Below are 144179 nucleotides of genomic sequence, written 5' to 3' on the forward strand. Positions count from 1 at the left end.
TAACAGGTATCTTTTCAGAGTCCTAAAAGGTGATTTCCATTAATGTCTCTTTAGCCAGAAATGTGTTACATGGCAATGCTTCCATAGAAGGGAAGCTGGGGAAATAATTGTAGCTTTTCTAGGTACTATTTTGTACCTAGAAAAGTGAACCATGAACATCGGGAATAAATGTGGGACATACTATTGATTTTTTAATACAATAATGAAAGAATCCTAAATTTTATAAATGAATGAAAATTCTAACTTATAAGAAATAGAAACCTGTAACTCAAATATTTACTCCACTCCCTTGTTGGATAATCTTTATCCTTTTTGAGTTTCTATACTTTCTTGGGCAGACAGAAATAATAGGCACAGGAAACAGCTTGCTGAGAGAGCCACAAAGAAGGAGAAAATATTGTTTATTATTATGTTGGAATAATGACAAGCTGGAAATATGGATATGAATGGACATAGGCAAAAATTTGATTTTACTTCAAATTTCTGTGTGTTGGATTATTTGAAGATGAAAAAGTGGCATTAGTGGCCAGTTGGTCTATTCAACCCAATTTAATGAAAGCAACTATAACTAATATATTTCCTTTAACCAATTTTTGGTTAAAGGAAATATATTAGTTATATTTTTTCAACTACCATATCCAGTACCAATGAAAACCATAATAAAAAAAATCTTTAAAACAACCCTTTCTATAGAAAATAAAAGCATTTATACATATTTATCCATAAAAAATAGTAAAACCTAGTATTAGTCTTCAAAGTTTTGAAAACTTACTCAATAAAGAGAATTCAAGAGTTTGAATTTTTCTATATGATCCTAAGTATTTAATGAAGTAATAGAGAAATGAGTTTAATCTCAAATGCAAAAGAAAAAATTATAACAGTCAATGTAGCTGGTGAAATTTTCCAAAGATAACAGCTAAGATTTCTCCTATATAACATGCAATTTTGCAATGTAATCTTGCCATTCCTGAACTCAAGAGATAGTCTTTTTATCTAGTTTATAATTGTGGGCAGACCCTGTGACTGCTTGGATCCACAGGATATGGCAGAAAGTATGTAACTTCTAGGGTAAAACCATAGTAAGTCCTGTGACTTCCAGCCAGCTTTCCTATAATGTATGCTCTTGAAAAACTCCCTCTCAAAACCCTTATATAAAACTCAAGTCACATGGAGAAGTTAAATGTGGACCTGGTTGAACATTCTGATGTCGATTGTTAGCTATGGGTGTATGAACTCCTAGACATCCAACTTAGGCAAGTGTTCAGATGCTTCCAGGTCCCCTGGTGTCTCACAGCAAATACATATGCAAAACCCAAGTAAGAACTACACAGCTGAGCTCAGTCAGAAAATGTACAGAAAAATGAGAGACAATGGAGCAAGAGATAACCAGAATAGATAACAGCAAGAGATAACGAGAACAGTTTAAAATGAGTAAATATAGAACAGGTTGGTTCATATGGTATCAACTTCTAATGTTTGTTGAGGACTTTCTATATGGCAGATACTGTCTGAAGTTCTCTGTACACATTATGATATTGAATCTTCACATAATCAAATCAGATAGGTATAATCACTATACTCATCTTACAGATGGAAAAAACTGAAGCAGAACTTAAGTAAAATGGTTACTTGGGTAGTGAGTGACCCTTAACTTATATTCCACTAGGACTTCTTAAACAGGTTTGTGAAAAGAATAAAAGTAGTTACTTTCCATAAACAAAGAGCTAAAATGTTAGGTTCATATTTCCTTCATGAGTGATCTCTATGCCAGCCACAGGATAAAAGGAGAAAATTAAAGATGAAGAGAGAACAGACAGAAAGAAGGTACATCATCTACTTTCTTTGCAACATTGCTAAGCAATTATGGTAAGAGTACTTCAGAGCAATCATTCATTTGTTCAAAAAATGTTGAGTAAGCATTTAATATGGACTTTGAGCATTATTTAGATTCAGGAGGTAACAGTGGAAAACATAAAGTAACAGCACTCACAACCTTCAAAGAGTTACTAGTCTCATGGGTAATAGGTTTCTTGTTAAAAAATATATTCAAAGAAAAAAAAGAACTAAAAAAAATGCCTAGAGATGCTATTGAAGACAAATTTAAGAATTAGGAGAAAAGTTGCAAAGAAAAGCTCTTATACACTTCATTTTAGCCTTAAGACTTTATGATATTACTTTGCAAGGGACTCATATTCACTTTTCACGGTCTGATAATCTAGGTCAGATAGATACAGTCCTGGTTAGTAGGGGAAAAAAAAATGTTGGTGGTATCTTTTAATTCCAGGGAGCTTTCTGTGAGTTGAATCAGAGATATTATTTTGTAGGGTGTTTCGCCACCAGATTGCTCTTTCCTTCCTAGACTAAGCTGACCTCAGAACCGAATGACATATTTCTTCTTAGTATCTGCAGTGCCACATGAGTCCCTAATGACACCACAGCTATAGAACAAGGAGACTCAAATAATGTCTATTTTTGGAGGAAACTCAGGCTTTATCGTTTTTTTTGAAGGTGACATAGAAAAGTAGGGCAGGACTAATCACAGGTAAGATTAGATTTAAAAAAGAAGGGGAAAAAAACCTTTTCATAAAACAGAGAATGTTATAACAGAAATGAATCATAGAATTTGTAGGTGAGGGTAAGAAATCATTACTAACAGCCAAATCTTCAGTAAGAGACTTGAGAGCTCTTTCTACAATGAAATAAGATTTTTTTAAAAAAGCTTCCAACTATTTTAGTTCTTTATAAAACAATTTCTAAGCCCTCCCCACCCAATCAATGAAGAAAATATTATATTTGAGCTCATCAGAAGTATATGAATTGTTTCATAGGCAAAGCATTGTTTTCCACCATCTAAAGTTAATTTCATTTGCAGGGACTTCCCTAATAACTCAGAAATTTTTTTTTAAATGCCAACTTCTGTTTTCACTCAAGCCTTTGATTCAAGTTATGGAAGCTTTAGAAAAGCCGAGTTGCAGAAAGGAAATTCTAACATGAATACTGAGCTCCCCGAGGAGCTGAGACAATTCTTGTCAATGCTCTGAGGTAAAATTTCTTTTATTAATCTGTGTGGCTTCTATCATTTTTGGGTGAACCGGATTCTCATTCTATTCTATATCCTCTGAGGTGTTTTTATGCAGATAGCTCACATTGACTTCATTACAAGGAACTGTGAAGTGAAGTTCCATGTGGCCCTGAAAGCTTCTATGCCTTAAGAAGCACAGGAGCACCCTTTAGGCGAATAATGTAGCATTCATATGCTTAATGCCTTGACAGTCACTTATAGACAGGGAAATATTTTTATCTTCCCTCATTTGATAAATGTCTTCCAATTAAAAAAAAAACGACTTTATTACTCAGTCACATTTTGAAATTTTCCCCTCGCAATCAGTATTTCTGTATCATATTACTAGTTAGGCATTTTTTTTCTTTTTCTTTTTTATGGATTATCTCTACAAGTTCGACAGCTGATATTTCATAGATGAAAGAAAAACAGAAGGGAAATCCAAGCTCAGAGCCTGGTCTTTACCCTTCATTAATAAAGATAAGGCAATTGTTTAAAGCAATTCCCAATACACATCTCAATGTCAATTCTGAGCTAATAGAAATGAAAGAGAACCTACTTCTACCTAGAAAAGTTTAGAGAATTCCTGGTCCTCTTGTTCTAGAGAATTCCAAGCCCCTAACACAATTTCCAATATCTATAGACCACAAAGAAGACAACCCAAACACAATCCACTGTGGTCAGATGTTGTACATGTCAGGCTGTGGTGAATGAGAACGTAATCAGGTTGGTTAAAATGTAGCCTCAGAGTTTGATCTCCCTGAGCACATTAGAGATAGCACTTTGTTTCTAGGCCTGCCTAAAATGTCCTCAAGGAACATTTTAGAAATAAATTGTAAGGGTATTTCTTTTGTCCATTCTTCAGCTAGCTAACACCTAGACTGTTCCTTGACATCCACAATATGACAGTAATTGGTTTGTTCTCATGGAAATATAATATAGTGAGAGAAAGAAAACTTTAGGCTCAGAAATTATTGGGTGATACAAGAAGAAAAATCTATTTGTTAACATTTGCAATTTTGCTACATGTTATAAATATTAGCTGATTTATTCTTACAACCTGTGATTTAGGCATTCTTAGCCCCAGGATTCACCCAAAGGTGTGCCTATATACATAAATGTGCACAAACAGAATAATGTTAGGATAAATACTCGCCCAAGTATCAGACATATTAATTATGCAGTGAGCTCTGATATTTGAGTCTATCAGACTTATATCCTGAAATTCTGTCCCATCTTTACCATTTACTAAGTCTGTTATCTGAAGGTAACTTAGTTTCTTTTCAAACCTAGTTTACTTATCTGCAATATAAAGGTAAAATTCCTTTACTTTTTAGAATTGCTGCAGAGATGAAATCAAATGACATATGCATAAACCAGTTTTTATCACTCTGGACATTTCCCTTAATAAGTATTAGTTTATTTCTCTTTAGCCTTTTTTATTGGGTGGGGACAGATTTTCCCATTACACTTTACTGAAAGGCTCTTCCAACCATTTTAAGGTGATCGAAAATGTGTCATTCCTATAAAATACATGTCAGACATATATTTATGAATTTGTATTTTCATTATTTAAGAATTCCACTATTTTCATTTGTTTTGTTTTTATTTTGACATGCATTTGTTGGCTACATTCTCTTTTCCAGACCCTGTAGGTGGCACTGGAGCAAGAAAGATAAAAACACTGACTCTCATTCAAGATGTAGCTTCTTTTTATGGGGGGGGAAAAAAAGACATTTGCAATACGATGTGAAAACCACTGCAAGAGAGGCAGGAACTTTCACAAGAAAAACCTCAATCAACTGTAGTATCCAGAAAGGTTTGGGATACATTAGCTGGGAGTAGAATCAGTGGAAGTTAGCTAGGGACCAGAGATGCTTAAGGCAACCTGAGCAAGACACAGCAGAATCCAGCTACGTATGATAAGTGATCTGACTTTCCTTGGAGCTTCAGAGTGACCCTTGAGAAATGAGCATTAGTTTAAATGCAATATTCAAAAGTCCACGAGGCCCCCGTTGATCTGGGCTGGCATCTTATCTAACCAAGTCTACAGAAGGAGTTCAGAGAATGGGAAATGCCTCAAAATTAGTGACACTTGTGAATCAGCCCACTGGATGGAATGTGGTTACTACAATAACCTGTGTATTTAACTCCATTAATACTGGGAAGAGATTCCAATCTTCGTGTTGGCTGGCAAAAAGAGGTAAAATATAAAGGAGTTGAGGGCAAAAAAAAATTGACAGCAAAATTACTCTCTCCATAGGAAACCAAAATGCCAGAGAAAAAAAATATTTGAAAGCCTAATTTCAAGACTCAAAAGGGTGACACAGGCAATGGGTTCACTAGATGACTGTGTCAGACTCCCCTAGCATCCATCGTACAGGTCTGTGGCTGGATACTGAATTCCTGAATCTGTGAGCTACCTGTCCTGAGTTAGCTGCTATGCTCTCTGGAAAAATAAGAGATGCCATATTTAAAGTAGAAACAGAGAAAACACAAAGTTGTAGCTTTAGAGTCAAACTCTGGCTCAAATCTCACTTTAGCCAGCTTCTCTGTGTGTCCATGAGCAAATTACTACTATCTTCTTCCAGCCTCAGTTTTTTCATCTGCATCCCATGGATGTCATGAATAACGAACATAAATGGAAAAGAATTTTGCAAAATGAAAATCCTTGCACATTAATAGGAGAAGAGAATATTACTTAAATCTAAACATACTCAACTTTCAGATATTACAGTTTATATTGTCTTAACAAAAACAGTATATCTATCAAATTTTTTTGATAATTTTGAGACAACAAAATTGACTGTGGTACAGAATGTTTAAACAACATTTATGGCTTACTCGGGTTCTAAATATGGACTTCTAATTTGATACTTAGAATCAATCTCATTTTCATTGTAATACTTCACTACAAAGTTGACTTTTCTAGATCCTAACAAAGTTATATGTACTGATTCTGTTTTCAGCAATGGTAGTGTTTTTTATTTGCTAACTTCACTTTTTTAATATAACTGTTATGTCTAAGATCAAATCAATATATTCATAACAATGTTTCCCTGCTCTTTTATAATACCATAAATGACAAAATAAACCTACAGATGTAAAATATATTGATTTTTAGAGTTATATTTAGACCTTCAAATTTTCTCACTATTATTTTGATGCTTCTGAATGGGAACTAGCAATGATAATATTTAAAAATCTTTCAAACTTTGCCTTTTATTTATCAAACAGGCCAACCATAGCAAATCAGACCTTGTCACATTCCCACTTAAATAGCTTCTCATTGCCTTCACTATCAAATCCAAGCTCCTTATCTTGGAAATAAAAGCCCTTTCCATGATCAGCATCTTACCAACTTTTCCCGTCATATCCACTACTAACTGGTAAATATCCTGAAACAGCAGCCATTCTAAATTCCTCCAAGTCTCAGAGATGTCATTCTCTATTTGTCCATCCTGAATTTTTCTGCCTTCTCTTTCTCACTTAAAGATATCTTTTCCACCATTTATTTCATATTTATCTATAAAGTACTGTCCTTCTGCACACTTCCAGAAATGCAGTCAAGAGCATCAACTCTTGAAAATCTTTTCTCTTGCTCTTGTACAATTAAAGCCGCCTCTACTTAGCTTTGCTCTCAGACAATCCTTCTTCTTAGGGCAGCAAGGTAACCACTGTCAATCTCAATCTTCCATCCTTTATTACTAGGTCTCTCCAGTGAAACTCCCAAGGAAAACTCTAATCAGTACATTTAGATCAGTGCACATTACAGAATCAATCCCTGTGGTCATAGAAGGAGAAAAGATTCATTCTTGGCAGTTAGAATCATATGTCTCCACCCATTCTGATAGGGTGGGAAATACCAACATCATCCCATGTTACAAAGTACTATAGAAAATAGAAAGAGTCATCTATAGACTGGCATGACAAACCACCATATATGATAATATAAAATAACATTATATAACCACTTGTTTTGTAAGTTCCATCATGCTTCTTAAAAGCCAGGAATTAAGTAGCTCTTATTTACTGTTACCAGTACTTCTCATATTCTAGTTGTTTTTGATTCTTTCTGCTACATTTTCTTACTGGCCAAAAGGCCCAATATTTTAGTTTAATACATAAAAAGTAGACATTTAATTATTATGGTAACCATTAGTTAGAATTTATAACTTTAGAATAAAGCATTTGTATTAGTAATGATTACACAAAGTGAAAATGAGTGATTCTAGCATAAAAGCTAACAAAATTAGAGTCACAACACACAGCAAGCATAGGTCATAAATAGTTCTAAGACAGCTACAATGCAAGAGAGGGAAAAACAGAAGAAAGAGGGGAAGGGGTAAAAGAAGAAAAAGAGAAAGGAGAGGGAAAGTACAAAAGAAAGGTAGAAGAAGGAGGAGTTGAAAACAGGGCTATGTTAGGTGAAGAAAGAGGAATATTTTAGGGGTTATTTTTTCTCTGTTTTTATGCCACATACCAAACCTGAAATGTCATGGTGCAATATTCATGGATGTTTTAAATTTCTAAGATGCTAAGGTTGTCTGAATTTGCTTCCTGAGGAATGGAAATAAGAAAAACAAACCCTTCCCTACGTACAAAGATTAATTACATAGTTGAGCACAGTTTTCTAAGGCAGCAAGTTTTCATTGACATGCAAATTGAAATCTTTCTTTTGCATGAATCACCCTGAAAGTACTAATTAGAACTTAAAATTCTTGTTTGTAAATCATATAAATCTAATGAAATATGTTTCTGCCTTAGAGAACTATTTCCTAAGGGCCACCATATGACCAGCGCATGGAGCAGATGTTCCTTAACAGATGAAGACAACCTTTTAAAGCTCAGAGCAGCCTGTGATAGCTGAGGTAGTGAAGCCCTATTGGATTTCTATCAGTAAGCATCAGGATAGGAAAACGTTTCCCACTAAGTGGTCCACTAGGCTTTGAGTTAGGTAAGCATCTGTACTCTTAGGTCACGGTCTTTGAAAGCAAAGAAGTTAAAATCTCTAATTCAGTTAAGAAGATGCAAACGTAGTCCATTTATATTTTAGAGGAAACAATTAGAACCTAGGACTTGGATTCTATTGGAACTCAATCTTCCTTGATTTGTATGTAGACCAAATGTTGAGCACTATTAGCTAGAGTGTGTAAGCATGTCATGCTTGATTCTGGGACGGCAGGTGGCAGGCCCTTAACTGGGTGATCACCCGTGAATAGCTCTGACTACTGATCATGTTAAAGACCCTGCCTGAAAAACTCCCTGACAGACCACACAGAAACTTCCAAGCCACTGCTGCTGTCCATTGTGCTGATTTGGAGGTATCATCTCACTCTTTTTCATTTGCAGAGGAAAAAATTCAAACATTATCAAACACAACAGTAATGATCTGGGCCAGAGAATATTTTCAGATTTCAGCAGATTCTTCTACCTGGTTTGTGTAGCAAAATATTCAATTTGAAATCAAATCAAAAGAAAAAGTATGTATGTCATGGATATATTCTCCACCTTCCATTTATTTTTCCCTTGACCCTAATGACTCCTTTATGTTTCCTGACAGCTACCTCTTCTTTTGTTTTTTTCTTGATTCATAACACTAAAATGACTCTACTGTTGAATTCTGCTCCATGTTCTCCTTGGTTATACTAAAATCATGTAACATCAATTCTGCCATCAACCAGAAGTACTTCTGAATTCAATACATACTTTATAGCAAAGGCCAGAGAACAAACCATGAAGTCATATTGTTTGCATTAACTCTGCAATAGAGAGCCCACAACACATCAAGAACCAAGGCTTACTAAGGTTACTCTGAATTTCTATTTCTCATTTCTTTCCGCACTCTTTCTGACATTCATTATTATTGTTGTTGTTGTCATTGTTGTTTTTCCCTGAGGACTTCAACTAAATATTTTTTTTTTGTTCTCAAAAGATCATGCTTTGGTTCAAAGGGATTAAAAAGAAGGTTTATAAATAAACTAAAAAATTAGATAGGCTTTCTCAGATGTTTTACAAACCATACAATTTCTCCTGTAGTTAGAAATTCTGAAAAATTCAGAAAAAAAAAAGAAAAAGAAATCTGAAGAAAACTGAATCCTAGCATATCTTCCATTTTCCTACTCAATGCTCATACTTTTGTGAAATTGTCCTTAACCCATTAGCTAAGAACAGTGTACATGCTCAGGGTTTCAAATGGTATTTTCAGCATACTAGGAAGCAATTCACTGGTAGTATCAAGGTGGCACAGCTGCCAAGTTCATAATTATCTTATTACATAATCTGAATTTGTCTTCTCTCTTTCAAGGTTACAGGAAAAAGAAAAAGGAAATTCCAAGTTATCTTGTTAATAAGTGTACTGTCCATCACAACGCATTGAAAAAATGCTGTTGTTCTAAGAAAAGTCTCATTTACTCTTTGGAGCAAAGTTCAGATCTTTCTTTGGTAAGAACTTTGATTAGGCACTAGGTGTAGAAGGTAAGACCCCAAGAATAAGTGTGTCAGTAGAAGAAGTTCAGCAAAATTTGAGCAAATCTGCTTGACTGCATGGGGAAGGTCACTAGAAGCTTCCTGAAAACAGATGTACCAAAAATTATTTTAAGGTGTTAGGGTTCAGTCTAAAGTTATTTCCATGTCTTTAAATTCTACAGTCATTGCAGATATTTCAAGGGGTGGTATATTTGGGGTAAGTTGGGCAAGAAAGGGTCAATTTCATGTCAGCAGCATTGCCATTGGAATGACTGCATGTAAGAAAAGAGGAAATGAGAGGAAGTTGGGTATAGAAAACCTGATACCACATCCTCCTCAACTTGAAGAGGCCTTGAGGATTCCCTAGGCCTCCATCAGGTATGAACAAATTTCCAAGCAAGTCTCAGGGGTCAGGAAGTCCCAGTTGACACCTAGGTTACAAATTATTATCTAATTTTCTATCTGGAAGCATTGGTCCATCCATCAGATTTTCAAGGACACAAAACTCTATAGAGTCTTGTGAGAGAGTGTTTTCCTGGCCTGGCTAGGAACAGCATGTTCTGTAACCTCTTGCTTCCACTGCCAATCTTACTGGAAAGTCTAACAGAGCTATTGCAGACCAATGTAACAGCTTAAAAAAAAGAAAAAAAAAAACTCACTATGGCTGGGATATAGCTCAGTTGGTAGAGTGCTTGCCTAGCATGCACAGGGCCCTGGATTCAATCTCCAGCACCACCAAAAAAAAAAACAAAGAAAGAAAAGAAAGAAAGAAATTTACTATGGCTTTATGAACTTGTCATAATCAATTCCAGCACATATGATTATGCATAGAAGCACCCAGGCCTTTTTTTAGACAACTGAAAGTAGAATAAAAAAAGCACTCAATTATTAAATGGGTCACTTTTGTCGCCATAGTCCACTTCAGACTCCATATAAATCTGTCATAGAACAGTTCATCACAAATCAAACTTAAGATCAAAGAAAAACTAAGGGGAAAAATATTTTTGGTCAAAAACTCACAGAGTTTAATTGATATACTTTGAATTAATTTAAAAATTAACTACTGGAAAATTATGATGTTAACAATCATGGTATAGTGCAAGCATGGAAAGCTACCCCTTCCTTACCACGTGAAATAGGAAGGAGCGTTTTCCACTAGAGACAGAGCAGCAAAGCATTGAATTACTATTAAAGCATCCAAGGTACAGAAGAGGGAGAAAAAAATACCCACTCCACTGACACACTTATTCCATTCTTCCTAACACAGAGGAGTTATAATGCTTCTTAGACAAGGGCTATAAAATACTGAGAGCTCCCCAGAGGAGGGAGTAGCCTAGGAACAAGGCTTTATTAATTGCAAGGTTTATTAAGCATGAATCAATTCCCCGTGCCTCCTCATATAACTTAGGCTTACTATTCATTTAAGGGGATTTTTTTAGTCCAGAATAATTTTTACAAGCCTTTATCTGTTGGACCAGATGGAAGCTAGGATGGGGATAGTTGTTACTTTATTTTTTCTATGATTAAATATTTTATAGTGTGCAATGCCTTTTCCCTTATGGTAAATTTTTTCTTTTCTGTTTTCATTTTCTTTGGTCCATTTTTAATCTTTAAATCTTAAGATAAGAGAAGGAAAACCCAGATTATTTCTCTACTTCTGAGAATTATGTTCTGTTCATCTTTGTATCCGCAGCACCTAGCAGAGTACATAGCTTATGATAGATGTGCAATAGATGTTTTCTGAGTGATTGCCTAAATTACCCATGATGGTGCACACGTTATGTGTGCTCTGTTTTGCTCCAGATTTTATTTCAACCTTTCTCTATTAAGCTCCATCCTAGAAGACAGGCTGACCAGCATGAGGTGTATCAATAGCATCCCTTGCCCTCTGGCTTACCCTTGCCCTTGGCTAATGGGAGTCACCACAAGAGACCAGAGGTGGTGAAAGAGTAAAGTCTGGATATTTATTTTCCATGTCTGTTCTTGACTTCTACTGGCCAAGGACCACAGTTCCTGTCAGATGATCCTCTCCATAAAGCTATTTTCTGAGTTCCATGAAGTATTCCTTCTCCAAATCCTTCTAAACATCAGGTGAGATATTACTTTAAACTGTTACTAATCCCAAAGGACTTCGGTGTCTCTTTTTGATATCCCTAAATACTGTCCATGTTTGCAAGTACTCCTTTTATTAAACTCCTCTCAACTACCCAATCACCTGTCATCTTTTTTTCTGCTGGGATCCTAACTAATATAACCTTACAATTTATAGAATACTATCAAAGTTCAGATGATAATTATGTGAAAATTTCAACTTGTGAACATCAAAAAAAATGACAGTGGAGAAAGTTGACAATCTATATACCTTAGAATTTTTTTTGGGGGGGGGAGGCAGAATTCATTTTCTTTTCTTTTTTTTTTTTTTTGCTAAATAAATGTTTAAGAAGTTTTATTTTTGTGGGAACTTTTTTTTTTTAATAAAGGTTCTCAAAAGTGTTTTGTATCTAGTAGCTACAATAGCTATGAAAATATCTGTTTGAAGTGTGTGTTACACTCTACTTTAAAATAAGGAGAATGAGAAATAAAAGAAGCTATATGAAATATATCATTAAGCAAAGTTATTTAGATCATTTTGCATTGCAGTAATTTTTTTCTTAGACATTTATCTATAACTATAAATAAGGAAATTAAAGCCCAAACCTTCAAATTTCCTTCAATCACTATGAACTATATTTTATTACACATAACTGAATCAAAGTTATGTTTGCATTTTAAATATCTATGAAATAAAATCCATATGAAAAAAATAAAAGGAAATTATTATCAACATATCTAGCATATTGAATTTTCTCTTAAATTGTTGTTTGAATGGAATGTTTTTGAATATCTTCAATATATGTTAATCAACTAAATTAAAATCCGTATAATTCCAAAGTACAGAAAAATTAGTCATTTTTAAACTTTTCTAAGATCTTTAAATTTTTAAAAATAGAATAGGGAAAAAATCATAGAATTTTCCTTTTCATCCAATTTTCTCAATCAAATAAGAATATAAAGAGTGAGTTACAGGGGAACATGTATATAAAATAAAAAACGTAAAAGGGAACCTCCAAATTAGTAATTCCCTTTTTATTCAATTTCATTGAATGCCAAATACATTCTAAAATGCAGGATTGCAGTTGGATTGGATTAAATTTAGCATCACACTCTGTTTTTTTCTATGTAAGAGAGGGAACAGGTTTCTTTCTTGCATTAATATTTTTCCCCATATACCAGTATGTTCACAAGGTGGGAGAGTGGAGGAGCTAGAAATGCTGGATCTCCTATCAATCTTAATAAATTATAAAATAGCTCATTGTCCATTTTTGTTACAGATCTCTCGTTTTAACTTTTCAGACAGCTCTGTGAACTTCTTGCTCCTGCAAAATCAGCCTGAATCTAAATTTTTTAGGGATGACTTGAGAACACCACTTTGGAAGCAATAACCAGAACCTGGGGATATCTAGACTGATGCACACTGTCACTCAGGTGCTCCTGCCTGACTGGCATTTTTAATGGTATGCACTTATTATACTACAAATGTCCTTCCTAGTGTTCTGTTTCTCTTCTTTGAAGAGTCTCATATACAGTCTCATATACAGTTTCCTTAGAGTCCAGTTTTATAATTTCAGAAACTGAAGTGGTTCTTCAGTGTTCGTTGATTGCTGCTGATCTTACCTTCCTGCGTAGGCTTTCCCAAAGCTGCTTAATTTGATTGCTTTCATTATACTCAACCAAATGTCCTGCTACTTCCTAGCCAACACCCCTGATCTAGCCTGCCAGAACCCAAAACACTACCTATCTTTCTCTCTCAACCAAAGCTATATTCATCATTGCTTGTACTGGTCTACTGTCTTTTATGTTGGTGTGTATCTGAGTTTGGTTTATTCGTTTGCATATTTTAAAAATCTTTTAGACAGTGATTATTTGGGTGGCTTACAAAGGATAACAAAACAAGTGGATAATTTGTTATCATGTACTGAATACTTATGCCATTGGCTTTTGATTTTAACAGAAGCAGTACAGAGCCACAAAAGCCAGGCATCTCTTGGGTTTGGAGACAGCTGCAAAGCTTCCAAAATGACTTATTTTCAATTGAAATTAATTTTGGCCATCAAAGGTTACCCACATATTATAGTAGCTTGGTAATTTTGTGGATTGAGAAAAAGTCAAATTCTATAAAAGTTCCACATATCTCTAACAACTCTGAGGTTTTGTTATTTTTTTTATTTGGGCTACTAACATGTATATCCATGCACACACATGTCCACATGTGTGAGCATCTTGCACACCCACTTAAATGTGATAAAGATAGTTCTTTGTGTTATTTAAATCCTCCATATCTTCCTTATAGTTTTGTCTGCTTGATCTGTAACTGTCCATTAGAATTTATTAAAATTTTCAAAAAGTACAGAATTTTAAATTTCTCTTTTTATATCTACCAGATTTTTATTTAAGTATTTTGTTGTTGTTTTTAAATTTACTTATTTTCCTAATAAATCCCATCTGTTTTGTCCATGAATCCCATATTGACAAATGAGGAGCTTGGTTTTAGCAGCACAACACAACTCCATCATGAAACCCAGCTATGTTGTATCAAAACATGTCTGAGAACCATTGCTGTTTAGGGCCTGGCAAACGCCTGGAGATGAATATCTGTTGTTTGGTGGTGTGGACGATGTCTGATTCATTTCTTTGTCTCTGTTTCTCAGCTTACTCTCTGAAACATAGACTTGACAATCAATGATTTCTGGGGGCAGCAGAGGTCCCCCCCCCATCAGAGAACAATGACAATAAAACAAAACCAGGACAGTTGTTATAAATCTGTTCAACCCATTGTCAAAATTCTAATCCCCAGCAAAAGGTGTGAAAGGAATGTTTTTTATTATTGAGAAAGTCAGAATAATAAGGGAAAAGAAAAGAGAAAACAATATATCATGGTATATGTTTGAATATTTTGGTGTAACATTTGAACACTTTCTGTGTTATGGCACCTTTAGGGCATTTTATATTACTTTTCTTCATTAATATTCTTAACATTCTCTCAACAGATATTCATATCTCCATTTTTTGAGAAAATACAAAGACCAGAATACCTAAATACTTTGTTTAATCACAAATAATTAATAAGACACTGAAACAAAGATCACAAGTCTCTAAATGTCTTACAGCCAAAGGCCACTGGCAATACACCTCTAGTTGAAGAAGGTTTGGTTTATGATATGTTGCATTAAGAATCGTGGGGTATCTCTGTATGTCGTCCTCACTTAGCAGGGTGGCTTGGAGAAAGCCTGAGAAAGCAAGGTTCAGTTAAGAGTGTGTGCTGTCAGAGGGCACAGGAACATCTATCACTGAGTACTCAATAAACCTCATTGATGAGGGGACAGTAGACCAAAGATAAAACTGTATTTGATAAAGAAATAACTACCATGAATTTTGGAGATATAAAGGGGATGTTTAGTGTTTTGTGGGTGGCATAGTAAGTGACTTTATTTTCATCTGTGCTTAGATAGAATTAGGAAATGTCCTTGCTGTATCTCCTTTTATCATGATCTTGGAGTACCCTTGGAGTTTAGTAGTTGGTGAGATTTTTTAGTTAGAGAATAATAGCAGGAAATAACTGTGAAAGCCAGGTCACCTGCTGGAAGTGAATGTCAAGGACTGTCCTTTTTTTTTTCTTGGTGCATTATAATTATTCATATAGTGGAATTCACTATGCCATAATCTTATATGCACATCACAAAATTTGATCAATCTCATTTATCAGTATCCTCCCTTCCTTCCTTCCCCAATCAACTAATTCTACTCTACTGATCTCCCTTCTATTATTATTTTACTTTATTTATTGTAATTATACATAAAAACAAGATTCATTGTGGTGTATTCTCCTTTTGCTTTCTCAATCAGAACTCAAGAGAATCATGATTTTTTTTCCAACTCTACCATGTGATAAAATGGAAAGAAACTTTAAGAATGGGTTTGTCATGTCTGTCTTCCACTATTGCAATAACAAGTTGTAGTGATACCTTGAGTAATATCAGAGAAAACAAATATTCTCCACCTATTTCCTGAGAGGGGAAAATAAGACTCTGGACTAAATTTAAGAATTCTATTAGAAACAGAATTCTTAAGTCAAAAGAGACATATTTATAAGTTATTATTTTTATTGAAAGATGCTGCATTTTTTTTTACCCCACAGAACAAAAGGAACCTTGTTAAACAATGTAGGAGTAACATTTGACATGAGCTCTCTACTTAGGTGCTGAACCCCTCTGCCTTTTCTCCTCTTAAAATTCTAGAGCTCATGGTGAAAGAATAAAGGTTGACTCAGATGGCTGTAAAATTAAATAGTTGGTAGGATAAGGGGGAAAAGCAATGATCTGTTCTTCTTCTGATAGAAAACAATCTTTGTGCTTCATTAATGCATGGACAGCTGTCACTTATCCCCAATGGAAGCCAGAGGACACCATCTTTGAAATAATACATCCAGTTAAATAAGAGGAAGATCTTGAGAGCACTGTTTAGTCAGAAACAATTTACTACACAAATTATCCATCAATTGTCTACCCGGTCACTAGGAGAAATTTGAAGAAATTTTAAGGAATGTATTATTTTGTCAATCTGCTAAGAGTATTTATAAATAACACTGCGGGACTTTGGGGAAAATGGATGTAATGTTATTTATAAAGTGATTCTGTGCTCAAATTCTGGTTCGGCCACGCATTAGCTACCTGAAGAGATCAAATACCCTTCTGAGCCTTGATTTGTTTTCAGATAATAAAAATACTTGCCTGGACATCCCCACAGGGCTTTCTTGAGATCAAATAGGAACATGTATATGGAAGTACTTTGCAAACTGTTAAAAACCACACGTGTATATTATGACCTAAGATATATTATAGCCAATGTCCACAAAAATTAAGCTCTGCTAATTTATTCATAAACACAAACTTTTATTATACTTTTACTTCAATTCCTTCAATATGACCTAGTTATACCTTAAACTATGTTCAAGTTTGGATTGACCTGAGTATGAGTTCACATGATCAGTATATGAACTTTACACAGTACTGCGAAAACTTAACCATATTTTCTTTCTTGTGGAAATGAGCATAATAAAGATGGGCACTTCCAATTTAAAAAGAAATGTGATGAACAAAAGATACATTTTATTTCATTTTCACAATATTGCTCAACATTGGAAGATTGAAGTAAGTCCCCAAGGGCTCTATTTATTCCTCCATTAATTATTTATTTTAAATAATAAAATCATGGTACAGCTAACTTGTTAGGTAATTGTTACTTTTACAGAAATTTCTCTAGACCCTGAGGAGCAGCAGCAAGTCATTTTCACTGTATTTAAATGCTAAGAAAGAAATATAATAATATCATAAAAACTTGACTTTTCACATTCAAAAATTTCTTATGATAATTACAAGATTATTGCATTTGCTATAACTTTTAGAATTTCTTAAGACAAAAGAAAGAAAATAATTAGATTATGAGATATCTAGTAATAAAAGTACATACCCTTGGGAATAGTGAGGAGCTTTGTCCACAGTGTCTCTCTGGTTTCTGCACACTACCTTTGTATCAATCATAATATCCACATGGATGTTATTTGTGTGCATGCTGCCTTGGAGTACACTTGTGTGGTACAAAGGTAGTATCCACACAAATGACAAATTTCTCTGTTATTGGTGAAATTTTAATAATAAACATTAATACCATTTAAGCACAGACTTTCATGTATTCCTTTACCAAGCATCCATCCAAAACTAAGTTTAGATTGGAACAGGTAGTTAGAAATCAATTCTTCACAGAAAAATCTCTGCAAACTTGTTTATGACATGTTCTCTGTTTCTACTTAATAAACTTGATATTGGATTCCTGGCTTTAAATTTATAATACCTGGTCCTTCTGATAACTTCTTTGCCATTAAACTTTTAAGTCTTTAAGTAAAAGATTTCCCATGAGTTACTTCCTGATAGAGTCCCTGTAAGACAACTTCTCTATTTCTGAAATTAACACTTTAATTTTGGAGATAATTCCCTACTCTCTTGCGTTATCTAAATACTTGAAGTCAAGATTTATTAATTAATCTGAGTATTATATTTGCTATCATTATATTACTCTACTATCTGAGCTGAGAAAATATAGCTGTTGAGCCAACCTACAGGTGTTACCTTGTCCTTTTCTCTCTGATTTATATAACAACTGAGCCCTCTAGTTCCACTCTACAAGTTCAAAGGCAGGTCTTCTATAAAGTCCGCTCCTGCTGGAGGCCATTATCTAATTGGCTACCCTCTTGTCCAGATCCATCAAACCTCAGACAGGTCCTTCACAGGTGAAGCAAAATGGAGGCATGTCACTGTTAACAGAGAGACTCGGGCAAATATCATTGAAGTTATGATCAAAAGATAAAGAAATGCGCACACTGTTTTCTGTAATGTTATTCTCTGGCACGCAAAAGGAGGCGGGCAGTACAAATGATATCAAAGGATCTCTGATGCTGCATGTTTGCTGCTGCTGTTACTGCTACTGGTGGTAGAAGGATGACAGTTGTGGTACCAGTAGCATCTTGAAGTCACGTGCTAGTGCATGGAATTTCTGGAGTCTATTTATTCTACAACACTTAATAGAATACCTTTTGTGGGCCAGACTCTGTGATGATATGACTACTTGCTATCTAACACAGGAATGACACTTATACCTCCAAACTCAAACCACCCAAAAACCGGATGACTGTCAGAGACTGAGTGTAAAACAAAGGTCATTGCACTGCTAAATCCCAGCTATGGGTAAAGAGGTGATTAATGAGCTGAAGTAATATCTGGGGGCTGTTTAAAGATATTATTCCCTAATACTTTTATCCTGAGTCATATCCTCATCCTGATTATGTGAATTTACATGTGGGTGAAATTATTTATCACTGATTTAACTTGATAATTGTGATCCCACATGCATTTTTAAATAGTATAAATAAAGTGATGGATGATGCAATTATCTGACTATTAGACAGTAATTATTGGTTGCCAAAGTAATTGTAGGATTGCAAGATAAGTGTACTGTACTTTTGGAATCAATGCATTAGAGTATCAAAATATGAGCAATAATTAAAAACAGAACATAAGCCCACAGTAACATTACAGAGAATAAAAGCTGTCAGAGCTGAAAGGAGGAAAAATGAGTATAGACAAACATGTACAAAATGTCTTCAAAGGTAGAAGCAGAAAAAGTTGAGGGAAAAGGAGGGAATTTTATCTATAATCTTTGCTTTTAAGTTTTACTTTTAAAGGTCCAAGTCAATACTAGATACAGTCTAGATAGTAAATCTGAAATTTAGAAAAAATTATACTAATTAAAATGAGGTACTCTACATTAAACTTGTTGAGCCAAGTAACAGTCAGATGACGAGTATACTTAACCCTTAGTATACAACTAACTAGTCATGTCTGTTCTATGGAAACACATGTGTTCATTCTATGTTTCAAAAATATTTGTAATTAGCAAATCTAATTCAGTACTACACATCATTTTGAAAACATATGATACCTTCCTTCATGGATATTTTTCAATACAATGAGAAAACCTCATAGGAAAATAATCAAAAACATAGTTATTTTAAAATTATGTGTGCTACAAAAAATGAGAAGTTTTCTGTGATCAAAAGAAAATGCTGGGTAAAAATAGGGAATTGTAATTATTAAGTAAGATGGGAATATTTGTCTTGAGGAGATATTTACTCAAAAGCAGACAAATGAGAATCAGACAATTTTGAAAAGTGCATGCAGAAGGCACTAAGTCAGGGGTGAGGTGCAGAGTTAAGGCACTACAGAGGAAATACTTGTATAGAATTCCTCAAGTCATATAGACCTGGAGTGTTAACCAAATAGACACAATGCAAGTACAGTTGGACTGGGAAAACAGTAGAAGGTGAGGGTGTTGAGATTGGCAGAGGCTCATTAGAGTTGATAATTATACAGGCTGAGTGCTTTGAATAAGTAAGTATCAAAATCAGATGTATGATATAAAAAGGTGGGAGGGGAGCAGAATTCGATTCAGAGACTATCACAGTCATTTAAGCAGGAGAGGATAAGGGCTGAGAACAAGGGGCAGCATGGAAACCAGTGGTTTCAAAGTTTGTATTAGACATGAAATCAGCAGGCCAGGCAGATGGATGGATGTGAAGGGTATCAGAGAAGAGTCAAGGACTGAACAGACCGTGACACCATAAGCTAAGATGAGGAATATTTATGAAGTATTAAATTTTGGAGGAAAAAAATGAGGCAACTCTTCACCATTGCCATAGTCTGAAAGTTGGTGAGCCCCTGCAATTCCTAACCTGAAATCTAACCCCCAAGGGGATGACAAGAGGATTCTTGGAGTAGATGGCTCACAATGAATAGGATAGGATAAAAGGATAAGAGTGATCTGATAGAGCTTGCTAGCCTATTCTTTCCCCCTTTTAAGTCATGTAAGGGCACATAGAATGAGGTCTCAGTATACACCACATCTGTTGGTGCTCTCATCTTAGACTTCCCATCCTTCAGAACCAAGTGCAATATATTTCTGTAGTTTATAAATTACCCAACTAAAGGTATTTTCTTATAACTGCCCAAATGAACAAATACATCAATGTTAACATGTAAAGATGTCACTAAGATATGTCTTAAGCTCAGAAGAAAAAAAATTGAAGCAGAGACATATAATTGGGATTTTTTAGCATGTAGATAGCACTGACATTTGGAAAACTAAATGACGTCATCTAGGTGTAAACGTCAAGGTGTCAAAAGATCTAGAACAAAGCATAGAAAAATGCTGATTAATATTAGATGTACTATGAACAAAGGAGGTAGCCAGCAATCATGACCACAATGAAGTGGCCAGATTTATAAAATGAAGCCAGTATGGTACCATAAAATCAAGAAGAGCATGGGAAGGTGAGGTCAACCAAGTCAAACCTTGCTAAAAGATCAACATGATGAGGACAGAGATCAGATCACAGTATTGGACAATACGGAGTTTCATGATTAGTGTGACATCAGCAGTTTCACTGATTAATTATGAAATTAGAAGCCAAATTTAAGTAGCATGATAAATGAAGGGAATAAGTAGATATGCTCTAGCTAAATAACCTTGCATGTTTTTTATAACTTTATTTTATTTATCTATTTCTATATGATGCCAAAGATCTAACCCAGCACCTCGCACAGGCTAGGCGAGGGCTCTACCACTGAGCCACAACCTCAGCCCTAAACTTGTGTTTTGAGAACTTGTGATTACAATGATGAATTTTTAAACAGAATCTAAACTGAAGGAGAAGGGAGAACAAAATGTGACTACAAAATAATGAGAAATCTGTCGGATTACTGGTTTAAAGGTCATAATGTTATTGGCAGATTATTGTAGTATGATTATTGATCAAGGAAGATGGTGGGGAGATCATGGTCAAAGAATGTGATGTTGGATGGCATTTGAGGTTTTGAAGGTTAAGGCTGAGAATATAGAGATAGCAACTGAAATGAAATTAAGTAAATGGCCATGGGCGAGGAAGAAGTCCTGAATTTGAAGCTAAGATTTGGAGTAGTGATACACTGGGATTTCAAGGCCAAGGAAATAGATGGCAGTGGTTGGGTTGGTAAAGAAAACTGTGAATCAGCCTCAGCTCCTCACAGAATAATGGGGAAAGTCTAGAAAGTTTGAGAGTGACAGCAAGGAATGAGGGATAGGATGGTGTATATTCAAAAGGCAGAGGTCTTAATGGTGCAGAGGTCTTTTGCAAGAAAGAAGAAAAAGAATAGCAACGGGGAGCTAAGACACATCCTTTGTCTCCATTGTGAGCGAGATGCATAAGACAGTAAAACCTCCACTTGATGTGGAAGGTCCTTTGAGAAAGCCATTTCCTCAGAGGACGTCCTAGTTTCTTTTAAGGCCAGGATTAAAGAGACTCTTCCAAGACAAGCTTAAGGTTGTAGGAGGCTCTGTTAATTATACAAGTACTATAAATGACTGAAATAACCAATATGTGTCACAAACGAATTTAAGAAAAAATGAGAGAGACCCATTTAAAGAACTATCAGCATTAAAATGAAAATGACATTTATATTTAATAAGTGAGTTATTTAATCCTACATATAAAAGATAGTTTTCCTTGTTGCTCTTAAGTAAACTTTTCTATCTCTCATCTGTCTCACTTCTAAGTTTTGAGAACCTGAATAAATATTGAAAAACTTAGTATATTTGAAATACCTTTTGTTTTTGTTTTTGTTTGTGGGGATTTTTTTGTTGTTTGTTTGTTTGTTTTAGTACTAGAGATTTAACCCAGGGATACTTTATGACTGAACTGCATTACCACTCCCTTGGATTCATTCCTTTGTTCAAAGAACAAGATAGATCAGCAATTTATTACATTTTAGGCACTTTCTCAGATACTTGTAAGACATAGATGAATTTTTAAAATATCCCTATATTTATGGTGAGAAGAAACAGATACAAAACCCATAAATGTTGTGGTTTAGGTATAAAGTGTCCCTCAAAATCTCCTGTAAATGAAGGAACATTCAGAGATGAAATGATTGAATAGAAAGAGCTGTAACCTTTTCAGTCCATCTAGTGTGAATGGAGTGACTGTGTGGTAACTTCAGGCAGGTGGAATATGGCTGGAGGAGGTAGGGCACTGAAGGAAAGCCCTGGAAGGGTAGGTACTTTGTCCCTGTGACCCCTCCTTCTCTCTCTCTCTCTCTCTCTCTCTCTCTCTCTCTCTCTCTCTCCTTTTAGATTCCACCTTGACCTGAGCAGTTTTCCTCCATTGGCCACTCCCCACATGTGCTACCTGACTTTGGCCCATACTGAAGAAACCATGATTCCCAAATAAACTTTCCCTCCTTTAAGTTTTTCTTGTCAGGTACTTTTGTCACAGAAGGTCAGATTTGAACTATAGGCTGAGCCCTGCTTTAATGCAAATATAGAGAAAAATATTGAATCCCAAACTACATTCCATAACCTACCTTTTTCCAGACCATATGCTTAGCACTAATTGTACTCCAAATTCAAAATGTCTTAAATAACAAAGTGGTATATTTTTGCCAGTATTATTTATTTGTTATTCTTTATGAATTGGTTGGCTACATTTTCAAACAAGCTCAGTTTGGTATAGGTATGACATTACCCACAGCTTGATACTTATTAATATCCCCTTAAAACATACACATGAAAGTCTTGAATCTCAAAGATTTCTGTCAGCTACCAATATAACCAAGTTTAATAGTGTTTTTATCCAAACGACTTGGGTTTTCAGTATTAACAATTATTGTCAGAATCAATAGTAATGTGATACATCCACTTTAAATAGACCTAAGTAAAAACTGTGAATGCTTTTATGAAAATGTAAAGTGGATCATGAGTGATGTTCAAACGTGGGTAGTGCGGCTCTGCTCTAAGACAACCCCTTCCAACGAGAAGTGGGGAGAGTGGCAGATTGGTTGGTTGGCTTATCTTTTGTTACCACAGCTAACAAATGACAGAACTAAAATTAGAAACCTTGAATCTCACCCAAGTGCTTTATCTACATCACCAAAGTGGCCTGGTTTTCTCATGCTGGGATAGAATTGTACAATTATTAATTAGGTGCTTGTCGAGAAAAACGACTAGGTTAACCTCAAACTGCCATTTCCTTATTAGGTCATAAATAGAAGAGACAATAGAAAGGCTAATGATTTCTTTTCCTCTCAAATGTATAGTGAGTCCAGAGATAGATGTGCCCTGCAAGAAATGAAGCTGAAGTTTTCACATTTCTCCTTCTTCAAGGACTTCGCTATATGCTCATTGATCAAGTGTTTTGGGAAAAATATTGTTAAAATTTGTAAAAATAAAATACTTATTTAAGTTTTCTTATACCAGGACTCCAAGACTGTATATCTTTGTAAACTGTGGGTTTTTGAGCCCCACGATATTGAGAACTACCTCCATTTTTGTGCAATTATGTGACAATTTCATTCCAATTTCCAAGAAAAACAATGATCAAACAACAAATCTAATTCAGTTCCATCATTGTTCACTCTTGGTCTGAAATTTCTTCCCCTAGATGACCAGGGAGCTATTCTGTCTTGTTGAGTAGCTTCATGCCAACTCTCCGCTCAAATACTTTACCATGAAGAGTCCTTCCTAAATATTGTATCTACAATCACATTCCTCATCTTTCTTCTCTTACCCAACATTATTTTGGGTATTGAATTTATGGCCTCTGAAACATTCTTACTACTTGTTTATGTGTATATCATCTGTCTCCTTCCTCTTCCTACCTACACCTGCCAATGGAAACTGCAGGAGAGAAGAGTCTCCTTCTGCTTTACTTTGTATCTGTAATGTCAGTGCCTAGAATAAAAAAAACTTTCACACTGTAAAATATCAATAGAAAATTGTGCACTCGATGAATATTTAAAGAACGCCTACTTTGAGCTGGGGCTGCACTAAGCACTGGGGATTTGGCAATGATAACCTCAATATAGATGTTGATAACTAGCTGCTGCTGCAGAGAGTAGTTACAAGTTACAAGTGCTAATGGGGTGCATAGCAAGAGTCCTGGCTTAATTCATGGGGGTCAGGAAGACCCTTCAGAGCTAGGGTTGGGTTTTTTATGACACCAGAAGCCTACAACTAAAGTATGGCCATTACATGCATGAGAAAGAAGACAATGACAAATAACTCTTCTTATAATCCATTATAAGCCAAAACTTTCTTAGTATTAGAATAAAATGTGCTGCCTCCATGTGCACTGAATTTTCCTATGACAAGAGCTATTCCAAAAAAGCTGTCAGGTCAGTTGATACAACCTGTGAAGGGTTAGATTCATTAGATTAGTCTAACTTAAATTTATATACTAATTCAAGAAGTCTCTATTTAATTACTTTATTATTTCATTACATAAATATTTATTAAGCGTCTACTAACTGTCAGACACCCAAAAGCTCAAGCACAGACTGTTGTCTCTATGAATAAAGGGCATCCTAATTGGCCTCATCTCTTTCTCTTTTGCTGAATTTCAGCTTAGAGACAACTGCCAGCTAATCTTCTCACACATCAGTGCTCAATGTATTCAGCCATTCCCCTGTCCAAAAAGCAATTCAAATCCCTTTCCTAGCACGAAAGGCCTGCTATTCCTGGCCCTAACCTTGTCTCCCAGTCCTAGTCAACTTTGCCTGTGCTGCAACTCTCTATATTTCAGAAGCACATGGAAAATAGATATGCCTCCTCACTTTTGTTTATAAACCTTCCTTAGCTTCTGCTGCCCCCCCCCCAGATCCTTCAGTTTGTATAGGAAATTGCCTCTATCTGGGAGCATCATTCTTCGGTAGTGCCAGAACTAATTATAAACAATCCCTTATATGATGTGGATATTGGAAGATGTTTGGGAATAAAATTCCTTCTCCTGTAAAATGAGCATCTATTGCAAGATCCTAAATTGCAACCTTCTTTTGCCATGATGACCAAATAACAGGCTTCCTCCTTAATTTTTGGTTTAAATTCTACTTTCTTGTTAGTACTACAGTTCAGCTCCGAGCTTTGGCTTTCTTGGCGGGAGCTCTAATCCACTGTCTAGCTCTTATCAGTTTCCGTCCAGATCGGCTGAGCTCCTGGGCCCCAATTCCCTTACCCACAGCTGCTGGGTTTGGACTCCATCTAAAGGGGATAAGACAAGCCAATGTGGTGGGAATGTACAGTTGAAAGCTCCACTAGGAAGAGCTCTTACCTTGAATGAATTTATGTAAGTTCTGCCAGAGAGATCACTAAGAATGAGGGGGAAGGGGTGATAAACAGGGCCAAAAACTGCAAACAAACTGGAGGCACCCGGAGATAATTAGGTACCAAGAAATGAGCTGGGAGATAAAGTCATGCAGGGGAAACAGAGTGAGAGAGTATGAAACCCTTGCCATAATGGAGGCTGTTGTGCCCAGTTTGTCTGTTGGTGGGTGCCAGCTTCATGGCTCATTGGTAACTTAGCCGAGGATGTGAGGCAAACAGCTAGTCTCGCTCCAAAGTAGATTGATCATCCTGAAACAAAAAGCTGAACATCACAACTGCCTGGAAGACCCAGCTACCTTCCCCTCAGATATCAAAATCCAACTCTAAATATGTCCACTTTCATCCTGACCTGCCCCTTAGTCATTTCAGTTTGATTGGTGATTCTTCTACCCAGATGTAAATCCTGCTGCTGGGATGATTTGTGCAGCCTCTCCTTCCTTACGTATTTGCTGCTGAAAATCCATGTACCTTAGACCAAGCCTGCACAGGTAGAGAGACATACTCTCTTTTGTCCACCTGAAAAGTCTTCCTCTACATTTCTGCTTTTCTTTTGCCTTCAAGATCTAACTCACTCTTTGTCCTCTTTCTTTTTCATATGACACTGGAGCCATCTCCATGTGATCTCTCCAACTACTGAAAAACATAATCTTGTTTTAAAATATCCATTGAGCATCTTCCATTTACTTATTTAGCATTCATATAATCCTTACTATGCACCAGGTGCAAAGTATGTTATAAATATTAACTCACGTAGTGTTTCTAATAGACTCATAAGGTAAGCATGATGACAAGGTCCATTCTGTGGATAAAGAATTTGAGTTACAAAAATCTTAAATCATGTGTCCAAAGACCCTCAGTTAGAAAAACCCAGAGCTGGAACTGAGAGAATCTGGCTCCAGAATTCAGTTACTGAACCTATCATTGTAGACTGCTTCAAGATTATGTTGATTTGTAGATTATGCTGTTTATAAATACACAGAAGAGAAACCTTAGTTCTGCTTCTACAAGGTAGAGATTGTTCCTGCACCAGGGCTATATAGACATTATTCACGTATTCATCTCCTTGGATACTATTTTCTGAACACATACAGACATGCTTTGTATTTATAAGGAACCAAGAAATAGCTATCCATTATGGAAATATTGGAAATAATGAAGTAAAGATAGCTTAAATACTATCAATATATTAATTAACTCTTATGGATGCAAACATTTTATATATTACTTTACTTACACTTTGTGATGATTTATCCATTAAAAGTGGTATAGAAAATAAAATTTGCAATTTTTTTCCTCTTGACAGATAAATTTATAAATAAACCACATTTCCTTCCAAAGAACAAAAATCATCTCTTTGGTCAACCCATGTATTATGGGATATCTATTTTTACCACCATTGTCAGTTGCCACTCGTGATTTCAAGGTGGTCCTCCATCCCTCTTGATGACATTGTGTCTCTAGAGCAAATAGTAAAGAGGGCAAACATGAAATTACTTGACACTGAAGGATAAAATCTCTTCTAGCAAATTGTCAAAGAATAGATTAGAAGCTTTCCTTCATGAAAATTGTAAAATGAAACCATAAGCAATAAGCAATTTTCAGGTTGTCAAATACCCATAACCACTATGATTTCTGAATTTAATATGACGCAGCTGTGATTATTGTTGCTTTTCTGCCTGCAAACATTATACACTTTTGCTTAAACATACATTTTGCATTTATGAAAAACACACTAAAAATGATGTAGTCAAATTTCAAAATTAGTTTTTGTTTTAACTTCTAATATGTACTTTCCATTCCCTTCAACAAGGCTATTATAAAGCTATTAGAAGGATTTTTTTTCCCTATTACCAATGCTAAAATATTTAAACATCTGAAAGAAATACGCAACTGTTTCTATTTAGAAAGAAACAGCATTCTTTGGAAAACATGAATTATATAAACTATAATTAGAGCCTCAAAATTGAAAGTGTTTAAACTAAGATTACAAATTGCTGTGTTAAAAGGATACTGAGACATTCAAGGGGGAAAAATTAAATGCTAACTAACTAAATCAGTTCTCCTGCATCCCAAGCTCTTCTGTCTCCTTCATGCCTGTCCCTTGGCATCACTGATGATCACATAGAAATTAGAACCAATTTTTACAAGACATTCCTACTACAGTGATTTCAGGTTTGATTTGCCTGCTTCTCTTTACCATTATAGTCAGAAGATTCTACTTTTGTATAAAGTTCTATTAATAATCTTCAACTAAACATGGTCTATTGGAAAAAGGAGACTGGTAGAGGTAAAAATACAAATTGAATTCCATGTTTTCAAACTAAATTGGAAATTATTGTTCTTTTTTAACATAAAATGAATTTTGTGCATTTTCAGGAACACACAGGAGAGATCTAGAAGTTAATTGAAATCCATTAATCTAGGTTCACTCTGTTAAAATCTATAGGGAGGTATGGTAAGGGCAATGGATATAATGGGCATTGAGTCTTCTAAAAGGGAAACTAAATCTGAATAATGTGCACATAAGCATATTACTACCAAATTACTATTTATTTAGAATCTGACTGACCTATTTTTCCATATAATATTTTAATTCTATTTTATAGTAACATTTCAAGTTAATTTTTAGAAACCCATAAATTACTGAAAGTATATCCACATTAATTAGCCATATGACTATGCAGTTCAATATTTTGGCATGGGGCTGTAGAAATGGTGACATCTATATTGATATCTAAAAAGCTATTATACTTTATGGTTGAGAGAGTGCAGGAGTTCATTTAATTATATTACACTGCCAAGATACACTTTAAAGAAAAAAAAATCATGGCCAAATAGTAGGAATGAAGCTCTGTGAACAGTTTTTGTCCAATTTAGAATTGACACATCCTTACACATCTGATTTTGTGAAATCAGGGGTCATGAGAGCCTACTTTGAACACACTATAAATTCTATAAATTCTGTGCCAATAGTATATCACAGGTGGCTTTAGATGTAGATTCTTTATCCATACTGTGTCCAAAAACAATGTGTTCTGATTAATTACTATAGCCATAGTATAGTACCTGATTTTGAGAGGTTTTTTTTTGTTTTGTTTTGTTTTCTTTTCTTTTGTTTTTGTTTACAGTGGGATCCACACTTCAGTAGGCTGAATGGATTCAGATAATAGTTGAAGCAAATCAAGGAATCAAAGAAAGCAAGAAAGGGGGCAAAAAAATAAAAACAATTGTGCTACACATTCTTGTTTTAGGACAACCAGATATTATTCATGAGAATGTTTAAATACTTTGAAAAGTTTGATTTATATTGTGAAGTAAGAAAAGTATACACATCAAGACTTTTAGATCCTTAGTTACTGAGTGAAGGTGACCAAAATATCATGGAGGTTGACTGAGGTCTGCATGAGATTAAGCTTCCCCTTAACGCATCAAAGCCCTTCAAAGCAAAATGTGGGGACCAATGAATAGCCCCCCATGAGAATATAGAAACACTGAGATAAGATGAGTTGTACTTGTTTAATAAGATGTTTTATGAAATTTACAAGGATGGCCCACAAATCATAGACAAACAGTACAAAAAACACCATTATTCTTGTTATCAGGGTTAGCTCTGTTTCCATGGCTATGCTAAGACCATAAAGGAGAGAATTACACCTTCTTTGCTTTCTCCTCAGGATTCAATATAGGAGGCTCAGCCTTCCCAGACACCCATTGGGAAGGCCCACATCCATCACAGGTCAAAGGGCAATGGTGGGGTTCTTCCTCTCCTAAGTCATTTTTCATGTTTTCTATTAACACAATAGTGCAGAGTATTGTAAAATACGAGGAAGAAGATAGGAAGAAGAGGTTAGATTGGTGCCAATGAGTTAACTAAATTTGGGTTATGCCTTATAAGATGAAATAGTAAAATATTATTAATCAAAAAATTCTTCTAAATATTACCTATGTTAAAACAAGGCAGATACACCAGAGCACACTAAATACCCTTCTGGTTTGTAGAACTAGCAATTGTTTACAGAGTCGTCTTCCTCCAGCATCACAGCACAATTTCACAAGATTTCCTGAAAAGTACGACACTCTTGAACTAAAGTTAAGTAGCATCCGTGAAGAAATAATTTTCTTGGCTTAACAAATATCCAAAATGGTTACCCTCACTCTGAGTTTATATTCATTATTTGGAAAGTTTTACAGTGGAATCTGGCATGCTGAGCACTACAAAAAAAAAAATGTAAGTTATAAGATGAGAATTTTATGAAAATACAGTTATTAAATTTACAAAAAAATACATGTACAGAAAAGAATTATAATGATCATAGAAAATTTTAATTCATTTGTGTAAATAATTTTACTTAAGTAGCATTTTATCAATCTGATGAGGTAATACTATGTTAATAAAAATTATTTCTAAAGTCAACATTGGCAAATACTAGAGCCTCTCATAAGTTAAAAATAATAGAGTATTTCTATGTGAAATATAATTTAATCTCTGAACCAAAAGGAGAAAGTATATGGAGAGATGAGCCCTTCTTCATTTCATCATCGTTTGGTCTTTTATATTTGTTTTGTTTTCACTTAAATCTCTATAGAATAAAAGATAATCTGAGTTTTTGCTTGAAGGTGTGCAGAATTCATAGCCTTGATAGTACCTCATTGAATTATTTTCTCCCCTCAGCTAAACAGTCATTAGGTCAATTCTTGTGAACACAGAATCACTGAAACCTAGTGTGTGCATGATCTGATTAGCTGGCTCATCGCAATCCCCTAACCTACCGAATAACTCTCAAATAAGCAAGTACTTTTTTTTTTTCTCAAAAGAGCAGCGTTTTTATGTTTTGGGGCTACAACATTTTAAGTCTATTTCTAAGCTTTCTCCCAACTCTTAATCTTATCATAACAAAGAAAAGAATTGAGACTGTCTTTTTCACTGGAAACTTTCTCAATAAGGTTCTTGGAAATTTACAATCCTGTAATCAGTCAATTGGACTCGACTACAAAACACCAAAAATAATAATACTCAAACTGATGAGGTATTAGATAATTTATAAAACAACTTCACAAATGTTATTTTATTACCATAAAAATCTTTGAGGTGCTCGGCACTGTGGTACATGCCTGTAATCCCAGCGACTCAGGAGGCTGAGGTAAGAGAATCACAACTTCAAAGCCAACCTCAATAAAAGCAAGGCACTAAGCAACTCAGTGAGACCCTAGCTCTAAATAAAATATAAAATACGGTGGGGATGTGGTTCAGTGGTCAAGTGCCTCTGAGTTCAATCCCCAGTACCCAATACCTGCAATTCCACTTCAAAAAGGAATTTGAAGTGGGCTGGGCAAATATAATCACTATTTCATAAGTGAGTAGAATAAAGTCACTATATTTACACCTTGTTGCAATGGCTGACTTGAAATGAGAAGCCAGCTCTCAAATCCATGTCTCCAGACTTCTTCTCCCTAACACACATACCTCCTGTTTTATGTGGGGAACTATGTAAATAGATCTGTAGACCTATTTTTATATGTTTTTGCATTCTAGTACTGAGACAGGATTCTCGGTGATACTTAAATAAATTGGTAAATAAAGATTTTATGTCTCCCAAAGTTGGTGATATATAAGGAATGAAAACTAATTCATCTTTCCCCAATATAATTAATGTTTCAAAGAGCAAAACTAATGAGAAGATTTATTTTCAAACCATAAATATTTAGTATAAGGTCTTGTTCTCTAAGTTCCAGTTTTGCATTTACTTTCGATACAATAAATCAATGTTATAAAAGCTTCACATTACTGAGAAAATATATCCACTGAGTAATTTCAATGGAAGAATAGTTCCATATTACTTTGTAGTTTGGGATACTTTAAATATTTAAACATTATACACACATATGTTACATATCTTATTCATCTCTGATACCTTATAAAGTTGGGTGTTAGTATGGGAAAAAAATGATACTTGAGTGTGTAAATGTTATCAGGGATATGAAGACTAAGCACAAATGGAGATTCTATAGTAGAGCATCATTTAGTTGTTTTTGTTTTTTTTGTTTTTTTTTTAACAAAGAGCAGTCGGAGATCATGCATACATACGACCTGAGTGCACCAGAAAACAGCAGACCCATGGAGATCATCTCAGCCAGGGATGGACAAGATTCAGAAAACCCACCTGGTGATGAACACCAATAGTTTCCAGTCAGCTTTCAGGTCCAGATAAACTTCAGTTAAAGCCAAGGCTTCCTATTTAAATCTGAGGCTAAGGCACAAAAGGCCACAAAAAAATAAAAATAAAAATAAATAGTTCGATTTGGCACCCATTCCCATAACTCAATGAGAGTTTCATCAGGCCAAAGGGATGGAGAAGTACACAATTATGCAGTGAATTGGTATTGAGCAAGAGAGCCAATCTGGGTAATTGAGGCCTTGTGATCTGCTTCCAGTTGAATTGTCCTGAACACATTCAACATAATATGTAATTATGCAATGCTCTGCTTCAACTTTTAGTCACAGATTCATGCTAAATGTGCATTAAAGTTGTGAGATTATATTAATATAAAATCATTACAGAGGTCCTCAAAGTTAACTTCTTTTGTGCATTTTTTTCTATCCGAACTCAAGGTTTCCTATGAGTCTCATCTGTCTCTATATTAAGGGAAACACTCAAATGTTAATCAAAGACTTAAAACTGAATTAAACTAGTCATCTCCCTACCAAATATATCCAGATTGATTCTACACTACTTTGATGCATCTAATTAGTTATGTTACAAATATAGAATAAAAAGATATTTTAGTTCAATCGACATCACAGACCCCTTAAATATTGAGTTCAGAAATGATTTATTGACTTTGTATATATCTGGCCTTTATCACATTTACTTGGCATGCTCTTAAAAAAATTTTTCCCAAAAATAGCTTAGCATTTTTCCTCAGGAAAAGAAGAAGCAGAGCAAAGGAGGAATAAAAGTCTAGTCTATTCATGTTAGATGAGTCAGAAGTCAACACTCTACAATAAAGAGGACTTTATGCTATTTCCCAGTAGAAAGAAGTGCTTAGAAGATATCCCAATGAGAATCTGTCTCTGTAAGTTTCATGACAATGCTGCCAATGTTATTATTTCTTCAGGCTTTCTCCTGGATATAAGCATTAAATATATCAAAACTTGGACTTGAATCATTTAATTATGAAGGTCAGAAAATATTAGATTTTATTATCACCATTATTGGAATAGATTCTCTCAGGCTGTTTTAAAAGTTTTTGAGAAAAAAACTTTAATTAACTTCATTGAATCAATGACTTGCTGATAATTCATTTTCTTGTTATAGTTCAACAAACATTGAGCACATGACATGTACTAGGTCCAGAAATATGTGTTTGATTTGTAGAAATTATTATCATCTGGTCCCTAACCTCAAGGAACCAAAACACAACACAGAACATACGTATACAGAACAACAATGATTTATACAAGATAGCATCACAGAATACAGGAAGCATCCAGCTTTGAGGTGGGGAGAGTGAAAGAAGGCTACTTAGAATAGATAAAGCCTGAGACTTGTTTTGAAGAACAAGTCAATGTTCCACCAAAGGATAAGTACAAGGTTGGCACTTGTAGGAGCCTGAGATTGAGGGTGCCTTAAATTTTGTGCCCCACCCTTCTGCACTCAGCTGCAGAGGCTTAGCAAGAACAAAAGGCTTTGCATCACCATCTTGAGTCACCAGCTTGAAATAGACTTCATAGGAATATTATTCTGACTAATTGCCGAATGACTTGTTTATATGTGATATGGTAGTTACATTCACTGGTAAATATGGGTACATAATGCTGGAGCTTCTTTGAGCTCCATTCATGGTCCTGCCATAAATAAATTCTCATGCCGGTAGCCTTCTTCCCAGTCAGATCCACAGGGACTCAATCACTCATCTGGCTGTTAGGGAAAAAAACAAAATGGTGGTGGGGTGGAGGGGAACATGGTTTACAGACACATAGTGTATATTATTTTCACAAATCTTATTTCTAAAAATCTCAAAATTGGTCATTATTAGGAGGCCTAAATGATTTAGTTTCTAAACCAGAACACTTTCAAGAATGAAGAGTTCTATTTATTATTTTCCTGCCACAAGAGATGTAAACCAGGTCCATTCCAGGCAAACAGGGTACAAGACCAACCTAATTATTCCCATAATTTTCATCAACCAGAGAACTATAAGAAATTCAGCAGCATCTCTTAAAACAAAAGAAGGTTCCTCCTCAAAATTACCACCCTCGGAGGCTTAGAACCAAACAGAGACTTTCTTTTGCTTTGACCTCAAACAGCATGGATTCTCTGCAGTGGCTGTCTATGTTCTCAGACAAGGAGGTCATGACACAAACTTGGCTGTATTTGATTGTCCCTCCTCGACCATTCATGTGAATCAACAAAGCACAGTTTGGGGGAATCAACCTCACACAAACAGACACATCTGAGTAGGTCACGGAGGCCCATGCTGTGGAGGGCAGCTCTCCCTCTGTCTGTTGGAAAATATCGACTCGAAGATACCCACTCCTTTCCGTCAGTAAAAATTTTTCTTTCATTTGTCACTCTGACCCATCTCAGCTGGGTGATTTAAAAAAAAAAAAAAAAAAGATGTTCAAGTTAAAAAGAAATCCGTATTGCTTATGTAAGAAAGAAAACAAAGGGGGGGGCATAGATCTAAAAATGGATTATCTAAAGCATCTCATCTTGTGATATTTAAAGAGCAGAGTGGGTTCAAAGAATGGTACAATGCAGAGAAAAGAAGCCACTTACATTGCACTTTTAGCATACTTATTGCTAGTCCTCTCCTCTTTTGCCCATTGACTACCTCTTTGACATTAGTCTTTGCTCATCCATCATTCACTCCCTCTTAATAATAAGGCAACTCCAGATAATGCACAGAGCCAATAGTATGAGACATTTTACTTTCAGAGGAACATTGAAGTTATGTACCCACAGGCCATCAGAAGTCATTAGGGTGTCTCTACTGCCTCCCAAGGGCTCACTGAGTTGGTTTTACTCTGGTTGAATTAATGCCTGCAGGATATCATAGTGCTTGTGTCACTTTAATTATTTAGCATTAATTCAGAAACTCAGAATTTTTTTTCACAATCTGGGGAAATAAGAATGAATTGGGCATATTTTATGCCATCAAAGAAGTTTCTTATAATCACTTTAGGGAATAAAATTTTAAGACTGGGATCCCTATTTTCTGGACTTCACTGCAACAAAGCAGGAAAATTGTATCACACAAGGTGTCGGATGGATATGAAATTGAGAGTCTTATAATTTTCAAGGTTGCCTCGGGAGACAACCCATGAAAAGCCAGAATATGGGAGCATCTTCTCCACCTGCTGCACCAAGATCACCAGGTGCCATTGCCGCAGAGTGAGATTCCCTCTGCTCAAAGAGCTCTTATGCTACCTCACAGTGGTAATATCTATGTCATTAATCATGAGAGAGCATCATTAGGTCAATGACTAAAGGCCCTTAGCAAAGATATTTTTTCTCCTCTTCAAAATATATTATGGAAAGTAACCCTGGGACTCAAGTTTACTAAGTGTATTTTGTTTAAATAATTCCTATGACTTTCTTTTATTTTTATCATATTGTATCATTTAACATTTACTAAATAATGTTGATTATTTTATTATTTTATTAACATTTACAAGGTTCAAAAATCAAAAGAATACAAAAATATATACAATAAAATTCTTCTACCTAGTCCTCTCATCTAATTTCCATTTCTTCCAACACAACTAGTAACCACTGTTACTAGTTTTGTATCTATCCTCCCAGAATTGTTTTGTGCTTAAACAAGGCATGAAAATAAATTTCTTAATTGTTCACTTTTTTTTTTTAACTTGAAAGGTAGCAGAACATGCAATTTTCCTTGATTCGGAACTTTATTAATTAATTCAATGTTTTTTTTTCTTTTTTCAAATGTATTAACTGCTAGTTTTTAATCTTTCTCTGGTGTTTTTTTGTTTAGCTCAAATTATGTTGCTATCTCCCCTCTTCCTTTTGGAGTTGAAGTCTGTGCTAGACTCTGAGCTGTTCTTTGTTTCCTGAGAGCCTTGCCTCGCTGGACTCCATTCTTCCCAGCTGCCCTTTCAGAGAGGACACCCATGGGAATCAAAGAACAATGGATGGTGAAGGAAAGCGAAGTGATCTTTTTCAGGGCCAGGATTTTAAGTAGAATTGGCATCTCCTCTTTGGTCCTTCCTTCCCTATTTGTAAGCTACTGGCAGATAATACTGAAGCCCTAGAACATAATGGAACCAGGGGACTCAAGAAGCCTAGAGGCTTGAATTGCTGCATTCAGAAGCACCCTTGCTATCCAGTGCACCCACCATGGTCTATTACATGAGTGAAAAATAAACTTTGGCAGGGTGTGGTGGTACATGCCTGTAATCCCAGAGACTCAGGAGGCTGAGGCAAGAGGATCTCAAATTCAAAGCCAGCCTCAGCAAAAGTGAGGCACTAAGCAACTCAGGGAGACTCTGTTTCTAAATAAAATACAAAAAAAGTGTGTGGGGGGGCTGGGGATGTGGCTAAGTGGTAAAGTGCCCCTGGGTTCAATTCCCAGTACCAAAATGAATAAATAAACTTTGCTATTAGATTCATTTTATATTTCCTGTAAACATAACTGTAAGGTATATGTTTAACTTTTCTGATATTTAGAAAGTATAATATTTTTGCTACTTTGATTACCATTATAATTAGTTTATAATTTTCACATACCTGAAATGCTATGTTTCTTTAGGCAATATCTGTATACTCTCTTTTATGAAAGATGATAAAACAAACATTTTTCTTATTCTTTTCTCTTTTTTCCTTCTCTTACATCACATAATACTTTCCAATACTATGATTTGTGTTTTCCTTTGGGTATCTTATGTTTTATTCTTCTCTTACCACAATTCACTGAATAAAGAAAGCCTATTTTTTCACACATGGATATCTCTAAACTTGGGATGTGCCTTCCAATCAAGGCTATATTATGACTACGATTGCAGGTGTGGTTTTGTACTGGATGGCAGACCTTAAAACAAACCATTCTACAACTGGGAGTGCCTTGGATACCATGAAGGACATTTAAACTATATCAGACTTCTGATTATTAATCGGTTGGGGCTTACCAAATGACGATTCTATATAATTTGACCTACTTAATACATTTTTCAACTCTAAATAAAAGTTTGACTGTCAGTTATTACAAATGAAGACATTATCAAACACAGGTCCTCCCATCTTCTTTCATCCTTTCTACCTAATTATTTTCAGGGGACTCATCTCTCCTCCTATAACAACTGAGGTTTACATTTCATACTACATTACTCTAATCTGTACATTGACTTGAATCTTTACTCTAGAATAGTCACATTCAAGCCTTTTTTATGAAGTGCCCACTGCCCCTGGTGACTCCCGTGACCTACCAGACAGCTGCAGAGCTGTTGAGTGCTCTATCTCCACAGAAAAACACTGCTGCCTACAAGCTCTGCGTCTTTCTATGCAAGTCCACCTCCTTTCCTTCTCAGACAAAAGGGAAGGCTTCTACCTAGAGCCCTATTCACTCTCTTATGGGCAACAATGTTAAAACAAGGGACAGGACTTTTTACTATTTCCGGAAGTATATATTTGCTTCTGTTTTCTGCAATCTGCTTTCCCTCTATCCTGGGGCCCTTCCCTATGCTACTTCTCTTACCTGGTCCTTCAGGGTTTCCACCAGTTCTCAGAGGGTTCTGGAAGTTCCCACCTGTATTTTAGAGTGCCGTATTATAGCTGCCTCCTGGCGCAACTGAAAAGGAAGTTTGTAGGGTGTTTGTTTCTTAGTTTCCTGTATTCTTTATTGCTCTTTTTGTGATTTGCAGGAGAAGGGTGAAAATGCTGACTTCTGCAGCCATGTTCACACTGGAAGTCAACTTTATTTATTACAGAACAGTTCTCCATGTACAGACGTGATGATCCAAATTTACAAGAAAGCAGAGTGCTAAGATTTAGGAGTAACTGAATTTACTTGAATACAATAGATGTAGTTTGGGACAGCAATTTCTACTTAATAAATCTCAAATATTCTTGTGTTAAAAGAGAATTGTGTGGGATCTGAGTATGTGTAAGTGATGCAATATTTCGAAATAAGAACAGTTTGTTATTTCCCTTGGAATTATTTAGTGCTTGAGTAAGCAAATCCAAGGTAGTGTTACTTTAAAAAAAAAGTATCAAAGAAGGTACATGTATTTTCTCAAATATTCACATCCTAAATTAAAATATCATTATAGCTGTGGAAAAAGAGGGTGCATAACTATTTTTACTGATTTCTTTCTTTAGTCCAACAGTTAATAATTGAAACAATGCATTTGTAAATGATGTAGAGAAAGATTACCTATACATTTGCTTTTTAAAATTGCTAATACTCAACCTGAGATATTCTGAGAAAGAATCTACCCACTTCTCTATTAAATATGGATCAATATCATTCAAGATTAAGTGCATATCAGTCAATGCAGAAATAAAATCCTTAAAAACTCCTCATACCATTAATCTTTCTATCATTTAATTTTCCTTGGAAATGATCCACGAACAGTGAAACTAAAATAAAACACAAATTTGAGGGAATTTGATTGCAAAACTGAGTTTTATACAATTCTATATTCAAAGGGATTATGTCGCCTAATATAGAAATATTGACTCATTCTTCAAATCCAAGGTCTAAATATTAAAATGTTCCTTGTTGTTATGTTTTTATAATTTACTGCCACTCCTTAAATATGCGATATTTATATTAGTAATGCACTGTAGATTCTAAGAGAAATTCCCAATATTCTCAAAAACATTAAAATAAAAATAATGCTGTGTGGGTGTTTCTTCTCAGAAACTAGTTTTTATTGCTTTTGGCAGAATAATGAAGCTACTTGACCAAAGAATAGTTCTTATTTCAAGAAAACACACATCTTCAGGAGGAGTGAATAAAGATTAGTGGGGAAAGAAGCCCACCTAAGCAGCCAGGAGGATTTGTAAAATTAATTCGTGGATGATAAATGCCACATTCAAACTGACTGAAAATTCTATTACTGCTTCTAGCCCAAGGATGACAAATAAATGGCTTGAATGATACCAATCCCCCTTCCCATGGCCATGCCGGACATTGCTAACTAATGACAGCAATCTTTCTGTGTTTGAATGCAGCCTCAGAACCTTTTCAACATAGCATGGTATATTAGTCAGGGTTCTACAGAAAGACAAGACCAATAGGAAGTAATATGGTGTGCGTGTGTGTGTGTGTGTGTGTGTGTGTGTGTGTGTGTGTGTGTATGAGAGGACATTTATTAGAGGAACTGGCACTGGCTCACCTATTCATAGAGGCCAACTCACCCATGACAGATCACCTGCAAGCTTGAGACTCTGGGGCACTGGTAGTGTGGTTCGTCCCAATACTAAAGGTTTTAGAGCAAGGAAATCTGATGGTATAACTTTCAATCCAAGGCCAAAGGCCTGAAACCTGGGGTAGCTGCTGGTGCAAGTCCCAGGGTCCAAACGTAGGGGTGTCTGTAGTTTTAATGCCCAACGAACAGACAAGAAAGAATGTTTCTCAACTCCTAGAGAGAGACACACTCACCCTTGCTATATTTCTCTTCTCTCCAGTCCCAACTCTGCCACTCCTTAAATGTGTGGTATTTATATTAGTAATGCACTGTAGATTCTAAGAGAAATTCCCTAAGCAGCCAGGAACAGTGCCTGCCCACACTGAGAGTGGATATCCCCAACTCAGAGTCCCAAACTAAACTCCTCTGGAAACAATGTTTGAGTAGGTTTTCAGATATTCCTTAATCCAGACCAGTAAACAACCAACTTGACCATCACATATAGAAAGGAACCACCTCTAAGCAATCAGACCAGAGCTCACTTACAACTCATTTTCCAAGCCCATCGATTGTACCACCCTTTGCATATTCCTTAAACTAACCAAGTCATGCCCTGTTATCTTTTCCAAGATATATTTTACAACCTCATAAGACTTTTCAAACTCTCACAACTTTGAAATAGATAATGAGCTTCTGAATAAACCATTGCCTGAGTTCTAAAGTCTAGATTGACTTCAGTTCATCAAACAGCTGTCAGGTATACCATAAGATATCATTGCCTTGGACTTAACTAGGAGCATAGATAGGGTCTGGCAGCCTGCAAGGAAGTAGGTAGGAGGGGAAGCAGCTCTGCTTAAGTCACATCTATCAATTTCCTCACCAAGAGGCAATGGATTACTACGGCCTAGAGGTAACCCTGCTGGAGCAGCTTTGTGACTGGAAGACTGTTTCTGGAGAGGGGGGCATTCCAAGATGACAGGCACATTGCAGAGCCATGAAGCATAGAAAGTGTGCACTGGTAATGGGGTGGGAAAAAACCTTTGTTCAGCATATTTGTATTCAAACTCTTCTGCTGCCATGAGTATATTTTAATAACTTATCTTTCCTCCTTTGGTTCTTCTCATCTAGACATGATGATAAAATCTTCATCAGGGCCTTTATGTGCGGATTCATTGGAATGGTACATGTCAAAATGTCTGGCAAGTAGAAACCTCAACACATCTTATTTTTTTTTCTCTTATTTTTAGTATATTTTTTTTTGGTTCAAAAGAAAAGAGGAAACACAACATCTCACTATGTTTCCATCCAGGAATTTCTAATCCAGGACTCTCCAATATGTCTAAACATGTGATCCAGTGACATAACATATATTAAAGGCAAATAATAATGACTGGCAACTGATAAGCACATACCAGAGGAAAAATGTATTTAATCCTCACAGCAACCCATAGAATTGGATGGAATCATGACCATCATTGTACCAACAACAACACCAACAGGGGGACAGAAAGGAGAAGCACATTTCCCATGACATTAGGGTTTGTGAGCAGCAAATCATGGTCTGAATCCAGAAAATCTCTCTTCAACCTTAATTATTGTAATTCTTAATCACTACACATAGCCAGTCTTGCTCTTTACTTTCCAAACTAAAAACCTTTCATTTCATTGTTTCTATAAATGTATTGACTTTTCTTTGGAGAAATAATTGATGAGATGAAAAATTTATAGTCTCCATAAAGGAAAGGAGTCTCCCACGGTCTATGGCTGTGACTAGTGCTATTATTATTGTTGTCAGTGTTACTGATATTCAGACATTGGAATATGACCAAGGCAAATTGAAAGGTTTGGACCAGAAAGTATCTGTCACTAGAGACCAGGGTCATTTCTGCCTGCAGAAGCAAGGCAGGTGTTGTGTGGCCAAGAAGTTTGAGTTGAACTTCCAAATTGTTTACTGAGCTTTAATCTCTAGTGACTAAAAGTATCATTTGTAAATTTTTTAAAAGGTGGAAATAGTTGACTATAAAAATCTTCTCTTCTATTTTTGGATCAAAAATTGATAAGTGCCATGCTCACAAATGAGCGCTTTGTCATAGTTTAGTGGCTTATAGGTGACTAGATTCTGCTTTCTCTCTAATTATAGCTAAAGTCAAAGACAGCTGCTTTTCCTATCTCAGAGTCCTGGTAAAAAACACCATAATAATCATATGAATATATTTTCTATCCTTCTTTCTCTGCACATGAGACCTAATAAGAGTACAGTTCCCACAATACCCAAAGAATTGGTTTCTCCCTGTGTTGTATTCTTAGTGAAAATAACAGAAAGGTAAAAACTAAGAGTCCTGTGAATATTTTAAGACTTCTTTTGTGAATATGGAAAACGATTTCCATGGAATTCTAGTCTACCCTTCTCTACCCTCCATGCTTTATACTGTGATGAGAATCTTTTATAATCCTATTTTTTCATTTTCTAAAATAAGGGGCTTGAACTTTGTTTGCTTACAGAATTTGTTTTAAAGCTAGAGTTACAGTTTGCTTATAGAACAGCACTGGAAAAAAATAAAAAACATGTTTCCCTGCTACTATACAAATAATCTGACACAGCTGGGCTCACCTGGAAAACGTTCTGCTACATTTCATATTCTTAATGTGAATGTGAACTTTGCAATAGCTGCATATTGTCATTCCTATTTCATGCTGTATTTTTACCCTGCCAGACTCTGTAGCATGAAAGATATCACAGTCTACTATACATGAACCTATTGTTTAGTTGTTTTTAGTTTTTTTCAAAAGGCAAAAAATGTCTAACATCACAATGCATTCAGATGTTGAGACACCTGTTCTATACTGATGTTTTGACATGAACAATCTGCAGATACTTTTTTTATTGCACAGGGAATAAATCAGCCTTGTCAGAAAATTATAGTTCTAGTTGTTCCAGTCCCTTCATATCAGACATCTATTCACTTTCTACAGTTGTTAATTCTCCTTAATAATTCTACTCAGGCTTTAATGACTCCGTTGATATTGTAACTGTTCCTGCTTCAGCCCTGTAAGTATAATCAATAGCTGGATGAACCAAAAATTAAATCATTTAATGAATTTCTGGTTGAATTCATCTAGGTCACTAGACTTCCACTCCTGCTGGCAGCCAGCATGATTTAATATCCCAGTATTGTCATAACAATACATGTTTCCACTTGGCTGCCATCCTATGGCATGTCATATCAGCACACAGCCTGACTGTGTTTTCTAGATCTATGCAAAGATGCTTATTTAAGCTACGGTCACAAACACCTGAAGAAATGCTGGCGAGGAACATATTGTTTTCTTCCTCCCAGGAGAGCTATTATAAGAAACCACCCTTAACCTACAGGCATGTACAGTAGCTGCTTCAATATAAGCTCTACAGGATGGATGAGAGTACAAAGCAGGGGTGCTGAAGATCCACAGCCTCTACTGAGTACTGTGTAATGCTTAATGTTATGCAGCAGATGTCTGCTGATATATTCAGCATATAGAACTTGCCAGAATAGAAATATGTCACATAGCATTACTAGTCACATACTTAAGCAAATTCTAACTGAAGAATCATAACTACTTTCTTATTTGGTCATTAAATTTTATGTTTTCAAAGGAAATGTCATGCTCATGAAATGGCAGATTCACTCCCTGATTTTTCAGACTGTCCTTTGTAAGTGATTTGATCTAAAGAGAAAGGAGTCAATTAAATGGTAACTCTTAACCTCTGGGTTGATCTCTGACCTATTTGCTAAGAGATCTCACAAGGGTTCCACTGTCGTCCCATGAAAACCTTCTTTCACTAAGCCTAGAAGACATAAAATAGACATGCATGTGTTCCCTGATGAGCCCCGGCTGGCTGACAGGCAATCCACTGCCTCCATCCCTGTCTCATTGCTCCTCACTAAATGTGCCCATCAGCACCTGACTTGACCTGTGACCTCTGCCTCTTGCCACAGGGTGACCAAGAGGTTCCTCCTCGATAGCGTTCCTGGATTAAGACACTTCCATCCTCCCTGATATAGTTAGGAAAGACAAGAAAGACTTAGAATAACGAATATTTGTCAGAAAGGAAATGTTTGTTTGTTCTCTAAGTGAGTGGTTCTCAACTAGGGACATTTATTTCCCCATCCAGTCCCTCAATGTCTGCAATATTTTGGGTCATCATAAGAAGGCTAGGAGTGCCTTCAATCAGCAACATAACACAATGCATGAGACAGTACACAAGAAAAAAATCATCAAAACCAAAATGTCCACGGTGCCAAGGTCAAGAGATACTGCAATAACACTTACCCAAGGAGTGAGATGCCCCATGCCAGGCCCTGGAAGGTGCAGGACCAGCCTCAGGCAGAACAGTGAGGCAGTCTCCAGTCTCGTGTTTAATTCTTAGCATCTTCAGAGTTATTTGGAAATCTCATCTCATAGATATCCGGGTATTCTTGCCCTGAACCTCTGCTTCAATGACCACTCAAATAAAAGCATATTTTTGTCCAAAGATCACTTTCTCAGAACTCATTTCCCTCATTCAGAAGGTCTTATATTATGCTTCTGTATTAAATATTAAGTCATATTTATTAATTCATGATAATTGACATAGAAAAGCTAAAGGCGACGTAACTATACATTCAGATGTTTAACACACAATTTAATTCTCTCTCCCCCACACACACAACACACACACACACACACAAACACACGCACACACACACACTCCTTCCTATCGAAATAATCTATAGTTTCTATGCTCTCTTAAAATTAGTAAATTTTGGTTTCAGAAAAGGAAGAAGATTTTTGCTTCATAGTGGTTTGGATAAAATATACTTCAAAAATTATCATTTCTTTACTCTGAATTAAGCTTTTTAGCCTACTAAACAATCTTGATAAATTATCAATGATCAAGAGGGTCATTATATATTTGCTCTCAAGCAAAAGTATATTTAATCAGCTGATTTCAAACAGAGTCAGCTTGGACCAGAAAAGATAAAGATCATTTTCTTAATGCATGTCCTTCAGGGTCTCCCTTGGCAATCTGTCCCAAACTGGGCCTCAAATGCCATCTAAATTTCACTAACTTCCAAATATATACCTTCTGGCCAGACCATTTCTCTGATCTCTGCAACAAACTACATATTGTCAGCTAAACCTCACCATGTACATAATTTAAAATCAGTTCAAATGCAACAAATATCAAGTTGAAATTGTGCTTTTTGTCTGCACCCTACTCCTGTCCACCACAGGGGAAAAAAAAAGATCTTGTTCATTTTTTTTTCTTATCTTACAATCTTCTCTATCTCAGTGAATTCTGTCCATTTGTTCAATTGCATAAACCAGAAACAGTTGTTAGGAACACCCTCCTCCTCTCCCAATCTGTCAAATCCATCACCAAATCCTATAAAATCTCTCTTGTCCATATTGTTCATGTCCCTCTGTTTCTCGTGGTCTCTCCTACAAGACACAAAGTCATGCACCATTGTCTCCTTACACTGGTGGCCTGACATTCTGACAGAGAGGGGCCATCCTGCTCCTCTCCACCTTTCTGTGTACTTCCTTTGCTTTTAATATCCCACCATCTCCAGCTGGTGTTTTCTCAAACTGACCATGTTGTTCCCTGCTTTGTGACATTGTGCTTGATGCTGCCTCTGCTTGAAATGTTTTTAACCCACACCTTTGATCAGTAATTCAGGATTCAGATTTCAACTAAATTTAGTTTCCATAAGTAAATTTCCCTGACTCTGGCTCACCACCCATTCTTAGTATTCAAAAATCAGTTTAGGTTATTCATATGTGCTCTTGGAAAAACTTTTACTTTTCTTATGTGATTTCATTACAAAAGATATGTTACACTTTGACGTATGGTTTCTCTTAATAGACACTGAACTCAACATTCATTCTTTTGTTCCCATTGCATAGAACATAATTCAATACCCATTTGTTGAGAAAAATGAATGCACATAATTTAGGTATAACATGCTCATACTACAAAGCCAAGTATTTTGTTCCCAACTACAAATGTAAGCTTAAAAAAAGCATTCCTTCAATCCATTCATTCTTTTCTCTATGAAGGTTTCATTGCAATTTTCATGTTATGTAGTCAAATGACATCACTTATTCATAGGTATTACAACTCAGGAGTTCATAAATCAGAATGCATAGGCTATAACCTGTTTATAAAGCTGTGTTTAGAAATGTTTGTGTAATGAGCATTTTTCTGTGAACAGGATTCAAAGCTTTCATCAGATTGTCACTTTGATACAAGAAAGGTTTAATGTTTAACATTTTAATATTTACTGGTAAAATATCACTGTTACTGCAGCTGCTAAATGTGACTGTCAATGTTAATGATTGATATTGTCTCTTTAAAATATATTCCTGGAATTACTTGAACTATATAAACCCTGGATTGGTTAAAATGAGGTTAGAGATCAGTGGAATTAGAATGATCTTCTAAATAAATGCTTTCAAGTAAACTGGCTATGGATGATAGAAAGAGAGAATATGTTTATGAGAGAGAAAGAGGTAAATATATCCACTACATATAGGTGTATATCGATATACAGATATGTATACTATAAATCATCAAAAGTAAACCTCAAGCCATATTCAAAAATAATTAAAGATGGATTAAAGGGTCAATCAAAAAGATATCAAAATTGTGAGTGATAACATAAAAGAACATTTTCATGACTCTGAGGTAGCCAAAACACCTTAAATAAGACATGAAAAGTATTAATCAAAAACCAAAAGATAAATAAGCAAAAATACATTAAAAGTAATAATTTATTCTCATCAAGAAACCATTGAAAAGCAAAAACTAAGCTATGATTAGGAAATAAATTTATAATAAATTTTTCTCACAAAATAATTCACATACAGTATATGTGGAGAACTTCTAAAAAATCAACCAAAAAATAAGGATTTCATTAGACAAAGGATCAAAATTTTAAGCAAACACTTCACAAACAAGTATAACAAACGCTCAATGGATACATGAAAAGACATGATCTCTTTAGTTATCATGGAAGTGTTCATTAAAGTAACAATAGATTCTAAAATATCCCTTGCCTGAATACGTAAAATTAAGAGTACTGTAATACTGAGTATTGGTAAAAAACTCTTACACAACAACAGACACTTTGACATTGCTGATTGAGGGGCAAATGGGTATAATGCTTTTGGAACTATTTAAAATATTTTTGACAATGTTTTAGAAAGCTGTACATACAGATATTCTATATTTTACCCCTAGTATATACTCAGAAATGAGAACCTACCTACCTTGAAAGAGATGAACATGGATATTCATAATAACACTATTCACAAACACTGAAAACTAAAAGAAACATTCAACAATAGAATCAATAATGATAGTATATCTATAGATGCTCTAAAATATTCCCTCATAGAATATCTATAAAAGCAAACATGCAAGTCAATTTCAAAGAAATAACTACTACTTTCAATGGCATGGATTATTCTCATAAAAACTTTTGAGCTAGGAAGACAGACATAAAAAAGCATATACTGTACAATTTTAGTTTTATAAAATTCAAAAGTGAGAAAAACTTTTCTGTGATATCAGAATTTAGAAGACTGCTTACTTGCAGGGAGAGGATGCTATCTAACTGGGAGGGAAGAGAGTAGCAAAGCATAGTAACTGTGAGATTGTACCAAAGAGTCTGGATGACAGATATATTCACTATATAAATTTACCACAATGCATAATATGTAATATCTCTATAAGTGTTATTCTTATAGAAATAAATTTATTTTTAAAAAGAAAACACGCTGTGTCTGCGGGTTCAGCAAGGCCCTAGGTTTTAACCCTAGTATTAAAATTAAAAAAAAAAAGAGTAAATGGGAACACAATTAACCTAGTAAAAATATCTCCATTTGCAGAATAAATATGTGATGTGATCTTATATAGAGTTGGCTACTTTTTCATTTAAATCATAAAAATTATGATCAAATTACCAGTCACTTCATAAAGTGAGTAAATTGGAAGACCCTTCCCTTCTCCTATTCATTTAGACTTAAAATTTGAGAATCTATAAAAAGCAAACAGAAAAGGAAATGATAGGAAACATAAGATGATGGCCTTTCTTCATGTAATTTATTTTAATCTCTCCATATATAATTCTCCTCATTGGATAATCAAGTAAGTACAAAAAAATTGCTTAATTATATTTTTAAATTTGAGAAAAAGTTTTCTCAAATGGAGTTGAGAACTAATTATCTAATAAAAAAATATGGACTCATTCAGAAGAATTATAAAACTAGATAAACATCATATACACTTATGTGGAAGTATGTAGAGGAAGTTCCTCATTCTGTTGATATGGGCACCCAAGGGGATTCATCCATTGTAACCAGGCAGAAATCAAGCAGGTTCTACAGTCTTAGGTTCTCTCAATCTGGGATATAGGGAGAACTTTCCTCTCCTGACATATTGCTACTCTGGTGTTACAAATGCCACCAAGAGAAGGTGACAACCATGTATAATGACAATAACTACCATTATGGCTAGGTGAATATGTGCTCTTAATAAGTAGAATTTCATTCATTAATTAAGAAGTATCTATTAAGCACCTGTGTGCGAAGTTAGGTGTATGATTCTTGTCTTCTGGGAACTTATATTCTAGCAATCAACAGAATAGGAGAGAAAGAGAGAGGGAGAAACAGAGAGAGAGAAGGACGAAGAAGAGGAGAAAGTAAGTAAAAGTAAATAAGTAAATGCACATTGTGGTAAGTCCTATAAGGGACATGAATTAGGGATGAAATACAGAAAATGACACGGAGGAAGAGTTTGCAGTCAAGATGTTCGAGAGAGGCTTTTATGAAGCATGGTGATGTTTAAGGTGAGATCAGGAGGATGAAAGGGCAATTAGGCAAAGAGAGGGTGTGCGTGCTCTACAAGAGCTGGATCCAACAGCTCGTTCTTAGCACTTTGGTTGGCTGGACACTCTTCTAGACCTTCACAGTTAACTGTGTGTTGCTGAAACTTTTATTCCTTTCATTTTCCGTAGTACAAGGCAGTGAATTTAGGCATTAAGAACCAGAACCACCCAGAGGGTAAGTGGTATGGTCACAGAAAGCAGGCACTTAAGCACTACGCTGTACTCTCTCTCTGTGGCAAGACGACCATCCTACAGGACATAAACTGAGTTCTAAGAAATTCTGAAGATGTCCATGGATGTAACAGTCAAAATCTAAGATTAGAGACACAAATGAAGCCAGATTTTTGTATGGCTTTACAGACCACATAACAAGTTTGGACTTTTCTGAGCACATGGGGAAATCATGGAGGGACCTTAAATGGTGTGATAAGGTTTTGCCAACCTTAAGGAGCTTCAACGTCTCTCCAGAGACAGAGGAGACCTCTTCTTAGATATCCCAGACTGTTAATGTGTCACAGAAAAGAATTTAAAGATGAATCGGGTTTAACAAAGAGAGGAAGAGTTGTATTAGAACAGATGAAGATCTGTATTCCCGGAGTAGACGGAAGGCTATCTCAAGGGTGAGAAATGCTTTAGATCTCCAGACTCTTAAAGAAACTTTGTGAGGGGTGGGCATGGGAAGGACATCAGCCTGGTGAGCTCAGTTCTTTGTTCATGGATAACAAGACATTTATGGATCTTCAGGCTGATGTGGTCTCTTCTGTCTAGATAATGTTTGGAATGTGCTCATGTTATAAGTTTCTTGGAACACATCTCCTTTTGTTTTATCTAATCTGACAAATCATTGTGCAAACTAACAATGCACTTAAGTTTTAATCAAAATGAGGCAATTTTTATAGACGGGTGAGTTTACAGTAACTGTAAGATTTGTAGATTTCTCAGAAATTTGGGAGTGATGGGCCTAGAGGAAAGGCAGGTCTGGGGAGTAAGTCTGATCATGGTGATTTTAGATTTACAGCTATAGTCTCTTTTCCCTCCCCCTTTGTCTCCTTTCTATCTATCTTTATTCTTCCTATCCTACCTCAGTTTTATAAAATGTACTTTAACGACTTCACTCTACCTGACACTCTGCAGAGAATGAATTTAAGAAAAGGAAGGAACGGGGGCCAGTTTGGAGCAATTGCTATATTCAGGAGAAAAATAGAGGAACCCCCCCACACACACACAGCAAGGTGGCAACAGCTGCATTGTGGAAAGAAGAAGATAAATGCAAGGTACATTTTGAAAGCAGAACCCACAATATTTGCTGATGCATTGAAGGAGCAGGATGAAATTAGCGTCCACACTGAAACTACAGTTTGAACAAGTAGACAGATGAAGTTCCATTTCCCGCAGAAGACGGGTAACACACACTAGCTGACAAAGTCTTCAAGACCTCTTCTGAAATCTCTCTCTCTGTTTTGGTTCTCTAATGTCAAGTATGCAATTGTATATACAAGAACAGAGTCAAGAGACAGCTTAGGGCTGGAATTGGGAAATTGGGAATCTGTCTACCTAAGGAATGGAAAGCCATGGAGATTGGAGCAGTCATCCAGGAAGAAGGTAGAGAAGGAAGAAAAGGCACAGGTGGACCATCAGGTGGACCATCGTAAGATTTTGATGGATGTTAGGAAAGAGGAACCAAAATCAAGACTGAGAAAGGGTAGCACAAGTAGGAGGTAAACCAGGAGAGTGCCAGGTAGGGAGGGGAAAAGTGACCAACTGTGTCATCATTACACGTCCCAGTAAGATAAGGAGAAAGAAAGATCTACTGGATTTGGTCATGCTTGGTGAAGTGTTGTGATCTGAAGCAGATTGAAGTGGGTTGGAAAATGGCTGAAAGCCAAGGAAGTAGAGACAAGAGTTACAGAATTATTACAGTTCAGAACAATTTTAAGTGTCATTGGTATAGATTGTTTCATGAGCAAAAAGCTGTGGAAACCATTTTCTTCGAGGAACAAATGCTAAAAGTTGTTTCAGAGTCGTAAAACTGCAAACACAGGCCACATAAGCAAGCAGCAAAAATCTGACTTTCCATGTACCAAGAACTGAATAACAAAGATTATTTTAAATAAATTACCAAAAATCAAGAAAATATTTGTTGTTCCTTTCATTGTCTTGATTAGTCTGCAAAAAAGGATGAATATGAAGTCTGGCCATGGCAAACATAGATATTCAATCAACCTACGATGTTTATTTTTTACTGTGTTCTGACCATTGGGCTGGATTATTAGGAATCAAAGACACAGGTGAATGGAAAAAAAAATGTTGTTCACGAAGAGCTAATAGTTTAGAAGGGCAAAGAAAAGAACTCATCATTAATGGGACATTAGATTTCATATCAGAATCATGAAGTAAAATTAGATGCAGCAAAATGACAAGCTAAAAAATATGTTAAGGCATTTCTTAATTTGATATTTGGGCCCATCTCTTGAGACTTTCAAAGCAGTTGTCGATCATCTAACGTAGGGCTATTTCTATGGCTATTTTGAACAATAAGGTAAATTATGCTAACAGTATGCCCACTATGTTCTAAGTAATTATAGTCCTTTGGACAGAGGTTATTGCTCTATACATAATTATGGCATTTCAGAACATGATTTTTCTGCTAAAAATATATTCACACAGATCTGTATCTTTGAATACTCTGGCTTCCTTAAATTTCTAGAACAAGAAAAAAATTAAAATACACTAATAAGTAGGAAATTTTTAATTCTAAGTAAACTAGAGACATTTTATTGCATGGAATAAATATTTTGTGTCATACAAATGCCTATTGTTTTGGGACTGGAGATGTGGCTCAAGCGGTAGTGTGCTCACCTGGCATGCGTGCGGCCCAGGTTCAATCCTCAGCACCACATACAAACAAAGATGTTGTGTCTGCTGAATACTAAAAAATAAATATTTAAAAAATTCTCTTTCTCTCTCTCTCTCTCTCTCTCTCTCTCAAAAGAAAAACAAATGCCTATTGTTTTGATAAACTATAGCAACTTACATACCATCTTTTTTCAAGTATGTTTGTATTTTAGTTCAATAAACATTTTAATGAATTGTGTTTCCTTTTAGAAAAGCATAACTGTTCTCAGTTGTTAGGAGCAATAGCTGAATTCTTCATCAATAGCAAACATGTTTTGCTTTCATTTTTGTTTTTGTTTTTCCCCCATCACTCATTTTAAATCATACAATCTCTTCAAAACAACCAAAAAACAGCTTCAGTTGCCCAAGTGGAAGAACAGCAGAATAAGAGGTGCATTTCTATGAGATGAAATTTAATAGTACAGTTTCCCGAAATGTGAGACAAAAATTGGAAACAACCCAAACGTCCATCCACAGGAAAACTGAAAAGCAAATTGTGTTGTATCCACACACTGGAATACTGATCAGTAATAGAAAGGAGCAAAAGCATCGATATGGACCAAGCACAATGGGTGGAATCCACATTGTCTCATCCCATTACTGTGAAGTTCTAGATCAGGTCAAGCTCCTCTGTGGTGGTAGAAATAAAACAGGGTTGTAGCTGGCAGTAAGGAGATTACTGTAAAAGACATGGGGAAACCTTCTGGAATGGTGAAACATTCTGTCTTCTTAAAATTTTTATTTCTAACAGACACATCAGATATACATAATGATAGTGTCATATTCAAGTCAAGGTACACATATACCTCCCCTCAAAAATTCATCACTTCTTGGGCTGGAGGTGTAGCTCAGTGGTAGATCACTTGCCTAGCACATGAGAGGAACTGGGTTCAATCCTCAGCATTACATAAAAGTCAAGTAATTAGTCAATCAATAAAATAAAGGTTTGGGGTCCATCAACAACTGAAAAGCATTTTTAAATATATCACTCCTTTATTCTAGACCCAAACATTCAAAAATCTTTTTTTGTAGTTTATTCAAGTGTCTACAGTTTATTGTAGTCATCTATAGTCATTGTACCATGCAGTGTAATGCCAGAACATTTTTCTCCAATCTAACCATAAGTACCCACTAAATACCTTTCCTCCTCCCTCCTCCTCCTGCTTTCCCCAGCCTCTGGAAATCACTGTTCTAGTCTCATCTTCTATGAGAAGAATTTTTTCAACATACAGGGAAGATCACACAGTACTTTCTGAGCCAGATATATTTCAGTTAATATAGTGACATTCTTTTTTATAGAAGAATATACAATAGTCAAAACTGATCAAATTGGAACACTTAAAGATCTATAGATTTTATTGTTTGCAAATGTGTTAATTATTTTAAGCACTAAAAAGTCATTTTTCTGATAACCTACAAAAAAAAAAAGTTTGGGAACAGATTACTAAAAAGCAGAATAGCCTGTACTTTAAAAAAGGAAATATCTCCCTTTAGAATTTATTATAAGTGATTATACCTTCTGAAATTCTCTTGTTGAATTTATTATTATTATCCTTTTTAAAATTAAAAAGAGGAAGCATACTGAAGATCCTATAAATATCACATCAAGTTTTAGTCTTTCTATTGATGGAGGTGTTTAATATTCTTTTTCAGAGAGATCACTCACTTTGATGTTTTTTTTAGAGATGCAAAATTCCCTCACTTGAAAAAAAAAAAAATTCCTGCATCAACAATCTTGGAAATAATGAAGGACCCTGTTTCTCATTTTGACTTCTTTCATTCTTTTCATGGAACACTTAACTCAATTAAAGTTGTTGACATGCCACAGTCCAATTTTTAATGTCATGATGCAGCAGTTGACCTCCGTGGCTCCAGGGTGTTGTTTTATTAATCATGTTTACATGGCACACGTTTGCTCAAGACTCAGAATGACAGGACCCTCGTGATTGACTGTTAATTAATTGATTTTTACTAGAAACATCTCCTTAATACATCAGGACATGGAATGTGGAAACAAATACTGGGATCTAACGTTTTGAAACTCAGATGTGCTGTGTTCATTAAAAATTAAATAATAATAGGCAACTCTTATTAAATTACCATCGGCTGAATATGGAATTAATAAATAAAAGGAATGAAGGTTACCGGATGCCTCTGCCTAGCCAGGGCCCTGACTGAATTGAAAGTTCCAGGTCAATGTTCTTTCCCGTGGAAGTATCTCTCAAATTGGTCCTTCAGGTCACTAAGGCAGAGACCAAAAGATGTGGAAGGCCACCAGTAAGTAGTATCATGACAAAATTGCCAGTTTGATTTCTTTTTAAATATCTTCAAAGATTTTGCACATGTGTTTTATTTAAAAAAAAAAAGATATGCATACAGTTCGGTACATCCAGGAGGGTTATTATAATTTTTTCATCTACAAAGACATTAGCACACCATGAATGCAGATTGACCTTTTGCCCCATACCAATTTGCTCATCTTCTCACCAGGACAGCAAGTCAATTGCACAAGTCCCCTGATGGGAAGAGCAGACTTTAACGTGTCTGATATATGCTGTTTAAGTTATAGGTTGTGGAGCTCTGAGAAAAAGATGGAAAATGGAGTTTGAGCTATAGAAAAGATAAAAAGAAGGATCACTGTCACAGCCCAATTGACTTTGTAAATAATGCTGGACTCCCTGGGGGGATTTATTGTAACCACCGAATTTACATTTTAAAAATCTCCAGCATGTGATTGCTTGTGAAGCTTTAACCTGAAACATAAATCCTACCCAATTATAACACGTGAAGAAGTGGTTGTTAGCTAAACAGTAGACCTCATTAAACAGAGCAGGGTACTTTATTTTTGTGTAACTATCATTGTTTATCCCAGCTTTGTCCAATTTTTTTTTTAAAAAAATGCTTTACTTTCTTTTGGGTAAAGACCTAGTCTCCATGACATAGGCACTCATTATTTCTCCATAATAATGCTTATGTATGTGAAAATAAAATGAAATCCATGGTACACAGTCAAAGGAAAGTGAAATTGTAAACTAACATCCTTTTACCAGATAGTGTGTTGGTTTTTGGGTTTTTTTTTTTTTTTTTTGTGTGTGTGTGTGTGTGTGTGTGTGTGTTTTCACCTTATTCTAGCTGGGTTTAAAAAAAAAAATACTTCAACCTCTCCTTTAATTAGGATCTACCTAATGTGATTGTTGTCATACTCATAGAAAATAGAACAGATGATATTAGAGAGTGTTTGTGAGTGGAAGATCAGTATCACAAATTTTACAGCAAAATCGCAATTTTCACAGCTTGATAAAGATCAATGTCAACTTTTTCCTCACTGTGACCAAAAGACCTGACAAGAACAATTTTAGAGGAGGAAAAAAATTTTTGGCTCACTGTTTTAGAGGTCTCAGTCTAGAGATGATCATCTCTATTACTCTGGGCGCAAGGTGAAGCAGAACCTCATGGTGGAAGAGTGAGATGAAACAAAGTCGCTAGGGACATGGCACCAGGAGGGGGGGGGGACAAATCTTCTCTCATTAGGGACAACACATATACCCCAAAGGCACACTCCTCCAGTCACACCCTACCAGCCTACAGTTATTGCCAAGTTAATCCACTCAAATGGATCTATGCACTGATTGGGTTAAGGCTCTCATAACCCAATCATTTATCTCTAAACTTTCTTGCATTGTCTCACACATGAGCTTTTGGGGGATACTGCACATCTAAACCATAAGACTATAACACTGATTTTTCTGAACATTCGAAAAGCTTTCCAAAAATAGTGCAAGAACTAAAAATAAACTTAGCATACATCAACAATCTTCCAGCAATCAAATTAAATATGAGGAAAAAATGTATTTATTTCACAAGAGAGGAAAATTTTAATAAATACCACCTGCTGACAGAATCTATTATATTCACCAAAAATGCTGTATGACAACATAGACACATTTTAGTCTCTACCTTTGAGCAACTGTAAAGCTAGTTGGAAGATAAAATGTACAGCTTTAAATATTAAAAAGCAATGAGAAGGGATAAATTTTTGGAGTGGGAGACATAGTATAGTAAAATGCATAACCATGTATGAATTGAAGAAAAGATTGCTGTGGATTGATTTTTCTGGTAGAAAGTGTCACAGAAGTGAAAATGGTGATTTGAACGTCAAGAAAACAGGATTTCCATTTGGACACTCAAGAAGGGCCAAAATTAGTTGATGAGAAAAATAAGCATGGATTGAGAAAGTTTTTCTTGTAAGTTCTACAAGCTTATATATGAGATGATTGAATTATGAATGGTGATGGCAAAAAGGAGCAGTGTGCATTGAGAATAAGGACAGAACCAAAGAGCAGCAACAGATGTATTTGACTATGTAAAGTGGGCCACTCACACAACAGAGGGCAGAGAAATTTGATCTTAAATCTTTATAAAGCATTAGGAAGCTTTTGCAGATCCTTAAGTGGGGACAAAATCATAAGAGTGTTGCTTTATTTATATTCTTTCAGCTATGTCCCAAATAGATTGTAATTGACTGCCTTAGAGGCAGAAATCAGTTATGGATCTATTGCAATAATCTTTGAACCTAGAATATTCTGGATCAGTTCAATTTTTACTAAGCACCAAGTGTGGTGCTATGATTGGGGACTCCCAGAATGTTGAATCTCAATCTCCTGAGCTCAGCAGTCAGACCATTGTTAGGGAGGTAAGAGAGAGGCACTTAGATCAGGCTGAGTGGGAAGAGGAAGGCCATCTGAGTTACACTTTGAACTTACTCTTGAGGGTTGAGTGAAAGTTACTAAGGCAGGAGGACAAGATCAGTCTGGAGATGGAAGACAGTGCAAGATAATTCAGAAATCAAAGGTGGCCCTTTGGGTCATATTACAGGGCTTCATTTTGAACTTATATATGAAAAAAAATGTTATTCTCATCAGTACCATCAGATTTGTATAGAAGTAGTTTTATGCATAAGTTAGTATAAGGTGAGACTGGAAAGATGGAACCCTCCTAGAACATAGTTAAAATAACCCAGTTAAGACAAGAGCGTTAGATTTATACAGCAATGGAATTGACTTAAAAAAGTAAGGAAATATTTGAAAGACAAAAAGGAAAAGATTGATTGGTTTGTAGGATTTATTGAACAGGTAAAGTAAAAAAGGAAATATGTATGATGATGGCTGAGTTCAGTTGGCTCAGTGGGTGGTATGTTATTAAATGTCAATCAGAATACAAGAGGATGGTTCAAGGGAGGAAATGACAACAAATTCAGCTTTGAACCTGGTTAATTTGAAAGGTCCATAAAATTCAAATGACTAGGAAGAGCCGGCTGTGTAAACCTACACATCAATGGAGCCATCTAGATAAATATAAGTTTGGAATCATTATCATTTGGGCAATTATAAAATGATGAGTGGAGTGAAATCTCTAAGGAAAAGAATTTAGGGAGTAGGCAGGAAGCAAAATCCTGGGAACAACAGCTGAGGGATGAGAGGAAAAGAAGGTAGTGAGGAAGGAGAGAGAAGAAATTGAAAAAATCTATAGAAAGGAAAACTGGTAGGAAGTGATAAAATGGAAGCCAAAGATGTAGGACACCTCCCGACATGTGCCTGCATTACTCGTGAACAGCAGAAAATGCTGACTGATGTGAGTCCGTGGTGGCATTGGAATACTGAGCCATAATTCTTCAGAAGGACTTGAATCCAGGGAACTGGGACAAATATGCTAAGATGGATAGAAACAGCACTTGAGAGCGATGAGCCTAAGAGACACCTTATGGGTGTGAGTTTGTTGCCAGGACTCATTTGCTCGCCTGTCAATCGATGTGGATCTAGGAAATACTACACAGCTTGCAACTCGATCGCCTTAAACCTCAACTCCATCCCTGTATTCAAGGACTGTTAGGCTCAATCAAGGAGCTCTTAACAGTTGGTAGACTTCACAAATCAGAAGGAACAAGACAATTTCCACGGAGGACTGTGATTCTTGGAGTTGTTTCCTTTCCACACTTTATAATGGTATCATTAGTTAGACTTCCAGACACTACATAAAGTGAAACCATTCACTCAGGCTGACATTTATACAGGCTAATCAAATGCCTGGGAGGTATGTAGCAAATAACTAACCATAGTACCTGAAAGAAGTTGAATAAGAAATCATAAAGCACACTCGTCGTGCATCCTAAAACACCAACAAGTAAGATTTCTCCCAGCAATAAGAGGAATTTGGAGAAAAGAAATTATGCAGGCAATTCAGTACCACTGAACTGTGTGTACTGAAACTCCCCCCCGTCATCACCACCAGCATACAAGATGTGATCAAGCAGAAGCAAACCTAAGTCAGTGACAGTTCCAACATGTGTGGCTCTCTTCTGGCACTGCCCCCATAAAGCCACTAAGACACAATTTCCCACATTTGGTAGAGTTGTCCAGATGACGCTATGGCTGAAATAGTCATATTGAAGGGGAACTTGGGAAGCAGAAGTGTGTGACCCTCCCCAGAGCTTCTGAAGGGCAGCCTCACCTTTCCTAATCTCAGGAGGCTTCAAGTGTGGGGGAATGACTCCCCATGTGCAGGATTAATGTGGGAACCTCCTGGAGTTCTTACCTGTTTCCTAAGTTACCCTGACATTCCTAAGGAATTCACCTTTGTTTTTAAATCACAGCTATTTCCTCAGAGTCTTAGTTTTGTGGATTTGACAGTTTTATGGATATATTTAGATTCATGGAAAGTGAACAAACACTAAAAAAGAGATACCCTCAATTTCAGTGTGAAATGTGCTATGTGGCTTCATGTTCTTAAAGCAGAAAGAGAGAACAACTTTCTTTGGTCTTCGCTGTTTTTTTTTTTTTTTTTCATATCTTGTAGTCAGTAAAACCAAACACCAGAAGCGTTGAGTAAACGACGCAAAGCACTTTAGTCTGTAGAGTTCATGGGTGCAAGATGTTCAGTCGCTTGAAAATAATACTGTGCACCTCAATCACATCTTTAGGTCAAGGGTCTGGGAGTATTTACAAATGTGAATTACCCCTACGAAAAGCTACGAATCTGCCCACGTTTTGGACTGGCAATCTCCAGAGAGGTTGAGCCGCTGCATGCCCCACTGCATTGCAAGTCACTTGCGAAGTCAGAAATAAATCCCAAGACGTTTGCACTTCTCACAGCATGAGGTGACATTTCTGCCCTCGTTTTGAATCACCAGCTCTTCAAATATTAGGAGAAGATGTGACATCAAAAACCAGGAAATTTGTGAAAGTAAAATGTTGAGCTTGAAGACCAAAAAAAAAAAAAAAAGTACTAGGACTACTGAAGTACTAGAACTCCTAACTCCTAAACTCTATTCATTCAAAATACTGCTTTCAGGGCTACTGTGTTTTCAAATTCAAAGTGTGAGAACTTTTTCTCTCATTTATGCAAGAAGCTAACTTTTTATTTCTTTATTTTTCTCAATCTCTCTCTCTCTTACATTTCAAATTTTAAAAATAATAAAAAAACAACAATAATCACCACTTTGGATATTTCTCCAGAAACATAGTGAGGAAATTTACAGAAGATATAAAGACAACTAATTGTCAGAATTAATATCAAGAGGTTCCTGTCCTGAATCACGTGCCCCTCCCTTCCCAGGGAGTTTCTTAGTACATTGGTTATTGAATGAAAATTGTCCTTGGTTTCTTGCCATATGGACCTCTCTGTAATAGTTAGGGCCCTCCAGATAAACAGAAACAACAGGATGGATGGATGGATGAATGGATGGGTGGATGGATGGATGGATGGATAGATAGATAGATAGATAGATAGACAGACAGACAGACAGACAGACAGACAGACAGACAGACAGATAGATAGATAGATAGATAGATAGATAGATAGATAGATAGATAGATAGGAGATTTTAAGGAATTGTTTCACAATTGTGGGAGTTGGCAAGTCTGAAATTTTCAGTGTAGTCTTACCTGCTAGAGAACCAAGAAAGGCTTGATATTGTGGCTCCAGTTCAAGGGCAATATATTGATAAGATTCCTGATTCCTCAGGGACTGCTGAAATTTTTTTTTTTTTTTTTTTTTGGCCTTTGACTGATAAGATGAGGCCCAAGCACATTATGGAGGTTGATCTGCTTTATTCTAAGTCTGCTGATTTAAGTCTTAATCAGATCTGAAAAATACCCCACAGCAACATTTAGAAAGTTTGACCCAAAACTGGGTACTATGGCTGCAACAGGCTGAATGTTTATGTACAACCCCCAGGTTTATTTGAGGAAATCCTAACACCCAAGGTAAATGTATCCACAGATAGGGTCTTTGGAAGGTGGTAAAAAGATGGCCATATAGGAACCAGGAAGTGTACTTTCAACAGGCACTTGACTCTTCCAGAAACTTGAGCTTGGGCTTTCCAACCTCCAGAACGGTGAGAAATAAAATTTTCATTGTTTATAAGCTACCCAGTCTTTAGTAGTTTGTTATAGCAGCACAAAGGACTAAGACAATCTCACCAACTTGACACATAAAATAGACCATCAGCCTCTCCAGCTTGACAGCTGTTCCATTAAATCCTGGAAGCCAAGAAGTCGATTGTCAATCTGTTGGCAAATTGAGAGCAACAGTTTTTATAATGTAAGCGTGGAAATCATTCCATATTCTACTGGTTAGAACAATTTACTAAGTCCAACCCATAGTCAAGAGGAGGAATTCCACAAAGACATGAATACAGGAGACAAGGAGAAGTAAGGCCATTTTATAGTCTGCCTATGACATTAACTGAATTTTAAAACTTAGTTATAAATGTTGTGTTAATAACTTGTATTTAAAAATTAATGTTCATCAAAAATTTAGAAAACACAGAATTCCACAAAGATTCCACAATTTACAGAAAACACTTGATATTTTTCTTTCTTGTTTTTTCAGGAATATAAGAAATAAACTTTATAATCACTGAGCAGTAGTCCTGGATCTTTAAATGTAATCTACTACCAGCGGAACTCTTGGCATATTATTAAACAGAAACAGGTTAATAATGATATATTAGAGGACATAAAAAAATGAAAGATAATGTAGCTTAGTGGTCTTCAGACATTTTTTAATTATGGCAGATATAAACAGCATTATATTTGTCATTTTAACTATTCTTAAGTGTAAATTTCAGTTGCATTGTTAACATTCCTAATGTTGTCCATCACTACTATCTATACTCACAACTTTTCTATCATTCTCAGTGAAACCTCTGTATTCATCAAATAACAACTTCCCCCTTTCTTCCTCCCCTAGCCTCTGGTAGCATCTATTCTACTCTGTCTTTGTGAATTTGACTACTCTAAGTACTTAGTAAAAGCAGAAACATACATTGTTTGCCCTTCTGAATCTGACATTTTGCTAAGTATGTCTTAATGTCCATCTTTATGGTAGTGTTTACCAAAATTTCATTACTTCCTTCTTATGTCGGAATAATTTTTCATTGTTAGTGTATACTATATTTTGCCTGTCCATTCAGCGATATTACTTGGGTCTTTTGAGTATTATGAATACTGCTACTATGAAATGTATATACAGATATCCGAGCCTCTGTTTATAACTCTTTGGAATTGTTGAGCCAAATGGCAGTGATGTTTCATCTTTTGGGGAAATGCCAAACTGATTCCCCAAATGTTCCTAGACTTTTAGAATGCAGGAAATAAACAGACACATGCAAGGTCACACATAAGTGCACATAGACACAAATTAGAATCGGTATGAGATAGTTCCTAATTTTGCCAAGCAGAGAAGCAAACACCTTAAAATATTTTTAAGGGTCTTCTCACCTATTACCACATTAAAAAAAAAAAAGTTACACCACCAAAACAGTAGGTTAAGCATAATCTCATAATAAATGAGACTTTTTAAAAATTTCACTTTAGGTCTTAATATAAATTAATTTTTTTTAATTTTCCATTTTATTTTTAATTATTAAAACTTTTGTTAGGACCAGGCTAAATCAATAATGAGAACTACACAAATGAACTCATGAATTAGGTTAAGAAACAAAATGAGAATAAATGAATAGATTTAGCAGAGGTTATAAGGATGGTTAGAGATGAAGAACTAGGAATGGAATGTGCTACACCTTAGCTAAGTATGTTTTTCACCCCATTTCAAAGAAACAGCCAGAGGCAGAGAGGAGAAATAAACAATAATAGTAACAATAACAATAACAGCAACATATGCATGTTCAGGAGCTGCTAGTGTTTGAATTAAGTGAGAATTGGAAACTAGAGATTTCCTGGATTAAATCTTCTAAACCTGACATTTTCTTCAAAACCTTCTCCAAATACTGAATTTCTGTCAAATCCCTTGCTTTGTTGCAGACTCTGTCACTTCTCTCAAGTCCCCCAGGGCTGCCCAGTACCCATCCGGGGAGGGGCTGCATCAGTGCTCTGCATTGCTGTGCCTGTCACAGTCCTCCCCAGTCACACAGTCCCCTTCTGATATAAAACAGTTTCCTCTTAGTGTTAACATTTTTCCTTAATTGTTAATAACTGTGACATTATAGTTAAAATCCACAACAACCCCACCAGGCTGCCCCTCAACTTCACTTAATGCTGGAACTTTCCAAATTCCATACCCCAAGTCTTTCTTGGTAAGAACCTCTGAAGAAGTGGTCAGAGACCTTGGACAGGAGAAAAAGTCACCAAGGGATTTTGATATACAAGAAGACTTGAAAATCAATTGTCTAATGAAAGTGATCCAAAGCCAATAAATACAAAATCTGAATGAAATGACAGATGCAATTTATTATTAACTTGCTTTTCTTGGTTGAAAATACAATAAAATATCCCCCACAATTCCTAGGGTACACATAAATGGATTAAATTGGTTAATGAATTTATCTGGATGCCACCTTTGCAGAGTTCCCCATTGAGTGATTGATAGCTGAGCAGAACAGAAATCCTGAGGGGAAAATAGTGACTTGCAGGCTAAAGAAAGTGAGACCTTGGATTAACTGTTTAAAGTCATTTATAAAAGACTTTCATTCATGCAGGGCACTTCACTAGAACATTTGCATATGTGAAAGCACAGCCAATGGAGAGCTGTCACTTCCAAGAAAGAGCAGAATATTGGCAACTGAGGATGGTGGAGAGCCAGACCAATAGCCTCAGGAGACTCTTGGGCAACACTCCTCCCTGAGTCTGTCTCATTTCTGCACAGGGGCACTGATAGCTTTTGATCTAGATTATCTTTTCAAGGACATCTGTATAGCAGCCTTGGAAGATAGAGAAAGGATCTCCACCCAGGACAGAGGGCAGATTTGTTTCTGGACAGGATAATAAAGATAGTATCTTACTTTATGACAAAAGTTAGGTATCTTTCCTTCCTCCTTCAGCTATGACACACTCACTGCATACAGAGCATCCACCTGGATTCCTATCATCCCCACTCTGGGATTGCTGGAAAAAGAGAATTGATGGAAATATGAAACTCATGCCATCTCCTGTGCCGTGCAGTGAATAATAAAGTCCTTTGTCTCCAACTTAAAGAGTCTGTGTCTTCTGCCAGCATCTATGAAACTGTGGCAGGCTAACTTTTTAACTTGCAATTTATGTAAGATCTCTAACTCTTCACCATTTTTGACGGATTCTTGAATTTCCAAGTTCTGCATTATAACTGATATCATATCTCTATGCCCCTCATGCCATATCTTGTTTCTGTTACAGCTTTCCAATAAGGAATTCTTATTCTACTTTGCCTGTAACACTAGCACTTTTCCATACAATGTGAGACCAGAAACTTCAAATGAAATAACTTTTCTACTGAGCTAGCTTTTTACTGAACATAGGCATGTCCTATGGCAGTAGATCCTACATCAGTAACAGGAATAAAGACCTTTGCACTATCCTTTTCTGCATAAAAATGAAATGGCTATGGGCTGGGGATGTGGCTCAAGCATAGTGCGCTTGCCTGGCATGTGCAGGGCGCTGGGTTCAATCCTCAGCACCACATAAAAATAAAATAAAGATGTTGTGTCCACTGAAAACTAAAAAAATAAATATTAAAACTCTCTCTCTCTCTCTCTCTCTCAAAAAAAAAATGAAATGGCTGTAATTCTGGCTCCTTTGTATGATATATATGATCCTCTGCGAAGATAGAGAGTCAAAGTTGCTTCACACAGGTTAGAAATTCCTTGTCCGTAGATACTGGTTGTTTTAAATGTGAGAGCTTTGGCAGGATCTTCACATTGGCAGAAGAAGCAGGGTGGCTTTTTAAAGCATAAAGGGCATTGGGTAGCTAAGGACTGGGCTGAAGTATTTCAAGTTTAAAATAGCTCCATGTGGGAGCTATACTGTCATGGCAGCTTTGATTCATAGAGCTCAAATCCACAAACAATATTTCCCCTTTAATCTCCACATCATTGCTATGAAAAGCAAAAGAGAAAATATCAAATGTTTTGGGGCTATGGAAATTGATTGGCAAAGTAGTAAAGTAATATACCTGCTGTTATATTAATCATGGACTAAGCTGAAATTTCCTTCAATTACCTTCTCTTTCCAAAAGTTTGAAAGCTACTAATTTTAATGCTGAAGAAAAAAAAAAAAAAAGAACACACACACACACACACACACACACACACTTTTAAAAATCTTTAACCTAGGGACCAGTCTTGCAAAATCTGACAGGTGGTGGATCTATTCACTATAGAAGAATAAAAATTATTTTCTCTTCACAATTGTACAAGGAAAATTTCTTTCAGAGTTGGAAATAAGAACTCCATAAAGAAGAGAGTGGACCAAAGTTAAATTTGTCTCTTTGGGGAGTCATTTAATTTACAGAACAATTCACCATTTCATAATAAGGATTAGCAAAATGGCCACAATAAACCCAAGACTGTTGGGTTCTGAGGACTTGTTGCTAAAGAAGTCACTCAGAGATCAGAATCTAAGGCATAGATTAGATGTTAAAGATTTACTGCAGAATAGAGTCAGGTATACAATGGATATAGGAGAAAAATCAGTTTTAAAAGTTACAAGCCTAAGAATCCAAAGAAATGATGGTGTTTGTTTTGGTAGTGATACAGAAATTTGATTCCAATAAATATTCAGCTGATGGTGAAGTCTTGGATGTGTATAATGAGTAGATAAAAATTGATTTTTGATGTAGTTGCAATACCAATGATAGGAGTATTTATAAACATGCTTCAAAATAAACAAGGCAGAATTTCTTGCGCTGATTATGAGTAAAAGATAAAGATTCTTGGTAAATCTTACACTAGATAAATCTTATTAGGCCTAGTGTGGGTTAAAAATACCTTGTAGCATGTTTTTTTTTTAATATATAATACACACAAAACTGTTGATAGACTTACCTCAATCAACATAGACCCAAGAAGATACCTAACAAATATGCCTATTATTACTAAACATATGCATTAAAATTTGAGTTGGATATGATTATTTATATAGATTGTTTTGATCCTAAAGTGATTTTCTTCCAATCTAAAATATTTCATTTAAACTAGAGAACAAAACCCAAACAAAAGGACTTAGTCCATTTGTGTTGCTATAGCAAAATACCTCAACCTGGGTAATTCATAAATAACAGAAGTTTGTTTCTCAGAGTTCTGGAGTCTGGGAAGTGCAAGGTCAAGCTACCAGCAGGTTCAATATCTGGTGAAGGCTCTCTTGCTTGGACCTCACATGGCAAAATGCAGAGGGGGGGAAACTGCCTAAGCTAGTTCCTTCCAGCCCTTTTATAAGGTAACCTCTTGTTTTAATCATTTCCCAAAAGGTCCCTCCTCTTAATACCACAAGAATGCAGATTTATTCCAACATTAATTTTGGAGGGGACACTTTCCAACAATTGCACTGTCATCTGCTCAAGATTCTTTCTGTAGGTCAATAATTACAATGCAGAAATATATGAAGCCTTGGTCTCAGGGAGAATCTCTAACTACATCCCATCTCTGGAGACTTTTGTGAGGACTTCCGCCTTCTTTTGCCTATCTCCTTCCTTGTGCCTTTGCTACCCCTGTAACCAAGTATCCAAACACATGATCCCTCCATCCTACCACCACTGCACACTGCCAGGGCACCTGGGCCTGTCGCCCTCATTCGCCTGCATTCCATTCCCATCCTCAACCTCATTAACACACATTTGTTATTCCTATGAAGTGTATAAAACAGGCCTTGTTCCTTTGTCCTGAAGAGAAAGAAGACTGTGACCATATTAGCACATGAACTGGCATTTTTCTGCTTCCAAAACTTAGAAAATAAATTTCTGATGTTGAAGCTGCCCAGTCTGTGATATTTTGTTAGGGCAGCCTGAGCTGACCAAGAGAGAGCTGCACTGTAGGTCTAGTACTCAAGGGCAGTCATCCAAATGGAGTTGCAGATGCAGAAGATAAGACACAGAAGCCAAAAGATTTGAAGGAAGGAGAAGAGACCCCAGGGAATCTGGGCACAGCAACAACATAGTCTTGTTAGTAGAGTTAAGGAGTAGTAGCAAGAGGAAATGGTAGGAAATAAATGACCCTGGGTGATTACCCAGGACACCGTGGTTACAATTTGCCCTTCAATGCAGGACAAAGGGAGAGAAACTACTACCTTTAGAAACACTCTGGAGTTTCACTGGTACAATGATGTAGAAAATGAATATTTTTACCCACGTCTGTTTATGGCATGAGCATTTACCAAATGTAAAGATTTTCAAAGTTCAGTCATATCAATACTAGTACAGTCAGGTGGGTTTATGAGAGGCTGGGGACACTCCACATGTTTAACAAGTGATGGGCATAGATGGGTGGACTCCCATCTGGAACATAAAAATGGCCCTGTGATAATATAGTTCATATTGATCCAAAACGAATTTTTACCCTTCTTTAGCCCATTCTGGCCTTGGGATGACCTATGCGAAATTCATCAGCAGGCCTCTCTGCCCTTATGCTTCTAGATTTTTTTTTTTTTTTTTTTTTTTGCCTTTTGAAGGTAAAGAAGGCAATGAGAAGACAGAATGAATATAAGTCAAGGTATTTATCACTTCACTTCTCCATCCCCCAGAGTTCTGGTTAGGCATCTGCTCTAGAGGGAAGGGTACCCCTCACCCAAGGTAGCTTCCCCCACACAGGGAACCACTTGAGCTCTTAGAACTAGGCATAGCAAGAACCCTCTTCTTATTGCCTCAGTGTAATTCAATCTTCAAACTCTGCTAATACTTTCCAAATCATCTCAGAACATCAAAAATACAGTTGTGTGCCAGCTGACCACTAAAGAACTTTTGGTGGACCTTACCAACAACTAAGAGGAAAGAGTCTCATGGACTGGATTTATTTGCAAAACATCACTAACATAAAGTGCCTCTATAATAATCACAGAGCAATCAAAGCAAAAACAAAACCATTTTTTTTCCATTTTTATGAGATCATCATAAAATAAAATGCAAATTTGTTGGTATCTCTAGCATAGAATTATGTATTATTCCAAAATACATTTCCACTAAGAAAATATTTCTGGGAACAATTCGACAATGATGGCCATCACAAAAGAATAATGATCTCTAAATTTTCCATGACTATTATTATTTCATTCACAAAGTACACTGGTTCATTTAGAATGAAAACCTTATAATATTTATGTACTTTTATCTCTTGGATATCATGAAAATTCATTGTATTGCAAGGCATTTATCTGATGAGAATGAGGATGCAAGCTCAAAAATATTTTTGAAATTTAGGATTAAGCAAAAAATATGTATATAAATGGCATGAGCATTTATATATATATAAATGGCATGAGCATTTACCAAATGTAAAGATTTTCAAATATATATATATATATATATATATATATATATATATATTTTTTTTTTTTTTCTGTCTGCCTTCCCAGAGCCTCAGTGCATGGTGCTGCTTGCATTGTGAATTTCCAACAGGCACTACACTGCTCTGCAGTGCTTTCCAGATATATTTGGCCTCAAAACTTTTGATTGTTTCATGAAATACCTATTAACACCTTTCTTGCAAAATGAAGATTCAGCAGAACTGTTGAGAAAGATCATGTGAGTGAGTGATGGCTCTCAGTGTACACATCCCAGCCACCCCCTGGAATGCCAGCAATTTGAGGGCAGAGACAGCAACTCAGCTATCACTTTACACCCTGTGGTTTCTTCAATCCAAAGTAAGTCCCCTGTGATTCTCTATCATAGCCTCCACTTATTCATCCTTCGCTCTCATCACTACCTACAATATTATTTGTGTGTATTTATTTATCCTATTCCATGTCCCCCTACTGTGCTCATGTAAGCACCATGCAGACAGAGACCTTATCTGTTTTGTACATTGCTGTCTCCCCAGCACCACAAGAGTGCCTGGTATTCAGGAAATATTTGAAAGATTGAAGGACCTGTGCAAAAAAAAGTGGTCAGTGTTTTTTTCAGTTTGGTAAAACTCAGCACTCCTGTGTATATATGTAGACTGACTCATTCAAACCACCAGATGGTCTACTAGCCCCACAATGCAAATGCTCTGCTTTAATGTGAAAATATGCAGGGTGAACTCTCTTATTAATGAAGTATTGCTTTTTGACTTTGACTGTATTGACAAACACGTTTTAATCTTGCATTACATCTACAATACTACACATAATCTTTTTAAAGTAATCAGAGTAAAGAACATATCAGCAAATTGAATGCAATCACTCTTACCATCTCTGCAGCCTGGGTCACTGTTTATTGTTTCATGAATGCCTTGCACATATTGTTAACAAGGTTGAGTAAATGATCCTACTATATCCAAGAATATGAGGCTTTGGAATAGACAAAATGTATATTTATATTAGATGTTCTTTTTAGTAAGTCTCTACTGGTTAGTTTTTTGTAAAGACATTCATAGTAGCAATAGGTTATGTTGGATAATGTAGCAGAATGAGGAATGGCAGCTATATTACATAGCATGCACACTCAAGTATTTCATAGCAGATGGCAGTCCTGGAGGCAAGTAATTACTGATTCAACTGAGCAATTGAGTAGGTCTCATGTTAGTTTCCAATCAACTGACAACCCCTTACCTGCCATTAACAGTGGGTTAACCAATTATTCTAATCAATGCTTTCATTCAGTGCACTCAAAACAGAGAAGATTGGTTGATAGACTTCCCATTCAAAGACCACTAAAGATCAATAAGAATCTGATGTTTATCCTTGAAGATAAGATTCTATATCACACATAATGACCTCATAAAATATATTCTACTCAAAAGGGTTTAAATATGTGAGGCTCCTAAGAAATAATTTGAAATTCTATTAAACATCAGTTTTTCAGTTTTCTGTCAGTTTCTTAATCCTTAAAAATGGGAATACTGTGATATTTATTGCTTAATTCTATGAAAATAACTGTAGGAAATGATATCTATTGTGTTAATTGGGGGCCTCCAGGGAAAGAGCACTAATATGATATGAGATTTCTTTATGGGAACCAGATCACCAAATTATGGAGGTTGAGAAATTCCTCCATCTGCCATCTACAAGCTAGAAAAGCCAGTGGCGCAATCCTCTGGTTCCAAAGGCCTGAGAATCAGGGAAGCCAACTTCAATGTCAAAAAGCAGCAAAAGTACAACTTAGCTATTTTTACTTTCATTTGTTATTTATTTTAAAAAATTTGTTCTAATTAGTTATATATGACAGTAGAATGCATTATGATACATTGTACACAAATGGAAACAAATTCTCATTCCTCTGGCTGTATATGGTGAAAACTGTAAAAACATCTGCTATTATACGAATATATTTATGGTTTCTTAATAAATGTTCCTCTCAAAAAAAAAAAGTGGCAAAAGATGGCTGTCCCAACATGAGAAAAGAGAGTAAATTTATCCTTCCTCTGTCAATAGATTGGATGAAGCCCACTCACATTGGTAGGGAGACCTTTACTTGACCCACTGATTCAAATGCTATTCCCTTCCAGAAACATCCTCACTGACACACCAAGAAATAATGTTTTACTGGCTCTCTAGGCATCTCTTGGCCCAATCAAGTTGACACATAAAATCCATCATCATATTCATAAATCCTAAGACATTCTTTCTGGACACATACTTCAGTGAAAATCATCCTTGTTACTTCATCAAGCATTCCACATAGATGATAAAACTCAAAGAGGTCAAATGTATCCATGGGCTATATCAGTATTTTTAAAAATCGCTTTCTGGTTGAAGCATGATCCTGGGAGCTTCTTGATGAAGAAGAGAGCATCCAACAGACTCTGAGGAGAAGGGAGTTGCAACAGGAATGCTTCAGCCAAGCCAAGGGGCAACCTGGTGTCTCTCAGCCCCATTTGCCATTTTAAGAGGCAGCTGCTTGGAACTTTGGACTTGGTCTTCTTTCCCTTAAAAAAGAATATATATATGAGATCTTTATTTTAGTTATTTATATGCAGTGCTGAGAATCAAACCCAATGCCTCACACATGCTAGTAGGCAAGTGATCTACCACTGAGCTTCAACCCCATCCCCTTGGCCCTCTTTTCTGAGCTCATCAAACTGACTAAGGACAATCCTTGAGCTCCTTTATAGGGTGTGTCCATTTGAAACTGAGGGAGACTACTACTGGCCAGGATCCTTGATATGTCTCTGCTTCTACGGAGGAGTATGACTGGGGCAGTGGTCTGAGGAGAAAAACATTTCATTCTGTTGGTCACAGAATGAGTCAATCAGTCGAGGAGAAGGAGAATGCACAAAAGAGGAATGTGCTCTTTTTCTTTCCTCAGGGCTTCCATTTCTTTGACTTTTGCTACATTAGAGAAATAAGGCGGGTTGAATATATGTCCTCTGACCTACCTGATCATGTTTTAGGCCCTCCACACATTTTTTTCCCCAACTTAACTGTCAGAGATCTGTCCATTCAGCATATACCCCAAATGCCACATCTCTTTCACACTGCCTAAGTAGACCTACCATATAATTATATATTTTGTACACTTAAAAATCAAGATCAATAAATTAGTATTATTAAAATGTGGCACTTATTAAAAATAAGATATTATTAATTTTCAAAGCCAATGTCACTTAACTGTAAGTGTGCACATTACAAAAAAATTTATAGACAAGTAAATCGTTGAGAAAATGTTTGTGTTTTAGAGATACAATTTTCATATCTTAATCAATGTCTCAATAGCCCATTTAAGTTTATGAATACTGTTTGAGAGAGAAATTCTGTTTGTCAGATACCATCATCTGTCCCCATTCATCTTAATGCCAATCTAATAAGCCTGTCACCCATATATATAGTTACCATTTACATTACCTGCAGAGAGTTGTATATTCTTAATAAATGTTGACATTAACAATAGATTTAGTAATTATTTTAAAACATTTCAAAGAAAATTAGGAGTCATATTCTTTTTCTTATATATTATCATTGAAAGAAATGTCAATTATTTTACAAAAAGAGGTAAAAAGAAGTGGGTCAAATAGCAATAGGCATCTTGGTCTTCAGATGAGGATTCCAGATGCCCTGGTTTTTGACAGCCTGTGCTTGTTGTCTAGGATTTGGTTATTTCCTTTTTAAAATATTTTTTTAGTTGTTGAGGAACTTTTATTTTATTCATTTATTTATATGCAGTTCTGAGAATCAAACCCACTACTGCACCCTTGGGAGGCAAGTGGTAGCACTGAGCCATAACCCTAGCCCGGGATTTGATTATTTTTGACCTCAAATATTTTTCTTTTTGATGACACTTATAGGCAAAAGATTTGAAAGTTCCAAATGGAAATTCTCTCCAAGAGCAATGTTTCACAGATCCGTGCATAGCTTTATAAATGGTCATAGTAACACTTTGGCTTAGAAAGGAGTACTGTAATGCACAAACCACTGGCCTCATCTTGCCATGTTCCTAAAATATGACCCAAATTCTAATTAAAGCTGATAAAAATTGTTAACAGGGCTGGGGATGTGGCTCAAGCAGTAGCGCGCTTGCCTGGCATGCGTGCGGTCTGGGTTCCATCCTCAGCACCACTTACAAAACAAAGATGTTGTGTCCGCCGAAAACTAAAAAATAAATATTTAAAAATCCTCTCCTCTCTCTCTCTCTCTCTCTCTCTCTCTCTCTCTCTCTCTCTCTCTCTCTCTCTCTCTCAAAATAAAAAATAAAAAAAGAATTGTTAACAACATCCTCCCAAATTACTACCCAGTTGTAATACAGTCTTCTGATATAATCAACAGGTGTTAAGAAATTTTGGCTAATTCTATTAGTAATTTGTTTAACAAGCATTTTAGCCCTTCACCAATATAAATCCTAAAGTTTCACATAACACTGAAGATCTATACCTACAATTTCATAACTCCTATACCGAGATGCTATTATTTCTTAAAATGATAAAGATATGCCCTGAAAGTTTACAGAAACTAAGTCGATGTCAATATGTACAGATAGTCTCTCCTCATAGTAATAATCTGTGTTTAGCATTTGAGTATTAATGAAATGCATTTCACTTTAAAAAAACAGTGGGGTTCTACTTGTTCTTCCACGAAAAGGAGCCCTTCAAGTTTAGGTAAGTTGTGGTTTCACCAGGAACCTTCAGAGAATTTCTGGAAACCATGTCATACTGATGTATTAGTAAACCCTACTTAGAGTTAAAAGAAGGATTAAGAAAAACAGTACTCCAGTAACATCAAAAATTTTTTTTTTGCTGACTTCCTTTCCATCACCACCCAGAAAGCAAGTTCTTATTCTTACAACCTCCATATAATTCACATACTTTTGTGCAATAGCATGTGTATATTCTGTCCTGTTGCACTTCCTGCCTGCCAACTCTTTCAAAGAACCCCATAGACAACCTCAGGATAACCTTTAAGATAGAAGAAGAAATTAATGAAAATAATCAGGACAGCACTTGCTTCTCAAAAAATGTTGAACATAAAACTTGAAGCCATTCAGCGCTCCTTTTAGTAATGACTCACTGAGAGCTTCTATAGACCTGACATAGTAAGATTCTCTTGGAAACCTCACAAAATTTAAGAGAAACTATTCACATATTCATAAATTCACTTGTTGATTCAAATGAGATCAATTCCCCCGACTTACCAATATCATGTTACATACAAGGTGTGTTATGATAACCAAAGACCCATGATCACTGCAGAACTCAAAGAACAAAGCACTTCCACAGTTTAAAGCCACAGAGTTGTAACTTGAAGTTCACATGCTCTCATCCGCTGAGACACATGGCTTTAACCATGCATGCCATTAAGGAACATATACAGCCATTCACATCCCTTTCTAGCTAAATAATTGATCAGTTGTTGCAACTTCAAGCCAAAGATCCTCATTGAAAGCCCTCCAAAGGACAGTTATAAATTTTGCTCCTCACTGTAACCTTGGGGAAAGCACTTATTCTCTCAGAGACCCAATTTCCAAATTCTAAAATGACCTAGCATGATTAGGTGATCTTTGAGTCCCTTCCAGCTGTAGAATTTTAGATTTCTTGATGGAAATTGGTTCTACATAACAGATGGACCCAGCAAGATTTTTAGCTGAAGTAAAGTATGAAATATGGCCTGTCCATTCACAGCTAAGGACAAGGGAAAAGCTCGGTAGTTTACCAGGGTAATGAGGTCAGTGAAAAAAAGGAACTCATTCTGTGATACAATTTTCTTTTATAATATAATTCTGCCCTTAATACTGAGTATGCATTTTGATGACCATTACCTGCTACCTTCAGGTAGTCAGAATCTTATTTTAAAAGAGAAAGGGACAGAAGGAATTAGGAGAGAGTAATAGGAGATGTGATGAAAACAGAGATGGGCCAAGGAGCCCATTTACTAAATCTGAAATAAGCAGAAGAATGTAGGAATATAGGGAGTAAAGAAAGAGAGAGGTAAGAACAGAAAAAAAAAATGTCTCTACAGAAGAAGTTTCTGTCTCGGGCTTTTACAATTATATATAACTTCTGAACTGAAGAATATTTGAAAGAATAATAAGCATTATGGAAAATGCAGAGATTTTTTTTTTAATTTCAGGAGACCTAGGTCTGAGACCCTGCATGCTATTTGACCTTGAAGTTATGTTTTCAGCTAGCTGAGCCTCCCTTTCTTGTCTAGAAAATGGGAATCATAATACTCCTCAGAAATTTAAGTATACAGCATATATAAAGATGATGATATTCAGAGGCATTCACAATTTAGGTTCCCATCTGCCTTTCACTTAGAAATCTGCAAATCAGGGAGATTAAATCATCTTCCCAAGATCCCATAGCTAATTAGTGATAGACTCAACCCACTGAAAACAAAAAAGGGTATTTTTCTTAGTACTCTCTGTCCCACTTCATCCTTTATTTTTCCTTTCATATTAAGATCCTGAGCCCACGGAAGAAGATCCATGATGTTACAGGCACTTAACTAAACCATGCACTGATACATATTTTCTAAATAAGGGGCTTATTCAAAACTTTTTTCACTACTATTATAATCCTCCATACTTGCACTGAAAATTGAAAATGTCCCAAATAGACTCAAATTTCTCCAAGCAAAGCAGCAGTCTACATTATGTTCATCCAACTTCCAGCCTTCTTCATGCAATGAGCCAAAGCTTGCTTTTTCAGAGTTTTTTTTTCTTATGTTTTTGACTTTTCTCATTTGTTTTTCCACCTGAGAAATTCTTGAATTTTTTTTAGACACAATTTATATTTGTGATATGTCATTATTTTTGACTCTCCATTGCCTGCTAGCACTTGTATTTGTTGACTGGCCTGCCATAACCAAGAATCACAGGCTAAAGGCCACACACTGGATAGAGGTGTTGCCAAAATTGTCTCCTCTGAGTCCTAATAATGGTTTTCCTCTTTGTCCATGCATTCTCTCTGCGAAGGAAACTAGTCATATTGAATGAGGGCTCACTCCCAATGACTTCACTTGATCTTATTTATCACTTTAAAGACCTATCCCCAAACAGAGCCTCATTTTGAGGGAGTGGGTATTAGGATTCCAACATAGGAATCCTGGAGGGGCACACCTCAGCTCGTGACAGCACTTCTCTGTATTTGGAGACTCGTACACCATAAATCTTTTCCTAGCATCATTGATGTCAAATCCTTTTTGTGTGACTTGATCTCACTCTCAATCTAGTGCTGCAGTATATGTGGGACACTTGGTAATCCATGCTGGGATAGATGAGGTAGATATGGCTAGTTTCCAAAGAATGAATTATGAACATTCTAGCTTTCTGTCTGTCCAGTAAAAGTCTACAGCATAATTTGGTGTGGTTTTCCGGAGAGGAAGCCTTCACAGATAATTTTCTGAACATCTAAGAAAATTATGACTTACCCTACATCTGTGTTAAATTTCTTTTCAGGTAATTAGGTTCTATTATGGATGTCTTCAATTTAGGACCCTGCTATGGTTTATATATGAGGTATTCCCCCTCCAAACTTCTGTGTGAGATAATACAAGAACATTCAGAGGTGAAATGATTGGGTTATGAACTCCTTAAACTAATCATTGTGTTAATCCACTGATGGAGGTTAACTGGGTGGGAATTGAAGGGAGGGAGGGTATGGCTGGAGGAGGTGGGTCATTGGGAGCATGCCTTCAGATTTATATGTTGTCCCTGGACAGTGGAGTGTCTCTCACTGCTTCCTGGTGGCCATGTCCTCACCTGCTTCCCTCCTCCACATCTTTCCACAGTGATGTTCTCTTTCACTCAGACCCAGAGTAATGGAGTCGGTCATTTATAGACTGAGACCTCTGAAACCATGAGTACCAAATAAACTTTTCCTCTCTAAAATTTTCTTATCAGGTCTTTTGGTCACAGCAATGAAAAAAGCTGACTAAAACAGACCCTAATTGATACCTCACCTGATATACATAAAACTTATCATGATTGAACCCAGTGCAGTGGTGCACACCTGTAATCCCAGTGGCGTGGGAGGCTGAGGCAAGAGAATCAAGAGTTCAAAGCAAAAGCAAGGCGCTAAGCAACTCAGTGAGACCCTGTCTCTAAATTAAATACAAAATAGGTCTGAGGATGTGGCTCAGTGGTTGAGTGCCCCTGAATTCAATCCCTGGTCCCCACAAGCCCCTAAAAAAAAAAATATATATATATATATATATATATATATATATATATATATATATATATATCTTATCTCGAATTGAGATATTGTCACAAGCGATTGATCAAAATCTATCAATTACCAATATTAACTCAGGAAAATTATCTTCTGCTTTCCTGCTTTCGTTAATTATACAAAAGGTAACCCAGAATCCATTAGAACAATTGAGCCTCCTCAAATGCATCTTTATCGAGTCTTCCTGACTCATCTGCATTCTTTACTATAAACATCTTGCATATCATCACCAGGTAGATTTGTTTAAAATACAGTCTTTCTAACCAAATCACATACCACCCGAAAACTTTAAAAATCTATCCATTACCTATGAGAGAAAGTTCATATGTCTCTCATGTTCATTTATGTCTTCTATAACCTAACTCAAGTATACCCCATCTTCCATCATAAACCCGCTCCTTCATCCAAGGAAAACACAATGGAGTGTGTTTTTCCTTGGATGAAGAAAATCTATTCTTAAAAATCTGGTTAGCAAACATTGTTTCTTACCATACATAAAATTCAGTGGGATTATTACTTTCTTTTGCACCTGAGGAAACTGAGACCAAGAAAATTAAATTGTCTAAGGTTGCACAAAGAAGAAATGATAGAACTGAGTTTTGAAATCAAGCATTCTCGATGCCTTCTCTCCTCATGGCATTCTCTTTAGTGCTTCCCAGGCATTTAGCAGTCTCGTCTTTCACTTATGCTGTGCTTTGGCTTGGCGTGTTCAACCCACCTTTCCTCTGTTTGTTCCAGAATCACTCGCCCTGCAGAGTCCAGCCACTACCTTCAGCCTCTGTGAAGTTTCTTTGATGTCTGAGGTTGACTTTTCTCCTCATTATCTTTGCCACTCTCTTTGCTGATTTAATGTATACTATCTCATATTAACCACTTTGTGTGCATTTGCTTGTCTCCTTTATTGTGAAATCATCATCCTTCACATGTCCCTAAAGATGTTGCAGAGTTAGGCACAGAGTGGTAGTACACAGTCTTCTGATTGAAGATTTCCCATTCTTCAGCCTTTTAAAAAAATGAGATTAAAATCCTGTCTTACATTAATTTTGATCATCAGATAAAAGTGTTTTTCAGATGTGTTGAATAACTGTGCATCTCCTTGATATTAACTTATTTTAAAAGGGAAGAAATTCTCATGCATTTTTATCACTTATCTTTAATGTATAGGGGTAAATATATTCTCAAAAGCACTTTCAGTAATTCTAACATAGTTGCTGAGAAACCCTATTGCTATTGGTGGGCTGGGTGTTTTCAGTTTAACAATAACAAAAAAAAAAAGCAGACAACCACCATCCAGGAGGCAAACTTATTGCAGATAGTTTGTGCAGATAGTTTTTAAAATTTTTGGAAGGCAAATCTGATTGCCTCTGCACCATAACCCACTGAAAGCAATGGAATTGCAGTGAGATCTGAGGTGAGTTTTTAAAGCCAAACAAATATGAAGATAGGCTTATTAGAAATATTTTTTGTTTCTTGATAATCTACAGAACACAACCATATGGAGCGAGTCACTCAACCTCTGTAATTAAACATTGGACATGAGAAGACATCAGAAATAAGATGTACAGAGAAGCACTGATGCATAACTACATCATATTTTCTTTTTAAAATTTAAATAGCCATATTAAATAGGCCAATTACTATCCTCATTTGTATGGAATTCCAAGCTCTATTTATCCTTTCTCTGTGCATTCTGTACAGAAGGATAACTATTATGAATAGAATTGTGTGTTTTTATCCTCAATATCTGAGCATCCCTTCCGTTACTAGTACCAAATTCTAGGGTTCCTTTTGTATATATCAAAAATTAAAAATTATTTTAAACCTCTACATAAGGTCATTGAAACCAAGAGTCATAACTTTCCTAAAGTTTACATTCAATTGTGATTCTCCATCACAGCACCCTTACAAAGAGTTGACAGTGTTTTTTTCTGGCTGCCCCAGTGATTGTACAATTGTTGCCTAGAAATGGTGACGGAGAAATTTCAATAGCATTTCTCCTTTATTTATTATGTAGACTGTGTCCATTTAAATATTTGTCCAGTGTCTTTTTGAATCTAATTGATGTGAGTACACTGCCTGTGGGAAACTCAAGTCATATATTCTGTAGATTTGTTGTAAATAATTTTGCCTAAAACTAAACATGGTATGATAGGACATGATGATGGAAAAATCAAAATAGCTACATTAATTATGCCCCAATTAGGTTTCTCCATCTTCAAGACCCAGCCATTAGCAAAAGCTTGAGGTCCAGAAACATTCACAGAGAAATCTAAATACATACTCTTAGCATAATGATCAACCAGGTTATATTCCTGTTGCTTATGGTCTATCTCAGGACTGGACTGATATAAACTGATAAAGGTGTAAACATACAGTCACAGCCTACAGGTTTAGGTAGTTGGGAAACGTCCCTAAAAGTTTGTGTCAGATAAAAATTGAGTCATTCTTTACTTCAACCTGAATATAAAAAATTTCAGGGTACAATTCAAGGGTCAATAGAAAAGATAAGGATAATAAAGTTTAATGGTATGTATAAGGTATGTAAGCCTTCCCTTCACCAGGTACATAACTGAAGGTCCAGAGTAACTGGTAGTAATCCTGTAGCTATTCCTTTATTCAATATTTACCTAGGTTTTGGGGACCACTATATATCAGGCACTGGGTACCGGGATAAAATTAAGTACTATAAAGATGAGCAGCTGATGAGGAATTTATAGCCCATCAAAGAAAGCATTCAATAACCAAATCATTTCACAAATTAATAATTAATAGTGTTTGTGCTAAGTGTTTCAAAGGATTCATAAAATGTTTTATGTTACTATAGCCTTATTGCTTCAGGTAGTCAGAAAATATTTTCTGACAGGTTTTTAAGATGAAGTCTTACAAAATAATTAAAATTTAGTTTGACAAGGTGCATGCATTTGTGGTTTGAGGTTATTTTATGATAACATTTTATTTTAAACATGAAATAGCCATGAGTATATCTAACAAGTATTTGGAAGAACTAGTAGACAGTGAAAGATGAAAGGAAGAAGAAAGACAGAGCCAATGGATGGATCCCTTTGGAATCTGGAGGCAAGTAGAGAAATTGACCTTAGACAAGGCAAGGCACAGTTTTTAGTGTGTGCCAAATAATTAATAATTTAAAACTTCAACTTTGCTATAGTGTTATACTTCATGAGTTAATTATTTTGTACAACATAGAATTATTTTAAAATATCATCTTTTATGCTCCAAACATGTCCTTCAAATATGTATGAATCCATATATGAATATATATATAATGCAAATGTTTGCATATATACTCTTCTTGAAACTGTTCTTTGATATCAAACATATTTGCAAAGATTTATAAAATTATGAATTTTTTATGTGTGATAGGTACTCCACTCATTTACTTCAATTAATACTATAAGCTTTAGCTCTGACTGTGATCACCTATCATGTGCGAGAGCTGCTGATTTTCACTTGGCAAGGTGATTTTAACTAGTTTTTTAGGCATGTCGTTTGTAGGAATTTTTGGTTCTCTTTTTTTGATGTTTATATAAGCTAGCTTTCAGTCATACTACATATTTAACTAGTTCAACCATGATAAATCCAATCTTTTCTCCTCAATTCCATTCTAAGAAAGTACTTTTTAATTAACTAACTTATTAATTATTTCAGTTGTGTCCAAGATTAAACTCAGGGCCTTGCCTATGGGCAGTCTGCCACTGAGCCACATTTTCAGCTCAAGAAAACACCTTTTCAATGCACAGCCAAAGACCTATTTTACTCACAAAGTTCAGATACCTGTGCCAAGTTCACACAGTGAGTCTTTTTTAACACTTCACATTCTATGCAGAAACTTTTAAATTTGTCTTAGAACTGTTTTATGTGGTTTGCTATTTCTGTCATGCATACAAATGTCACCTCTAAAATAATTTGGTTTTTCTCTTTTTATTACTCTTTGGATTTTTCCCCTAAAGTGCCTACTATAATCTGTGACACAAAAAAGATCATACAGAAATGCCTTCTATACATAGACTTTGTGGATATCCCATCAATGCTGGTGGATTAGTCAAAATCGTGTGTAGGATTGCTACTGCCTTGATGTTAGATGAGATTCATCAATGAAATCAATAAAACACCCCAAGGAAACCAGAGCCCCTTTTGTTGGAGGGCCAAGTTTCTGGGTTTCACAGTCGTACTGAAGCAGACCATTACAAGGAGACCTTTAAGTTGTTGCATGCAGTGTGAAGTCAATGTTTAATGCCATTGTTGATGTGTCCTCCTCACACAAAGACTGGATTTATAGATTTGTTTTCATTTGTATCAGGACATTGTTTTATATCATACTGCTGAAATGCAGGATGGTAATGGTTTTCTCTTCTCTATAGTTAATGAAAATTCTTTACTGCTTTTAGATTTTTTATATAACTACTTTTCCTTCAGGCTTGAGTCCATTTGACTATCCCTCCTCTGACAATGATCTGCAATCTCTTGTGAGGCTTTGTGTGGGAGCATTTCTACATGACTGGCTCAGGATCTTTTCAATGATACTGATAGCATTTTGAGTCCAAGAGGCTTTGCCCAGGGTTTGAAGTCCAGCAGAGCAACCATCACTCTTTTTCTATGCTGCATTCTCATTTCAGCAAAGCAATATATTATCATAAATCTTAACTTAGTGCACAACTTATTTCACTTGATTGTAATAAAAAAATGGATCAGTAGAATAAAATCAAGTCTAACACAGCCTACCACACATTCAGGAAGTCCCCCTAGAAATTGAGTGATACTTAAGATGATCAAAGCTCCCTCTGAATAGTATTCTCAGGTCAAGTGTTTCTGTGAGACCGATTAATATGACATGATTAATATCACCATTGATAAGCATACATTGAGAACCCATAACCTTAGGTGATACTTAAAATTTGGAAACAGTCCTTAATCCCACAGTAGTTAAAGTCTGCTTATGGAATAAGGTCCTTGACACCTTATTTCTCATTAGTCCTGCTGGACACAGTGGCACATGCCTGTAATCCCAGCAGCTGGGGAGACTGAGGCAGGAGGATGGCAAGTTCAAAGCCAGCCTCAGCAACTTAGTGAGGCCCTAAGTAACTCAATGAGAATCTGTCTCTAAATATTTTTTTTAAGGCTAGGAATGTGGCTCTGTGGTTAAGTATCCCTGGATTCAGTCCCCAGTACCAAAAAACTAAAACAAAAACAAAAAAACTCACACAACTAATGTTGTCATCTACTAAAATCTACGAGGTTAATGAAGCCAAGTGTCAAGGACTGCTATTCATGCCCCCATTCAGGCCAGAGACTAAAAATCCTCAAGAACATATAACACACACACACACACACACACACACACACACACACACACACACACAGATAATTCCACCACTTTAAAAGCACTGGATACAAAATACTTTTAGAGATGTTATTGGTTGTTCATAATTGAAGTCATTAAAACACCACATGGTTAGAACAGAGCAATGCTGTCCATCTAAAGCACCACAAGTTGAATCTTTGCCTGTGTTTTCAAAAAGGATAGTGATTCACCTGCTGTATGTGCTAAATACAAGCTCTCATAGGCACGATATCAACTGTTACCTGACTGTCTTCATAATATCAGCAAGAAAGCTATCTTATGTCACTCTTCCACAACCCTTCACAAAGAAGTAAAGGAGCTTAGCTAAAAGAAGTGACAGCAGCAATTTTCAGAAGGATCAACTTATACCAGTTTCAAGGATATTTTATTGGTGCTTGTGAACACCAATAGCAAGAAGAATGATCCTTAAGTGATGAACTCTAAATTTAAATTTAGGTGTTTTTTTTTTAATTCATTTGCAGTATGAGAACAAGATAAGACCCAATTCCAAACCAATTAGGAAACGATGATTGTTAGGATCAACAATAGCAATCATGATTTATATGTTTTTTTTTTATGTTCCTGAATCTCATGTCATGTCAATAGTAGAAAATTCAATGAAGAGAAAGAGTACTCATCCTTAGCCTACAAATATTCTAATAAATATAACTAGAAAAATGTGTTTTTTCTGGTAGCAACAACAAAAAAGTATTTATTAAGAATATAGTGCTTTATGCTTTTGTTATTTGCAAGTAACTATTCTATGATAATGCCGGTATTTTAGAAAAAAATTATTTTACCAAACACTATGTAGGTCAAAACCATAGTATTTTGGAATATTTTCTTAAACAGCTATCTGATAATTCTTCTTGAATACTAACAAAGTAAAAATTGTTCTAACCATATGGTGTTTTAATTTCTTCAATTATGAACGACCAATAACACCTCTAAAAGTATTTTGTATCCAGTGTTTTTAAAGTGGTGGAATTATCTGTGCGTGCGTGTGTGTGTGTGTGTGTGTGTGTGTGTGTGTGTGTGTGTGTGTGTGTGTTATATGTTCTTGAGGATTTTTAGTCTCTGGCCTGAATAGGGGCATTGAAATAGCAGTCCTTGACACTTGGCTTCATTAACCTTGTAGAATGCTGTGCCAGGCCATGCTCAGATGGACTGTTTAAAAACTGCTGCTTGATGATGTTGATGATGATGATAATGATGATGATGATGACAATGACCACTGGTAAGTTGGGGACCTTCTGTTGTCCCCTAAATATGATTTTCTCCAGTTGGTCAATTATTTTCCTTCCTTCACTAATAGTAAAGGACAATTAAAGTGTATATTAAAGATTCTAATATCTTCTCAAAATATTAGTCATTGTAAAGCTGGTAAAAATAATCTAAAGTTAAGAAGCTCATGAGACTAGTATTTACCCCAAACTTGGCAATTATATTTAAAAGAATATGTTTTTTTTTAAATGGGGATAGTATTTATGTTGTAACAAAAATTTTCAAATAGCAAACATATATATCCATTTCTACGCAAGATCTTTACTCGATTCCTCTTCCCCTCTTCATTTGTTTTTGCCATAAATAGTTAGTAGTACAAATATTTGTGCAAAAACTTTGTATTTAATTTTAAATTTTGTGTGATACTTGTGCAATCTCCAGTCTGCAGTCCCTTTCGTGCTTCCACTGGAGGAGTTGAAGATATTTCTGAGCTACCATGTCTTTGTTCTTAAAAAGCTATGAGCTACCTCTAATGGTATATTGGCACACTAAAAATCCTTTCACATTTTCCTTCGATTCCCTCAAACTTTAGAAACCCTATGCAACTGTCTTGTTATTTGCAACTGAAATTAGGGAACGTGCCTTCCCGGCTATCAAATCTGTTGTCTTGTCAGTTCGGAAGGTATTGATCAATAACAGATCTTCTACCTTCTTCACTGCATTCAGTCAAGGTGGTGTGCGTCTCGGTGAGATGGAATGGTAGCCTATGGGGAGCAGTTGAACCATTCATAAGCTGCCTAGGCCACAGCAGAAGAGCTACCTGCTGTTTCACAGCCTGGGGAGGCTCTAGCCACTGTTCATTCTGAAATAATTTAGAAGCCAGACAGCAGCAAGGGCACATTAGCATTTAGCTCTTCAGCAAACTAGAATAATTAAAACAAGACGATTAAAGTATTGGGAACATTTTTTCCCCTTCCTTTTAAACTTCTGTGTTTTATCAGTTTAGAGTGGTTCTAAAGTTCTAATGTCTGTAAAACTGCCTTTTTCTGTTCCTTTATTAGTTTCCTGGTTTTTGTTTTGTTTTGTTTTGTTTTACAGATGCAAACCTAAAAGAGGAGAGCTTTTTTTTACTTTGAGTCATATTTCCAAAGTCTTTGATATTTCAGGATCTTCATTTAAAGGAAAACTGATTATTTTTTTCTAGCCTATTATCAGGTAAGTGTCAGATTGAACACAGAATAGACAGCAAAAAAAAGTTCACATGTCCAGAAGCTCCAAACTCTAAGCACCTACACCTGAAACAAACTGGTTGAGCTCCATGGCCCACGAAAGTTTTACCTTCAAAGTAAGGATGAGTGTTTTGGTATTTGGGTTAAACCACGGATCAAAGAGGAAACTTATTAATGAGTACCACCTCATAATGTAATGCAGAATTTCTTTTCTTTAAAACCAAAATAAAAAATGTTTGATTTTATTATACCTTGGAAAATGTATACAAAATTTATGGATTACTCAAAAAAATTAATTACTCAAAAAAATTGAGAAGAGTTGAGATTTGATAATGCATTCTCAACACAGAAAAAGAATCAGCAGACAATGAAGACTTGTTAATAAATATGAAAGATGAAGATTTAAAGTGATAGCATAAGACTGAATGAAGTGTTGGAAATGAAGTCAGGATTATGAGGACCAAAGTCTTGGAAATGCTATTTCTACATAGGTTATTCCATCTAGTTTGAATGATTTAATTTCAGAGAAAAATTGAAAAAAATAAAAACATGAATATTCAAAGAAAAACAATAAAATTATTTCTAAATAAAATTATCTAAAAATGTTTATTCACAGATATTAACTTCTATATGTCTGTTATTGATAAACCTTGGAATGTTAGAATAAAATTGACTCTGAAGACCAGTTTCTCTCATTCACATCTGAGGCACTTGGAAACATGAACTGAGCTATCTACATGGCAATTTAACTCTTGCTTTCCTTCATTTGGGTCCAAAATGTGCCTAGCCTGAGCCAGGCAATGTAATAAGGAATAAGGAGATCTAGGATAAGAATTCGGACCTTGCCTCAGGATTGACAGTGTTAAGGGGAAATGGTCCTTAGGGGAAAGATAAATGATTATAGAAATGGAAGTGACATGCTGGGGTTGTGGCTCAGTGGTAGAGCGCTTTCCTGGCATGTGTGAGGCACTGGGTTTGATTCTCAGCACCATATACACATAAATAAAATAAAGTTCCACTGTCAACTAAAAAATATTAAAAAACAAAAAGAAAAGAAATATAAGTGATATGGCAGAGGCATGCACAGAATAACATCATTTGTCTTTCTGGAAAGATGAGGTTTAGGGGAGTGACTAGGCACTCAACATTGAATCCAAATATCCAAGATTGAGCTGGAATTTGTTTAGAGAGCCAAAGCTAAAAAAAAAAAAGCGGAGGGTAGGGGGAGCATGAGTGCAAAGGCTGACACCAAAAAGAGTAACCAAGGGAAGAAGAAAGAGGGGAGAGAGAGAAGAAGGAAGGAAGGAAACATCATAATTTCTGGCACATGTCTTAAATGCAAGAGTGGTCACCTGTGTCTTAGCTGAAAAGAAGCTTAGCTATGTGAGGGATCAGGCAGAGCAGGGTATATTATAATATGCATATTATAATATGCATAATGATATCATTATAATATCCCAAGGAGTTTGGACTTCATGTTATATATGGTGGGAAGCAAAGTCAGGGTATTGGTAGAAAGTGATGGCATCAGATTTATGTTTTAAAGATTAACTCCTCTGTATGAATGGATATATGAATGTTGAATGAAAGTAGAAAATTTTAGTGTGTTTTAAGAGAATTTCTTGCAGTTTCCAACTGTGAGAAAAAGCATGGCTTATAATAAAATCTCCTTCAGTAGTTGCTTTGGATGGAAATGAGACAGTGAATTCACATTAGTCTCATAGACAGCTCAAGATGCATGGCATCTGGTAGTTTGTTTATCCTACCCCAATTCATTTATTCATCCATTAGTTTCTCAAATTTTTTCTAAGTATACAAAATGTACTATAAATACTTCCACTGTAATGAAACACAGAGCCTACCCCATCCAGACCTAGGGACAGAATCATGCAATTAAACTTGTATCTGTAATTAGTGATACGTGCCTGGTAGTAATGTACAGTATGATTCCATGAGAATCTTACACAGGTATCATCCCTTACACAGTGATCTTTAAAAAACAGAAAAAGGCCTATTTGAGAAAGTGATTACTGATTAAGACCTGAAGAATGATTGGGAGATAATTACATAAAATGTAAAGAAGGAAAATAATATGCCAAGACAATATGGAAGGAAAGAGTTTGTTATATTCTAGATAAAATAAAAGAAGCCAGGCAAATTTGGGGGGAGATGAGCAAGGAAGGTGGCAGTAGTGGAGAAGCTGGGGAGCTTGGTGGTAGGAGTCAGGTTGAGGTAGCAGAGTGAAGAAATGTAGTAAAGGAAAACCTGTTTTCAGGTTTTATGATTCCTAATCAAAATATACTTTTCCTATAATTCATAATTTTTTGCATGTTATCCATAGTGGCAAAAATTGTCTGAGTTTTAGTGTACTGCATTACATATTTTGGTGCTTCGTTTTCAAAAAGTGGATTATACAATCTCCTGGTGAGCTATAACCATTCCATCTACTCCTATTGACTGTATCATTTCTTGGACCTCACTAGTAAGGATTCAAATAAAGAATTGAAGTCTTTTTTGATCTAAACATCAGAGATGCAACAAGATTATGAGCAGGGAAGAAAAAAATTTAAAACAGGATATAAGTGACTAATAAGTTATTCATGAATTCAAACTATCTAGAATAATTAAAACACCTACTTTCAGCAAATAAGCCATTAACTTCAATTTTGTTATTTTTTAATGATCTAATTCACACTGTTTCAGGAAGTTCCCCTTAATCTATGTATATGATTATGCAGATCAATGTTTACTTTATTCCACTCTTATAGACATGCAGTGATAATAAAGTGCCTAAATAAGTTGTTCCCTAGTTACCAGAAAACGCTTAATATGTATGGAAAGAACATAGACTGTAATAACCTAGATAGGAGTTGTGGGGGTTGAGGAGACCATGCAATTCCTATTCCCAACATTTTTCCCCATTACTTGGAGGCGTGGTAGAACTAATATCCCAAATACCCGTCACCTTATAATGAATTTCCCAAGCTTCTTCTCAAATAACTACAGTGTTGTAAAATGTGGAAAGTTTCCATAACGTGGAGAGAAATGTGTGATTTTTTGTACAGACAACTTTTTTACTCAAATAACTCAGAGGAGGAATTTATTTTTCACCACTTCAAGCTTGTCATTTATTTAGTCCTCATTGGGGAATAGTGTCTTTGCTTTGGTGGAACTGAGCAATTTTTAGAGGAAAGGATAAGGTCCCTGTAGTAAGTTGTGAGGCCAGTCTTTTATGGATCTCTGGCACAGGCAATGATTGATTACCCCCAAAGATAAATACACTGAGTTTGTAATCCTTATGTCTAACTTATCTTAATTTTATAAGGCTTTGTCCTTTTTTTCTCCTAAAATGTTAATATTAATTCTCTTCTTGAATATAAATTCTGATGGCAAGCAGTATAGGCTTCTGGTGTCGACAACGTACAAATTTTTCCATGTCTTTGAGCTTTGCATTTGGTGCATTTTAATGGAAAAGGGAAAAAGAGAGTTAGGAGCTTTGGTTGTATCTTGTATCCATGGCCATGAATATTGTACACGCACTATACCTTGGAACAAAAAAGAATAGAAATATTCTAACAGTGAGTTTTTGAGATATGTTTTCCATTTAACAAACATGTGGGTCCTTAAAATCATTTTTCTTTCCTGTGGGCATACAGGGGGTAAGGAAAGATCAGGGAAAGAAAGAAATAATAATATTGTCTTACTGCCCCCATACACATACACAGATAGATGAACAGATGATATCCATTATATATACAGAGAGATCATATGGCAAGATAAACAATGTTCTAGGGATGGGATACTTCTTTCTGTCTGACACATGAATTTAAAAATTGCTTCTATCATTTATCAGGTATTTAAGATCATTATTTACTCATTCAAGTCCTCAATTTAACTATTTTACAGAGTATGTGGATGAATCCACCATCATACACATAAATGACAACCTTTTTCAAGCAAATTCTGTTCACTCTTCCCCTTCCAATCCCAGGACATGAGGAAAGAAGAAGAAGAAGAAGAAGAAGAAGAAGAAGAAAGGGGAATCTAAGAAAACACAAGAAAAACATAAGATCTTAGAATGAGGAAAATAAATCAAAGAAGCAGGGAGAGACTTAATAAAAGGGGAGGCGGGGGCAAAAAGTTGGTAAAGCAAGGTGTGGTAAGTAGTGGAATATTTGCCATAATTTTACTAGGAAAAAAATTCTCCAAAATCTGTACCAAGAAAGTTTTCTAACCCAGCCACACTGAGGTTAGTTAGACATAGATGTTTCCCAACATGGTGAGGACTGGGGCTATTTCAATCAGAACTGTGTGTCCATTCACACAGGCCCTCTGTCAAAGAGCCTGTTGTTTCTAGCTTCTAGCAACAGAGCGTTAGTATATTAACTAATGGGCCTTATTGAAGGTGACAACAACTAGAATCCTCAGAGCCACTAGCCATTTTTTTTCCCAGAAATTCAAATGATATCCTAAGCTCAGGGGATAGATTAAGCTCAATGGTGTATGTCTATTTAAGGAGAAAGGAAAACTATTTCTTGGATCTATAAAGCTTGAGACTCTTAAATCAATACCTAACAATCTTCTAAACCTAGTCTGTATGTAAGCAATCAATCCACAAACTCGTAAAAAGAAAAAGTAAGTTATATGTAGCTCTGTGATGAAAAATCACTGCAATCTTCATCACTTGAAATAGAGGAATGTGTCCTATTTTTCATGACTGGGAATCCGTCATTAAATTTTTTCCCAGTAAGAGTCAAGTTAATGTGCAAAAAAACGATCCCCTTTAATCCGAATTCAGGGAATAATTGATGTAGGAAGTTTGAATTCAATCACAGCACCCCCTGGGCAAGATTTAAATATCCATTTGCCTCAAATCAGTAGTTACCCAGATAATAATTAGCCAGGTGCAAACTGCTTCCAATACCCTTTGCTAGCACTCAACTCTTCTCCTCTTTTTGCACTTTAAATTTTTAGGAAAGCTTATTTGTAGCGTTTGGTCTTTAAAAAAAAAAAAAAAAAGTCCCATTATTAATGAACCAGTGACAACTAAAGTGATAATCATTGATACCAACAAGAATGAAAACACAAATGCAGGGTATCAATTAGAAGACAGTATTCCCTTATCTGCCAATTATGCTAATGATTCAGGTATGCACATATTATATTATTAAAATTAAATTATTCTGGAAAATTCCCAGACATTGAAATTACATCTGCATCTTGTTTAACAATACGATTTGATAAATGTAGCTAAGCTAATGCATTCAAAGTCCAGGTACATCTGCATTCTGAGAAGAAAATTTTCAAAAGAAAAAAAAAAGACTCTAAGACTCAAAGAAATTAGTTTCAGAGGTGAATAACAGATGGTGAGGAAAGTGCTGGAGGCCTCTGAGGCTTTTCCCGGGCTTCCCAAATGCCATGCTGGAGACAGCCATCACCTAAGACATTTTCAGAGAATAAGCACCTCCATATGTAAGAATTTGTAACCTAACAGAAAAATCCTGAAGCAAAATATAATGCGATGTCCTATTATTAATACCTCACTAAACCTTAATTGTATATAATTTACAAGAATGTAATCTTTCACACATCTCTGTTCCAAGCGTAAATTCCATTATCTTTTGGAAAGTAATCTGGTGTGTCTATGGCTTTAAGATATACACAGCAATATGAGAAAAGCATTCTGTGTCCCGCATCCAACCCAAAATTCATTTTCAAATGAGAAAAATAAGATGTTTCACCTGAAATTTTAACAGATAAATCAACACGGAATGGATTGAAATAGATGAGTACAGGCACATTAAGTTATAGAAGTTCTCCCTGGAATGAACAAAATTTGAGCAATGAGATGATCCGAAAGCAAATTGTTAAGAATCCAAGCACTTATGAGGCAAATTGAAAAGTAATAGAAACAGCACTGAGCAAGCCTATGCAAATTCTTCTGTGTCCAAGGACTTGCTCTATCAGTGCCTCTTGTCAGAGATGGCTGTTCTGTGCTAATTTCACAGATGCCCTCAAAACTCAAAATTACTAATACTTTTTCATTCAGTCTCAACAATTACCAAGAATTTTGTGGCTATCGTGTGGCTTGTTAAGACACTTGTCTACAAAGAAAGAAGTTATCAGCCACAGGATGTGTGTCTAGGATCTTGGCCAGTTTGCCTCATACTATAAATGAAATTCATTGTTATTTTGCTTTCATATATTAGCATCTATGAGTTTGGTTAATTTGAGACCATAATGGAAAAAAAAAGTCATTCTCATTAATCCCTCCAAAACCAGAGTTCTGAACCTACTGAGTTAGACTGAGGAGTGCCGTGAATCCATAAGGTAGGAGAACACTGAGCCCCCTCCAGACAACCAGCTGCCCTGCTCAGGTGATATTCTGATCCTGACACACTTCCTCAAAATTTGAACTTGAACTACATAAAACTGAGAGAACTGGTAGAAAAAGAGAATGGATCCCAATAAACCTGAGACTTAGGAGAAATGTCATTATTGCTATGGGTGGGATGAGGGGACAGGATTAAAAAGATGTTAAGGCAGTGTTTGATGGGATGAAAAGATAAGAGAGTGACTTTATTCACGCTTCATTGCTCTGTTGCTGGTATTTTAGCTATGTAATAGGGAGAATAATGCCTTATTCACAGAGTTTTGTTGGGGTTTTTTTTTCCAGTATTTTTACTTAAATGAAATAAGAAAGATTAATCACAGAGCTTAACATAAGTGTTGAATATGTAATTTATTTTTTCTAGTATCATAATTTTTATGTGTATTTATATCAGAGCACCATACCCCCTGTCCAAGAGAGAATTTAAAAATAGACAACTATCATACCCATGCCATACCTTTTCTGCCAATGTGCCTTTTTTTTCTAATGATACTGCTTTTCCACCATGAATGAAAGACAGCAAGATAGATATTGCAATTTGTTCTCACTTACTGGAATTTCCTATTATTATTAATGAATTTTCATAGAATCTAAGGACATTTGAATTATTTTTATCTAAGCTGACATCAAGTTTAATCATTAGGTTTAATCCAGCTATAGTATAATGAGCTCATTGTTTTGCAAAATATTCAGCTGCAAGAGAGCACTGTTTAACCCAGAGGATAAATTGCTACATTGGAAAGCCAAGCATTTAGGAAAGGACACATCAACCCAGACATCTTATATTTAAAGCAAACCTCAATGATAGACCTATCCAGTTTCCCATGTATTCCCAGGAATGTAAACTTTGCTAGAGGTACTAAGAGATTTTTTTGTTCTTTACCTAATCTTTGCTTCCATCAGCCTTTCTTGGAAGAAAAGCAAAAGAATACTTTAATTCTGTGTCACTTAATTTTGGACATGTCTTTTGCAATTTAAGCTGTGTTCATGATAGATCATATTATTGATATTATATCTTGTCTTAATTTCACTGTGTCAAATTCACATATAAAGAGAAGTGGCCAATAGGTCACAATTTATCAAGAAAAAGAATATGAGAAAAATGTCAAATGAGAGCAGCAAATATGTGATGTCTCTACTGTACGGAGCACAAGTAACTTGAGGAAATCCAGTTCCAAGGTTACAATTTAATTTAAGTCACAGTCTAGTGACTCTAGCCAGAGGAAATTTAAAAAACAAGTTGCAGCAATAGCAGATACAAATTCAAAAAAGGACTGGCTTCTGAAATTCCTACAAAGAACTATGAGTCGAGCCTTCAGGGAATTTCTATATTAAGGTCCCAGTTATGAAATGATGCCATGTCCCCAGATAGCAGGGTGAACTCTCTCTTATGGGAATTCCTTAGGGAACACACTGTTTTATTTCATTATAATGAATAGAATGCCTACTATGTGCCTGACACTTTTCTAAAATCTTTCTCAACACATGTAACTATACAATAGCCCAATGAGACAGGAACTATTATTAAAATCATTTTACTATTGTGGATGCAAAAGCCCAAAGCAAGTGCTATGCCCATGTATACTCAGCCAGAAAAAGGCAAAGCTGAAACTTTAACACAAGCAATTTGTTTCTAGAGCTTCACTGGTAGCCAAACTATCACTTTGTTTTTGTTTTAAGTATAAATATGCCTGCTATCATAACATATATGTGCATATATACACATATGTGCTGAATATATGTAAAGAAAGATTTATTGATTTCCAGGGGAAAAAAAGTTTTCTGTAAAATCAAATGGTAAAAATAACACTTTTTTTTCTGCGGGAAAAAAAAAATGGGCTGGAAGCAAAGGACCCTGAATGCATTGTACCCAACAACTCTGAAAATAATATCAATCCCATTAAAACAGGTGCATTCAAAGTTTTCTTGACACTAGCCTCCAGTATCATGGTGAGCTCTTTGCAAGTTAAACCCTGGAGCTGATACATTTTCCTGAGATGTAGTTCCTGAGGGCATTTGGTTCTAATAGAGATATGTTCATCAAAATCAAAAACCGTATCCAGACCGTAGCCTGTTTTTTTTTTTTAATCCATTCTTCATATAGGAAGGACAATGCCAGCACGTCCCATCAGTGCACTCTTGCATTTCTCCATAGCTTAACATAGTAGAGCACAGGCATGGTTTGCACTAAAAGAGGCCCTTTTATACAGTTTCAGATCCTCTCATAAAAACATTACACATGGCTAAGGCCCCTCTTTAATTGTAAAAAAAACTCACTCTAATCACTTAAAAAAAATAACTCCTATGAATTGATACCTCTTTTACATTATATCAACATCACTCCTTGTCTTAGTCTACTCCAGTTACTATAACAAAATACCCAAGACTGGGAAAGTTATAACAATAGAGACACATTTCTCACAGTTCTAGAGGCTAGAAAGTCCAAGATTACAGTACCAGTAGATTTAACGTCTGGTGACAGCTGTTCTCTGGTTCCATGATAGTGCCTTCTTGCTGTGTCCCACATGCTGGAAGGACAAAAGGGACAAATACTATTTCTGTACATGGCAGAAAACATGGAAGTTCCAGGGAGCTATGAAACCTTTTTATTTTTTTTTTTTACAAAGTAATCATTCCAGTCATGAGGATGAAGCTCTCATGACTTAATTACTTCCCCCAAAGTAATTCACCTATTCATATCACCACCCAGTAATTAAATTTCAACATGTAAATTCTAGAGGAATGCATTCAAGCCATAGTATGTTCCAATTTATCAGTCACTTAAGAATCAGCAAGCAGATATTATAGTTGAGGAAATATGACTATAACTAATTATTAATTCTATCATTTTACATATGAAAATGGGCAAAGTACAAGAGTTTAGTCAATTTATTCAGAGTCAAAGCTATCCTGAACAGTATGTTCTTCATTTTTTGTCTACGATTATTTATTGAGCTTCTACCATGGCTAGAGACACAGTGGATCACCTAAATCTCTCTTTGTTTATCAGAAAGCATATATAAGTCTTGCTGTGTCTCCAGGCCATCATGATTTTATGAGAAGAGTGAAGTTTTAGATTATTGTGTTGACTAATGGATGAATTAACTTTCCATATTCTGGGTTTTGCTCCAAGGCAATGACAACCCTTCTACTACATATGTCTACATGAAAACACAGAAAGATAAAACACAGAAAGCAGATGAGTTCAATCCAAATATGTGTTCCTCAACCCACCGACTTTCAAATATTACTATAAAACACCTCATCCATCTGATGTATTGTGCAAGCATGGTGCTCCAAGTAATTTCATTGTCCTAGAAACTGAAATATATACCAAATTTGGAAATCTTATTTTAAAAAGAAAGAAACCTACTAAGTGTCTCATATTGTAATTTTAATCCTACTGCTTTCTTGAATAAAATGCAGTTCCTAAAATGTAAGTCTGCTGGCATCAAATTGAGGAATCTGCAAATGACATGATCTTGTATGTAGAAAACTCTGAAGATTACACACACACACATACAAATACACCTTAGAAATAATAAATGGTTTTAATGTACTTTCAGGATGAAAGTCAATATCAGTTGTGTTTATATAAGCCAACAACAAGCTACCCCAAAACAAAATCAAGAAAACAATTCCATTTACAAGCATATCAAAAGAAATAAAATGCTTAAGAACAAATTTAAGCAGTGACATAAAGTTTTGTACACTTAAACTTACATAACAGTACTAAAAAAATTGGAAATAAATAAATGAAAAGATCATCCATGTTTATGCATTAAAAGAATTAATAGTGTTTAAATGCTCTTGGCACGCAAAGTGATCTACAGATTCAGTGAAATCATAATTCCAGTGACATTTTTCCTAAAATAGAAAAACAATGCTAAAATTTGTATGAAATCACAAAAGAACCTGTTTTAGTGGTCAGTTGTTTCACTGCAGTGACTAAAAAACCTGACAAGAATAATTTTAGAGAGGAAAAATCTATTTGGGGCCTTACAGTCTCAGTGAAGTTTCAGAGGTCTCAGTCCAAAGATAGTTGGCTCTATTCTTCAAGACTTGGGTGAGGCAGAACATTATGGTGGAAGAGTAGGTAGAGGGAACTGGCTCACAGGATGATCAGAAAGCACAGAGAAACTCCACTTGCCAGATACAAAATATAAACACAAAGAATGCTCCCAAGGCCCGCCTCCTCCAGCCACATCCTAAGTGCCTACAGTTACTACTGAGTTAATCCCCATTAGGGGATTAATTCACTGAGAGGGTTAAGGCTCTTGTAATCCAGTCATTTCACCTCTGAATGTTCTTGTATTGTCTCACACATGAGCTTTGCAGCAGGGCAAAGGGGATTACCTAATATCTAAACCATAACAGAACTGAATAGCCAAAGCAATTTTTAGAAAGAAGTACAAAGCCAGAGGCATCACAATTCCTGATTTCAAACTACGTTACAAAGCTATGAAAACCAAAACAGTATGATCCTGGCATGAAATCAGATGCATAGTCCAATGAAACAGAATCACGACACCAGAAATAAATCCATCCATATACAGTCAACTAACTTTTGACAAAGTCACCAAGAGTGTGCTATGGTGATGGAGTCTTTAATAAATAGTGTCGGGAAAACTGAATATCCGCATAAAAGAGAAGGATGTTTAACCATACTTTATATTATATTTAAAATAATAAGTTCAAAATCAATTAAAGACTTAACCATAAGAACAGAAATTGTAAAATTCCTAGAAATAGATGGGGGGCAGGGTAGCTCTGTGGCAGGGGATTTTTAGAATTTGACAGCAAAAGCACAATGAAACACAAAGAAATAAGTTGTACTAAAAAGATTTTGCACAGCAAAGGAAACAATCAACAAAGTAAAAAGGAAACCCAAGGAATGTTAAAAAAAATATTTTTACACTATGCAACAATGTGTTAATATTAAAAATGTATAAGGAACTCATACAATTCAAGAGCAAATAGAAAAATAAATAAACCACTTTAAAAATAAGCAAGGACCTAAGCAGACATTTTTCTAAAGAAGAACTTTAAGGGGCCAACAAGTGCATAAAAAGGTGTTCTACATCACCATCTTGAAACTGCAAATGGAAATCACAATGAAATACCACACCACACATCTGTTAGGATGTTTATTATCAAAAAGATAAGTGATAGCAAATGTTGACAAGAGAGTGGAAGAAAGAGCATCTTTGTACACTATTAGTGAGAGTGAAAATTGATGCAGCCACTAATGTAAGCTTAAAAAAATTAAAAACAGAATTAGAATAAAATCCATGAATCCCTCTTCTAATGTACAGCCAAAGAAAAGAAAATTCCTATCTCAAAAAGATATTTACTCTTCTATAGTCATTGCACCATTATTCACAATGGCCAAGATATGGAAACAGCTTAAGTGTTTATAAACAGATGAATAGATAAGGAAAAGGTGATACACATATACACAATGGAATATTATTCAGCCATAAAAGAAGGAACTCTTGCCTTTTGAAACAACACTTCTGGATTAACTCAGAAGACCATATACTAAGTGAAAGAAGACAGACACGGGATCACACCTGTATGTAGAATCTTAGTAACAACAGCAACTAAAGTCAAACTCATACAAACAGAAAGCAGAGGGTTAGTTAACAAGAATTGGAGGAGGAAGAAATGAAGAAAAGATTGTTATACGGTATAAAGTTCTGATTATAAAATGATTATGTTTCAGAGACCTCAATTACAACATGGAGACTATAATTAATGATGATGTATTCTGTCCTTGAAAATTGCAAGATTACAGGTTTAAGTATAATCTTAAGTATTCACACATACACATATATACAAACACACATAGTAACTATCTGATGCAATTTATATAAACACATATGTCTCTATATATGTATATTTTTGTCAGTTTTATCCCAATAAAGCTGGTTGAAAAAGGATGCACAATAGTCATCTCCTCTTAGGTTCCTTAATGGTACTTGCAGTGATTTCCAGAACTATCCCTTTGCTTCTGCATCTCTCCCTAAGCCCCTCTCCTTCCTTCTAACCTCCAACAGGACACCACTATATTTGCTCTTAGATTCCATTCCCTATGTGCCATCATCAGACTTGCTGTCATCACATAATTTCAAATAATTATTTCATAAATAATCCAGACTCTCAAGATAGAAAGTTTTGAGTGGATTTTTCACCTATCTTTAGCCTCCATAATTATTTAATGACAGCATCCTTTATTGAATTTGTGAACAGTTAGGAAAAATGCCAGCTCAATGCCTAGCACAAAGACAAATAATTCTTAGTTGATTATAAATAAGAATAAGATATATCCCATGTTTGTATAATTTTATCAAAATGGATTCTACTATCACATATAACTAAGAAGAATCAATAAAAAAAAACTTTAAAACAGAAACATAGGCTAGTGTTCGATGAGTGCATTAATAATCCAGGATTTGCAATGAAATGTTCTAATAATTTAATTAATTAAAGGGCCTGCAAGATGCAGAGTTAGTGCCAGATTATTGGCGAACTTCCCCTAAGTTTATAGATTAGGTCTTAAAATTAACTATAAAATAAACTTTTTTTTTTTTTTTTTTTGCCACTGAAACAGCATAGACTCTTGTGCAGTCTTCTAAGCTTTCCTCTATGGAATTCTTCTAGAAATGGAATATTATTCTAGAAATTCTTCTCTAGAATTTATTCTCCCCCTTTGGAAATATTTATCATTGCTGAGTATATGTCCTATTTCCAAAGTAATGGTGAGGGAAAGCAAAGTGGACAACAATCACAGTGCTCAGATAATCTAGTTATTAGTGTATGTTGCTTATATGAGAACTGGGTGGCGCTCAAGAACTAAATAACATAGGTTCAGACCTCCATTCAAACCCGGTAAAAGGCCGTCTCAAATTTTCTTATTTTCAAAAAACATATTACTATGGTATGAATCTGGAATGTCTCCAAACTCGTGTGTTCAGAACTGGAGCTTTGGGGAAGTGATCAGATTATGAAAGCTCTAATCTCATGCATGGATTAATCCATTGACTGTGGAATGGATTTTTTGGAGATGGGACCTCCTTGGAGGAAGTAGGTCACTGTGATCTTTCCTCTGTCTCCATGCCCACTTCTATGTCTCTGTCTCTCTCTCTCCCTATTTCCCGTTCTCTCTCCTTCTCCCAACCCTTTCTCTTTCTCAGCTGCCACGGGCTGAGAAGCTTTTTTTCCACCACATACTCCCCCCATGATATTCTGCCTCATCTCATGCCCAGAACAATGCAGCCAGATGACCAGGAACTGAAACCTCTAAAACCATAAGCCAAAATAAATCTTTCCTCCTCTAACTCATTTATATTTGGGTATTTGGGTCACAGCAATGAAAACCTAACTAATTCACATATTTTCTCATTTTTATCTCTGATTCCACCAGCCCATTTCTGATGAATTGTGTTCATTTGAATGTGAGCAGACCATAAGGTCTTCTAAGAGCTAAAAACTACACAATTGCCTGTAGAAATGTGTACTTGAGGGAAAGAAAGAAGTGGTTCAAAAGGAAGCTGGAACAGCAAATGAGCTGAAGCCACACAACCAGGATCCTATAACCCCATTTCAGGATGGTACATATAGTTCCATGTACAACAGAACTCCATTCAGCCTCCTAAGTCACTGGGATTATAAGCATGTGGTGAAAAATAGATGAGGTTTGATTTATCTGTTTAAAGAATTGATCTGGGTACGGTGTGAAAGATATGTTGGAAGAGATATAAAAAAAAAAAAACATGTGGATCAGATCAGAAACAACCAAAATAGATAATAGAGAGAAGCTGATGTAATCGAGAAGAAAGTGGAAACAAGGGAAAGAGAGAAATGGAACCAGGGAAAGAGAGGAAGTTTCAATGATATTTGTGAAATTAACAAGCTTGGCAAGGGAGGAAGAAGCATCAAGGATAACTTCTAGATTTCTAAATAATCCTGAAAGTAGCTTTGATCATAAACCAGCTTCTTCTGATTTGTCACAAGGGACATAGAGCTCTTTAAAAGCAAAGAAGTAAAGTTTCCACTGGTATTCTATATTGATAATTCATTATTTTTCAACCTTTTTCATTTAAATACTTGTATTGAGATTTCATCAAATACCATGGTGGCACACCATTGCGGTATAGTGTTCCACTTTTAATGAAGTAGCTGGTAGATAATTTTGGCTTACATTATATTTTGCTGCTCCGTCATGTGCACTGAAGCAATATGACATAATTTGTCAAGAAAAGAGAATCACAGAAAGGGTCAAGTCCCACAGATGTTCCAAAGAGAGCTTTTGCCCAGCACATTCCATAGCTGTTATTTGGCACTTTTCATGTGCTCAACATTTGATTAACATCACTGCTGAATCTTCAGAAACTTCAGGGCAGGTAAGTTTGATTCTCCCCAATTATAGAAGCAGAGAGGTAAAAAGGTTAAATGACATACTTCCAAGCAGAAGGAAGAATTGGCCTCAAAGCAAGAGGAAGCCCTCAGAGTATCTTAATCTTAATTATATGTTCATTATTTTTGGAACAAATTAAACATCATTAATTGATGCCTGTAAAGTGGTTGAAATTCAGGGAGGGATTTAGAAAGCAGAAAAGAAGGATGCTATAGGAAGAGACATCTCTCTTTCATGGTGATTTTGCACCAGACCTTGAGCTCTGAGCCTTGCTTATTATTAACCACTGTAAGATCTTACAGGTACAAGCAGAAGAGGACTGTACCAGCTTGACAAAACAGATGATGTGCTCTGTTTATTAATCAAGAGGAAAAAAACATTTTACTGACAGAGCAGTATTAACTTCAGAGCAGAATTAACTTCATAGATGCTTTGAAAGTAGAGCTATGAAGAAATTTAGTTACTACAATAAGAAAATTGGGGGATAAAAAACATAAAAGAATGCATAAGAAAACTGATGTCAAGATTCATCCGTGCTGAAACACAGGGAAAAGACAGCCTTTTCCTTCTGTATCCTAAGAGCATTGTTATTCTAACTTCAGTGTGTGCCAAAATAACTGCAGGGTTCTTATTAAACCTGCTTAATCTAGAGTGCTATGACCAGAGAGTCTGTTCTGGTAGGTCAGGTCTGGGTCAAAATTCAAGAATGTGGGCTAAACAGAAACTCCCTGGGGAATTCCAGTGAGGATGGAAGTGCTAAGTTGATGTCCACCACAATACTGGGCACACAGCCCAAGAACCACAGCTGCCTGCTTAGGTAAATGCCTGCCTGCCTTCCACCAGTCCATTCTCCCAAGTGAATCTGAGTGGACAGGTTCCAAGCATCACGTGTAATCACTTAAAACAGTCATTCATGTTACCTCCCTTGTGAAGCATTTCCTGAGTTCCTCCAAGCTAAATGAGCTCTTTAGTGCTTTCAAAGCTCTGTTTAATACTTTTATTATAGCATTTATCAAATTATATTATAATTATCTGCTTATGTGAGTCATTCTCCTATCAAAATATGAGTAACTTGAATATGGTTAGTTCATTATTATATTTCTGGCATCTAGCACGTTTCTTGGCACAAAACAGGTACTGATTATTTTTTCCTGCATGAAAGTGTAAAAGAATCATGAAATTAAAGCATCGCAGGTCTTGGTTACTACTTCATATCACAAGAGCACCTAGAAAATCAGCAACTATATGACTTAGCCAGATGAAAGGGTGCATTAATCAGCTCAGGGTGCCATGTGATGTACCACAAACTGTGTACTTAAACTACGTAAGTGTTTCTTTTAGTTCTGAAAGCTGAGGAATTCTAGATCAAGGTGCCTACAAGACAGATTTCCTTCTAAGATCTCTTCTGCTAGCTGGCAGGCCTCTTGCCATCTTGGTATGTGCTCTGGGGGTTGAGGTGGAAAGAGCAAGCTCTCTGGTACCTCCATAAACAGGCACTGATCCCATCATGAGCCTCCCTTCCTGAACTCACCAAACCCTAATTACTTCCTAAAAGCCTTACCTTTGAATATGATCCCATTGAGGATTAAGACTTCAGCATATGAATTTAAGGGGGACACATTCAGTCAACAATAGGGCAATAAACCAATCATCTGAAGCTGGTCACCTGGTTGGAGTGTCTACCCTTAGCATTAAACCATGTGAAGACTCAGATTCTGCGTCTATAAAATGAGGAGTTACTTTTCCCATCACAGTTATTATTAGGGAAATGTGCTGAACAGGCTCTGAAAATGGTAAAGTATTATCTGCAGTGTGGCTAAAATGAGGTCTTCTTTAATTTGGAGGCTACTGCAGTCTGTAAAAACTCCTCAGTTGCTAGCAGCGCCAATACTGAAACTCAGCAGGACTGGCAATTGATAAAGCTTGCATTTTCTCTCTTTGACTGCTTAGAAATTTTCACCATGGTGTAATTTTTATTAATTTATTTGAATAATTTGATAAACATAATTTAATCTGTATAATAACTATCATTAGCTTTGTTTGTAGGCAAACTCTTTAATGAGAATGCTGAGGGAAATTTTGTGCATTGCATTAGCTTTTATTTGTATTTTTTTGGCAGTTATAACACATGGTTGGCTTCTTATAGTAAGGCTTGTACTAAACTGAAACCCTATCCATCACCCCAATGGTATGCCAGGGGCCAATCACACTCTTTTATTTTTTTCTGGAAGAAATTTATACCATAGTGTCACCCTCAGGCTTATGCAGTATAGGAGATAACAGAGAGGACATATATCCCTGGAGGGTGAGAAGGAGGAGGAGGGATAAGGACTGGTTTGGAAACAGACAAGTGCCTGGTCTCTCTGCATAGCCTATTATACAGGTTAGCAATTTGTCACCTAGGAAAACACAGAGGAGGAGGAGGAGAAGGAGATATCAAGTCATTAAATTGTAACGAGGTAAACTATGGCAGCGATTGTCTTTGAATGTCTTGATGGAGTAGCAGGAACACACAAGAAAATGAAGAATTGACCAGAGTGGACACCGCAGGAAACCTGCAGTCAGTAACAGATAGGGCAGGGTCTGGCCTCTTCCCTTCAATGTTCTCTTGCTCATGACTTCTCTAATGTATTGCTTGCTTTCTGACAAGCTGGTCTTCTCTTCTTTTGACTAGTCTCAAAGTTGCACATAAATAAAGGGAAATGATGCCTTGGGAGAATTTCCACAAACATGCCTCTGATTTTATCATCCCAGCACACAGTACCTGCAATCTCCCTAGCTCTGCTATAGCATTTTGAACAGAGTAAAACAGAGCCAGTAAAAGTAGCACTCCTCCATCCACAGCATAAGAACAGTAATAATTGCTGATCCACAGGCCTAACCACTTAGAAGTGCTACGTACATGGATGAAAACAAATGCCCCCTAAAGATTTGTCACAGACCACTTAATTTACTATTTTTATATTCATCCAAAGCTGTTCCATGTTCTATACTTTTGTCTGCTCCCAAACAAATCATGACATGCAGAATGGGGAAGAAATGGATCAAAAACTTTTTCAAAGCAAGATCAGAGTTAAAATGTTAAGCCAAAAAGCATAATTATAGGCTCAGGATTTTTTTTCATTATTTCTATAACTTTCACATCTACATGAAGTACTGGAAAAGCAAGCTGTCCTAATTTGGGAAAATAGGTTCCAAATATAACCTGCCCTTTTTTTGTTATTGTGCACCTGAATTTTTTAAGAATAATTAAAAACTAGAAAGCAGGCAGTATTATTATAATTATTAGAACCACTGATTTTTAGAAGTAATTTGGGGTTTCGAGATTATGTCTGAGCCTATCTCCTTTCTTTTCTTCTTCCCTTAGATTGAATTTTCATATCTGAATTTTTTCTGTGCATTTATTGTCCAGAATGATTGGGAACCAGAGTTAACTACTCAAGTATTCCAAAATTGCCTCCTGAAGTGGTTTCTCCTTACAAATTTACCAATAGGTTGATTTTGGCTCTAGTTTAGAAGATTTCAGTCTGCAATTGGTGAACCCTGTTGCTTTGGGGCCAGCAACAAAGCAGCACATCTTGTTAGCATGTAGGGGTACAAAATGACTTCTCTCATAGCCAGGAAGCAAAGAAAGAGAAAAGAAGAGATGGGGTTCCCATAATGCCCCCAATGACCTAAAGACCACCTCTCCCTGGGCCTTACATCTTAAGGTTTCCACTGCTTTCCAATAGAGCAAGCTGGGACCAAGCCTGCAGCATGTGGACCTCTGGGGAAACTTAAGATCCAAACTATACTACTCTGTATCTAGGTTTCTAGAGTTAAGAGTAGGTACTTAGTAAAAATGCAAGCAAAGAGATAAATATAAGTGAAGTTTCAATTGCCATGTAAATTTTTGCATGAAGGAATGAATGAGCAATTAAAACTGCAGTTATGATATATAGACCAGGACTGTTCTCACATCTCCATATTAGGAAGCAAGGAGGAAAAATGAGAGGAAAAACCCAAGTTCCAGGCCTAGACAACAAGATAGATAATAATGATGCCATACTCTGAGATATAGGCCACAAGATAGGTCATTTGAGGGAAGAAAGAGGGAAGATTAGAAATTAAATCTGGATCATGCTGGGTTCTGAGGCATCTAATTAGACATCATATGGACATGATCACTAGAATACATGGACTTTGAGCTCAACAGTGCATATAAAAAGGAAAAAAAAAGAAGTTTTATTTTCAGTTTTAGAGTAGGTAGAAAGAGAAAATATCAAATATCAATATCAAAAACTGAGTTTGATATTGTTCAATGATTTAAAATTACATTTTCCAGAAATATGTAAATTATGGTCCACATATAATAAATACAGTTTTAATTTCTCATTCATTCATTCAAGTTTACTAATCCAGTTCCTTCATGTTTGATGCTGGACATGGAACACTGAAAAAGATATAACCCTGTCAAGCCTAGGTGATGTGAAGAAATGCCATAGAAATGCCGTTTTGCATAGAAAGCCTTCCCTCACTGTCACATGATATGCAAGAGTCCAGTGTCTACAGAAACACCACTAGAACCAGGTTAGTGGGGTTCAAATGCAGCTTCATCACCTACTGATTGAGGTTGGAAAGCTTCTTAAACATTTGGTCCTATTTTTTTCTTGTTCTTTTTTTTTTACTCATCTTAAAAGCAATAATAATCACTAGTTCCTCTTTTATGGGTTTTTTTTATGAAGATTAAAGCAACATACCTGTCATACTTACTGGCTTACAGTAAATGCAATGAAAGTGTCAGTCTTTATCAGTGCTACCCAAGTACATTCAAGGTCACATGATTCAGAGATATTAGAGTCATTGTTATTAGCTGTTTTTCAAGTGCATATTTTTACTTAAGTTGAGAAAGACTATAATTACAGGCGCAAAAATCAAAGATGCACAGTAATCAGACAAGATTGTTGATGTTTCTTGTGTTTACATGTTCTAACATCCCACATTGTTAATATTGAGGCCTACTGGCATGCAACTGTTGATTCATTAAGAATTGATCATAATGGGAAGCACTCAAAAATATCTGTTAAATAAATGGAAAAATAAATGAATCAGGTATGAAGATCATAATAGGCATAGCATCTTAAGCCATTCCAGGATACAAGATTAAGGACAGAGTTTGGGAAATGGGAGCAAAACATGTTAGAAACAATTTCACTGACAGAATGACATTAAGGCAACAAAGCAGATGAACAGAGAATAGGATTACAAAATCTATTCACTACAAAAAGTATTTACAACCCAAGAAGCAAATGTAATTTCAACCAATGTCCTATCTATGACTTAAGAGGAGGGATAAATGGTAGAGGAAAAACATATTCACTGGAAAAAGGTATGGAAAAGAGAAATTCACTACATATCCTTTGCTGACTTTGTATAATTGGCTGTCAGCATGTGCCAGGCTAGTAAACTATGATCATAATCGACGCTGAAAAAATCAATTATAAAATTTTGAGCAAACTAAGGTTGATTTCACTAACATTATAGTATGAAACATGACATGTTACAAAGACTTCTGGTAAGGGAACAAAGATGGAAATAAATAAGACATAATCTTTTGATTCATGCTGGAGTAAGGATCAGTGGTCACACTCCACACATAGACCCTGTCAATGAACAATCTTCAGTCAAAATCTACATACAACATGAATCTGTAATCACAAGGACCACTATTGAAAGATTTGGACACACCTGCTCTATAAAGAGACCTCTTAAAACCATATTGATCCAATGACAAATGACTTCTATCATTTCAATACACTTGAGATTCATTGACTTTTTTCAACATCGGAGTTGGGCACCTGCCATTGGCTTGGATGGTTCTCATCTTGTATCTTTGTTCTATTCTTCCTTCTCTTCTCTAAATAGTGGTGAAATGTGATATATTCTATTCTCAAAGGATATCTTCAATCACAGCACAAGTCCCAGATGCTAGTATGTCGGTGTATCTGGAAAATGAGTTTGCTGTACTCTATGATGAGCTCACTCTACCTACATCATTTAAATGACTGGCTCACAGTCACAGATGTGGTGGCACCAATTAACCTGTTCCATAAATACTTTTTAGTGAAGTCAGGCCAAAAGATTAATGTATTTCAATTTGGAAATATTATTTGAAATTGACTGGTTCTAGAACAGATTAGAAATACTGCCACTGACCATATAAAGAGTCATGAACTAATTATTAAACTGGCAGTGTAATAACTGAAAAACTATTCTACCATCTACTGAAAGCCATGGCAGAAACTTAATAGGTTGCATGTATATCAAAAACAAGGGCAGGGAAGCAATAATATCTGGATACATGTCTTTTGTAAAAGATTTATGTGCATTATAATCCCATAGTGGTTCCAAGATAAAATTGCTTTGGAAGCCATATATACAGCCTTCTTAGTTATTATGTTTTGAAAATGCAACAAAAAAAGGTATGTTGGATATTTGTTTTGTAAAGGTCATTGAATATTAAAGAAATGTGAAAATATAAATTCAGTTTACTATTTTTCTGTCCATAAAACAACAGAGAAGTTAGGTATGACAGAAAGATCTTATATCTGAAAAAAAATCAATATTTATGAGACCTAACAACTGTCTTAATGATACTGTCTTAATGAACTGTGGTTAATTAAATTGATCAAATATTTTGGCAGACCTGTCATGGAATTCAAAATTGAGTAAGATCATACTCCAGAGAGTCCAATATTAACCTGGAAGAAGTCTTGGTCCCAGTCCTTTCATGCTAATGCACTACAAAGTAATAACTAGGACTCATCTGAAGATTGTGCTCCTCTGACCACATTGAGCCTCATCTCTTACCAGGCTGTTTTCCATGAGCCTCTGTGTACTGCCCTCAAAGGAAGTTATCGCCATAATTTTCACTTGGGAACAATTCATAGATAAGAGAATTATTATTATTTGTTTTTTGTTTGCTTTCTTTTTTATTAAATTTTTATTTATATATGACAGCAGAATGCATTACAATTCATATTACACATATAGCACACAAGTTTTTCATATCTCTGGTTACATACAAATTATATTCACACCAATTCATGTCTTCAAACATGTACTAAGGGTAATGATGTCCATCTCATTTCACCATCTTTTCTACCTCCATGCTCCCTCTCTTCCCCTCACACCACTCTGTGCTATATAGAGTTTATCTATTCCTCCCATGCTCCCCCTCCCTACCCCACTATGAATCAGCCTCCTTATATCAGAGAAAACATTGGGCACTGGGTTTTTTGGGATTGGCTAACTTCACTTAGCATTATCTTCTCTAACTCCATCTATTTACTTGCAAATGACATGATTTTAATTCTCTTTTATTGCTGAGTAATATTCCATTGTGTATATATGCCATGCTTTTTAATCCATTCATCTATTGAAGGACATCTAGGGTAGTTACACAGGTTAGCTATTGTGAATTATGCTGCTATAAACATTGATATGTCTGTGTCCCTGTAGTATGTTTTTTTTTAAGTCCTTTGGGTATAGACCAAGGAGAAGGATAGCTGGGTCAAATGAAGGTTCCATTCCCAATTTTCCAAGGAATTTCCATACTGCTTTCCATATTGGCTGCACCAATTTGCAGTCCCACCAGCAGTATATGAATGTACCTTTTTCTCCACATCCTCACCAACACTTATTGCTGTTTGTATTCATAATACATGGCATTCTGACTGGAGTGAGATGAAATTTTAGAGTAGTTTATATTTGCATTTCTCTAATTGCTAACGATGATGAACATTTTTTCATATATTTGTTGATTTATTGTATATCATCTTCTGAGAAGCGTCTGTTCAGGTCCTTGGCCCATTTATTGAGTAGGTTATTTGTATTTTTGGTGTTTAGCTTTCTGAGTTCTTTATATACCCTATACTTGGGAATGAACTTAATGAAAGAGGTGAAATATCCATATAATGAAAACTATAGAACCCTAAAGAAAGAAATCAAAGAAGACCTTAGAAGATGGAAAGATTTACCTTATTCTGGGATAGGCAGAATTAATATTGTCAAAATGACCATATTACCAAAGGCAGTATACATATTTAATACAATTCCACTCAAAATCCCAATGACATTCCTCATAGAAATAGAAAAGGCAGTCAAGAAATTTATCTGGAAAATTAAGAGACCCAAAATAACTAAACCAATCCTTAGCAGGAAGAGTGAAGTGAGTGGCATTACTATACCAGATATTAAACTATACTACAGAGCAATAGTAACAAAAATAGCATGGCATTGGCACCAAAACAGACTGGTAGACCAATGGTACAGAAGAGAGGACACAGAGACTAACCCACAAAATTACAAATATCTTATATTAGACAAAGGCACTAAAAACATGCAATGGAGAAAAGATAGCCTCTTCAACAAATGGTGCTAGGAAAACTGGAAATCCATATGCAACAAAATGAAATTAAACCTCTGTCTCTTACCATGCACAAAACTCAACTCAAAATGGATCAAGGACCTAGGAATAAAACCAGAGACCCTGCATCTAATCGAAGAAAAAGTAGGCCCTAATCTCCATTATGTGGGATTAGGCCCCAACTTCCTTAATATGACTGCTATAGCACAAGAATTAAAACCAAGAATCAATAAATGGAATGGATTCAAACCAAAAAGTTTCTTCTCAGCAGAAGAAACATTGAAGTGAATAAAGAGCCTACATCTTGGGAGCAAATTTTTGCTTGCTTTCAAATACTTACTTTTCCCCTTCACAGTCTTAAATTAACTATAGTATTGAACTCTATCTGAATGAACATTGTTGGGAAGGTCATGGAATGTCTGGGTTGTCAGCCAACTTCTGTTCTTTACAAATAATTCTCTTTGCTGTTTACTAGCTCAGAAGTGAAAAAATAAACTGCATAACTTTAACATCTTGAATCTGTATGCTATGGAGGGTATTAAAAGTATAAAAGTACTTCAAAGTGCCCCCAATGGGTTCAAAATTTCAAGTTATAAAGTTGAAAATTCTTAAAACTAAACAGTGCCCAATAAATCAACCTGCAGTGCACATTCCCCAAATGTATGCCATATCTAATATGATATAGCTACTAATTCAAGAAACTGAAAACACTTCAACAAAATCTAATCAGTTCTACCCTATGAAGCAATGGGAAAAATAACAGAAAAGTCAAAAAATAAAAGCACTGGCACCTGCCACATCTAATTATGATATTTCATTTCTAATATCAATCACTTCTAGTTTTCAAGTTTGCTTAAGTTATCATTCTTACCTTATATTTTCTTTTGAAATACTTGTCAGATTCATGGTACAAGGAACTTTTATATAAAATCTCTTCATATCTATTGTACTATCATCGTTGTCTCTAGGCCATTATCAAAAAAGAAATTCATATCTCTATATTGAAAAAAATCCATCAAAAGTATTTCAAGTGACAAATAAAAAATGTTTAATGCAAAATCAATAGATAAAATGGGAAATATGACATTTTAAATTGCCTTCTGTTATGAGTTGAATTGTGCCCATTCCAAACAACAACAACAACAACAACAACAAATATATGCTAACATCAGACCCCTAGTACCTTAGAATATGACCTTATTTGGAAAGAGTCTTTACCAATGTAATACACTAAAGTGTTGTCATTAAGATGTATTAAAATCAAATATATTTTTAAAAAATCAAATATAACCAGAAATATTGTAAGAAGAAAAAATTTGGACAGAGATTCATATATACATAGAGAAAATTATGTGAAGGGAGACAGGGAGCATGCCATGTAAAGATGAGGACAAACAATGAAGCAACAAGTCACCTAATTCAGAAACTGAGCAAACCACTAAGGGCTAGAGAGATGCAAGGAAGTATTGCTCACAGGGCTAAGAGGGAAGGTAGCCCTGCCGACACCCTGATTTTTTACTTTGACCCTACTGAAGTAACTTACCCCTAACTCCTGTTGCCCTGGGATACTCAGTCTGTGGTACTTTGTTAAAGTAGCACTAGGAAAGTTACATGCTTTTCACTATATAATTAATGCCAGGACCCAGAAATAAATCCAGGCATTTATAGTCAGTTGACTTTTGGCAAAGCCTCCCAGAATACACAATTGGGAAAGGACAGGCTCTTCAATAAATAATTATCAGAAAATTTAATATTCACGTATAGAAGTATTTAATTAAACCCTTCTCTCAATCCACGTGGAAAAATCAACTCAAAATGTATTAACAACTTAAAAGTAACTTGTAAAAGAATTAGAAGAAAACAGGGGACAGACAGCTCAATGGCATTGATCTGAATCATGAGTTTGGGATATGACAAGAAAATCACAAGTAACAAAGCAAACAAAGAACAAAGTAAAGGGATGTGTAACCGACGTGATTCTGCAATCTGCATTTGGGGTAAAATTGGGAGTTCATAACCCACTTCAATCTAATGTATGAAATATGATATGTCAAGAGCTTTGTAATGTTGTGAACAACCAATAAAAAAATGAAATTAAAAAAAAATTTTAAAAAAAGAGACAACCTGTAGGATGAGAGAAAATACTTGGAAACCATAAGTCTAATAAGGGATTAATATCCAAAATAGACAAGAAATTAAAACAACTCAATACCAAGAAAACACAAAACCCAATTTAAAAAATGGGCAAAGGCCTGCATAGATATTTCTTAAAAGAAGATATATAAATGGCCAACAACACTAATTATCAAGGAAATGCAAATGAAAAGCACAATAAGATACCATTTCACTCCAATTTAAAAAAGCTGTCATAAAAAAAAGACCAAGGACAACAAGTGCTGGAGAGAATATGGAGAATAGGTAATATTGTTGATGGGAGTACAAATTAGCACAACTCTTATGGAAAATAATATACAGACTCCTCAAAAAATTAATAATAGAATGACTGTATGATCCAGCAATCCCTCCACAAAAATAAAAAGTAGCACATTGAAACAATGTTTCACAATAGTAAGGCATGGTATTAAACTAAGTGTCCATCAAGAGATGAATGAATAAAGAAAATGTGAAACACAGACACAAAATGGCATACTAATCGGTCTCCAAAAATGAAGACAAATCTGTCATTTGTAACAACATGGATGAAGCTGAAGTATAGTAAGAGACATAAACTGGGCACAAAAAGACAAATATCACATGATATCACTATGCAGAGTCTAAATGCTTAGGTCACAGAAGCAGAGAGGAGAATGGCAACTATCAAGGGCTGAAGCAGAGAATGAGGGCAGATGTTGGCCAAAGGATACAAAATTCCACTGAGATAGGAGGAATAAATTCAAACCAATAGATAACTAGAAAATCCAGTGTCATTAATTTCCTATAAAGAAGTTTTATTTTTTCAGGAAAGTCTGTTTCATCGTTTTTCTATAGCAAGATGGTGAAGTGAGAGCGGGGAGGGAAAGAACCATAAATGTCACATCACCTGAGACTCATATAATATTCCCTTAGAAAAATGTTAATGTTATACTTAAGTGCAGTCGAAAAATGGTTAAAATATACAAGTCTAAGAAAAATTCAATCATGTATCAAAGCTCAAAATATGCAAATTATAGAATATTATTAGTGAGAAATGGTGAAGATTTGGAACCTCAAAACTATGTCAAATTCGAGTTATCAGAGATTAAGACCTAGATCACCCACAGGTAGAGAAACTTGCCTTTTCTTTTTCTCCCTCTTTCTCTCTCCCTTTTAGAATAATATCACAGTTGTATTTTTTTTTAAATAGGAAAGTCTAATGAATAGGCATGTATACAAAATGTCCTACAGAGGCTAACAAAATTGTCTACGTGAACTTCATCACTTCTAACAGTCTGCTACCGGTAATTTCATAAAGGAGGGAAATCATCCATTCTTTTTTCTGAAAATAAATCTCACATGTTAGCACAACCCTCCTCCCACTTACAATTTCCGTGTTTGTAATAATAATGAGGATATTCAAGGAGCCTGCTTGCACACCAAATGATGGAAACAAAGCTACTGTGGGACTATCATACAAGGATTTAATGAAGACCATCACAAGTCAAGGTCACGCTTGATCTCGGCTCCCAGAGGTGCTAACAGGCAACTTTCAATGGATTCAAATTATGGGCCAGATCATTAACCGAGCTGACTGACTCACTCATACTTGCTATTAATAAAGAACTCATCTTGGAGATTTTCCGCACGGCTGTATGGATAACCTGAATTTATGTGGACCTCAGCAGTTCAAAGCCTGAATTCATTTTCTTGAAACAAGCAGAATCTGAAGTTTATTAGCATGGAAAAGAGTTCTCCTTTCATTAGATGATTCTGAAGTGCTGTCCATTACATAATATGCCACGCATGTGGAACCTTTAGAATAAAAATTGTGATTGCCACTCAATGGAGGAGTATTTCTAAGATGTGACAGATTTTATAACTGGGAAGAAGGAAGGATCTGCCTGTCTGGGTCTCTTAGCCTTTCAAACATGCTCTTTAAATTAAAATTATAGCACATAGAAAACTTCATTACCTGTTTCAGTTGTAGATAATTGTTTCTCCTCTTTGAATATGTGCCCTTTTCAGGATGAGTGTTCTGGACTACAGACCTGAACAAATGGTAAATGGGTTTCCTAGGCTTTCCTACAGGATGTCCCAAGGCAATTTACCTGCACGCTATAATAAATTAGGTACAAGAAACATTGACCCACATTTTAATTAAGTTTTAAGCAATTTTTTACTTATGTTTTTAATAAGTACTGAGAGGGTTAATTAATTTAAAGTTTTGCAGTTTTTTGGCCAAATTTTACTTAAAAGATAACAAAGTCGTCGATGGCAATGAAATGGAATCAAAGTCATTGAAATGAAATTGCTAAACTTAAAAGAAATCATAAAAGATTGGTTCCTGGTCCTTAAAATTATTTAAATATTGGAAAAATGACTCAAGGGTTCGTGGTCTTTTTTTCTTACTCTCATTTACTAATTTTAAATACATTTATTAAGCAGTTAATTTTTCTGAATATGAGCCACGTCTCTCTCAATGTGGGGTGCAAAGATAATGAGCCTCCGTCCTCAAGTGACTCCCTGCTTAATGGTGAAAACACATACAGAGAAATAATTCAATATCTTATGGAATGTTTTGGAAGGAAAAAAACTGGTGGCACCAGAACGTGGGTCTCAGAGTCTCCCTGAGAAGAGGACAAGAGAAAAGCTTTCACGGAACAGGACAACAACTGTGTGACATCTTGAACGATGAAAAGATCTCCAACAGGTAGGCAAAGTAGGGAGGGACACTTTATTTAAAACGAAACATCACAGCATCCAAAATGAATTTCAAATAATTTGACTTGACGTTCTTGGAGCCTAGGTGGTAAGTGGTCTATTAGGAGAAGAGAAAGATTTAACCAGAGGGACTTAGGGAACAGGGGAAGTCATGGAGGAATTATTGCAGGAGAGAGACTTCCTTTTGTCCTCAATCTTATGCCATTAAAGGATTTTGTCAGGGCCAAGCTGACATGGTTTTCATTATTAAAAGATAACTCCAGAAATTTACTTGTTAGTGGACAGAACATTTTTGCATGTGTCCTTCCTGTCTAAAATGACCCAAATAAATTATATTAAGAAAACAAATACATAAAACTAACTAAGAACAACAAAATAAGTGACAATAGTAGACCAAATTGGAAGATCAGAGATAAACAAACCTCAAGAGACTATTATTTGAAGGTAGGTGTATTCATTTTTCTGAGGCTTACATCACAAAACATTATACTTTGGGGCTTAAACGATTAATTTTTCTCACTACTCTGGCGGCTGAAACTCTGAGATCAAATTGTTAGTAGGTTTGGTTTCTCTGGAGACCTTTCTCCTTAGCCTATAGAATGCTACCTTCTTGCTGTGCCTTAATCAGTTTGTGCTGCTATAACAAAATATCCTATATTAGGTGACTTATGAAAGACAAAAAATTGTTTTTCACAGTACTGGAGCCTAGAAGCCTCCCATCAGGGTATTAGCCTGAGTGGGTTCTAGTGAGGGCCCTCTTCTGGGCTGCAGACAGCCAATAATTGTATCTTTATGTGGCATAGAACAGAGAGGGAAAGCAAACTCACTCACGCTAATCCTATTCATAGAGCTCCACTCCTACAACCTTACCTAATCCTAATTGTTTCCCAAAGTGCCCATCTCCTAATGCCTGCACACTTAGGGAGTAGGATTTTAGCACATGAATGGAGGAGGGGGTTACATTCAGTCCACAGCACTGCCTTTTCTTTGGGGCCCATCATCAGTGTATACTTATCTTCCTATAAGGACACCAGTCATATTGAATTAAGGCCTCAATCTATGACCTCCTTTAACCTTAATTACCACTTTAAAGAGTCTATCTCCAAATATAGTCACATTTTAAGATGTTGGAGTTTGGATGTCAACATATGCATCTGAGGACACAGTTTAGTTGATCCCAGTACAGTAGTACAGAGGCCTCTAATGCCAGAGTCAATGCATAGAACTAGAACAAATGGAGCTGAAGTTTGGGAGCACATTATTGCTTTCTCCCACTGTGATCAGTTTGCACATTGAGCTATTAAGTAGCTGCAAACTATCTAATAAAGAAATTAAGGTGTTAAGATCAAACATGCCATGAAACTTCAGTGTTATAGCCTCCAAAGAACAGAAAAGCTCCATCCCCAGAAATCAAGCTACTGACCAGGCAAATAGCAGAATACAAAGAACTAAATATTGAGTTAATGCATGAAGGTATTAAGTCAAAACACTTTTCCTGAAATCTTTGCAAGCAGATACAGAAATTCATGGACAAAAGGACAATTGCATGTCACAGAAATTATATTCAAAAGGTTGAACATCTGTCCAAAAAGAGGTTTAGAAAGAAATGAGTGGGAAATTATATGGAGTAAATTGCCAAAGCAAGGACACCTTTTAATACTAGAAATTAAGACAAATGGAATAATAAGTTTTAAAGAGCCTACTAAGTTCTGAAGAGAATGCAAATTTAAACATATTCACAACCTAATTGTGGTGACATCTTAGAATTCCAAGAATAAACACACATTTCTTAAAAACTTCTGGATGTACATTTTTTAAAAAACTTCTGGACAAGCTAAAAAAAAAAACAATAATCATATTACATTAGATTTAAGCATGCCAGATAAAATGCTGTATGTCCAGCTAACATATAAAGCTCAGATAAACAATGGGTAATAAATATTCTAGTATTATAAGTGTTCCCAAATTATTCATTGCATGAAATATACTTTTTAAAGTATTCATTGTTTCTTTGAAATTCAAGTTTAACTGGGTGTCCTATATAATTATTTGCTAAATCTAGCAACTTTAATTAAATTTCTCCTCTGTGAGATAACACTGAATTAATATTGTCAATCTTCTAATTATGGAATCTCATGTCTAGCCAAATAATCATTCGGAAACGTTAATCCTACCAAAAAAAAATCCCTTAAAATTACTGAATGATATATGCAGCAAAATAGTTAAGTTGAAATATTACTGTTAAAAATAATAATCTGGATTTAAAATCACAAAGCTATCAAGCCAGTAGGTATATGAAAGTTTGAGTGGGAAATAAATGGCACAAGAGGAAACTAAGCTCCTGTCATACTGGTGGGGAGGATGTAAGAGATTCTAAATAAGGACAAAAACTTGTAAATATGTGTTTAACAAAAAAATAAAATTTACTTTTTCAAAATAACTCATTATAAGTTCTATTCACTTTCATCCAAATCAATAGGCCTCTCTCTCAAAAGATCATACCACCTGTCATGCAAGATGTAAACTTTACTTTTCTGTTCTTCTGAAATCATCTGCACTCTTTATGACCACGGGTGCTTTTATAACAATAAAGTAACAGTCCCCAGTGGACCTTCCTAAACTCCTTCAACAAAATAACCACACCCATTGGCACTTCCTATCTTTTCATTTCTTAAGCTTAAATCTTCCTATATCATTTATCAACTAGTAAATATAGTGCATATTATATACTCTAAGCTTCATGATGGCTGGCATCTAGAAAGTCCTAGATAAATATTAATTAAACCAAATTGTTAAATAGATCATTAATAGAATTTAATGAACCATTAAGCCAGGGTATAGCAGTTAAAAGGGGCAGGGTAGTACTATAAAAAGATGAATAATAATAATAACAACAACAACAACAACTGGCTAGATAATTTGATAATTTAGGAGAAACCAGGTACTAGAAGAATGATAATAAGTTTGGTCTCCAGGTAAAGATGTCCAATATATAGATAGAGTTGTGAGTCTACAATAATGAAAATGTGTTATGCTGGAATTTGACTTTGGGTGTCAAATATAGGTGATGGATAAAAACATAGATAAGATTTCCAATGAATGTTAATAAAATGATAAGAAGACTAGGGATAGAAACGCTGGAGTTAATAGTCTATCAGTTGAGGTTGCGGAAATCAAGGACTATCAAGAGTGATCAGAGTCAGAAGGACAATTGAAGACAATGGTGTTTGTGTGGTAAGCATGAGGGTGACATTTTCAGAAGAAAGGGACTTCATGGTCAAAGCCTGCCTCAAAATCAAGGAAGATGAAGACAGACACTACAGTTGGATGTGAATATTTGGTTGTTAGTCACTTGAATTTGACCTGAAGATGCATGCAAAACTGGCCCTGATCCTCTGCCCTTTCTGTTTGATCCCCTCCCATCAAGACAAGGTGTCTAGGTTCTCATCTCTTGAGTTTAGCTGGCCTTGTCACTTGTTCTGGAAGCAGCAGCATGCCAGTTCCAAATTGAAGACTCCACTTCCACTTCTTCTCAGGATCTTGACAGACCCACAACTGACTGCAGGCAAGCGTGAGCCCAATGGGGACTAGAAGAATCATCCCGATGCTCTCAGGATTTGTGAATAATAAAAAATGCTCATTAGAGGGCTGGGGTTGTGGCTCAGGGGCAGAGTGCTTGCCTAGCACGAGGCTCGATCCTCAGCATTACATAAAAACGAAATAAAGATATTGTGTGGACCTACAACTAAAAAATACTTAAAAAAATGTTCATTATAATGCTGTTGAACTCTTGAGTGGTTTGTTACACTACACACACACACACACACACACACACACACACTCACAAAAAGCAATAACTGTTATAAACAGGCAAAGGCTAATCCCTATAAAAGAATGTACAGGGCTCATAAAAGATAGGTTCGAGAAAATAGACATAGCAGCTATAAAGTTCTTGAAGAAAACTTCTGTGTGTAGGAAAGGGAAAAGGCCGAAATGAAAGGAAAGTTACATGTAATTGATGAGTCTCGATCAGTGTTTGTTCATGGGCTGTTGAGAAAGAAACTGATGGAGGATGACAGATTTTGTGTACAAGAGAAGGACAAAGAGATGAGAATGAGGGAAAAAGCCTTGGAGGGGACAGGAAGGAATAAAATCCAAACCACGGGTGAATCAATTAAACTTGGGGTGCAGGAGGGATTCCTTTCTTGAAGATAGGGACTATACGTGGAAAGACTTGTAAGTACAGACAAGTATGAGGATGGATAGGGAGAGTTGAAGGAAGCTACAGGTGATAACATTTATTTCCCTGCAAACAGAGTCAAGGAGGAAGATGGCCTTTGGTAAGAAAGAGCAGGGTGTTGATTGAGGGGCTCAAGACAGAACTCTCAACACTGGCATTGCTGATGCTACGGGCCTGGTTCCCTTTGTTTTGAGAGGCTGTGTGAAACAATGCAGAACATTTTGCAGCATCCCTTTGCTTCTACTCCTGCCAATGCCAACCCTCCCAGTTGTGACAACTAAACACATTTTGGGACATTGGCAAATGTCTCCTGGGGATAAAATCACCACCACTGACTTAAAGGTATTGGGAGAGTGAGATAAACCAGGAAAACCTTACCAAGATCTGGAGTGGCATGACAAGTTCCTAACAGATCAACACCAAATAGATTACGAAAATATTTTGCAACATATTCAAAAACATACACTTGAAGACATTTGCTGTTTTCATGGTCAAAAAAAAAAAAAAAAAAGTCCTTGCTAAATTTTCCCTTCTGTGCTTATGGGACAGAACCTGGGGTTTCTAGAGAGAAACATATAACAAACACTTGGAATATAATTAAATTTTCACCAAAAATAAAATGCAATTTTCCCTATTCAAACTTCTCCCTTATTTTACCTGTCAGTTCCCAAACTCTTCATTCTTTATGTGCAATAAGTCATCAAACTTTTGTGTCCCGGGTTTCTGATTAAGAATCCTTTTTGCTCCATCCCTAGAAATGTCCCTCCAGAGCAGGGAAATCTGGTGTGATTTGTAAGAGGCATAACTGTGGCTTCTGGAGTCTTTCCCAATAGCATGCATGCAAGGTGACAGGTCTGAATATTAAAGAAGAGAAAGGAAGGTGATACCCACACACATCGTTGTAAATTGTGCCTTCATTCATAAAACTACTTTGCTTAGCTGTAATTACTCTGCTATCCATTCATGCAAGTGAGGCATCCAGAAAACAAACTTGATTGGTGAATAAAAGCAAAGTAAATGACAGGGACAGAGGTAGGCATATGAAAACTGAGAGGAGGCATTCAGTATGCAAATTCCCAAGTCTGTATATACAACCATTTACAGCTCCTGTCTTGGAATAAATTGTAGAGCAGTAAAAGCTACTGACTTTCTCCTCCATTCTGATTTTGAAAGTCTGGGTGGCATAAGGATGGGAGTAGGTTCCCAGCAGAATTACAGAGCTCAATAGCAGAACTGTCAAACTCTCTTTTAAGGGAGGGCGAGCTATCTACATTATCTGTGTTGGGGAAAGTATTTTCCTTGTTGATAGTATCTATTCGTGGACTTGGCATTTAACAAATATGTTAATTAAAGCGTTGGACTACATCCTATAATGTCTGCCATGCATTTTGTGACAAGTTCTATTGTGTTTTTATGTTAATATTATTCTTTAGCAGATAGCATTGTTCCTCACTCAAGCAAATCAAACTGTTGAATCTAGGCACAGGATCTAAGTGAGATAAAACCAGGACTTTCTCCTGCTTCATTTTTGTTTGACTCTGATGAGAGGAACTACTAAAAAAGAAAAAAGTTTCATTTTATTAAAGCAAGCATGACCTCTCAGTATCTTTGAACAAGAGAAAAGGAGAATGAGAGGGGGAAGGAGAAGGAGAGGGAGGGAGGAATGGAGATGAGAGGAGAGGAGAAAATAGAAAAGAGGGAAATATGTACTTGATTCATTATTCTGGGAGGGGAATGAAATTCTTAACTCTATTCACAGTTTGCAGTAACACACTTAATTGAGATTCTAGTCAAGGGGCAATTTCCATTTGTTATAGGTGTGTGTGTTTTTCATCTAACATAACACAGGCTCATACAACAGGAGATTAAGATAAATTGAGGTCTTCCTCTTCCTTCTTAATTTGCTTCCTTATTCAATACACAAAGAACCTACTTGAATATGAGAGATTTGACCTAAATTCCATTTTATCAAGAAGGTTGCCTGAAGTTTACAATGTGAAAATAACGGGGGAGAGGGTGGGTGTGCATTTGATTTCCCAAAGTTCAAATCTAGGAAATATTAGCATAAGCACTTTGATGATCATGACAGTAAGTCTGGAGAGTTAATCTCTAAAGCAATCAGAATTCAGATCCTCTACATCTTTATAGATCAGAATGACCTATTTTAATTAATTATTCCAGATATAAAGAGACAGCTGCTTTACATAGAAGATTGGAGCTGTTATCTACTTTCAAGACTAGGTTACCTTGAGTAAATTGCTCTCAAAACCTCACTTGATATGTGATTTTTTTTTGAGTGATTCTCTAATTTTATTGGAAAGAAAGTTATGTGGCCCTGCTGGCAGGTAGCACACCACACAACATGGACAAGAGTCAAGCCTTTGTTGAATTCCAGCTCCATTACTTATTAGTTGATTGATACTGGGCAACTGATTTAATCTCCTGTGACTCAGTCTTTTCATCTATAAAGTGTGAACAACAATACTGCATTCATAAATAATCCATAAAAACCCATTACTACTTGTGTAGCTATAATAATTATAATTATATAGCTATGCTTATTTACAGCACAGCATATGGACTTGCAGATAAAATTAAAATAAAAAGACACTGGGTACAGTGGCACACACCTGCAATCCCAGTGACTGAGGAGGCTGATGCAGGAGGATCACAAGTTCAAAGACAGCCTCAGAAACTTAGGGAGATACTGTCTCAAAAAAAATTTAAAAAAAAACATAAAGGGCTGAGAATGTTGCTCAGTGGTAAAGTACCTATGGGTTCAATCCGCGGTACCAAAAAAAGGACATTATATTGGGGAAACTCAACATTGTGGTTTCTATAGAAGCAAGTATAATCCATCTTGTTTCATATTGCTTATTTGCTTCAGTCTACTGAACTTTGCTCTACTTACATATGTAATGGTTAAGTAAAATAATTAAAACAATAAGTAATAATTATTAATATTTATTAATAACACCTAACATAAAACTAATGTTGTCCAAAGTACTTTTTCAGATATTATCTTACTTAAAGCTCATGATAAACTTATGGAGTGAGAGCTCTTATTGTATTTCCATTTCACAGATAAGAAAATTGAGGCCTAAGGACTTGCCTGAGGTCAGACAATCAGCAGATGGCAAAGTGGGGTTTCCAGCTCAGGGTGCTAAGTACCTTCTGTCATTCCTTTAATCAATACCCTAAAGGCTAACATCTTGAGAAATGTTACCCACTGGTGGTGTTGTGATTTACTAGCCACATAGTTTTAATCCACTGGTTTGGCCTGTGATAATGATGTATTTGTTGAGAACTAAATGAACAAATTAATAAATAATGATTTATAGGAATTGAATCAAATACTTTGAGTTCTTTTGAATCTGAGGAGTTAAAGAATCATTTTTGCAGATGTTCTAACCCTTAGTTTTCATTTGCCCCCAAATCCAAATCTTCATATAGTTCCTAATGGTGTATTCTTATTTTATTGTATCACCATTTTGATGACTAAATTTGATTTTATAGCTTAAAAGTCATCATTGGGAAAATATTTTCCCTGAGCATCCAGGACCAGAAACAGTTAAAAGATTTTACCAAGTCAATGGACTTAAGTTTCTACACAGGAATTGACATTTAATGTCTTTCCTAGATCATTATTAAAAAACATAATACAAACTAAAATCATTATCAAGTCACAAAACAGGGTAGAAAGAATCTATGAATGTCTAAGCATGTAGTTTTACCCAGCAGTTTCAGCCATCATTAGCCAGACTGTCTTCATACTTTCAAAAGCTAAACCATGCCTAATGGTATCCTCACTAATAGCAGAAAGACATTTGAGTAAATTCATTTTTAAAAGGATCATTGAGTGCCTTAGCTAGTTAAACCGGAAGCTCACAGTAATCAGAGAGGCATTGCTTGCCTTCTCCTATGGTTCCTTCATTAGCAGTAGTAATAACGACAATAGTTACTTCATAACTAGTACATTGTTAAGACAGTCCCTGGGGTGCCCTTATACACTCTATTTAATTTTGGCTTCTGGTTTGGTCAGTTTATTTTGCAAGCCAATTGCCTCCCTGCCATTCCCAGCTCTCCAGAGTTTGCCTAACTTATGGAAATCAAGCTGTTTTCTTTCTGCTTCATGCATCACTGCTAACAACAGCCAAATAACTGAAACCAGAATTCAGTCTTCAGTGCTTAGGCTACATGAGCATCTGAAAATGCACAGCTTTATTTTTAAAGTCAGAAGAATCCAGTCTCTTGTTTTGAAAAGTGTTAAAAGAACAATCTTGCCTGCTTCTCTCCCATGTCAAGGTATTTGCATTTTCATATGGGCTCTGACTTTGATCCTCTATTGCTGAATACTTGTTCTCATGTTATTTTTGAAACATTCAGTCAGCCCTTGAGATGGTTGTGTTCATCTTGTGCGTTCTTTATCCCTCACACACAGCCCCTTGATTACTGCTTGATTACACTGTAGGCATCTAATAAGTGCTTATTAATTAACAGCAGCTAAACCACTTAGTTTATGGCTCACACTATTTAGCCAACACCTAGACAGTGAGAAACCCAACTATAGTGCAATCTTTTTAACATTCAAATTTACCACTCACAAGCAAATGACAAGAATGACACCAAAGAGTTATCATTCATATGGTTCCCACGGCAGTGTGAATTAGTTTAGGAATTTACTGATTTAGTTTCCAGACCAGACACAACAGATAACAATAATGCAATTTCTCCTGTAATTCTTCCCTATGACAATTTTTCATTTCGCCCTGAATCTATGCACCTTCCACGTATATACATCTTTTAAGTAGGATGGCTATTAAAAATGAAATGGAAAAAAAGAGATAAATCTCTTGAATAATTACAGAATAAAATGGAATATTGTTTTTATGCTTGAGTGGTCCAAATTAGTTGTATACATTGACTTATTGTATTGATAACCAATACAAATTCTATTTTATTCCTGCTCAGGGAACAAATATTGGAAAATAAAATGGTCTAATCCTTACCCTGTTGCAACTGATGTCAAAATTTTGGAACAAGTCTTCTGCTTAAAACTTTTGAATGATTATAGAAATTATTCTAGAAGGAAATCAAAATTTCTAACCAGAGAATCCATTGTTTTGTCAATATACTGCTAAAACAGAAGCAGTCTGTTATTTTACAAACAGAAACAGATGTCATTTAGGCATTTGTTTTCATTAAGAAATTTTATAATTGCTACTCTTCTCCCTTAGAACATGAAATGCTTTCAAACTTTGCAAAGGACTCCACAGGCTCCTCAGTATTTTTTTTGCAATTTAATTTCCTCCTGTCCTGATTCTATTAGAGTAACATAAATTACAACAAAAATTTAATAAAGTGGACAGTTAAATGGATTTAATCTATCCTCTTCAGAAAAAATGAGATTAACCAGATAAAATGCAGATTTGAAAAATATTTTAACCTATAAGGTAAATCAGAAATCAAAAAAATCCCCAAAACTACCCAGCCCAATAATTAAGGGAAATAGTTTTAAGATGAAAACAAAGGGTAACAAGCAAAATAGTAGTGATTTATTTCTTCAAAAATAATTAACCTTGGGGAAGGCTTTCTGTCAATGCAGTCTTTGTCAATTAATAGAATCAGGCACATTCCTAAAAATCAAGTAACAGGAAGCAAATTTTGGTTGCACTCAGTCCCCAAAGAACTAAGACTTCCCAAGTTTTTCTTATCATTTTTGAAATCTGCAATTTCTCTTCTTGTTTGTTATTTAATTATTATCCTGCAGGCTAATTCATTACATTGAAATTATTAAAATAAATATATAGCACTCAGAAATTTGCAGTGATGTAAGAAGTACTAACAATAAAACTTCTCTCATTATTGCAGCTGACTAGGAGCAGACTTTAAGTGTGTTGAACATGAGAACAAAAATAGCAACTTGATGTTCTCAAGAAGCATTTTCCAGGTTTTTTTGGACCTAATCTAACACATTAAAATGGATTTTTTTTTCCTCTGATTGCTAAAACAGCAGATAATGCACTGGTCAAGAAAAGAATATGTCAACAAAAGATAGTTGATAAGCTAAAGGCTAAATATTAAAATAGAATTTAACAGAATAAAATGAAATTATGATTCACCTCTCTGGGACAAATCTGAAATGAGTTAATTATTCTGAAGAACCAATTTCTTTTTTCTCATTTAAGAAAAAAAATTTCTTTTCATTAATTGATGTGCTAATCATTTTGCTCACTGTAGTGAAGATTAGCTTGGAATTTAAATTAAAATATCATGACTTTTCAGGAATAAGTCTGAACCAATTTTAAACAATGTTCTTATATATGAACCAGCCAGTATTATCATACATGTTTGTGTATCTTTTATGAAAAGGAAATTGATAAGTCAATTTTCGCTAAAATATTTTTGACCTCAGGCTCTGAAATACCCTGCTTCAGATATTAAGTGGGCAGTGGTAAGACCTGACCAATGTGGGGGCAATACCTTCAACAGGAGGCATGTTTAGATGCATTTATATGCATATTATTAAAGTCAAGGCATCCCCAAAAGTTCTTGATAACCAAGGAACCTATCTTCTAAAAGATACTACTAGTGCACCTGGAAACATTCAAACTTTGGGGTAGTTCACTGAGTGATGATTCTGATTCTGGTTAATCCTTAAAATTAGTGTAGCATCATGAAGCAAAAATTAAACATAAAGGTGGATGATTCTGTTCTGAATGAGTTATCAAATGTTTCATGGGGAAAGATCATAAGTAGGAACTAGTGTTAAACATTCAAAATTCCATGAAGGATATTGGGTCAGCTTGAGTGAAAAAATATTGAAGTCGTTATAAAATACAAGTCATTGAGGATGACATTTTAGTTGCAAAGGAATTTAGGAAATAAATACACACAAAATTTTATATAATGTCATATTACGTATGTATGTACTTATTCTTTAACTAGTTAGTTAGTCATATACAAAGTAACAATTTTCACAACCAATTCTTTTAACTTAACATTCGAATTTTCTAAAATATAGAACTTACAACAGAACAAATTTTAGAAATATAGAAACATTAGTAAGTAACTACCTTGGATTTATTGCCTTCCAAAGAATGTAATTTTTTAAATAGCATCTTTCCTGTGTTATAACACCACAAAATTAAAGAGAAATCTCTATTTTTATTTCCAACTTACGAACAAAGAATAACACCAAGCCTATAAAATGTTCCCCCAAAGTAGGCATTGTTATTGAATTAACACTCCTGCCATTATATAATATCGGGTTTTTTTCATACAATGCTATTAGATGTGTCAATAACTGACTGTAAAACCAGGAAACATGTTCAGATTAGAGCCTAAGGTCTCAGACAATTGGGACTATAACTTCCCTCACACTTGCTGTTATCCAAAATCAGTATGAGAAATCTCTCTGAAGACATAAAAACTTTGAAAGCCTACTTTCTGTATTGTTTTAAACACAAACACACAAAAGAATACCCTGGAATGGCCCACTTTCTCCCCACTTACACACACACCAATCCCACCATCACAGAAAGGTATGGTTGTCTAGCCAGGATGCCTTTGACATGAGAGCAAGTTCTTTCTCCAAACACTTCAATCAATACCTTTCTAAAGAAAGGAAAAGAAAAGAAAAGAAAAGAAAAGAAAAGAAAAGAAAAGAAAAGAAAAGAAAAGAAAAGAAAAGAAAAGAAAAGAAAAGAAAAGAAAGAAAAGAAAAGAGTGAGGGAGGGAGGGGAAGAAAGTAGGTAGGTTAATGGTGTGTGTGTGTGTGTGTGTGTGTGTGTGTGTGTGTGTGTGTGTGACTCAGAACAGCAGAACACACAGTGTTATTTTCAAGTGGTACTTGAAAATGGTCTGGAAGGCCTGATAAACACACATTTTAACAGGACAATGCAGACTTGGGATTTGCTTGGGTCTTTTCCTGACAGTGAACAGACTGAAGGGTTAAAGTGCATGCAATTTGCTTTACCACTACAGTTATGTAGGAAAGCAGTGGATGCTGAGACCTATATATTTTCCTTTTTTGATGGACATCGATGGTCCTATTTCTTCTAGAGGCATGCTAGGCTGACACTTACAGTGTTTTATGCACACTATTCCATAGCGATTCTGCCTAGGGTATGAGTCTGTTGGGTAACAATGGCTCTCAGATTCACAACAAAAGCACTGGCTTCAAAGACTCCTTGGCAGCAGTTTTCCTCCAGAAGAAAATTGTTTGCAATTATTTATTTATTTATTTATTTTGTATACAGATACTTTAATAACATGCTGCTAAAGTTTTGAAGGAATTTCAATTTATGCAAGATGAAGAAAGGGAGGGAAAAAATAATAATGATAATGATGCTAATATAAACTCGTACTTCAAAAGGCCTGCAATTTCATTGTGTTCATTGTAACGCTAGACACCTTATCAGTTATCCCTCTAAAGGTGTTTAAAATTGGGCTTGGGAGTTTGAACCAAACTCTGTTAGTAGTTAATCAGCAGCAGTTTAGACTATATTGGCATATTTTTCTAGAGAGAGGAAAAAAAAAAGAAGGAAAATGAATGTGAAGATTTTTTTGAATGATAGCACTTCTCCTGGCTCTGTGGAAAGAGATTTATTTTTACAGAAATGTAGGGTCTGACCTTTCATGTTTCAAGACACCCTGGCATAGTGTGGGCTTTCCTGTTATCTTTTGCTTATGCTTGTCCCCTAGAGGCAAGTCCCTCCTATGGAGAGCCAGATTAAGGGGAATTTTGGAAGGAAGAGACAGGCGGGAATAAACTGGAACTAAAGCCCTTAATATCCATGAAGTGATTAAAATGCAGCCATGCCCGACAAGACCACACTGCTGTTATCAAACAGACGTTGACAACTTCTTTGAACTCAACTCAAGGATATAAGAGAGAAATATAAAATCTTTTAAGTTTGGGGAGTCTCCAGGAAATACACTCAGATTTCTCGACACACACTGGCAGCATTCACACATTATCCAGAGCTGACAGCGATCCCACACTTGGCTTGTCCTCTGCCAAATTGAGTCTAGGGCTGCATCCAGGAAAGCAGCATGCTGCCCAGGTGTGTAAGATGACTGGGTAGTTTATCGATTTGTGATGGTTCAAAACTTGGCAAATCAAAAAACACACTGCACCACAGAGGACACACGTTTTAACCCACTGCTGCTAATGATCAAAAACACTGTTTCACCAACTAGATTGTTTCTTGAATTTCATTTTCAAAGAAACCAGTAGAGAGAGGATGTTTTCTTCCATTTTAACTTTCACCGTTACAGTAAGGAAATAGCTGACCTAAATGGTTTTATTTTTTCCTTTCTGTTTTTTTGGGGGGGTGTAAAGGGCAGAAGGTCAGGAGAAGAGCATCTGTGTAAAATGAAAATAGCACCTCACTGTCATTCTTACTTTAAAAAGAGCAAAGTAAAGAAAAACAGCCTAGTCTCTTGGGTTTTCTCTTTGCAAAATTACTAAATGAAAAACCAGCACTCCCAGTCTCAAAATGGAACTAATAATTGCAACCAAATATAAGAACATTTGTAATTTGCAAGATTTGCACTTAAGCTTCATGTCTGCACCAGCCAAGATTGTTTTCGCATCTTCCTCTGCTGACTGACCTCACTAAACCATCAAAAATCATGTTAGGTTATTAAAGTATCACTGTGATGTTTGACAGGGCATGGGGCCATGGAGAAGTGGAGATGGAGGCAACACAAAGGTTGATATGCCCTTGGAAGATCTGGCATACTGAGAGCTAGATTGCAGTGTGCTGTCACTGGGACAGATTCCAAAAGGTGCATGGATATGTCCCTTATTGTCGCAATTCAGTAATAATGAAAGCATTTAAAAGCCTGTCTATGAAAGAGTGACTTTGCTCTCTCAAGTGGCATCAGAGATACTCTTGGGCACATTGTTGGTGGGCAGAGTCTGTAAAAACCGTGGAACTAGAGAATAGGGAAATGAAGTGTGATCCACAGATTAAATCCAGCATTACCAGCACACTTGGGGGTGGTTCTTCTGCTCCTCCCATTCCCAGCACGTGTGAATTCCAAGTGTCAACAAAACACCTCCAAAGCCACTCTCAGAATCTTCTCCCTTGTGGCGTTGCTAACCTAGCAATTGTAACCACTTGAAATTTCAATTTAAAAAAATGAAAAAGAATATTCTCCCTTTTGAACAAACCACTTTTAAAAAGTATGTGAATGTTATCAATGGATTGAACTACTATGTTCACATTTTTTTTTATTATTGTAACAGTCATGGAGTAGGATAAGTCTTTTAATGTTTATATTATTTATATTATATCTTTTCTAAAACAAATAAACACAATTCCCATAGGTCAATAGCTCAGTTGTCACCACTCTCCCAAAGTACCCTTTGAGAGGATTAGTTAAGAATGCTTGTTTAATATAATTCTAGAACTGAATTAAGAAAGATAATGAGCTGATAAGTACTCAGTGCACTTTATGTATAATTAATAACTGAATCTGCAGAGTCTTTGAGATATGGTAATATGTCATATTTTCTGATTATATTCTTAATAAAAAGAATTATCTACATAGCTCACATTTCAGTCTTTATTATCCCTATTTTTCAAAAATGAACCCAGAACTTAAACTGAAAACATTCTTCTTAACCAAAAAGCTTTTGGGCTATTGGCAAAATTAATGCAAAGATCAACAAAATGCTTATCTTTCATAATCAGAATGGTCATTAAATGAGGTAGAATTTTCAATATCTCGTCATTTCATTGTCTTCATCTCAAACACACATGAGTTTCATCTCTGGTTTTCACTTTTTTAAAGGGCCCTAAACAAGATCCTGAAGGTCCAGTTAGGAGCGTGGCCACTAAATCCCCAGCACACTGATTTTTCTGGGATCTATTTCAAAAGAAAATACCACAAATCAAAGACCTTTTCCTGCTCTACAGTTTTTATTGAAATTTCAAATGGTTACAATTGCCAGGTTAGCAACACCACAAGGAAAAAGCAGTGTATGTGTTTCTTTTTTAACATGTATATTTCTTCACTTTAAACCAGCACTTATGCCAAGTGCTTCTTGAGGTGAGTCACATTCTTAAGGAAAAAAGAAAAGGTGAGCACTAACCCAACATGATTAAACAGAAATACTCCACAATGAGAGCTTCTACCGCTGCTTTACCAAGCATTAGAAAACTGTGCTTGGGATATTAAAATAGTCTACATATCACTCAGCTGAAAAAGTGCAGAGAATACTTCTAAAAATAATAACGGGTCTTGACAGTAGAAACTCTTAAGTGAACAGATAATGGTTAGCACCTCAAAACTCACTTATGTATGTAAAGAAGAACTTACTAGAAAAATAATAAAGAAGTCTATCTGAAAAGAAAACACAGAAGAGGGAAAACAGCTGGAGATGCTGTTAGTCTGTAACAAACTCAAAATAATAAACTCTCCATCTGGGGCTGGGGTGGTAGCTCAGTGGTTGAGCACTTGACTTGCCTGCATTAGGCACTGGGTTCCATCCACAGCACCACATACATACATACATACATACATACATAAATGAAAGAACAATGCGTCCATTTAAAACTAAAAAAAAAAATTAAATAAATAAGAAGCTCCACATCTTTACAATAAATGTCAGATGAAGAATTATTCTTAAGGAGCAAACGTAAGAAAGTAATGCAAAAGTTCACTTAATATGGCGACTCCTTCTCCTCTCTCTAGCAATGACCTTGGTGAGAAAGGATTGTCTCCCTTCAAGATTCATTATATACCCATTCATTTGTTCAGAGGATGATCCTAGGAACCAAGGTATCTGGTGTGTCTTTAGTTTACAATATTCAGAAATTCTTACTTTTCTAAATTAAAATAATCCACATGCATTTTTGAAAACGTCTGCTGACTATTTTGAGAGTTAAAGAAATAACAGATTAAAGAGAGGAAAAAGAAACGAAAAAATAGATCTGTGAGGCAGAATACTAAGAGTCTTCTAAAAGCTCACCATGCATCCTTCCTGAAGACAGAATCAATTAAACATTGTTTCAAAAATTCTGGCTCCTGTGAGTCTATTTTAGGACCAAAGAAGGTTTAGTTATCTATATCCACAAGTTACAGGAACTGTAACAGAAACATTTGCAATGTGCTTTTCAGTAAAAATTACAAAGAGGAAAAAATATATAAAAATTATAATTCAATCAGACATTTCCTAAAAGGCATGTTACTCATAAATACTCACGAAGAGAAAACCATGTAGAGTCTTTGCAAATACTCAGGTTTTTAAAGACAGCTTGATCTAAGAAAACTAAATAAATCACAGCTCCTGGTGGAAGCTGGCCCAAGTGCCTTTTTCAGCCTCCACAGCCATCCTTGCAAAGCTCCAATTGACCTAATACAAGTGAGAGAAATCATCCTGTGTACTTAGACCACACGTAACTCTATGTTTAATAATTTGTTAGATATCTAGAAATATAAAATAATATTGTCAATTCTCAAAAGGGGAAAGTGATGAGTTGGGAGGAAAATAGCAATGCCACTCACTACAATAAGATAATTGCCATCAGAATCAATAAATACTCAGTTAAAAACTGCTTTTTGCCTCTCAGAAGTCAGCTCAAATGTTGTTTCTTCTCAGAAGCCCCTCCTCAGTTCTCCTCTTCTTTAAACAAACATTAAGTCAGGAGCCTTTAATATAGTTCTTTTTGCCCCCTGACTACTTCTAACAGTGTATTCGTACTTATTTAGGCCTTTTTTAAAAATTTTGTCCACACTATTTATTCCTTGAAATCAAGCATTGCCGTCTTGTCATTTTCTAAATTCTTGACAAGAAAGAACACAACTTTATGTCTAGCAAGTAGGAGGTGTCCAACAACTCTTCATTGAATTAATAAATGACACAAAGTGCTTCCTTAATAATGTTCGTTGATTTTGTTGGATTGCAAGTGCACAGATAATAAGTATTATGATTTCAGAAAAATCAAACAATTTAAAAGAAATATCAAGAAAAATATCACTTGAAATTTATAACTATTATTTTAACCTCCTATTGTTTATTTTGAATGCCATACTATTCAGCAGATTTGATTCCAGATGACATTTGCATCTATCCAAATGCAAATTCATATACAGAAAGCCTGATTTTTTTTTTTTTACCAATTCCATAGTCCAAAAAAAGTTATCCAACTTCTGAATTAAAAAACCATACATTTTTAGTTTCCATCATTAATAGAAAATCTCATTATTACATTTAGAAATTATTTTTCTTTAAAATGTCATGTGTACAGCATATAAAATATGTGAAGTTTGGTTTTTTTTGTTTTTTTTTTTTCAGGGAATCATTCATGAAGGCAAAAAACAAAATCTTATCATTGATTTTTTTCTAATGAAGGGATCTCAGAATGACCTATTTTGCAGTACCACCTGGAACCACACAACTACTGAAACTCTGCAACTGATGTTAAAATAATACTAAGATCAGGTGTAATAAATATCACTCAAACATGTACATTTGAGTGCTTCCTATGTACCTAGAATTGTATTAAGCATCATAACAAAAAGAGGAGCAAAACCATAGGTCAATGATGAATGGATGATAGAGAGATAGACAGACAGACAGACAGACAGATGGATGATACAGCCCACGCCTGTGAGGCTCCCCATCTAGCCAGTAGGGAGAGACGGATAGTAACCAAACAACTACTAATGTGATTTTACAATTACAATGTGATATAAATGATGCAAGGGAGATACACTAAGAGAATGAAATCTTTCAGAGAAAGTTATTCTTAGAAATTCACAGTACAGCCTAAATCTGAAAAATGCTGTGTTAGGACAGTGAAAGATGGAAGGTGTTTCAGGTAGAAAGAACAGTATCTTATACTAATGACCCATGATGGGAAGGAAGTGAGATCATCAGAAGGACTAAAAGTGTCACTGGGGTGGGAGTTCAAAAAAAAAGTGTCCTGAAGATGTAATTGGTAAGAGGGCAAGCCAGCCTATTCCAGGCCTCACAGATAACAACTTCAGTTTTTCTATTTTTTTCTTCTGAAGCAGTGGGAAGCCACTAAATTTTTTTAAGCAGAGTAGTAATGAGAAATGCATTTTGAACTGGTCACTCTGACTGGAGAGTGGAGAACAGATTGGGGTGGGGGTGGAGTGACTGTGGAGAGATCTTTTGGAGGGCTTTACAGGTCAAACTTGTGGCAGCCAAAAACATAGTGTCTATGGCATGGAAAGAGGAGACACCATTAGAAGGAAATGTCCACAGTCCTCAGAGAGGGATTGAATTCACTTATAATGAATGAGGTCTGAGAGCTAAGGCCTATGGATATGGTGGTCTGCATCTATTGCTCTATGAAGCATGATACCTTGTACTTAGTTAATTTAAATAAAATATAGCATGAAAATAAGGACTCTCTTGGCAGATAAACACTATATGTAAATGACAAAAAAAAAAAAATCCTGATATTTCCCTTTGCCTCCTTACTTGGTAGAGATGCTCAACCTGAGGCAGAGTCATACCAACTTCTCACAATTATGTGCCCACACAGCAGACCAGGAGAAGAAATAAGCATACTCAGGAAGTGAAAGAATTTTGGGCCCCCAATGTCCTTCTTGAGTCATTCCTGAAACCAAAGTCCTAGAGGTCATTTATCTGTAGAAAGAATTAAATCTTTTCACTTGTTTGTTTTCAGCAATTAAATTCCAACAGACTAGGTGGATTTCGAGGTTGGAGTGGAAGGGACATGTGATTCAAATTATTTAAATAAACAAGAAAAGTCCACATGAGAAGCAGCTCTGTCTACCATACCCAAATGTCGTGGAGCCTGTTTTATGGAAATATGACTATTGAGTAAGAATTGCATATATAATAAACTCTGAATGTTTCTAAAATGTTTTTATTAGTATTTTAAAGGAAAAACCTTAAGGAAATAAGAGTTTCATGAAACCTGTTTTGGGTCATTTGAGAAAGCAAGAGCAGCCTTCATTAAAAAAAATACTCTTAACTTTGCATGATTCTTCATTTATTGTTTCTCTGAATGTAAGCTCTTCAAAAAGAGGATTGTTTGTTTTGGCTCCAAAGCAATTAGAAATCCTATCAGAAACTATTAATTGATTTTTTTTTATAAAATGAGGCTATTACTACCTTAAGATCTAGGAGATCTGGATTCTTAATTTGGCTAGCCATGAAACAGATTTGTGGTCTTGAGTAAACCACCTAGTTTCTCTGGAGCCAAATTTTCTAATCTGAAATGTAGGTGACTGGTTAGCAACAGAATTACACATCCCAAGACACCTCAATGTATTGAATAAAGCAGAAATTCTTTGTCTGAGAGGATGTGGGGAGCACAGAGCTGTGTGTGTTCGACTGTACTCTCATCTTCCCTTCCCCATTACCTTACTCTCTGCTCCATTTGTCGCCCCGAACCCACCGTCCGACAAGGAATAAAAATCACTGAACATAATCATCGTTAACGCACCTTCCAGCTCTTAACAATGAATGAAAATAGAAACAAGAGGTAGGACTACTTCCAGTTAAGATTCTTTGCAAGATTAAAGTTCCTTTAGAAAACAGTATAAACCAATATGTTCATTATGGCACAGGGAAACTTTGTGATTATTACATCATTACTGCCTTCTGACTCACATTTCAGGTCAGCAGAAATATCAGTTTCTTCAAAGACTTCAAGATAAGCCACCCAGACCTATCTGAGTTTGGAAATATTTTTCCATGTACAAAGTTAGGAGAGAAGATTTTCTGAGTCCCAGCAAAAATAGACTTAAACATTAAAATCTGATCCAATTTAGATACTCCAAGTAGACCTAGCTTGCAAAGCCAAATAGAAAATCTTTAAGGTATACTAGTAAAGGTAGAATATAACTTTATTTTGTTTAATACTTTGTGGATACGTGCAATTCTTATTTTTGTTTCAAACTCTCAAACTTTACTTTGAATATAATTATTAACTATGTTTCTACTCAATTTGATCAGTAAACGTGAGTGTCAGAACCCTGGCGATTTCCATACAGAACATTGCTCCAAACACACAAAATCCCAAGTAACTGTAATTACTCAGGTTAATCCCTACTTCAACAAAGTTGTTTAGTAGTCACTGTTGTACTCATTGGTAGTACAACATTCACCACAGTAAACTAAACCTTTCAGAAAGTACCATAAAGCCTCAGAGGCTTAAGGTAACTGAGCATTCCACCTAGAGCATACACAAAATAAAGTGAGAAACAAATGAGAAAAAAAAAATAGTATAAATAATGTTTTAAAAAATATTCTATTTATAAAGTAAAGGCTACAGTATGCCAGCTAAAGTCAGTTATTTATTTCAAATATTTTTTTTTTTCCTGCTAAAGTGTCATCAGCAAGCAGGCAAGCAGAATAATTCTGAAACCATTATTTCGTTACCAGGGCTTTGCGCCCTCCCTTGAACAACTTACAACCTTCACTGTGGTTTTAAGGCTTAGTTGCCCATTCATTAAGTTGACAAACTTGTCAAAAGCCTCCAGGACTATACCACTTATGTCAGAAACACTTACAGGAGAGACAGTACATGTCAGGGCTCAACTGAGTCCTGTCAACCATTGCCAGAATGACAGGAAACCCTTCTGGGGACAACAGGCTGCAGAGAAATTTGAGACCTCCTCCTCAGATTCTGTTGACTCACCCAATCCCGCTACACTCGCACATTTCAGAGCAGTTCTGTTTCTGCTCCGTGACTGCCTGAGTCTTTCTGGATCCATTTGCTTGATGGATTTTAATAATCCAAATTCTTCTGAATGTTTTGGCAGTCAAAATGAAAGTTGATCAACCAGAGTTTTTGATGTAGAAGCCAAACATTTAAGCCCACATTTTGACAGAGGACGGTTAAAATCATAAACATGTTTATAAAAATCAAAAAAACCAAAACAAAAATCACATCCAAATAAATAAAGCTGAGAAAAATATTCAGACATGAGAACTGAATGTTTTCTACCCCTTCAAAGAAACATGGAATTAGGTAGCTTTAATAATAGAGGTTCATTAGGTATTTACAACTTAAAAATTGGTAAAAAAAAAAAAAAAAGCATATAAATGGTGATACAAAAGACTAAAGAGATTTCTAGTTAGATTTCTATGAGTGACTCCTGTGTTTCTGACAAAATTGACATAGTTCTGGATTGGAAATATCTTCATAGAAATGTTTTAAAATTAGAATACTTACATCATATGAAAGAAATGTAGGGTGCAAGTGACTCAATGAAAAAATGGTTTGAGGCCAGAAATCCACAGTATGTTCTGTATTCTCCCCTGAGTTGCCAATGGCAGAAGCCTGAAAACTAGCTTCCCAGAATCCTTTGCCAGTTTAGTTTCACCAACAAGGAGGTACTTGCTTGAAATTAGAAAGAAAGAAGGAAGACATCAGAGGCACTAGTGATAGTGTGAAGCTCCTTGGGTCCTATTCAGAACAAGAATTCTAACTAGGCTGGGAAGGAGGGCAGGTTTTGTGTAATGCCACGCTATCCCTTTTGCTTCTCCAGCCCACCCTTCTCTCTGGTAACTAATTCACTATCAGAGTGTTTCTTGGATTAAAAAATGGCTAACAAGATTCAACAATTGTCTCATTCATTTACCACCCAATTAAGAAGGAAAAAATAAAGGCCTGCTCTTCTACTAGTCTCAGGGCAAATGAGCATAAAAATTTCTCATATTCATTGTATCAAATGATAAAATAAAATTCCCCAAATACTCCATTAAATGTCTTGAGGAGTAAACTTTAAGGTGCTGACTGTATCTAAATAGAGTATATTTATATCAGTGAAATACCCTATTTTATATAAAGATGTAGATATATAATTCTCATTAATATCATCATACATAGTAAATTTTAATAAATGAACAACTGCCGTTAGTGATCCCTCTCTCCCCACAAAAGGCCAAATGGACATAAAACACTCAGATGTTAGGTTTAAAGTCAAACTAAAAATCAATTTGCAGCAGTGCAATCTATTCAAAGACATCTGGGAAATAATGTGACCTCAGGAACTTGCTGGAATGTTTCTATCGACGATGACTAAGGATCAGTTTATCCCTAAAGCTAAAAGACAGGCTGAAAATAAATGGTAGCTCAGAATGTCAGCAGAAAAGCAAACTTCACCATGAAATACATGTTGGAAAATCATTAGTTTCACTGGTCATACCTATCCATTTAGGAGAGTTCACCCTATGTTTGTTTTAGATTTATTTTTAGGGCCTATCCTGTTACAAAGGGGAAATTAAAGTGATTTGCAGTGATGCACATAATACAATAAAATAAGAAAAATAAAAAATAATGAATACTTATTCAAAGGAGAAAAAAAAAGTCTTGGAAAATACGTATGATAACATATTTACCTAATAGACATATTGCTTTTGACATAAAACTTTCTAATAGCCAATAAAAAGACAGAAATACGATTTGTTACAAGTTTTAGATTCTCCACAAAATAGAAAAATGTAAAATCAGGTTTAACCATTTGCGGAGACATGCAACTAAATCAATCAGGGTCACTCCAAGTGAATTTGGGCTGACTAAATAAAGACACAGACACAGAAAGTACCTTTTTCTTTGGGTTCAGTGACTGCTCCTCAGCCAAAGCTCCAATAAGGGGGGGGGGGGGCAAGGCAGCCACGAAAGAGGCATGCCTCCAATCTGGGTTTTATTAATGGGAGGAGCTAATCCATGGAGCATTCTCTCCAAAAAAGAGCAAAGAGTAGGGTTACAACAAACAAGTGGGTGTAACTCAACCCCATTCGGTGATTCCCATTCCAGGAGCTGCACTTTCTTATCCAAGCATGGGTAAGGTCCAATTGCATTGCAGTGGGTACAATATCAGTTCAGTACCTCTTCAATAAGGACTTAAAGGTGTATACATAGCTCCTGTCCAGAGCAGCTCCCTACAACCATTCCCATTTTGAAGTTCAGAAGTAATTATTTTAGCATTATTACTTACCAAACATTTGTTTCTGCTGAGCACTATCCCACCCACCTTACATAAGCTAATAAATTAGATCTTAACAAAAATCCTAAGCAAGTGGTAATATCGCAGTATAAATCTTAATAAAAATGAAGAAGATGAATCAGTGTGAGCAAATGCCAGGCCTAAGGTTTCAGGAAGGAGATGCCAAAGTTGGTATTAGAGTCCTGGCAGTCTGGTTCCAGAGCGCCTCCTAACTACTAAGTTTATAAAATGTCCAAAATAATGATCAAAATATTCCTACAGTATTTTGGAAAACAGTTCTGCAGTTACCTCCTTATGTCACAAGACTATGGCATCAAGACATGGCACAAATCCAGAAAATCAATTCTAAAAAAATCAAATAATATGGAACAGTAACCTATTTCTTTGTTCTTTGGGCTTAATCCACAGAGAGCACATTTCCCCTGGGTTTTAAACTCTAGTACCTATAGAGCCAAGACAGGTCATGTAAGTCAATGATGCAATCTAGATGTTTTTTAAAAAAAAAGGAAGAAAGAAAAGAAAAAGAAAAAAGAAGGGCAGTAATCCAAGAAGTAACTTTTCCTCATTCTGAGAATTTGTTGCTAGAGGGGATATGTGCCAAATTTGTTTTGCCAGATTTTTCACTCAGGGAAATACAGATTATGTGCAGATTTTATTTTCCCTATTAAAGTGTTTTGTGTGTGTGTGTGTGTGTGTGTTGTGTGTGTGTGTTGTGTGTGTGTGTGTTGTGTATGCATACTCATAAACACTAGGCAGAAAATAAAAAGCATGCCCACAAACTAACTTTAACCAAGAAGTCTAGAGTTTGCTCCCCCTGCTTGAGTAGCTCACACAGTTGTTCTAATATTCTGTTCACATCAATATCTGAGAGGAGAAGTAGTTATTAGTGCCATGGATCACAGAAAAGTCCTCACCCTGACAACTTCAGAGGAAAAGGACATAGGACTGTCCTCTCTCCTGCAGCCTCTTCTTCTTCTTCTCCACAATTCATTGACTGAACATCGCTGACTCACAGAGATGAATGAGTCTGCTGCTTTTCTCTCAGGCAATTAGTGTTTGTTTGTTTTGTTGTGTTTTGTTTTCTCTACCAGGGTGGCAGTTTGGAATCATATTCCCTGTTAAGTACCTAGTGTACCTAGAATGCAGCTATTTTAGGCTGCCAAGTAAATGCAGAGCCAGTGTGAATTAAATAAACCTCTCTCCATATTCTCTGTGCAGTCTGTGCTGCCCACCCAACTTCACTTAGCTCAGAGGCAAGCCAAGGGCTGAGAATTCATAAGCAAAACCAAGGCTTTCTTCAGAATGCAATTCTGGGAGCATTCTGGGTCTCAGTGATGAGACAAATTAGGAGGACTGAGGGAGAGAAAGAGAATGAATACGAGTTTTTGTGGTTTCATGTCATAAGTCTGAAAAAAAATTTAGTCTCAAACTTATTTGTTTGTCCTACTTTTCTCAGCTACTGTTTTGTTTTGTTTTTTCCCCTAATTCAACCATGTGGCAGTTGGGCTCAGGAAAAACTATAAAAATATTGAAAACAATGGCAGGAGCTGGGGGAGGTATATAATGTTACAATATTCAGAATATCTCAGCAAAATACTGAAGGAGTCAGATAGGAGCTGATAGCCATGGCATGAATGTAATTAAAGTATGTGTCTTCTCTGTCCTTCTTTTTATTCATCAACACCACCATTTCCAATCACAAATGAGTTTCCTGGGTTTTCTCCATTTAGAGCTCCTAGAACATGTGGAAGACGTGATAATTAGGAATACAGCAGTTCTTGTGCTGCAGTGCTTTCTGCTGAGTACTAGCACTTCATGGATCAAGGAAAGAACCTGGTAATCTTGGGAAGGCAGCATGACTCAGTGTAGAAAGTGGAGAACTGGAGCCCTCACAGGTGGGCTCCTACCCAAGCACTGGATTACAGACATTGAAATTTACTCCTAGAATCAGGACACGGAGTTACCAGGGATGACCATGTCTGTTTTCCTGATCTGGACATCAGAGCACTGCATATCAAATTAATACCATATTTGTTTTAACACATGCTGAGACCTACCAGAAGGAAGGACCCCAAGACATGTTAGAGCAGAATAGAGAGCACACTTGTCCCCCAAAACGCATCTTGGTTTCATTACATTCTTCTTATGGGAGAAAGATTATCACAGCATTATTAATAACTCTAAGAACCTTTAAAATGTGTTAATGTGCAAGGATAAACTAACTACACCATATCACAGCAAACACTGCACATATTATCTTTTAAATATTGTGTTCCCAACATTATGTTTTCAGTGATGAGAGGAAATGCTTAACAGTAGGTGAAAATGACTGAAGTTAAACTGATTCCACAGAAAGATCTCACTCATCAACCCAGATGTGAAAAAAACTAAATAGTGATTGCTTTTAGGTGTTGGAGTGAAAGGTGGTAGAGTAAAAGGTGTAATTTTCATTGTGATGTATTTTTTTTTCTGTTTATTCCAAATTGGGTCATTTCTAACTCTTTTTCCCCTATAATATTAAAAAGAGAGAAAAAATCTAATACTGAAAAAAAATTAGATTGTCAATCCACAATTATTAGTCATTAATTTTGTAAAAGCATTGTCTACACAGAACGCTACTATAAGGATAAGATAAATTTAAATATTGGGACTGCAGTTGGCTAAGCCTATATATCTCTAATTAAATAATACATCAATTTCATTCATGTTTTCTAGTCTTTCTAACTTGGAAATGTCATTCACTAAAAGTATGATGAACTAAAGAATAGTCATCTGAAGTCATCTATGAGGAAAATAAAAGATCAATTTAAGGTTAAGACTGCTTTTTTCATAAGATCTATTCAATGAAAAGACAAAAAAAAAAACAGCGTCCACTTTTCAGTGTTTAACCCATTATAGTTGGCACTGTTAGACTCTTTTCACAGAATAAATAAATGTGGCTCATGAAGTTTCAGTAACTTGCTGAAGATCACCCAGGTAACAAGTGTTCCTAACCATTGAAAGTGTCAATGTTGGACTGACAGCCAAAGAACTGTAGAATGTGAAGAATCAGACCTGCTTTTAATCTCATTTTCCAAGACCCTTCACAACCCTCTCCTTCACTTCTTTTAGCTTTTGTTTGTTGATATCATTCTGTCTCACAGAGTGCTCAGCTTCCCCTAACTCTTACATCTCCAAATGTATACCCTTTATTTTCCCTTTTAAAGAAATTTCAACAAAATGTCTGATTAACCCTGAATAATGAGATCCCACACAGACCAATCATGTGTGGCCACTGTGAGTGGCCTTATGGGAGCATTGATGGATCTTTTTTTCCACATGGAAACCCAAATTGTTTAAGTGGAGAAAGAAACCATTCTCAGAGGAGAGTGGTGTCTTCTAGGTAAAAAAATAATTGATATTTATCAAAGTACAATACACAATTACATGCGAAGTACAATATCTAATTATAGAGTAAGATTTTTTACTTATATCATGGATCATTTATTATTATGTCATGTATCATTAATTATTTTTTATTATTATTAATTTTTATTTTTATTATTAATTTTTCCCTACCTCTCTTTGTTTTTTAATAGCACTGCTTTTCTGCCATTTTATGGATAGGAATAGTATAGAAAGAACAAAGAGGCAAATTAGGGGATGTTAAGATCTTAAATAGATTTGAGCAAATAGATAGCAGAGGTAAGAGTCTTGACGCTGTGGCTTTTGACTGCTAAAACTGCATCAGTGAATAAGAGAAATTGTTCATAGGAATTCCAATGGTTTATCTTTAACTATCAGGAATCAAAGCCCAGAAGAATCAGAATATAAATCAAATACCATAAAGCAATGTATAGAACAATAATGACAATTTCCTCTTATAGCACAAAAGACCAGCTATGAAAAGAGAAATAGAGTAGATTTCTCTGGGGGTTTAGATGTTAAGAAGTTCCCCATAAATCGTTGGGTCTATTTAAGTCCTTGGTAAGGAGAATAAGATAATAGAAATCATGACAGAACATTTCAGAGGCAGTAATTCCTGAAGAGAGGTGTCAGTTGCTTGGCTTTCACAGGTTTGACAGGGAGACAGCAATCCAATATGAATCTCCAGGGCTGATGTATAGGTCCAGGTGAATGCTCTGGAAAGTAGCAACTATAGAGAGTCCTTTCTACCCCCATGGGTAACTGGAAAGTGACTGACTCCTGAGAGAAATTGATAGGAGTAATAAGCTATAAGAGACACCTTTTCTCAGAGAAGAGGGTAGCAAAAGTTCATGTAGTTGACAACTGGAGACCAGAGTAGAAGTTCTGACCTTCAGAGCAGATGTAACTGAGATATAAAGGTCACACCCAAAAGCACAAGGGAAGAGCTACACCTCTACAGAGACCAGCCAATAAAGATCAAAAGCCATTGCAGACCAAGTGCATCTCAAACCCCATTTAACACCAAGGAAACAAGAATGAATGGAAGAGCAACAGTGGGGGTAATCTCTGAATTGGGAGAACAGTTAACATAAAATGACTAAATTCAAAATTAGCTGTGGTTGCACTAGCTTAAAATGGCTGTATAAGGCTTCTACAACCAAGCAGAAATGAAAGCCCATGAGTTGAGTAGGATTTTAAGAAATAAGCTAACAATACATTTTTGTATAGCCTAGATTGTGACTTTGTAAAATTAATAACCCTTATAAATATATAATTTATACAGATATATGCATTAATATGTTTATATGCATATATATGCATTTATTTGCATATATAAAAATCAAATGTGGCATATTTGATTTAAAAGTACAAATTTATATAATTTTAATTATGAAAATACTTAAATGGATTGAATTGTCTCTTTCTTAAAGTGAGCATTGCCCATCCATGAAAATTTTTTGAACTATGTGGTAATTCACTGAATACTCTCCTTTAATAGCCTTCTAAACAAAGGTTGGGATTCAGTATGTAACTGAGATGGTGAGATAACAAATATATGACATTGTTCTAGGTACAGCAGAGGAACAGTCAAATGAAAAAAGAAAGTATTTCTGCAAGTTGGCAATACCTGCATTTGTCAATAGGTTTGCTTCCATATACACACTCTATAATGGATTCTCTCTTTGCCATTTTACATATATTTTATTTATTTCTGCCCAATTTCACATCATTTTCCCTTAGTTTACCAGCATTCTTCAAGGACCTCGATTAAGGATAGCAGCTGATGAGAATATGCAGACCACATGATCACATGCACATTGTATTTTACTTCCTTTACAATAAAACCAAATTCACTATTAATACAGATTTCATGTCTTTTTATTGATGGATTATTAATACCATAATAACAAAAGGCATTTTCACCGAACATTATATGTTTGTATCTTCGATGAAAGATAGGACTTCTTCCACTTTGTCCTCGGGTTTTGCCTATCGAAGCATTTGCTTCTTTCTTACCTGAGAATGTAGATCTTTGGCAGTTTATTAGACTTTTCCATTTACCTCCAAAGTTGTACTGGGATGGAAAGGATTCTGTAGCTTCTGCTTTGCAGAACATTCACCTGGACATATGCATTAGCACCTGGAGGTTCATCTCCGATTGCTGGCTTCCCCAAAAGATTCAGTCTCCTCAGCCAAACCAACAAAAGCCAAGCAACTGCCCTTTCAGTTCAGAAATTACTACCTCTGAAATATTAATATGTAGCACATGCATTCTTATATAAATGGAAACGTAGGGAATTTTTATTTTTCTTCATGTGATTTATGCAAACACAGCTATTAGCATACTGATAGAACACAAACCAAAATAAAAAAGCAATGTTACAATTAAGCAAACCAACTCCTAATCATTTTTTAAATTAAAGGATATTTCAAATGGAGCATCAAGGGAACATATCTTGTTAATTTTATAATATAAGACCTATCTGATCTTGATTCAACTGTAAATTGAAACACAATTGGATATTTATGATAGATTGATTTAAATGATTACCCTATAGACACGAATCATCTTTATACATATAAATTGTTATAATAAATATTACATCAAAAACCCTATATCATATAAGAAAAATAAAACTTATGTGAGACTTTGCTTTCTTCAAATAATTATTAATACAGCAAAAAGTCAGGATGTTTTTATTTAAAGACAGAAAAAGAAGACACGATTAGTTTAAAGGTAGCACCTCCTCAGTCTGTATCCCTCCTCTTTGTGGAAGCTACTGCATATCGTCAACAGAAAAAGAAGGCAAGAGAGGAGAAGTGATAGACCCAAATAATATCAGAGTTTGAAATCTTTTACTTACGCCCTATGTTCCTCTTTGCTTATTTCCGAAAGGTAGACTTGCTAAGAAATGGGCCAAAATAGAATGAAGACTCCCCTACAGCTTTGTCCCTCTGCCCAGTGACAAAAAGGTCTCTAGAGTAAAGTCCCATCCAACTGATCCATGCATGTACCTCCACTGATGCCCACCAAAAGCCAGCCAGGTACAGGCTATTTCAAGATATAGTACTCTGCTTTCTTAGTTAATAGTTACACTTAGAATTCAGTTGGGCTTTTCTGCTACTGTGCAAACAAAACCAGACTTTGTTGGGAGATCTGATGTTCACGAGTTAATTCCTTATAAATAGTCCCAGCATCTTATTTTATTTCTCTCTCAAGCTGAAACTTCCCAACAATGGCATTGAGACAGCAGGAGCTCTTCAGTGACAGGAAGTAGAAGAAGAAACTGTGTCATGAGAAGACAGGTAGTCAACCACATAATACCTTACTTTTCTGTAAGGCCCAATTTGGTAACTTCTTACCCAAAAATTCTGTCTCTAATTTCAGTAAGTAGAAATAGTCCCTTCTGGGGAACAATAGAATGAATTTATTTTTATTTTGCAAACATTTTCCATATGCTGAACAATGTTTTTAATACTTACAAATATGAACCTCCTCAATACCCAGAACAATGCAATGAGGTGGCTGCTATAAAGATCCTACTTAAAAAGCAAAGCAACTAAAGCACAGGGTACCTAAGCATCTTGTTCAAAGACACACAGCCAATGAACAGCCAGATCATTGTTCACACCTGAATCCCATCTGTGCTTTTTAAACACCACACCAGGTAGTCATGGAAAAGTGGATGCCTTAATTCTCTCTGACAGAGTAACGCATCTTCTTTGATTAAATTCTGCATTCCCAAGTTGTCTTCACATTTTCCATGAAAATTTTTTCTAATTGTCACAGTTAACTAAAGAAATTAGTAAAAGAAGTAATAAATATTTATTTTCCTTATGTTTCCAGACACCATGTAATCTAATTTCCTGCAAGTTTAGTAATTACCAAAAAAAAAAAGAAAAAAAGGAAGAATGAAGATGAATTCCTTCCACCAAACTGCTATATTCTTGACACTTTCTATGACAGTCCAATACCCACAAGAAAATGTTTTTCTAGCTAGAGAATAACTTTGTAAGTCATGTCTGCATACATTTCCAAAGTGTATCTCAGAGTCAAGTATCTCAGGATAAGATGAGATTTTGTATATTTGTGCAGCAGAATGCATTTGATAAAAAAAAATTTTAGTAGACCTTATGGTGTGCTTCTGTCTGAGGGAGTGTGGCTTACTTTCATCACACTGACTTATTTTATAGACAACAATATCCACAGAGTTGCAACTTGGAAAGTCATGGAACTTCATGTGTGTTAAGAGGACATAAAATTTTCTATTCCTTGGGGGTTTAAAAACTTTCCTGTCAGGTGCGGTGGTGCATGCTTGTAATCCCATGACTCAGGAGGCTAAGACAGAGGATTGCAAATTCTGAGGCCAACCTCAGCAATTTATCAATACCCTCTCTCAAAATAATAAAAAATAAAAAGATCTGGAGACATAGCTCAGTATTAGAGCACCCGTAGGTTCAATCCCCAGTACAAAAAAAAAAAAAAAAAACCTGTCATGAGGAATAATGCTCTTTTGCGTTTGTTCTCCAAGGCATATGCCAGCTGCAATAAACTGCAGACCATGGAGATATGGAGACCAGGCTTTCTTTTTTGGTGAAAGGAGAACTATATTTGGAGTCAGAGACTAGGAAAAGATCTTAACGCTGCCATATCTTGACTGTGAGTCTCAGCAGACTGCTCACCATGTCTGACCTGCTGAAATATCTAAAGACAGGAATGAAGTTTACTCTCCCTCACTGGGTAGTTGTATAATTTAAATAAGTAAGTAAGTAAAAAACCTCTTGTACAGGATATAGCAATTTAAAGGTAATTTTTGGTATTTGTTATGTATTTTGGTAGTAACTAGAAGAAAAGTGACTAGTAGCTAAAAATTATAAGCCTCTGAAATATAGTACCTAATTGCCTAGCATAAGAAATAAAAGTGATTTATGTACAAATAAGCTCTATATTTATGAAATACAACCAATTAAAAGTGGCTTTTTTACTATCTCTAAAGTAATCTTTTAAAAGACCTTTGGATACTTCCAAAGATTTAGACAACCAGTTCATAAGACGCTATTAAAAAAAAAAAAAAAAAAAAAAGATTTTTCTTATTTCAAGACTATTCTACCCAAGAAATACTGTGGTAAAAATGTCACGATAACCAACCCAACGTCTTTAGCTAAGAAATTTCGGGAGGCAACAAAGTTAAATAATGTCTAAAAATCCACACTGTGTTTGGTATATTTGATAATTACATTCATAAGACAAAACCGTGCTGTTCTAGAATGCAAGGCAACTTGGCTTTCATGAACTTGGCTTTCATGAACTTTCCATAAATCTGAGTGGAGAGAAATAAAATGTCATATTTTTAGGCACCGCAGACATGTTACTTATGTGAGCAGGCCAAGAAATTTTGTTCAAGTGAACTTGGCTGAAAACAGACTCTTACGGAAATGAAAACCCTTTGATATGCCTCTTGGAAAGTCCATTTATAGCACTTCCACATGAAAAAGCACAATGTCAGAGTGTTTCTCAAGACAGGGGTGTTTGCGGCTCCATGCAAAACAAAGGAGCAAGCAAAATTCTTTCAGATAATCCACCAGCTCCACTTTCTGGGAATTTTTCCCACTTGATCAGAAACACCTAACTGGCCACCCCACCCTCTGAGCCTTGGATCCTGATCTTGTCAGTGAGAATTTATTTCTGATAACTTGTTTTCTAAAAGTAAACAGGGACCCAGTAGATGAATGCGCCCCGCCCCCAGGATGTTTACATTTAAATAACAGAGACCTATGTATCCAGAATAAGACAGCTGGAATGGTGAAATAGTGGTACCTAGGAGATAATGTGCAACCAGCAGACATTCAGTGGTCCTCCTTCAAAGAACTGATCTGGGCCTCAAGATCTAGAAATCCTTAGGAGGAGGACCTATCCCCAGTGGTGGGGCATCCTGGAATCCTCCAGGAGACCAACAGAACACAAGACCTCTCTTTTCACCCAGTGAAACTCCTGGCATTACTTTTCGCTTGAAAGCTGCTGGTAAGATCCTAGTCATACTTAAATATCCCTTCTTTGCTAAAATAAATCATTGCCAAAGAGAAATACTCAGTTTCTTAACAAATACATATGATATAATCCATATAATAGAAAGATTTTCTTTTAAAATCTTGCTTTAAAACAGCTTGGTTTGTTTTGTAGCCAGAACATGATTGAGTTGCAATGCATCAATACATTTTAGTTGATATATACGTGGGCAACCCACGCTGCGGTATGTAAAAATGCCTCACTTTTAGCATTTAATAAGATATCAGAAAAGCTGGCACGTTTTAGGGAACAAATGTTGGATTTTTTCCTCATCTTCTGCATTGCAATGACAGTTGTCCCTTCATATCTATGTGTTCTGTATTCAAGGATTCAACCAACTACAAATTGAAAATATTCAGGAATTTTTTTAAAAGGCATTTGTACTGAACAGGTAAAAACTTCTTCTTGTCCAAATTCACTAAGTAATACATCATAACAACTATTTATATAGCCCTTAATACTGTATCAGATATTATAGGCAAGCTAAATGTTCTTTAAAGCATACAGGAGGATATGTGTAGGTTATATGTAAATTTTATGCCATTTTGTAGGAGGGATTTTAGCATCTTTGTTTTGGAGTATTGCAGGGCAGCCTAGAACCAATTCCCCCACAGATACCAAGGATCAACCATATGTGTTTGGGAAGTGAATTTCTATTTCCTCCCAAATGTTATTGACACATTCTATCCAAAGATTTTACTGCTTAATGAAAAAAAAAAAAAAAAGGACTTTCTCTTCTGGAGTGGTGGGAGATCAAAATGAAAGTGGACCCTTTATACCATAAAGTATCTAAAATATTTTTCTTTATATTAAATTTAACCCGGTAGCTATTTTATATCTATTTCATTTGTCTTCGTTTATTTTATTTGGTTGGTGGTGGTAGTTGTTGTTTAAAACTGATTTCACTTGACCATTAATATATGATGGATAAATGTGGCCCAGAAATACCTAGATTTGTATGTGTTAGGCTCACAAATAGGCAGTTTTAAAAACAAAG

The sequence above is a fragment of the Ictidomys tridecemlineatus genome, chromosome 1 (assembly GCF_052094955.1).
Source record: "Ictidomys tridecemlineatus isolate mIctTri1 chromosome 1, mIctTri1.hap1, whole genome shotgun sequence".
Taxonomy (NCBI): Eukaryota; Metazoa; Chordata; class Mammalia; order Rodentia; family Sciuridae; genus Ictidomys; species Ictidomys tridecemlineatus.